The following is a 144179-nucleotide window of genomic DNA, read 5'->3' as shown; positions in this document are numbered from 1 at the left end:
AATAATAGAAGAAATGCTTTTGAATTGGAGGCCTAATAATCTGAAGGTAATTCAGTGAGCCATCAGACTAATGACATATAAAATCCTGCAGTCAGTGCAGGGATGTGAAATGCAAACTCCTACACCTCACCATTAATTTCTTCTTTCCTTTATGATTTAATACTGAGCAATGATGAAATATGTCATCCATAACAGGAGAACTGGATGAAGTGATTTTCCAGTAATTAAAAAAAATGTATGGAATCTGGGTCAGTTTTCCAGCAAAATACCCAACATAAATTGATTCAGAGAGAGACTAATCCATGAAACATATGATTTCAGTTCATTATCTGATTTCTGAAATGCTGTAGTACCTGAGGATCTTGTTTTCATTATCTAGGCCTATGGAGAGTGATCCAAATTTATTTTAAAAAGAGAGGGGTGCATTGCAGTCACCCTATGCTGGAAAGCATGTTGGATATGATTGAAGAGAGTGTCAAAACTTCGGGAAGTTCAGTGTGTAGGGAGAGGGAAAGCATGTTAAATCCCTTCTCTGTCCCTTCCCTTGAAGGGATTTTCTGAGTAGCTGTGGTGTTCCCTTCCTCTCTCCAGTTCTGATGGGCCAAGTCTCTCTTGTAGCCATGCAGTTGGTTTGCTTGAAGCCAACAGAAATATTTTTCTAAGTAAGAAGAGTGGTCTCTAGCTGTACTAATTGCACTAATTTTTTTCTCTATTCATCCAAAAGACTGCCCACTGATTTCAGTGAGCATTAGATGTAGGCTTTATAGCTTATTTCTTTTTTACTGTGGTAAATTCCTCCTGGTTTCTGAGATGTTTTTCTGGCAGAAAGTCTGCAAGATCATCCAGACTGCAACTAACTCCCTGGTAGGATATTTAAAGTTTGATGTTTGTTTATTTGTTTCTTTTGGGTTTAGAGGTGTTAGGGGTTTTTGTTTTTTTCTTTTCTTTGTGGCAACAAGAACTATAATCCTATTTGAAGCCAGACAGTTCCCTTGTTTCACTGTCAGTAATTTCAGCAAAGTAGATTGTGAGATTTTGCTTTTTAAAATTAGGATCTCTGTACTCCTATTTCATTAGAAGAATTACAGATTTGTAATAAAGGATTTGAAATCACCCTAATTTAATGGAAGCTCTTTCCTATATAAATGATAAAACCAATACATGACTAATCAAATATATTTGTGCACAGAAGGGAGATTGCACAGGCTCATTTGTCTTTTATCCATGTTTTATATTGGCTATAGTATACTATTTTTTTCCATTTTCCCTTTACTTTTTTTCTGAGCTTCAACTGAACAAATTCACTTAGGGTTCATTATAAGACGGTCCAGGAGTAGATTACACAGTGCTTAATGGATTGTATTTCTGCAAGACCATTTAAAATGCATTTATTAGGGAAGTTAGGTTTATAGAAAATTAATACAAATATCAAAAGATTTCTAACATTATATATGATTCTGAGCTCCACAATATAAACAGTTTTGTGTGAAGGGCCACTATCTTTGAAGACCATGCAAGTGATATGTAAGTGAAACAATTGCTGCTTTCTATAGAGCTTTCATATTATACTGTTTGCTCAAGATATTTTAAAAAAATCAAGAAGTCTTATAAAAGTTAATTAGGTCTTTAAAAAAGTGAAGTGTAATCAAAGAGTTTTTGTGGCTAGATTTCAGTGCTGGACTACTGGCATCAATTGCAGGATTAAAAGTCACTCTTCTAATTTAGCTGTTAGACAATCATTAGCATGACTACTGCATATTGACTGCTGCACTTTGCTCTCCGATCATACCACAGGAGGGGAAAAAAATATAACAGCAGAAAGGAATAATTTACTGATGACAGCTCTGCTTAACCGTTCTCAGAGCTGTTTTGGTTTTTGGAACATTTTTCCTTTCACAGTAAATGCTCACCTTGGCATTTAGGGATGTAAAAGCCTGTTGGGGCTGGGTTTCATGCTCTGGATGAGGCCAAGTGCTCCCTTTGTGTCTGAGGCTCTGAAGTCACTCCAAAGTCAGGCTGCATTTTTATAGCAGGAGAAGGCAGAGTTTTATTCTGCTTCTGAGACCCAGAAAGCTTGAAAGCCATACTTTAGAAATATTTCCCAGCTCCTATTGAAGTCCTGTATGTAACAGCTTCCTACCTGGAAAGCAGGACTGATGTGGATTTGGTCAGCCTGCTCCTGTTGGGCTGCAGACCCTGGCAGAGGGCTCTGTAACCTTGAGCTGAGCAGTGCCTGGCACAGAGGGACCTGATTCCAGCTGCAGCCTCTGAGGACACCACCAGTAATGTGAAGGCCAGAAGGAATTTTTGACTTGTTTGAAGATAAGGGGAAGTTCTTTTGCCTTCAGGTTTGGTTTTCAGCAGCAGTGTGGTGGCACAGCCAGCCTGCTCTCCCGAGCTCTGGATGCAGTTTGCCTCCTGCCCTCCCTTCCCAGGGACTCCTCTTCTGCCTGAGCCTTCCAAACATCTCCTCCCAGCTGTGAAGGAGATGCACTGGACAGGAGTCTGCTGGAGGAAGGAGGCAGAAATCTTCCATTTCTTTCCCAAGCCTCCTCCTCCTCCAGGCTGCTCTGAGCTCATCAAAGCCCTCCCTCACCTGGGACACCAAGGCACAGGCATGGGCCAGCAGTGGGAGCAGGGGTTCTTCCTGGAGCTAGGGCAGTCCTGGGCAGAGCTCTGCCCTCCTTGCATCTCTTACAATATTTGTGCAAATGAACCTTAACTGTGCCCAGCGATGGACAGCCCAAACCCTGGCTGCTGTCAGTGCAAGAAATGGGTTCCACTGAAATCTAATCAATGCCTTAATTTAATTTGGGGCAAATTTCTCCCTATCTGAGGATGGAGCCCTTGGAGCAGTGCTCTGTATCACCTGTATCAGGGTAATAGCTGCTGCTGGCAGCTGCTGCTTCCATTCTTCCTCAGCTGGCCCCGTGACCACCCTTTGTGCCAGGCTGCTTGTGCTGAAATGGAGCTCATCACACCTGGGATGAGCACAGAAAGCTTTATCATCCTCTGCTTCTGTGAGGCTTGTTCTGTGGCTGCACTCAGCAGCACAGTGAATATCATCCATAGTAAGTAGCTAATTTAGCATCTCCTTTCAGAAAATGTGGTAGTGATGAATAATCAGCAAAGATTTAAATGATCAGGAACTTAGATACTTTTTGAAAGGCTGACAGATGAAACTGAGATCTTCTGTTACAATATTCTGTGTGCATTATATAATGCTAAGTGCCAACTTATGTTAAAAGATAACATGAACCTTGTTGCAACTTAACCTCATGTAGTGCATTTTTATTCACTCTGCAAGTAATCCTAAATTATTTTCCTTGTCAGTATGATTGATTGATCCTGATTGAAGAATCTTTTATTATTAGAGAGTACCTTTTTGTTTTATAATTTCCTAATTAGCTCTGAATCCTGCTACTCTTCTTTGTAAAGAACTGATGTCTACCAGACATAACTGCACACATAAATGCAGATCCCTTTGAATATTGCCTCACAAAAGTTTCTTTTCCATATCAAGAGATGTATGTGCAACAAAATAAAGCTAAATGGCTTCAGCTAGGAAAATGATGAGCACAGAAATAGTTGTCTCAGATAAAATACCAACCTGCCCAAACCTCCCTGGCACACACAAGCCTGCCTGGGTTGCTGCTGTTGAGTGCATTCTGCTGGGTTTGGGGATGATCTACAGCTGTAGGACCCTTGTGAGCAGCATCCCTCCATGGTTTTCTTGGGAATTTAGTTCTGAGCCTCAGGTCGTGGGGTGAGAGCTGCTGGCTGCTACTGGTGCCTATTCCTACATCTCAATCCCAAAGTATCTCAGTTCTTTCCTACTTCTACTTCCCTTCAGCTTCCTTCCTCACTGCAGGGGCTTCTCGTTTTCAGAGGGCAGTTTGCAGCTTCAGGAGGTCTGTGGAGAGCAGATGTGGCAGAGGTGGCAGAGGTCATAGAGGTGGCAGGGGTGGCAGGGGTGGCAGAGGTGATAGAGGTGGCAGGGGTGGCAGGAATGGCAGAGGTGGCAGAGGGATAGAGGTGGCAGGGGTGGCAGAGGTGGCAGAGGTGGCAGAAGTGATAGAGGTGGCAGGGGTGGCAGAGGTGGCAGAGGTGGCAGGGGTGGCAGAGGTGGCAGGGGTGGCAGAGGTGGCAGAAATGGCAGAGGTGGCAGGGGTGGCAGAGGTGGCAGGGGTGGCAGGAATGGCAGGGGTGGCAGGAATGGCAGGGGTGGCAGGAATGGCAGAGGTGGCAGAGGGATAGAGGTGGCAGGGGTGGCAGGAATGGCAGAGGTGGCAGGGGTGGCAGAGGTGATAGAGGTGGCAGGGGTGGCAGGGGTGGCAGAGGTGGCAGGGGTGGCAGAGATGGCAGAGATAGAGGAGGCAGGGGTGGCAGGGGTGGCAGAGATGGCAGGGGTGGCAGGAATGGCAGGGGTGGCAGGAATGGCAGAGGTGGCAGAGGGATAGAGGTGGCAGAGGTGGCTGCTGCCCCAGAGCCCTGCCAGGGGTGGCACAGCTGAGCCTCCCCATCCTGCCCTCCCAGCACAGCCCTGGGCTCCTCTGGTCATGCCACCAATTAGGACTGCTCCTGGAACAGGGAGCTGACCCACATGAAACCAGAAAATAGGACCAGTCGTGGTTTTCTGGGGCTTTCAGCTGGATAAAGGGTTTAGATCAGCTTTGGACAAGTTTCTGAGCTCATGCTTTTGTGGGGCACGAATCTTTTTTCTACTCACGTCAATGTGTTTTGGATCAGGCCCTGGTTGGGATAGGCTGATGCCTTTGATATATTAGCCTGTTGCTGATTAAATGTATATTTCACTTTTTAATTTTCACATTTTGGGGTAGCCATCACTCTAATGGAGACCCATTTAGCCATTGCTATAGATCAAAACCCAAGCTTGCTCTGTGCTGCTATGGATTTTCCATGGAGCTGCCCATAAGAGCCTTGTAGTTATTAAATCTTTTGTTTTGCTGTCAATTAAAGATGGGTAAACATCAGTCAAGGAAGGGTGGGTTGGTTTTTTTGGCTTGCTAATTAACCAGTGAGCCCCTTCTCTCTTTCCTCTATGCTTCCCCTCTCCTTTCTGTGCTTTATTTTATATCTGTCCTGGTTTCTTTCTAATAGCAGCAGGCAGCTGTACAGCGTGGACTTCAGTGCTTTAGCAGCAGAACTCTGTGCCTGGATCAGTCACAGCCTTACAAATCAGAACAGCCACTGGTACGCATGTCCAAACAGGAGAGAGAACAGCCCCTATTTCATTTTATTTTATTTTGCAGCACTGCTTTGCACACAGCACACACAATGTCCTTTCACATTAAGAAATGAGTTACATTTCCTTGATGACTCACTTTCTTATTAGGTTACATTTGGCATAACTGTTTAGGGCTACCTCTAATTATTCATATAATATTGTCTTATGTATGAGGATGGCCCATTTTCCACTAATTTCTCAACCCTGTTTTTCTTTCTCTAATGGCATATGACCAGCTCCTAACGTTAAAAGAAAGAAAGGAGGGTGAATAAAAGGATAGGGAAAGAAAAAGAACTCTGCTGTACAACCGAAACGGGTAATTATGCTCCTCTAAGCACATCACCAGAGCCCAGCTGGCACAATTAAAGAAATAGCTGATCAGTTCCAGTTATTGATTCTGCTAACATGTTTGTTCACGGTTGCTTCTTGTCTAATTAGTTTTTTCTGCTTTCTTAGTCTGAAAGCATACCTTTTCAGTCAAATCTGTTTTCAGGCATCAGATAGCAATGCTTTATTTAGACCACTTGCTAGCCATTTATTTTAATGCAACAGTACTTCTGTTCACTTTTTTTTTTAACCCTCTGTGGGGTTGTTTCTTTGGGATGGTGTTGAATTTCCTGGAGCATTTTGAGATAGTCTGAAATTTAAGATGAGGCTTCATAACAGTGAAATGAGCAGATCTGAAAGCAGGGGTTAGAGGGTCTCTTGGGAGCACCTAAAAACATTTAGATAACTTGCAGGTTGTAAGAAGTTACTGGCTGGACCTGGCAATTAGGGAAGAATGAATGCTAAGGCTCCATGCTTGCATTCTAACTGTGTGGACTGGCAATTTTAACTGCTCAGAGACTCTTCTGTTTACCTGAATCTCATCCATTTTTTTTTTCTCCCTTTTGAAAAAACAGATCTTATGTAGAAAACGGTACTTTGACAAAATGGCCCTTCTTCACAAAATGGGGACTGGACAAAGAAAAGGGGAGTGGGAACTTGGTGAGAATCCAAGTGTACCAGATTTTGTCATTTATGAAGTGCAAATACATAGCTATAAAATGCTTTTTATTTCAAATATGAATTTTACATAAAAATATTTTTGTTATTATCAAACAAATAATAATTTCCCTCCTGTAGAATAGAATCAAGTGAAAACATTTAGAAATACAGCTTTTTGCTCTGACACGGAACAGCAGCAACAACAAAGAAGAAGAAATCTTGGACTGTTTTGCAGGACATAAAATCTATTTTCTAACCAGCCCTAGTTCTGGTGTTCCATTGTGCTGCTGAGCAGCTCTCACACTGTATCTCAAGCACAAATGCATTTCAGTGCTGGATAAAGCTTTATATGTTTCAATGAACAGTAAATAGATCATTGTGGTCTGAATAACTTTTATATTTAAAAACACCAAACAGGAAAGAACACCCTGCAGTCTCCACGGCACAATGTATGTGTCTGCACACATGAATGAACACAATAGTCTAAAATGGATAGCAGTAGCCTGACAGATTTAAAGGTGCAGAACATAGGAAAGATGTCATAACTCTCTAACTTAAAAGTGTTGTTCAGGCATTGGCTCCTTCAGAAAAGAGAATTGCTTACTGCTTTATGCAAAGAGATTTGAAGAATTGCACTATCTGGACTGAGAGAATAAATATTCCTTTTATGTCTGTTCAAATCATGCTGGTTTTAGGATTTCTTCTTGGGTTATTAGAACTGTATAAGTACAAGTTGATTTTAATCTGTATAAGTACAGGTGCTTTCAGCACCCAGAGATATATACATATTTTATATATTGCAGTAGTCCTTGTCCTTGTAATTGACATAATTCTTTCTTGATATCCTGTTTTCCACTAAGGGGAAAAGCCAAAAAGTATTTCAGCAGTTAGCAGATGAAACCTGTACCTTACCAATGTGGTTATCATTCCAGGAGCACACAGCACAAACATCCAAAGGTTTTTGACACATCTTGGCTCCATCACTTCTTTCCTGGCTGAAATGCTCTGTGCAGCTAAATCCCAGCTCTCATCCCAGGCTCCCTCCCTCTGCTCCCTGGGACTCTGTGCCCCTCCTGGTACCTGAGGCCACTCTCTGCAGTGCACTCCTGCAGCCACAGAGCCATCCAAACGTACAGGTGTGAGGAAGGGAGGAAGGGAGAGGTGTTAAATGTAGCTGGGGCAGGTGCTGGAAGAGCTAGGGAGGTGCTGCTGCATCTGGGATGTGCTGGTGAGGGACTGGGGGATGTGGGGATGCAGAGGCTGTAGGACAGCATTACTACTGCTGGGGCACTTGGGATGTTTGGTGTGCCTGGGGTGCAGGTGGCACACTGGGAGAGGCCAGCAGAGAGGCCAGCAGCAGCTCCCAGTCGAACAAGGGGTTTGGGAAGCTGAGGTTCAGCTCCCAGCTGTGTCACAGGCTGCCCCAGGGACCTTGGGCAGGTAAGCTGATTCCACTGTGCCTCGGTGTGCTGTCTGTAAAGCACAGGAAGGGCAGCAAATGTGCTTTCAGGGGCTTTGTGGGGATGCAGGCTTTGGGGTGCAGGGATGTGAGGGGCAGGACAGCCTGGGGAGTGAGGAAGAGGGGCTGCCTTTGGCAGGGGGCTCTGGCAGCACTGGGGCTGTCTGACCTGTCTTCATTGAGCCTGCAGCTCATTGTGGTGAAGCTTTCTCCTCTGCCTGCCATAAAAAAAAAAGATGTAAATTGGAAGGGCACAGCACTTCTCATAAAAACTCTGTGCATTTATATTTAAACACTGGAGTCACACCACTCCCTATTGAAAAGCCCTCGGCTCCATTGTTGCACATGACTAGAGCAGAAAGAGGCCATTATACCCAGCAAAAATGTATTTTCCTTGCTCATTTTCCTGGAAACAAAACCTCCTGAGCTCTGGTGGCACAAGCCTCACCAAATGGTATTGATAAAGAGGGAGAAATTGCACATGGCACCGAATCACGGGCTCCGTCTGAGAGGGGAGGAAAAGCCCTGAAATATGGCAGCAGATGCCTGTGAGATTGCCTTTGTGGCAAAGCAGAACAGTTTACCAATAAAGCTCTCTCTGGCTGTTATAGTTGTGTTCAATAGCAATGACAGCTGTCAAGGAGCTCAGGGACTTGCTGGGATGCCTTCAACATTTTAATCACTCCAGCAAAAGCATGGAAAAGCTGTTTGTGTTTGGAGCATTGTTATTGTCATATGATGTTTAAAAAGAATTGGAAATTATTATTTACCTGAAAATGAGAGGGAGTTTTTAATTGTTGCAACTGTAAACAGAAAGGACAGGTCCTCTCTCATTTTAATTTTGAGCAGTTAATTGGTGAAACACATAGCCCCTTTTAGTAACACACTCTCAATCTTCAGAAGATGAACTATTTTTCCCTGTGAAGCTCAACTGACAGATTTTAATATTCCATTAACTTTACAGTTTTACTATAACATCGCATCTTGAGACACTGGGGCACTTTGATTCAAACTGCAGGAAATTAATTTTCTCTCTTTTATTATACCACCAGTAACTACCTTAAAAAAAGAAACTTCAAAACTCCTGGTGACATGAGTAGAATATGTAAAAATGACAGGAGGAATTATGAATTTTATTTCCATAAGAGAAGGAAAAGGGGGGGAGGGTTGTAATTATAGTGCTGAACCATTGTATTCAATCTGAAATTAAGATACTTTTCTAAGACGTGAAATTCACATAGTCAAGAAATGATCATGATGGAAATCTCTGCAGTTGACAGGTATTAACAGTTGTTAACCCCTTTCCTTGCAGCCAAAATGTTTTGACTGAAAATCTCTGCAAAAGCGAAAGAAAAATCACAAAATTTGGTGTTGGGAGGACTGAACTTTTTGATCTCATCTAAAATGACCACAACTCTTCCTGGGAAGGAAAAAAATCTAGCTGCTTGACTTGAATTTTAACTCCCATCTGAATGAGAGCTCAGTTTCTTGGTAATATTCTAATAGGGCAAGAGTCTGAAATATGTTGAAACACTTGGTAGTTATGGCTGTGTCTTAGCTTTTGTTTTATAGGCAAATATAGAATATATAGATGAATATAAAATATTGCTTCATCTATATTAAGCAGGAATATGCATTTTAATATAAGGGCATATTCCTTGAACACAGGCAAAAAATAACCATTTCGGATTTAGAGAAACCAGATTTGGATTTAGGGAAACGAGTCTGACCAAGCAATGGATGAGAAAATGAAAGTTTCTGAAATGCAGTAGTATAACCCATATTACTGGGATCATGGAAGAACACATATGGGAGGATTTAAAATGTCTTGGTTCTGTTTGCTTTTTAATTTCAGCTCAAATGGGGATTTCCAGGCTCCCATGCCAGAGAATTATTTTTTTTAATGGGATTACACATATGAAGGTTTCTTTCCATTTACCTTAAATTCACACAGAAAGGACTTTCCCATGGAATATTGTGTTGGGTTGCACAAGGCTGGGATGTCTGCACATCATCAAAGACAGCAAGTGACATAATTGCTGCACAATTTGTGGCTCAGGTTGGGAAGGCACTTCAGTTGCAGGGAGAGGGATCCTGCCAGCAGAGAGGGTTTGGTTGCAGAGTATTCACTGGTTCTGCTTTAAAATGAGAGTAGCTTGGGGAAATGCTCATCCACAAAAAGGAAGTGAGATTTCTGCTATGTTTTTGGATGGCAGGAGAAAATATGAGCATAGCTTCTGAGGAGATTCCAAAGAAACACTTGCTCTGTCTTACTGGACTTAAGGCAAATAGAGACTAAATAATTGGCAGGTTATGTCTTCTCTTTTTCAAAATAGTAGTATCCTAATAATATTGTGTCCTCTTAGCTCAACCCTAATGAAAAGTTTGTTCACCATCTTAATTGCTTAATGAATTCTTGTTTACACATAACTTAAAAAAATGAAGAACATATTTTGCTCGTACTTTCTGTGACACTTAGTCCATTGGATTAAGGATGACCTGGGAGTTACAGCTTCTCTCTGCTATTTTCACACAGCTTTTAGCAACCAAGCCCTGCACCTTTATATCCATGGGTGAAGGATTAGTCATGTGGAGAGAACCTGTGCAAAGTAAGCAATGTGACACCAACATTCCCTGCTGAGATAACAACTCCACTTTCACAACAGGATGAGTGGAGAGGTAATTGAGATCTCAGAGGAATTAGTTACACATTGAGGCAGTGACTCTGGCACTGGTAGCTCTGTGTTACCATAACATGGCAGCTTTAGCATCACTTCCACGTGTTTCATAGGAAGACAAAGAGGGATTTATGAGGTTCTCAGTGCTACAACACAGTATGAACATGCTGGCTGCTTGAGAATTCCACTGGGATCTGGCAGATAAACTTGGGCATTTAGAAACAACTTGCCCAATGAAGTCTTCTGCCCCTAATCTACATGCTTCCCATAGCTTGAGAAATTCTGGCATGAAAGTGCTGATTAATTGTTCAGTGTAATACACTAATAAATCTATATAAATTCTCAGATAGAAAATGTCATTTACCTTTAACCAGCCCGGTGTCCTTCTGTGATGACTCTGTGCTTATTACTGATATGAAGTGTTGTCTCTGAGGCAATAAAGGAGAGCTGAGGATTCTTCCATGACTGTGTCACAACACAGATCTGCTGTCAGCTCTCTCCTGTTTCAGCCAAGCCAGCACAGTGGAGGGAATGATAAATGCAACTGTTTCACAGTGAAGAAGTGCTTTTAAGTTTTGGCTGAATTTGGGGTTTGAGACAGTTGTTTTAAATAGCTCTGACCTATCCATGAGCTTTCATTCATAATAGGAGATCCAGCTACACTTTCAGCTTAACCACCATGAAATACTGCAGCAAATTCAGGTCATCTTACTATGGTAATTCTGAGCCCTGGAAATGTTACTCCTCTGTTCTGCTTTGATAACTAGAGAAGCACCAGCATTAATGGAGCAGTATTGCATTTTTACTCTCAACCAGAAGTGCAGATCCTGTAGACTGTAAATGCTAGAGCTGCCACCTTTGTGTGCCCATCAAGGAGCTCCTTGCCCAGCACCAGAGGCACCACTGTGCAGGATGCTAGCAGGACAGCTGTGCTTTCACTATTCTAGTATTGTCAAGCACCTGAAGAAATACAAGTATTTATTGCCTCCTTTGATTTATTTGTAAATGCCTGTTGTGAGGCAAGGCTGCTGCCAGGCTGCTTTGGAGCCCCATGCTCCCAGCACTGACACAGCTGCAGAGCCTGCCCAGGGCAGGGGGGCTGTGGGACAGTGTGTCCCTGCTCCACGAGGGGCTCCTGCCACGCTGTCCCCTGCCACGCTGTCCCCTGCCACTTGCCTGTTGCCATGGAGAGCAGATTTGGTCCTGCTCACTCGAGGGTCCCGTGTGGCTCTTCTCTGCCAGGGTAATCTGCTGTCACTGTGGTCATAACTGAGCTTTTTCTTTTTTTTATTTATTTTTAATACACTCTTCTCTGTACCACATCTCATTTTCAGCTGCCTAGATACACTCTTGGTGTCAGCAGCATGATGTGATACTGCTTGTTTAAACTGGGAGACAAAGCCCTGATGTGTTCTGCTCACAAAATTGCTCGGTACTCCTGTACATTCTGCAAGGTTACTTAGGATACATACAGCACTGTTTCACCTTTTGCCTTTAAAGTGATGTAGGATGAATATCTTTCAAATGGAAAGACAGGCGACTGGAAAAAAAGGGGGAAAAACAAGTAACAAGATCAAAGACATAAATAGGACAAAATATGCACAAGAGATCTCATCTGAGATCAAAGATGTGAACGTAATTACCATGAATAAGACGTGCAGAGCTCACCAGAACAGAATGGTTTGTGTGCCTGGAGAATGCTGCAGAATAAACCATTCTGTGGGAAATGGAGAGCTCCACAGAGGGATGGGAGGACATTTATTCTGCACTGGAGGGGGAATGGCAGCAGACCCACCATTCCAGCAGGGATGCTCACTGCTGCCTGACCCTGCACAGGGCTGCAGCAATCCAAGTAGCTCAGAAGAAATCTCTGAACCTCTCATGTTAACAGATTCTGATCTGGGGCAAAACCCCAGCTCCTTAACCCTGGGAAGTGTGCTGTCCTTAGGCAGACATTTTCAAGGGCAAATTGTGTGCAGCTGGAAGAAAAACAATTGCTTCTGTTAAGCTTAACACATAGAGGAATTGTGCAGAGCATAAATCATTTCTTTTCACTAACCCTGTTTGGTCAGGGATTGTGATTGTATTTTTGATTTTTATGGCTGTTATGTACACGTGTCCACAAAACCTAACAGAAAATCCTTAGAAATGCAATAAATAAGTAAGAGAAGTCTAGAAGAGAGTGTAAGAAAAGTTACAGTGACTGAGCTGAAATTGCAACCTGCTGATTCTTCTTTATGAGTTATATGCAGGTCATAGATACAAGAAAATTGTTTGATTTTTAGTGGGGTTACTAAATAAATGGCACTAAAAATATAAAAGAAAAAAATCTTCTTTTTCTTATTATGCAGATCTGGACACTGATCACTCCTTCCTATGTTTCCAGATAAGATATGCTTTTTATATCTCAATCCTGATGAGAGCATGGAAACTCCGAAAGTTTTAGGAGTGAATTTTGGTTTACCACCTCTCCTTTTCTGTTGGCATGAAATTCAGATACAGATTTATGTATCAGGCTTATTTTCACTGGGGAGAGAGATCAAAAAGGAAATCCTGTATACTGAGCCTACTGTCAAGGCTTATTTTCATGGAAGCATTACTAGAACTGTGTTTAGCATGTAGATGATTTCAACAGTAGCCTGGTCCATCTTTATACAGAAATACCTCCTGTAGGGAACCTGAAAAGCATGTGCAGTCTCTAGAAATGGGTATTTCCACTCTGTTCTTCTGACTGCTTTGTTTTTGGGAAGAGCCCACTGCTGTCCATAGGTTCTGCTGGCTGTGTCAGATCTCATCTGGATCTGAGAACTGTGCAACCTCTGATGGAGACCCTGCTTTTCCATGGCAATTGTTTCTTGTCTCCATTGCAAAATCCCCATCAGCAGCCATGGTGTGGTACTGTGCCAGCTAATGCCCTCAAAGGGTCATTTCTGCACAAGGCACATTTCCTCCTCCCATGGAAAAATGTGGGTTTATTCTGCTATTGGTACATTTTGCAGGTTCTGTAGAATTTTTATGGTCTAACAATAAATGTACAACTGTATAGTTTTCATGGGGCAAAAAAAATTAGTTTTCTTAGTAAAAAATGTACAGCTTCTCCTATTTTCTTTGGAAGAGAAGACCCTGTTATGCCTTCAGTCATACCCCAAGTTTTTTATGAAATAGAGGGATGCAGATTAGAGGGGTAGAGATGAACTGAGAGAGCTTTCTGTCCTTTTTGAGGGATGTTACTTCACAAAAAGAGCTCTTTCCATCTTTAGGCCAAAATTATGAATGATGTATTTCTGTAAGATCATCAGTTACTGTCAGATTGGAGACTGAGGAGAGTTTATTTGGTGATGTTCATCACTGTTTCTGTTCTCCTGCAAGCTTTTGCTTTGACTTTGCTTTGACTTGCTTTGTTTGACTCAGTTCTCTCAGGATTCTATAAACATACTCAGAATACATTTTTTTTTTTTAAGCTTGGAGGTGTTTCTAGCATTCACATGCTTTCAAAATAACAAATATGCCCATGATTGTGGGTAGGTGCCTCTCTATTTGTAACTCCTCAGTCTCTTCATGTGAATTCAGCTGATAGAGCAATAGAAACCTCTGTCCTGTTTTATTCTATAAATGTTATCCATTCTACAAACTGGGCTCCCCACAGCAATGCTGCTCACAAAATCTGTAAATGTTTTAGTCTAGTATGTTTAGCTATTTTCTTTAGATAATACTATGGATTTTGGTCCAACTTAGTGCTTAAGTGCCAAAGGCAGGCACACAAATAATCTTGAGGAAGACAAGAGAGGTGCTTTTATACTCAATACTTAAGATTAAGGGCTTGGCTGCATAAAATCCATCCTCCTGGTTTTCACTAAAAAAAAAAAAAAAAACTGAGAAAAGCACATAGTTTGTGCAGCAGAGAGATGGGTGCATGTGAGTCTCTACCTTTTACATAGCCTTGGAAATTCTGATGCTTAACTCTGCTTTGATGCAGAGTTATCTCTCAAAAATCAATTTATTGCTTAGCAATGAAGTAAACTGGATTTTGGACAAACAGTGGATTTTTGTCCACTGACCAAATAAGTTTTGTTTTTGTCTTTGTTTTTGTTTTGTTGTTTTTGTTTTTTGGAGTTTTTTTAGTCTGAGCTGTCTAACCTATTTTTTGGGCCAATATCTACTGAAGAGAAGCTCTCCTCCCCATCACCTCACCCTGCTATGCAAGTATTCACTCAGTTCAAATATTTTATTCTTACCTGAGCCCTGCTGCAGCTCATGGCAACTGTGGGCAGCCATCAGGGCAGTTTAAAGGCAATATGGCAAAAGAAGCCATAGATATGCTCTCAACTCTCTAAATATATATCCCTTTTAAATTTTTTTTTTTTTGCTCATTACACCCAGGTTATATAGAATACATCTAAATTGTAAGATGAAGATTGCTGTGCCCCAAAGCAGTAAATCATGTTATGGGACACTGTGGGCTTGTCCCACCCCTGCAAAGGGAACCAGGAGGGGACCACTCACCATTGTCCTGGGCTCATCTGCCCTCTTTCAAAAACACACTCACTGTCTTTTCTTGCTTCTAAAAAGTTCTACACATGCACAGCATTTAAGTGAATAAAACCAGTGAGAGCTGGGTTTCAGGATCAATACAGGTCAGGCCCTTGTTTCGTGGGTGGCAGTGCTGTCTCTGCAGCATGGGACCTCCTGTTTGAACTGGCAGTGTCAAAATATTTTGATCTGTCCTCTCCCTAAAATTAAACCCTTCCTTGCAGTTCCAGCAATGAAAACAGTTTTACAGGGGGTGTTAAGATAATGCAAACCATAGTTTAAATGGGAATCAGACCTGGAGTGTGTGTATCAAGGACTATCTGAATTACATTCAGCACTGTTTATGGGCTCTCAGGAGTTGCAGAGCCTGTTAAAAATGAAATAAAGCGTATAGAAAGGGGCTTATGTTTTCTACTCTGCTGAAAAAGAAATACGGAGGAAAACATATTTGTGCCTGTTCAAAGGCTGCCCAAGGACAGCTTTCATTCTTTGTGACCCACTTACATTAAATTCTTTCATAGGAACTCCTCAGATACTTATTTAAAAAAAAAAAAAAAAAAAAAAAAGAAAGAAAGGAAAACACAGATCAGTGCTTCTGATCTTCACTCTGAGGACACATCCAGGCTTGGAGCCATTGACAGATACCTTGCATCCCTTGTTACCTGTACAAAAATTAAACAAAGCAAGAGATGAGCAGCATTGGATGAGGAATTAACTCTGGACATGAAACTATTAAATGTCATAGTTTAAAATAATTTAGTTTTTTAGAAAAAGTGCAATCTGTTCTAACTTTGGCCAGCACAAGTTGACCTATTGCTCTTACCCTCGTTCTTTGGTATTTTTTCCCCCTTTTGGCACAATGTGAATCCTTTGAGTATTTTGTCTGATGTCACCAGACCCCCCCAGTCAAGCTGGAAGTTTTACTGGCTTTTGACAGAAGGCAGGAAATTCTGCATTGGGCACACAGTGACAGTGGTGCTTGTCAGACAGGAGCCCAATTCCTTCTGAAACTGCTGGGCTTAGTGTGCCCTGTGGCTTGAATCCTGGCTAGGTGTGTACAGGAGCTGATCCCTCTTAGATATTGTTGATTAATGAAGTGTGTTATAGACTTTGTTACGTCCTGTCTAAGCCCCAAATTAGTCTGTGCTTTGAGGGACAAAAAGTAAAGCTCTTTCTGCTACTTCTTGGTATTCTAGCTGACTAATGGTGTTTGGTGGTGTCTGAGGAACATGAAGCTGGAAGGATTTCTTGGGAGTTGTGGTATATCCATTTCTGTGTGCCAGGGCTTCCAGAAGTGAGAGTGCACAGAGCTCCAGGAAGCACTGGGCAGCAGTACTGCATGTACACAGTGACAGAAAAAGCCTTCTGTGGAAACTTGAAGTTCTTTTGGATATCTTCTTGTCAGTGACTGAAGTAGTTGCAAATATTTTCTTTTTGGTGGTGCTGCTTTCTAAAGAAGGAGAAAATACAAACTAATAAAGTCTGTTGTAATTGCTTGCTGTGATTTGAAGGAGTTAAGATATTTGCTATTTACTATACTAATTCCCCTGACACTGTGCCCTATTAGATTTGCCAAAATTTAAAAAAAAACAAAACTTTTAAAATGTCCATGTTTTCTTGATACACTGGATTCTTGTGTTTTTCCATCATATGAATATTGAGTCATTGATATTTTATGTGTCACACAGAATGGTTGAGATATCAGAGAATGATTTGCATAAGCATCCCAGAGGCATTTTTGGCTTCCCGGCATGCAGAAGCTTTAGCCTGTTGTCTTCACACAGAGTCTGCTGTAATGCTGCATGCCAGAGATGATAATTCACTTTGTGAAACATGATCAGAAGAACCTTTATGGAGGTGTGACAGATGCAGCTGTAGCCATCACTTGAAGCACTTTTCCATAACCTTAAAAATGTGTCTCCTTCTGATTTCCTTTCTTGACGACTTTTTTAGACATTGGCGAGTTGCAGCTGTCACGGGCAATGAAATTCCTAAGAGAGCAAGGAAATAAAAAGGTTAAAGTGCCCACAGCCACAGTTTCAGGAGTTAATTGGACACTAGCTACTCAACTATGAGCATTCCCCCAAAGAATGGTGGAGTTCTTGCAGGCTTCAAACAATGGAGATGCGTGGGTTGATGCCATCTGCAGCCTAGGGCTGGTGGAACAAAAAGGCGTTTGAAGAAGAGGGAAATTCTCAGAGATATGGTCGAATGGGAACGATCAGAGAGCAATCAATCATCAGGGTGACATAAATCACAGCACACAAGGGCCCGCAGCCAGGAGATGTCAAGCGCCGCCCGCAGCGCGTCCGTCTCTGCGGCATCGTCACTTTTGAGTGCCGTGCCTCTGCTCTTTGTGTGCCACGGATCCCGGGAGCCCCTGATGCACTTCCATCAGGGCACATCCATCCCTGACCCCGCCAACAACCCTCCCCGAGCCTGCCACACCCGCCACATGCTGCTGGATCTCGCCATTACCTCAGTTCTGCTGCTCCAGAGCAGCAGCATCGAAACAAAACCGGCCAGTCTGGGGCACAAAGAGAGGCTGAGGCTCTCATGTGGTCATCTGCTCCACGCTTGATGTTTTTGCCTAAAGCTCTCAGATGCTAAACTTAATTTCCCTTGATTATAAGCAAAATGATCTGTGCACAGTATTAAAAAAACATTTATCAGCTGGAAAACAGCAAAAGGCATGGCATAAACTCATATAAATGTTAATGAAAGGCAGACAGAATTGAGTATTGTATTCTTTAGGCATTTGTGCACTTTTACTTAAGAGACTCTAGGAGAGGAGGTCAGAACAGGATTGAAGGGTAAGCACAAAAAATATTGTTTTGAAATTTACACCAACTCTTCTTATTGTTTAAAACACTGGTCTGGAAGTTCTGTTAAATGGAACAAACATAACCATCCTTTAGCTTTTTCTGATATTGATCATCAGGTCAGTGTAAATTATAAATCCCTTTATTTCAATAGAAAGGCTCCATCTTTCTACTGTTGCCCATACAAAAATTCATGAATTCTTGGCTGCCTAGCTCCTTCCAAGAAATGGCACAAAGTGGTAAAACATAGACTGTCTACAATGAGGTCTACTCCTCTGAGTTAGGGTGATGCTGTTAGGATGGTCTACAGGGCAGTCTGAGCACAAAGCTCCAGGTTCCAGTACAAAAATACACGAATGCATAGCCCTCAAATTATCCTTCACTTTGTCATATTGATCTTTAATTTGCTAATGTAGAGCTGAAGTACAGCAAGGGTGTTTCCATCCCATTTTTGTCAGCCCTCAGCCCCACAGCTCACCAATGGGCATTGCTCCTCTCCTTCCTTTCCTCCTGCTTTCCCCCAAGACTCCTGCTTGAGTTGTTCAGCACTGGTGCTGTACATGGGAACAGTAGGGCTCTGCATAGCCCCCTGTAGTTTTCTGCTTTTTCAAATAAATGTGGTGAGTTCTCATCAGCAGCAACTGTTAAATTACAGCATTTTCCTTCCCTCTCAGTTGTGAGCTACAACAGATATCTCAGACTAGGCACAAGGAAAATTGTAGCACAGGACAGGAACTATCAGCTAAAAAGGTTTTCTGAACAATACAAGTTGGCCTCAGCATGCCCTACTAATATTCTCCATCTTGCAGTATTTTCATTTCAACTAAGAATATAAAGTCATGCCACATATAAGAGAAATTTTATTTCCTGTACTACTACAGTTTTTTAGCATAATGGCCCATGTAGATCGGTGGGCAAATATTACATCCTAAAGTTTCAAATAATTGCCATCTTTATGTTTCATATCTGATCTTTAATAAATGTTATTTTACACAGTGCAATTAGACTTCAGGATGTAAAACTCAGAGTAATCCAGAACCTTTTTGCAGAGCTGGGTATTTTCAGGGTGCTCTGACGTCTAGATTCTGATCTAACTAATGGCACAAATCTGAAGCAATTTCCTAGAAATCAGTACAATTACATCAGCACAGTCCCCATAAAACTAGGATGAGAGTCAGACCTTTATTTCATTTCCAGCCTGCTCCACAGATACAGTATTTTCCATTTAGTCAACTGAAGAGAACTGTAAAGGTATAGAAAGAAATGATAGAACTAAATTTTACTATTTAACATATGGGAAACTTGGTTATTATTTTACCATAAGCTTACTCAGAAAAAATAGCATGCTGCTGTAAAATGGAAAAAATTCAACTCAGGTGTTGTATCATGAAATCCAAGGAAGTGACATCAAAGATTAAACCTGGCCCATTTATTTTTAAGCTGTTTTGTTTAAGTATCAGATTCTATGTCTGGAGTTTTTCTCTACTCTGTGAATTTTATTCCTTTTCAAGGAATAAAATAAATAAAGAATTTATTTAAATAAAGAATAAAATAAGGCTCAAGAAGAATTTATTTTGTCACCTCAGTACCAACATAAGATGCACATGTTGGCCCCTGAAATTCTTTTGAGAGTTTTGGGTGCTGGGTATGGAGCAGCTGCACACTGGGGTCAGTGTGCCCAGCAAATGTGCTGCAGGATGGTTTTAGCCAAGCAGGAGAGTTGTTTGCCCATGGGGAGCCCTGGCTCCCCTACTGCCAGAGCAGCTTTTTGTTCCAATTCTCTGCACTAGCTGGTCACACAGAGACAGTAATTTTGTGTGGGTAACGCTGTCTCTGGGTCAGGGCTCTGTCTGGGAAGGAGAAGTGGGAGTGCCAGGGCTGCCTGGGCAGGCAGAGGTGCCGTGGTGTCTCCTCTCACCCCGGGAAGCCACAGCTCTGCTGCCTTCCTGGCTGAGAATTGTTTCCTTTCTGTCATCTCACTAGTTCACAAGAGTGACAGGAGGTGCTTGGGAAACTACAGGGAAACTTCCAAACTCTTGGTGGGGAAAGAACTGAACACATCAGGGGTAGGTGAGGTGGGAGAGAGGGTGCCCTGGCTCTGGGATAACCATTGCCTGCAGGTGTCCTTGGTACATGGAGGTCTCCTTTGGGACTCTGCCATGGGCCAGCCCTCACCCCTCTCCTGGTGCTCTCTGGAGCATTTACCTGGACTCTCAGGAGCTGGAGAAGTTCAGGGGAGTGTGGAAAGCTTGGTATGAGTAAGATGTGAATCTGTCATGCTAAATTTTGCTCCCAGTCCAAAACTGAAAACTTTTTTTTTTTTTTTTTTTTTTTTTTTTTTTTTTTTTTTTTTTTTTTTTGTGGGAAGAAGTTAACTGGAACTGATGAAGTTGCTTTTCATGGATTATTTAAGCAATACAAGATGTTGTTAATGCTGAGTTTCTTCCATGTTATTTGGGAAAGTATGTCTGATTATGTAAATTAAAAGTTGCTGCTTAAAAATATTTTGCTTGAGAGATTGCAAAGGCAACACAGTAAATGAATTAAGATCAGAGAGTCTTGCTCAAGTGAGAAGATTGCATAAGTAACCGCATGTGTTATTGAAAAATACATACTGTTTACAATGTATTCTTGCAAGATCCTTAAATATTTCACTTTGAGGTTTGCTTGATATAAAATATTGCATTTCTTCAAGCTGTCTCACAGGCTGGGACCTAAGCTGATTTGCAGCTACATGCAGATTAAAACCACTATGCTGCCCCACTGCAATTTTGGATTTAATTTGGTTGGTTTCCGTCTTTTTAAGAGAAACAAGAGAGTTTTCAAACCAACAGGCATTGACTGCTTACCTAATTAAAAATGTATCCATCTGCTGGTGGCTGACTTGTTATTCAAAGCATGCAGATCTAAGTAGGTTGATTTATTTATGAAGACCTTATGACACTGAGAGATATGCACTCAAAAACATGCAAAAATAAATGTGGCTGCAGATGGGTAGACACACAGAGATCTTTATGGGGTTCTAAACAACAGATAGAGAGAATTTGGAAAATGTGCTTTAAAGGGAAGATCCTTTTATGTTGCTTTCACGTGTTTAACATTTAGAGCTCAAATAACAGAGCAGCCAGAGAACATGTTGTGAGATAACTCCAGTCTAAATATCCTATAGTGCCTTTTAAGTTGCCACAATTTTTTTCTGAAAGCTTAGTGTGAGTGATAGACTCCGAAGCAGATGCATTTTAAGCAATGTTTTATTTAGAGAACACTTTAAAGGGAATTTTAATTAAAGGAGAAAAAAATCATTAGCACTCACAAACACCATGCATTGGAATCAGGCTAAATGCTGTCTTCTTATATTTGATTTTATTGGTATATTTGTAAATGTCTCCCAAATTAAGTTTCTATTTTCAAGCTTTGGAAACTTCAAGTTCCAATGGATTAATTCTCAATGCTATAAATATTATTGCAATCCTCAGGTAAAATGTATTCCTCAGTTTATGAGCTCTAGGAACCTCCCAGTGTGGTGAAGCCATCAGTATTTCCCTGTGGGGTGTGGAGCTGCTGGGATCACACCTCACATCATCCCTGGAGCAGTCCCACTGCTGTGGGACTGACACTGGTACAGAGGGAGTGATGCTCAGCCTGCTCAGAGCTCTCCATGGTCTGCATCTGCCCCCTGAGAAGTTTGAGGAGAATGGAGAGTGCCATGTCTGGGACAGCTCTGGAGTAGCTTTATGGCCTCTGGTTCTGCTTACAGCACAGTTTCTAGCAGGTCCTTTAGGTTTTTCCTTCCATCCACGTGCTTGGCAGCGTGCTTATTCAGGTTTTGAACATTTGCATGCTTGTTTGTGTTCATTGGTAAAAAAAATTATCAAAAATAGACTGAAAATATTTCTTTACAGACCACCTTGTCATGTTGGTATCCTCTTAAATTGAAACTGTCTTGCACTAGATGATAAAGTTGCTTTCAGAAGAAATGCATTTCTTACCAAACCATGCATTGACAATTGTGCTCAGCTTCAAAAAAAGATAATTCTCTAATCCCAAGGTCAGTTTAAGCTGATTCCCCAGTATATACACTTTCAGATTTCCTTTGAATTGCTTTTTGTTTCCATGTCAAGACAAACGTGTGGGTTTTTTAGTGCCAGCAAAATATAGAAACATGGTTTGTATGTAGATTAGCTAGGGAGGATATTAGACTGAGTTGCCTTTTGGTAGGAAGCCATCCTGGCATTTCTTTGGAAAACTTCAGAGCTGTTTGAATAATCCTTATACTAACAGATGTCACCACTGGGGATCTGTTTTACTTTTGCAGCTCTTTGTTTGCGTATCTTGCTGGCATTTTTGATATTTTGGAATGGGGTGTGGATGTGTGTGAAACTCAAATAAATCTGTATTTTCTTTTACTTGATTTCTCCCAAAGATCTATTTTGATGAAAGCTTCAGATAGCAATCAAATCATAAATTTTGCTATGGGTGTTCCTTTTATACAGAAGGGAGAGGACAAAAAAATGACCAAGAATTCTTTCCTTTTGTTTCCAGCACACTGCAAATGGCTGTTTGCAGTTTTCCTGGTCCCGTGCAAGCCCTGGAAATGGGGGACAAGGGATCACAATGGGTCAAGGCAGATAGTTAGTCACACTCTCTCTTAGAATTGAACCCATTGTTCAAGCAAGGCAAGCAAGTTTTCCACTACTAATTTTGGTCTGCACTGGAAACTGTGGCCAGTGTGGCTGTGTGAATAAGGATTAGTAATGGTGAGTGGGCACGGGAGGTAGCTGAAGGGGTGGCATTTTTGTGCCTGTAAAAGCTGTGGTGGCTGAACATTTCTCCCCAAGCTTAATATTTTTGCTATTTACCTCAGGACAACTTCATTGGGAAGGAAAAAAAAAAACAAACAAAAAACCACTGGAAATATCAACTGCATAAACGTTAGGAAAGTCTTAAAATCAACTGTCTCAGTAAAACAACACCAATGAGTAATTTCTAATGAAATCTGGCCTTAAGGTAGAACTCAGGGAGATGTGTCCCTTCTCTATTTTGTTGTTACCAATCTGTGTACAAGAAAATATGCTCAGGGTTTGGATCTGACTTCCATTAAAGGAATGAGATGGTTACTGCTGGAGGAAAACTCAGAATAAAATGGGACCCACAAAGTGTTTGCAGCTGGAGAAAGATTGTTTGTATTGCCTTTGGTGTAGGAAATAGGAGGAACTAATTTACATGCCAGAAATTTTAAAATTCTTAAAATGAGATTCATGACTGTGAAATGTGTAATGCAGGTATAAGACCTGTGAACATCTTTTGTTCTAGTGCAATAGTGATGTTCAGCTCCTCGAGAGTGGATTTGGAGTGAGGTCTGGTTGTGCTAAAAGCTGTACAAGAATATCTCAGTGCATGACAAGACCCAGCAGATGGGTATAAATAAAAAGAGAATGAGGAAATACTCTGGCAGCATTACCCAGCACAACAAACAATCCCATTCTCTGAACTCTTCCAGTATCAGTGACAGCACTAAGGAAAATAATGGCTGCCACTTTTCTAATATTAAAGTGAGGGATTTTTTTTTTCCATTGTCCTTGCAGTTTTTAATCTCAACTATTTTGCTTACATGAAGTAAATCCAGAACTTGCAGTATTCTGCTATAAAATCAGTGCAAATACTGAACTAGAGCACATATACTCACTTCTTCCAGTTAGTGGTGCCCTAAAATAGGACAAGCAGTTTCTTAGCTAATGAACAACCATCCTTTGGTATCTACAGGTAATCTGAAATCAGGACAGAGAAACACAGGCAGTGCTTCAGACCCTGAGTAAGCTCACCAGTACTCAAGGCTGGCCAACCTCTAGACCACAAGTTCCAAACTTCCTTAGGGATGTTACCACAAGGAACTGCCATTTCCATCTTCTGGGCAGCAATGGCACAGCAGGCACTAGATGCCTACAGATCTCTCTATCTTTATTTAGCATCACTGTTTTAATGTGGGCAATCACATCCATCCAGCTTCAAAAGTGTTGCTGCCAGTGGCTGTTTCAGGAGGTCTTTGCAGAACTTAGAGCAGGGCCCTTCTCCCAAAGGTAAACTCACAAAATTAATCTTTCTCCTGCCCTGCAAATGTATCAGCCACGCCTGCATGGATAGGAAAAAAAAAAGTACAAATACTTGCCACTTTTTGGAACAAAAAGCAACGATTGTTTATTTAATTGTAAAGAAAGACAAAGAGTCTGCCCTACTATTAAAAATAGCACACATTAAAAAAGAAGGAGGGGTTGTTATTTTTTTCTTACTTTATACTGTTTTCTCCTATATGGTTGCTAATATTTTGTTCATAATAATGGGTGGACCATCTCAGATAGGATGGTTTAATCGGAGTTAATTAGGATTTACACTCTATTAGAAGTGCCAGAAAGCTTCAGTGCTCTGTAGGGAACCTGTCTCTGGTGCAGTTTGATTGGTACCATCATTGCATAAATAATCTCTGAAAAGATCACTGTCTCTGAGCACAGAATAAAAATGAATTAGAGCTCTGACACTCTATTCTTTTGACAGTTTTACAAAAAAGACAATTCAAAGATTTTTGCACAAAAATTATCTACATTTATACTGAACTTTTACTGGTGCAATTAAAGTAATGCTTTGTTTTTTTTTAATAATACCTGCAGTAAATTACGGCAGGAAATTCCAGTATGGAAAAAAAAAAAAATCTAGGAAACACTTTGTTTTAATTTATATTAATTTTAGATTAATTCTGTTTTCACATGAAGGGCCCAATTCTGTTTACATATTAAGCTGTTAGTAAAATTCACCTTTACTTTAGAACAGGCCAGAATCTGGTTCAGAGTCTTAAACAACGACCCTACCCCTGACAGAGAAAATCCAAGCCTGACTGTTTTTCCCAGTGCAGAAAAACGGGTGGGTGCTTTTAAGGGGGCCTGGAAGCAGTTTGTAGTTTTAGCTTTACCTTTCCAAGGCAGCTGGGGCTCCCCTGGAGCTGCTGCAGGCAGGCTCCCCGTGCCTTCTGGAATGTCTGTTCATTATTGATGGCTCACTCTGCCTCCGAGGAGCCCCTTGGAGGAGCTGCCTGTGCCCCACCTCTGGCTGGTGGCCCTGGCCCTGCCTGAGCTCTCCCACCAGCAGCACTGCTCCTGCCCCACGACCACACCTGCGTCCTGCCAATCCTGATTTCTGGGAGCTGATGGCACTCCCAAATGATCCTGACCGAGCAAGAATCACAGCAGCTGAGGACAGGCAGGACAGAGACCGAGGTATTCCAAAGCAGTTTGTAATAATTAAGGTGTCAGTTAACCTCCACAGCTTTAAATAACCTTTCAGTGAAACGTGGGCAGGCACATGCCTCTCCAGGTTGCCAAGCATCCGTGCACTGCAAACAACCTGCAGCCTTATTCAGTTATTTGCTCTGGTTTATTGGTCACACTTTCACAGGAAAAGCCTGCAGGTCTCTGCTTGCCCCTGGCCTTGCTGAGGGTGAGAGCTGTGGTGAGCTAAGCCGACAGCTCTGCTGCAGAGGTGGGAGCTTGCACTGGTTACACTGCATCAGCTTACTCAGTGCAAAGCAGTAATACCTGTTCTGGCATTTTGGTGCATTTATTTCTCTGCTTCATCCCTACTGACTTTACCTTTTCCCAGTGTCCTTTTATGTTTATTTATTTTAGGAAACATAATCTGCATTGTAAAGGCTCCTGGATTTGTAAATATCTTTGCCGATAGGATTTCCTTTCATGGACCTGGTAATGGCATATTATAAATTTTAGACTAACTATGAGATTTGAGTTGTGTTGCCAGGACCAATGCAATAAAAGATACTACTTCAATTGTCATTAAAATCCTGTTACATTTCACTTAAGCTTCTCTAGTTTCCCTGGTTAGAAAAGGCAAAAAATCTATGCATCTGTCTGTCTGCATATTGTCAAGTCACGCCGTGTGCCTGCTCTGAATAAAGACACTGTCACAGGTCCTGTAATCAGCATCAAGGCAGTAATGAATAGAAAAACCTTGTGATGATGATCATGATTAACAAAAGGAAATGTAAATAATCTACAGTGCCTAAAGCTCACTTCTTTTTGCAAGAGTGCATTTGCAAGTGAGCTATAAACCTGATCCTTTTCTTATTGAGGTCAGCAGCAAAACTCCTGCTAATCCCAGCTGAAACAAAATCATTCTGCCAGCTTGATGTTTATAGAAATGCATATTACCTTCATGGAGATGTTCTCCCACTACAGCTTTTTGTATTACAGCCTGCAACTTCATCTAAAGCAAACACGACCTGAGGAATGAAACCTTACTCATATCGAATAAAAAGCTGTTATTCTGAAATAGCTAGCAATAAATTTTGTCAAGTAATCTACTGGCAGATGTTTAATACTCACAGATCCAAAAGAATCAGTAAATCCAGGGAGGGAAAGGCTGGGCACCTCTGAGCACTTGTGCTGGGAAGGAGCCGGTGACTCTCTGATGCCCAGCCTGATAAAGGTGCACCTTTGGGGCATTATTTCCTTTGACAATGAGACTCTGTGTGAGGGTCTTACACTTCCTGGGGTTATTTTACACTCTTTTGCAAATAGCCAAGCAGTGTGGAAGTTGTGTGGGAGTGGAGTAAATAGGATTGAATTTTTGTAGGAAAAGGCTTTTCAGAGGAGACGGGTGAATTTTTCCTGCAGGCTGTGGAATTGCATACTAAAGGAAGAGCTTGTGCTTCATCCCCCCTGCTTTCTTATTTTTCCTTTTTTCTTTTTTCTTTTTTTTTTCCTCCTTTCCCCCTTCTAAATGTAGTGCTGGGCCTCAGGAGGCCCATGAACACACAGAGCTTCCTACTGAGGTTGTCACTTGACTGACAGCAAAAAGCTTCTGGGGAGATGGACGAGCCTGAGTAGGTGGACATAGAAAAATGGAGAATGTAAAGATAAAGCAAAAATAGAACCGAATGTTCATCCAAAATCACAGCCCTTTCCGGGGCTTAATGTAATGTATAAACGTTGTGTTTGTGATTGGAAAAAGCATAAAGCAACTCTGCATGTATAAGCATACATGTGTGTGAGACATTTGATATCCATTCAGTGTTCTGTTAGAAATTATATTAACTACAGAGATACATCCAAGAAAACGCCCTTGTGTCAATGCCCAATTATTTATACACTAATATATTCCCTCAGTGCTTTAAAATATGAGGAGGACAAATTGTGAGTGAGTAGAAAATACAACAATATTTCAGTGCTTACATTTCAGGATGATTTGCAGTTTCTCAGAGGCTCAGAGTGGTTGTGTGTTCATGTGCCTGTTTGTCTGTGCCACTCGAGTCCTGATCTCTAAATAATTCGGCTGGGGTTGACCTCTCTGAAGCAGACAGGATCAAACATTTAACACACTGTCATAATTATTACAGTGTCTGCTGCAAGTGAATACAGTTGCACTGAGGAACTGAGACAAATACAAGATCTGAGACAAATACCAGAGACGCTGGCAGTGCTTTATTGAGCTGCATTAAATTGACCGTTTAAATGGTGTAAACCTGATGATGGTGCAAACATGATTAGCTCCCATCAAAGCCAAATCGTTCCTGATAGTGAGTTCCAAGAACATAAGCTGTCAGGCTGGCAGCTGCGCAGGCTGCTCAGGTAATGGGCGTTTGAGACAAATGTAACAGCCCCAACGGCTGGAACAAAATTTTAAGGAATAAATTCTGATGTCAGATACTTTGTTGAAGGGTGGAGTTACTGGCTGAAGCCGAGAACAGGATTTAGTCCAAGTATCAATGACATCTGTAAAAACCAAGCTGGGCTTTTACGATTCGTTGAAATGACACAAAGTAAGGAAATTGTGATGATTTTGGCAAGACTTCTTAAAAAAACCCCACATACTGGAGCCAAAATGTAGTAGATTTGGTAGGACTGCAAACATTTTATTTTATGACATTTGCAGGCCTTTTTTTTACATTGTCTGTGTTTATTTTGTGTGACTTTTCTTAACAAATTAAAATTGCATTAAATTACAGAAAAAATTAAAGGTTTCAAAGCATTTTATATATTTTTAATGACGACTGACTCTTCTGGCATTGCCACAAAAATAACTTTAATTAAAAAAAGAAGACGTTTTGATGCTTCACCATTCCCATAAAGTTTATCCTGACTAGTAGTAGATCTGTCAGAGGCATCAAAGATGTGAAAAGAACATTCAGATAGTTTTAATTGAGGACTGCCTATATTTCTGTGTAAATAATAAAAAAGGCACTAAACCTTTTCTTCCTTCCCATTAGGCCAAGAATTCTTGAAGATAATTAAAGTCAGGAAGTACAAGTTTTAACAGTTGCATTGACTGTGCTACACTGTTTTCTAACGCCCATTATCCAAGCAGCCGCTTAAAAGATTTATTTTCTACGGAAAGGGAAAAACACACCAGCTATCTTTGCAAGGTTATCTTTTAGCTTCTGCCAGTGGGAGCTCCAAAAGAAATGTTCAAGGCTAAGGAAAACAATCTGAGCCTCAGAAATAGGAACCTCATTGTAAATACTGTGTTAACAAACATTCTTAACAGCAGTTTTAAGTGCCAAAAAATGCATCCTCTTTAGATCTTGACCTGAAATTAAACCAGGTGAAAGATACTTTAAGCAAAAAGTGTCAGTAAGGGTGTGTTTGTAAGTATTTGGTTTCACAGATATTTGAATTTGGGGAAAAGTAGAATGTTTTAAAGGGGAAACAGCAGATTCTGAGCAGGCGTGCTTCCTGATGCACAAAATTGTTACTCAGACTTTAAGTCGCTTTCAAAGTATTTTTTTAGCTAATCGAGCCTGTAGAGCGCTTCTGTGCGGAAGCTACAGCTAACTCTGGCAAGGATTGGTTTTACCCCAGGCGGAGGAAAGATCCTCGGAGACCGGGGCGCGGTTCCCCGGTGCGGGGACGGAGCCGTGTCCGCACGGAGCGGGGCAGTGCCGGGGGGCGGCCAGCAGGGAGAAGGGGCTGTGACCCCGAACCTGCGGGAAACTGAGGCAGCCGCCGCCAGGAGCCGCGGGAGGAGCGCGGGGCACTCGAAGAGCCAGGCTGCGGGCACCGCCGGTTCTGGAGCCTCCCGGGGCTCCGGCAGCGCTCCGACAGCGGCGGGGACGAGCAGCACGGGCGTGTGCTCGGTGTGCCCCTGTCCTGGACAGACAGACGGTCCGGGGGCGGCTCTGTGAGTACGGGCTGCTCAAGGACGGTGCTCAGCCCACCGACGCTGCCTGACCCACCCGAGGCTTAGCAGGCTGCTAAAAACTACGATTTGGTTGCCCAGGCGCATTTAGAGAGTGTTTTTTAAGAAGTCAGATGCTCGGAGCGTTGAAAGGGAAGCGGGGCTGTGGCTGCACAGCGCAGGTTCCCGGGGACAGCCGAAGGACATCGGGCAGCACAGGTGTCCCCGGGCACGGCTGGGCTGGGCGGAGAGGGACGGGCACGAGCTCGAGCGTCCCGATGGATCTCAGCCTGCAGAGGGAATCGCTCGGAACGCGGCTTTCCCAGCAGCCCGCCCCGCCCGGCCGCTGCCCCGGTGCCTAGAGCGTGAGCGATTGGCACCGGCGGTGAGCGCCGGGCCCGGCCGCTGCCGCACAGGGGGAGCGCCGCTCGCAGCGGCGGCCGCACTGCCGCTCCCGGCACAGCCCTGCCCGTCCCGGGCCGTCCCTGTCCATCCCTGCCCGTTCCTGCACATCCCTGTCCCTCCCTGCCCGTCCCTGTCCCTCCCTGCCCGTCCCGGTCCGGCGCCGGGAGCCGCAGCCGCTGCCCCGCCAGGTGGCGCTGTTGCTCAACGGTGGCTCCGAGCCGGGCCGGGCCGGGCGGGGCGGCGGCAGCTCCGGGACGCTCCCGGGACGCTCCCAGGACGCGGGGTCGCCGCGGGCTGGGCGCGGGGCAGGTCCGTGTGCGCGCCGCGGCAGCGGCTCCCCCGCCAGTGTGCCTCTGCTAACTTTGCCTTTTCTTGTTTTCCATATCTTCCGGAGTTCGGGCACTGTTGAGGCCGCAGACCCCGCGGAACGCCCGCTCTCTGTGGCGGCCCGCCCGGGCAGCGCTCCCGCCCGTCCCCGCGGAGCGCCCCGCAGAGCCCGGCTCGGCCCGGCCCGGCCCGGCTGCCCGCGCTGCGCTCCCGGGGGCGGGGCGGGGCGGGGCGCGCGGCGCGGAGCGGGCGGCGATTGGCGGGGGCGGCTGACGGACGGGCGGGCCCCGCCCCCCCGGCAATGTCTAGCGCGGCGCGCGCCCCGTGTAGGCAGTTATTCCGCTGGGATGGCGCGGCCGGAGCGCGGCGGCGGCATGGCCGGGCTCCCCGTCTGCGCGCTCCTCCCGCTGCTCGTCGGCGTCTGCGGCGCCGTCACCGGCTCCCGGGTCTATCCCGCCAACGAAGGTGAGGCTCGCCGGCGGCCGCGCCGCGCGCTCTCCCGGCGCGGTGCCGGGGCAAAGTTCGGTGTCCCCGGGGCGGGCAGCGGTGCTGCCCCGTCCGCTCCCCGCCGCGGCGCTCCGCTCGCCCCGGGACGGCGCTTGTCCCGGCCGGTCGCTGCCCGGCCGGCGGGCGCGGAGCTGCCCGAGCGGCGCTCCGGGGCCGCGCAGGGTGCGGTGCGGCACGGCACAGGTGTCGCGGAGCGGAGAGGAGCGGCCGCCGCTGTCCCGCGAGTCCCCCGCTCCCCGGCCGGGCCGCCCAGGTGCGGCGCTTCCCCGAGCGGCGGCCCCGCAGCGCAGGGCGGCTCATGGAACCGGTTCTCCCGGGAGCGCTCGGCGGCTCCGCGCCGTTCCCCGGGGCCCCGGTTCAGCCCGTTCTGCGGGACGGTCCGGCGGCGGCTCCGCGGGGGAAGCCCGCGGCCGTCCCGCGCTGTGGGCGTGCGGCCGGTGCCTCGGGAGCCGCTGGCAGATCGGTGGGTGCCCGGCCGGGCTCTCGGAAAGTCCCGGCTCCGGGCCCGTGGCTGGAGGGCGGGCGGTGCGGTGCCCGGCGCCGGGAGCGCTCCGAGCGGCCCCGCTGCCGCTCGCAGGTGTGCCGCCGCTCCGCCGCTCCCTCCCGCCCCGAGCCGCTCCGCCGCGCCGGCAAACGAGCGGGGCATTCCGCAGAGAGAGTTTCGAAGTGCTTTTAAGATACTGGCGCGCTCGGAAATAACATTTCATTTCAAGTGGAAGGTGGATGCGATCGTGCTCCGCACATATGGAAACGTTCAGGTAAACCATTTATTTTAATATTGCCTTTTGGCAGCTGGAATTTAATCTCTTTTATTTGTACCTTTCTGCAGTTACCTTGCTGGATTCCAGATCAGTTCAGGGAGAACTGGGGTGGATAGCAAGTCCCCTGGAAGGAGGGGTAAGTTTTAAACCGCTATCTGATCAAAAGGGTAAAGGGGGTGATTAGTAACTTTCAGAGAGTCCTAATGGCTCGATTATTGTTGATTGTGGTGAGGAGGTCAGATTTCTTCACTGGCTTACCAAGTGAATTACTCTTTGTTGGAGAAACTCTATACTCCCTTTGGATAGTTCTGTCATGGAATAAGTGGAAACCAAAAGGGCAGAAAAGAGCTTTCAGAATTAAGAGATTGGTTGAGGCATGGGCTTAGATGCCTATTTAGAACTGAAATACCAACAAGAAATGTGATCTGCCGACTGAATTGGCATTCTTGACTGCTATTATTTTATCTGTGGACTGTCTTGGCTGGGAGATGTTCAGGGCAATTGCCGTTCTGTTTCTGGATGAAAGAGTAGGGATCAATATACACGATAGACCTTTTGTTGTGATGGGACAGTTGTCCTGTTTCAGGGTGTAAACATCGTGTGTTTTGGTTTCTGAGCGGATAAACTGCAGCACCCAGTGCTTGACTGTGATTCCTTGGAGTTTCTTTTAATGTACTTTTACAATTGTCTTATTGAACAGAAGGCTGCTCGAATGCACTGCCCAGTGGTGATGTGATGACGTTAAGAGGTTCATTGTGAGCTCAGAGTCTCTTTGCTTAGACAGCTGCACACATGGTAGCTTTATTTTTTTGGTTTAACTTTGTATTATTGGATGCTCCTTGCTGCTGCCTCATCTGTGCCCCGACCTGCAGGGTGCCCAGTGCCTCTCTGGGAAACTCCTTCAATTGCTGGACTCTAGAGTTGCTGGGATCTGGAAGAGACCGTACTTCATGGGACTTTTCATAAGCAATTAGAAAGGCTTTTTCTTTCTTTATATGAACAATTTAAGCAAAAATGCCAGCAATGCACACTAAACATGAATGTAAAAAACCAAGAAATATCAAATCCTTTTAATATTAAATGAGTAAAAGCAGCTTGGACTCCTTAAGCAGAAGTAACTAAGTCAAAGTGTTGCAAAAGGAAAGTGCTTAAAGATCAGGACCTGTGCACAACATAGCAGTGGATTCTTCAGAAAACCTACAAATTTACTTTTTTTGTGTGCGTTCCCACTCGTAATTAGAAGAAGCAGAGCTAAGGAAACAGCAGTGAGCGGAAGGAATCCGAGGCTGCGTTGGCTGGTGATGCATTATGCATAAGCTCTGAATACCCGTAACATGGGAGAATGGGGGATTGTTTTGCTCCCCCATTGTTGTTCTGGGTGAACTTGACTACAGTCCTGGCTTGTGCTCCGCCTGAGCACGCTGTGCTGTCCCCGAAACTCGGTTTTTCAGGGAGTGGGGATGTGATTGGCAGGCCCCTGGCAGCGCCCACGGTGCACATTCAGTGCTGATTGCAGGCAATTGCCCTCATCTTTTGACAGCGTGGAAAGGTACAGCTCTATCTCGGTGAGACTCGGGGCTGCCTTGTTAGTCCTGCACCCTGGAAATGTCAGTAATGAGACGGGGTCTTTCGGACGGCTCTCCAAGGGATATCTACACTGTGCATTAAAACAGAACCTAAAATACAAGTTTTAATAAGTCAGCAGTGGAATCAGTGATCAGAGGACAGCTGTACATTATTAATGGCTGTTGGATTCCCCCTTTCTCCACATGTTTTTTTCTGAAAGCGCCATGCAAGCTTGAGAAGGAGAAATGTGTGCTCTTATTGTGGACGTGACTCGTTTCACTAAACCTACATCCGTGTGTTCTATTTTTAAGCCTGTAGTGAAAAATTTAAGAGTACATGGTCTGTTTCTGAGATACAGTGCTTGGAAAGCATTTACTTTGCTTCATATGCTGCAGATTTATTTCAAGCAGCAGAAACAAACTCCTTTATCTTCCTGGGAAGAATTTGTCCTTCAGTGTTTTTCTTTAACTGTGTATACTTTATTGTCTGTTAAAAAAGGTACTTTTCTGGATCTGATCCACACTCTTCCTGTGGTGTGAGGATTGTGTGGATAAGAAGGGCTGGAGATAAAGATTTAGTCATTTAGCAGTGACTAGCTATATAGTAGCCCCAGAGGAATTAATGAATTGCATTATAAATGTAATTAATGATTTGCTCTTGCATTTCACAGTTGAAAAGCAGGTTTTGTGCTCAGAATGTTTTAATCGGCATCATTAAACTGTGGGAAGAGCTCAATTATAAAATTTAATTTCAGCTTGAAAGCAAAAAGTTACAGCTTTGACCACATACTTAGAATTACAAGTCATTTACAGTGGCTGGAAATTTTGGGCTGTAGTTATTTTCAGCTCTGTCAGAAAGATGCACTTGGGTTTGTTTTGTATTTGTGTGTTAATGAAATCAGAAGCCCAGCTCTGTATGTTTGTGTGTTGGTCAGCAGATGGGTGTGTTGAGAACACGACCCAAAAACTCGCTGAATTCAGTTGCTGTGTGTCTGTTGACCTCAGTGGTCTCTCTATTGAATCCTCTAGCAGCATCCTCCATTGTGTAAATGCACTAAAGGAAATCCCATCAACAAGTATTATTTCCCTCTGCTTCTTCCTTTCTCTTGTAACCACACACAATATTGGTAGCATAGGCAATCTGAAGATAAGCAGAATGGAAAGTGATGGATCATAAAGACAATATTGTAATACTAGCTCTGTGGTGCTCTAAATTAAACAAGGCTGTCTCCTTACTAACAACATGTTACACTTTACATTGATAGATGACTTTTTAAGATTTATTTCTTCCTTTTCTCTGGAAAGGAGTGACATGCTGAGTATTGATTTCCCCCCTCCTTCATTTTAATTTGCAGTTATCTCTAGGCAGCAAATAAAATATTATTCTTTCTGCTCCTAGTGACTCATGGTGCTAACTGCTGTCATTCTATAAACGGATTCAGCTAAGCTGGAAGCTTTTTAAGTAAAAATCACTTGCATAAGAGCAATCCTTTGGAGAAGAATGCAGGATATTATACAAGAAGCCCCTTCATCTTAAGAAGACTTCTGTTTATCAAAGCCATGGCTTCAGTAGTTCTGAAAAGCACTTCTGAGAAGTCTCTTTAAAGTTACTGCTGTTTTCTAAGGATAATTTTATATGCTTCATTGTATTGCCTGCAAACCTAGTCAGCATATCATTATCTAATATTTTTATAGGGAAGGATAAATTGAATAATATAAATGGAAGTGCTGTGGTTTTGTGTTTAGTTTTTTTCCCCCTGGAATGACTTCTTTTCCTAATGCCCCTAATTTCCCTTCTCTCACTGCCAGTAGAGCACTGTGATAAACTTGATAAACTTTCTTCTGTCTATGAGAAGACTTTTTTTTTTTTAGAACTGTTGAGTATGTGTGCTTTTCTGAGTTCATTATGCTGAACACCTGCCTCTCCTCCTTCCATAGCCACCTTGGATTACACATGCTATTGTTGTTTCATAATCACGTTGCCTGGTTGGCACTTCTGAAGATGCCTGAACTTGATTTGAGGGGTGTAACAATTTTGAAGAATGTTTCTATCCTGATCTTTCAGCCCTTTCCCTCACTGCTAAACTTTTGGAGATTTTCATAATATGAATTTGGTGGTTCCCTGACTTTTGCTTCAGAAAAAAAGATGTGTAGTATTTCTTCTTTTTTTTTTACCTTCCCACTAGTAAGAAGCTCTGTTTGGATATCCAGGTTATGGTGGTGTTGCTGATAGACTGATGATATTGTCTCTTTACCTGTTTTTCCTTCTCTAAGAGCTACCCAATTCTCTGTAGACAGCTATTTCTGCTCAGCTCCAAAGTAGAATTTACTGAGTCTGTCTGGGATATTGGTAGCCCAGGAAAGTAGCTGGCAGCTTAGAGAAATAATAAGGGATGACTTAAGACTTTTTCAAAGTAAGTGGTAGTGATGCCTGAAATATGAATGTCATTCTCTCTGTGTGACTAAGTCACCCTGTGTCACCTGTTGGATTATCCCAGGTGCAAGGCAGGGTCCATGAGATCTGCTGCAGAGAGAACACTGCAGAGCAGGTCAGTGCTGCTCTGAGAGTCTGTAAACTTGTGTGTAGCCCTGCTCTAGGCAGTATTCTGTGGACTGAACTATACTGCAAGTGAACCTAGTCAGTCAAAGGAGCATCCTTGGCTTGGTTCAGAAGGGCCTTAAAAAGCATGCTAGCTCCTCCAGGCATGAGGGACTTGGAATTTGTTTCTCCTGAACAGATGCTTCCTTTAGTGTCCAAGTAGTTGAAGTCCTGGCTATGGCTTGGTCTGCTGGGTTGTTTTTTGGTCTGCTTGTTTGTTTCCCTGTAATGGAACGAGTGCATGTTGTTTGTTGTGAAGCTCTGTTGTTCCTTTTAATCCTGATGTGTATTTCTCCCCGTTTTCCTCCCTGCAGTGGGAGGAAGTGAGCATCATGGACGAGAAGAACACTCCTATCCGCACCTATCAGGTCTGCAACGTGATGGAGCCCAGCCAGAATAATTGGTTACGAACTGATTGGATTCCCCGTGAGGGGGCTCAGAGGGTTTATATTGAAATCAAGTTCACGCTGAGAGACTGCAACAGCCTGCCTGGTGTCATGGGAACTTGCAAAGAGACTTTCAACCTTTATTACTACGAATCAAACAACGATAAAGAGCGATTTATTCGCGAGAGCCAGTTTGCCAAGATCGACACCATTGCTGCTGACGAGAGCTTCACCCAGGTGGACATTGGTGACAGGATCATGAAGCTGAACACGGAGATCCGGGACGTGGGCCCGCTCAGCAAGAAGGGGTTTTACCTGGCCTTCCAGGACGTGGGTGCCTGCATTGCCCTGGTCTCGGTGCGCGTGTTCTACAAGAAGTGCCCGCTGACGGTTCGGAACCTGGCGCAGTTTCCCGACACCATCACGGGCGCTGACACCTCCTCGCTGGTGGAGGTGCGCGGCTCCTGCGTCAACAACTCGGAGGAGAAGGATGTGCCAAAGATGTACTGCGGGGCAGATGGCGAGTGGCTGGTGCCCATTGGCAACTGCCTGTGCAATGCTGGCTACGAGGAGCGCGGCGGAGAGTGCCAAGGTAGGGACAGCACAGCGTGCCGTTCATTAGGGCGGGAGAACGCCTAATTGAATCAGGGATGGGAGCAAATGGACTAATGCCAGTGACTAGCAGCCCTCTGGGATGTGGTGGGACAGAGGGGTTTCATCAACAAATCCAATAGCTCCAGGTGGTAAGGCTAAGAATTATGTAATGCTACACAAATGATTCTGCTGTAATAGGCAGAAGGTGAAACACATTTTCTAGCAGACGCCTAAATTTGATTTGGCTCGTGATAGTCACCAAAATGTGGATGACTGAAGAGCAGTGTAGTTGAGCTGCCGTTGTTTGAAGAGGCAAATCTTTCAAGAGAACTTTGTTAAACACAGGAAATTTTGGCAAAGTTGACTTTGGATAATGCAGTAGGTTAAGAACCAGTCTGGGAGGCAGGACAAGACTTTTAGCTGGATTACTTTCCTACTCTAGGAAGTGAAAATCTTTGGTGTTTTACTTGTTGCAAATTTCTAGCACTAAATACCCTTTGATATTTGACACTGCTGCCTTTGTTAAATATTTTCATTTCTCAGAGAGTCTCTATTGTCAGTTAAATAATAGAGGTGCTAGGATACTCTTAGAAATGCTAAAAGTCTCCACCCCACCCTCCCACACACACACCATCCTGTGTGCTGCAGAATTAGGGATTAAAGTTTGTATAAAAGACAGATTCGCCTAAAAGAAAAACCTCAATACCTATATTATCTTCGCCTCTCTTTTCTGGATAAAGAAGCTGTACAAGGTTAGGGAAGGAGAGAAGAGAGTTTATAAATAAAATATCTTTAGCCTCTGCTTTGAAAGTCTTGCTCATGTAAGCATAAATTAAGATCAAACTTAAATGGATTCTTGTACAGGTCAGTGAGCTTAATTTTGCTGGGTGCTGAATTGAAGGTGCTCAGCTCCTTCAGGGATTTGGAACCATGTTTATAGAAAAGCTTCTTTGGAGTTGGTTGCCTCATCTTCTTTGGTGTGTTTTTTTACTAGAGCATTTTTTATCATCTTGAGACTGAGAGCAAGTTAGTAAAGCAACTAACTGGCTGTTTTTGTGGTGGACTCCTAAGAGAATGGTGTCTTTTGAACGTCCTACTTGATTTTTTTAAAATTATAATTTGCAGTCAATATGAAGTTCATTATTATGCATTGAAATTAAATTTTGGTAGGAAAGAACTGCTTTGTGTGAACTTTAGCCTTAATTTCCCGAGTTTTTGCTCTATGTGGCATAGTGGCAACAAAACTGTCATGGGATGAAATAGAGGCCTGAAAGATGAGCTGCACAATGACTGGGGTAAAATACTCTGGTTTTTCTGTTGGTTTTTCCATCCTGTGAGATGGAAACCTGAGAGCCTGTTTGCCCCAAAGTGTGTGAAGCTGTGGCTGTGGTGCTGCTGGGGGAGCCACTGGTGGCTGGGGAGATGCTATTGCTCTTTTACAGCTCAATAACTTCAGAGCAAAGCTTCCTGACACCTCACCAGCCTGGGCTGTGAGAGGAGGAAGTGAGGTGGGGAAGCATTTATTGGTTTATTGCACAGAGATGATTCCACCTTCTCCTAAAGGCCTGTTAGGTCAGCACTGCATCACTCTGACACAGATCATCCATTTCTGAGTGTCAGCAGCCCAGGTGTGGTGAGCTAATTGTCCAACAAATCCTGTGCTCTTCAGGGGAAATCTCTTGAGGTTTTGCTGATGGGCAGTGGTTATAGTGGCATGCTTTTTAGGTTTATTTTTGTAGTGTTGGACTAGACCTTGGGGATGACTGTTGGCTTACCTAAAGGCTCTCAGCTGCATTTGGGGACGTTTGGGCTCAGGAAACCCAATTCTCCATTTCCCAATTAAAAGGAAGATCAGGTGATGCCATTTTGACAAAGGTGTTAGAAATGTTCTGTCTCTTGGGCTCTCTGGAGTGGAGTTGGCCTGTGCTAATCATTTGATAGCGTTGGAGCCAGCGTGTAATTGAAAGTGCTAAACCCATTTCATCAGCTGTTACTTGTGGTTTCCTTTTCTCACATTTGCCATTCTCCAGCCAGAACAGTTAGCTGGGAAGCTCCTCCTGATGAATTCATGAAGCTCACCAGAACTGTGCAGCTCCTCTCTGGTTTCCAGTGAGGCTGTTAAAGCAGTTTGGCCTTTGACACTACTGAATGAGGTTTCCTCTTTTCTTTCCACTCCTAACTTAATCGTTTAGCTAATGTTCTGCTCTGACAGGTTTTTGGAGGGGAGGAGGAGGATGAAGTCAGGAGGATTCCTGTGGTTTTGATACAGAGGACTGGGGGCAGGGGAAGAGACTTTGAGTTTGGGAAAGGCTGTGAAAGGGCTCTGGTCTGGGACGGGAGCTGGTGAGCAGGTTCCACCTCAATTGTTTTTCAATAGCTGGACTGTGGCAGGACAAATACAAGGAAAGGTCAGAGGTTGTCCATTTCCTCATCCATCTTCCCCTGTGATCCTAGGGTCAGACTTGGGATTGATTAAGATCTTAAATGTTTAACAAAAGCTCAGTGGGCAGGAATAGTTGGGGCCGGTGGACTGGGGCTTTGCACTTGTTGGGAGCTCCCCAGTCTGTGTTGGAGCTCCTGTTCCTCTCCTGGGACCTGCTCCCTGCCACACAGTGCTGGGACAGACCTGCTGGCCCTTGCCTTGTCCTGCAAGCTGCTCCAAGTTCACTCACCCTCCCAGTTTTTAAATAATACGTTTTCCTTGAGATTCTTTTGCCTAATTTCTGATGTGTGTGTGGGGAGCGTAATGGAAAGCCTTTTCACGTCTAAAGTTCTTGTAGTGGGAGTTAATGACTTTCTGACCTCAAATGGGATTTTTAAAAAATTGTGTTGGTGGTCTGGAGGTGTTTGAATATGATGACAAGAAACTGTCCTTTCTCTGACTGCTATTTTTTTATTTATGATCATTGTCTTAGTGAACGTTCATGAGTGTGTGTGTATGTATATATGTATGCAAAAACCTGGGACAGGAAGGCAAAGGAGCTAAGTACCTAATCCATATTTATTTGGGAAGCTTCATAGGTGTGTGAAGTGGCAGTGGTTCTGCAAAATTGGTCCTGATCATTAGAAATTTTAGGTGAGCTCTAATTCTTTGTGTGCAGATGAATTTGTAGCTGTGAATTAGCTGCCAAAAAAATCGATTTGCTATTTCTACTACTGTTTATTCTCCCTCAAACCTTCTATGTTAGTGGCTGTCCATTTAGGAGAATATGAATGTGGAATATTGTTGATGGAAGATGACTGTCCCAAATAGTGGCACATCTCAAGCATGAGGCAATTAGTGCTTTAGGGCAAAGCTGAGACACAAAGTAATTTTAAACTTCACTTCTACTCGTCATTGTTATGTAAATTGTTTTGTTACACATTAATAAAATGTGGTTTGGATTTAGTTACACTTTCCTTGTGATAAAACACGTATCTTTCTAACTCAAAGGAGGAGGGGGGAAAACAAGCAGGAAGGGAGAAAAGACAGATTAAAGAAGCAATAGACTGTAGCCATCTGTGATGATTTTGATGCTGTGAAATTACAAATCTCAATTTTAGACCTGCCATTTAGTATAAATATGTGAGACAGTTGAGATTTTTACTGTGATATTGTAAAGGTTATGAGAGCCAACAGCTTTGTCTTCATCTACACTTGCTTTTTCTGAGTTGTGAATTGGCCAATTGGCAGAAAATCCAGTGTCATTTAAAATATGGCTCAGTCCTGGTTTCATATCAATGCTGTTTTTAGAATTTTCCTTCGAACTTTGATAAGAGCATCCCTAAGAAGCAATAATTTGAATGATAAGGTTCTTTTTATCTTGGAGGCTTTGAAGAGTGGCTGTGATCATTGAAAGCAGCAGTTCAGTTTACATCAGAAGTGTACACTCTAATTATATGTTTTTCTGTGATAAGATTCTTGGATGGTGGGTTTTTTAAGGGTGGAGAAGTAAAGTAAGTTGTGTGTACTTTCCCATTTTAGTCATAGATAACTTCTTTGTCAAAATAGCACTGATGTACAGTCTGTCTGCACAAAAGGGTGATCAGAAGGGTGACTAAGACTGTGCAGATTTGAGATTTCAGAAGGATTTTTTTTCAGGTTGATTATTTTTGGCAGGGGAAAAATGCACAGACTCAACATGTTAGGCTTTAAAAGGAGCTGAGAAGACGGAAGCTCCAGGCGGGGCCTGGGAGCGGTGCTGAAACACAGTCTGTCTGAACCAAATTTAGTTGGTTCTCTTCTCTGCTGATTTGGTTATGTTATGTTCTCATGTAGCTCAATAGATCTTCCAAGGGTTACTCCCTCTGTGATTTTCTTGTACCACCTGGTGCATTTCAAAATCTGCATTTAAATGTCATTGCAGGAACTCTATTGCTTTTCTCCTGCCTGGCCTCCTCAGAAGTCAAGTTAGAGTTGTCAAACAATTGTCCCTTCATGTATTGCTTGGAGAAAGGCTGTGATTGCTTCCTCTTGAATTTCTGACAAGACTTCTAGTACACTAGCTACTTCTGCTAGGGGAGCTATATCTGATCCCTATTCTGTGTGTTACTGGTGAAAAGCACAGTCCTCAGAATCAGAGCCAGATGAGCTTTGTGGTGGTAATGAATTTCATGGTGGGTCTGGGTAGTCTTTTGTGGGACTTCCAGCCCATATTCGGTTTGTGTGTTCTTTTAGGATTAAATAAAAAAGGCAACCCAAAACTTTGCAGACAACTCATCCAGTGTGTGATGCGTTCAGTATTTAGATCTTGGCTGGGGAAGGGTTATTATCTATCTAATAATATGCTCCACTGAGCTTGGTCTTTATTGTGCTTGTGAGTAGTGATTAAAGAAATGCCCAGCAGTACTCTAAGGTCTTTTGAGACTGCATCAAAAAGCCCCCCAAACTAGTGAGATAAATATCTTATCTGGTTTCGTCCCATTATTCGACATCCTTTTCACATGTTGCAGGGAGCAGGTGAGGTCACACCGTTTTGTGAATCAGAGACAATTAACACTCCCATGACTAAACGTCCATTTTATGAATATTCAGAGCCTGCTTCACCTCCCTGGGAAGCAAACACGTTGGTTCCCTTCACCTTCCTCCTGCTAGAGACCGGGGAAGCTCTCCCTGTGAATGGGGATTGGCAGCTGTCGGCTTTGCCTTTTGCATGCAGCAAATTCCTCATTTACATCATTTGTATACACCCTCATGCAAAGTAGCACACCCATTTCACAAAGGAGATAAGAGCTTCCTTTGGGAAAGCCAGCCAAAATCTTCTGCTTAGGCACAGCTCAAAAGATTTGGATTTAATGCAAATGAATTCTGTTTTGATTTTTTTGATCTCTTTGTTTAAGACACAGTGCAATATTTGCTCAGCGTGCTCCTCATGTCTTGACCATGGCTGGTTGTCACTCTTGGCCCATGTGCATCTCCCTTGCAGCTGGTGTGTGGGACAGGGCTGTGCTCACAGCCTGACCACCCCTGAAATGCTGGCTGGGTGTGGAAGCTCCACTTGTCGTGCCTGGAGGGGCTGCAGGCCCTTGGGTGCCATCTCCAGATGTTCACCAGTCACCACCCAGCCCTGCTGTAGCTGCAGCCACAGCTGGGGGATGATGGAGTCTGGAGCTGGGATCCCCTCTGGGCTGGAAGTGTGCACAGAGGGCATGAAAAAGCAGCATCACATTTTGACATTTCCTCTGCTTTGTGCTGAGTACTTGCTCAGGCCTGAGCTAGTGCTCTTCCCTTTGCTTCTGGGCTGGCCTTGGCCCCTGGTTATGGTGTGGTGAAAAGGGGCTCCCAGCACTCGGGTAAGTAAACATGCAGAAATGCTCTGCTGTCTTTATTTATTGAATGAAAATAATCTGTGAGAAAAGTTCTGCTTTCTTAAGCCTCATGATTATACAAGAACCCATATTTTATTTTATTTTTGGTTTTAGTGGCTTTCTTTTCTTTTTAACTTTTCTTTATTTCAACTTTATTTAAAATTGCCTTTGGCTTGAAATAAAGCTGAGGCTCATTAAATGCTCCCAAAACACAGGCTTGTTCAGAATGGATTTGTTGAAAGGTTTATTGATATAAGTTAGAACACATGCTCCATGAATGTACTGTATTTCTTTAAAGGGCTGGTTTTCATTTTGTGTCTTTATAAATCAGTGGTATGAAATTGGGACTCCAATCGTGTTGGGGCTACATCCTAGAAGAAACCAGAAGGAAAAACATGGTTGTGGGGGTTTTCATTTTTGTTGGATGTCCAATTAGTGTTTAACTTGAAGGTAATTTCACAGGGGTAGTAAACTGCGCAGTGTGAAACCTGGTGGCGTAATTAAATGGAGGAAAGGCTCTTTAAAACAACAAAGGAACGTGCAAAAACTTTGCTTTTGTCCTAACAGTCACCCAGAAGGGGAGGTCATGCTGTTCAAAGTACAATGTGGATGGGCTATTAAGGTTTGGAGGGGAAAAAAAAAGAAAAAAAAGCTACATTATACAGTTGGTATTTGCTTTGGCTCATTTAGTCATGGATGCCTAGAAAAAACCCCATTTGTTGGTTTGCTTTTTATACTTCCCTTAGATGGGTGGGTTTAAATCTCACCAATGTTGGGTTAATCTGTACAAACCCACTGAGAGAGGTGTGCTGGGAAACAGGCTTTGTATTCACTGGGGGCCTGGTGCTGCCCAGCTCAGGCTGTGGAGAGGCTGCAGTTTCAGCAGCCTGGGCAAGGGCAGGGTCCTGGCCAGCAGGAGGATGCTCAACAGGCAGAGGATGGAGGGATGAAGCCTGGTGACTTTCCCAGGATGTCTGTGACTGAGAACACCAGAGAGAAGGCTAAATGTAGCTGCAGAGAGCTTCTACCCCTCCTCACTTGTCAAAAGTTCTTGCTCACCTTTTCCTAATGAGGGACCCATCTTACACATCCTTAAACCATCATTTGAGCTAAGGCAATCAATACCTATTGCTTCTGCTTGTATATGTGAAAGCTTTGTACAGCCACACTACAAAGCTGCAGTACAGTGTCTTAATTACCCAGATAATCCTGTTTGCTTGTATTTTTAAACTATGGAGCACTGGGTAATTATTCAATTCTTAATAGAAGGCAAATGGCAATGTAAACAATAATTAGGATGTTAGACTAATGTGCTTCAAAGCAAATTGGATTTTTTTTCATACCGTTCAGCATGAAGTCCCATAAAGCTGACAATTTAGTGGCAAGGAAGCAAGTTCCATTTTTCTGGTGTTATCTCCTCATGCCTTGTTTCTGTGAATGAGTTTGCTGTGACGCTGCTGCCTGCTCCAGAGCAAAGGTAGGGCTGCTAGTCAGTTCTCCCCATTTGCCTGTTCTCTCCTGCAGCTTTTTGTCCCATGCAGCCAGGGGCTAGAGATCAGCAGCATCCCAAATTCCCTCCTTTGCCAGGGCAAAGGGGAGGGGATGGCTGGTGCTGCTGCTGCAGCCAGCACTGGGCTCAGTGGGCTGTGGCTGTCCCAGGCCAGGGTCCAGAGGAGAGGGAGCAGCCTGAGCTTGGTGACTTTAAACTCTTCCTGCACTTGGAAATAAAGGCATATTTCAAGGGAAATTCTAGTTTTTGGTTCTTCAATCTTTGCAAACAGGGTAACATGCTGTGGGTCAGGACTACAGCTCGTTATCTCCCTTAGCTTGGAGGGCACTCTTGATTTTCACAGTTCATATCAGGTTTTCCTAGGAGCACGATGTGAGCCACAAACACTGATGCAGAACTGAATAGATTTCTGTTCTGCCTGCAAAAGTTGTGTAATGCAACACATTTCAGACCGTTAATTAAGCCCTGCCATTTTATCCTTTCCTCTGATTGTATTTAGCCCGTGATTGAAAGGCAGTGTTGTAGCAGGGGCGTCAGTCAATAACGCTGCTGCTTCCCGAAATACTTTAATAATGTCTCTGTCACATTGAGGGTTTTGTCTGCCCTTCCTTGTGTTCCCAGCAGCCTGAAGGGATTGAACAATTGCCTTTATTTTCCCCATTATCAATGCTAAGAAAGGCCAAAATGTTCTCCAGTGTTGATGCTGAATTACAGAAATTGAATTTCAGAAATTTAATTTTAAATACATTTTATTCTTCTCCTAAGAAGTGCATGTGTAGGGGAATCAATGGAACACTTCCAGAGGTTATGGCTGAATATTTTTGATACAAGTACAGGCTATCTTTATAGTAAAGTGTGCACTTAGAGGGTGTGGATTTTCTTATTTTAAATCCCACAGGGTTTTTGCCAGGCCACATTTTAATAACCCTAATTAACAAGTCTGTCTTTCCATACATCAAACATCTCTGTCTGGGGAGCTGAAGAATACCTGCGAGTGCTTCTGTGAACTTGGGGCTTGAATTCATTTGTTTTCAGTTTAAGTTTTTCTTCTGCTGAAAAAGACATCGCTGCTTTGAAAACAGTTTCCTTTTGAAGTGTCCAGCCTGGCAATGACTGAAGCAGCCACTGGGCAAATTAGCATGTTAAAAGAGGTGGATCAATACTTTCTCTTGGCCTGATCTCTGCTGGGGCTGGGTCTTGGCAGCCCTTGCTGGGGGTCTGGGCTGCTGCACCCCAGCATTTCAGGGGAGCCATCAATAGTGGTGTGGCTGGTGTCAGCTGAGACTGCTTGATCTGCTGCCCAGCCTCTTCCAGGGATGGCCATTTGAAATGGATTCGAGGGAATTGATAGCTTTGGGAAGATCAGACAGCTTGTGTAATTATAAACAGGATTAGAAGGAAAGTGGAGGGAGAAATAGGAGATCAGTCACAGGGCACAAGTTGGCTGAACTCCTCTTCTGATGCTCGAGTTTTGTTGTACTTAGCTGCTGTGTGTAGAAGAGTTCTTTGGGCTTTTTGAAGAGACAAGTAAACACACATTAAACAGAGGGTGTGTGGGCAGTCGCTGCTGTTTCACAGAAATGCTTGGAGGCAGTGGCTGCTGGGTTAGTGCAGCAGGAGATGCTTAGATCCAGCTGTGTTTGCTGACAAGCTGCAGAAGTGGTTCTGGCTGCCCTGTGAGCCCAGCTGTGTGCCTGCACACCTGCAGGGGCACCCTCCAGAGCTGCTGTGGGATGCTCTCTCCTGGCTTTTCTCCTGGCCACTGCTGCACCCCTCCTTGGGCAGAACCCAGAGTCTGTTCCCTGAGGAGGGACAGCAAGGAGCTCCAGAGCTTCCTCCTGTCCTCCACTGTTAAAACAATGAGCAATGGTTGCAGTAACCAAAATGGCTCTGGAGCTGTTCTGAAACGGAGACTATTTCTTGAGAGCCTTCCTGTGGTCTCACTCACCAGAGTTACCAGAAGATAGCAGAGTCGTGTTGCTGCTTTTTAGTGGCTTCAGTATTTGCATCTTGCACATCTGCCAGCTTTCCCTTAATCTCTGAAGTACCCTAACACAGTTTTTAGGTTGACACATTTTGTCCACTCATAATTAGTTCTTGGATTTCCTCATTTATTTTTGTGGTGATCAGTAGTGTCCAGGGTAGAGCTAATAAGACAGCTGAAATCAGGGCCAGGTCCCTATGCACACTCCACCTGCTCATTAATCAAGGACTCTGCAGTTAATGAGTGTAATTTCCAGGTAATATTTAATCTTGGAGTAGCAATAGTTACACTTAATGTGAAAGAACTTTTTTTGTGGTTTGTTGCTGAAGTCATTCCCATGGCACGTTAGAAACCTCTGCTACTCCCAGGTGCAGTTCTGTCAGGCTGGCCCAAATTTGGACTACTTCCAAAAATCCACTCAAAATGAAAATACTGGATCCAATTATTTAGGCTGGACATGACATTTTGGTGGGTGCTGAGTGCAACACACATTCCTATATGGCTGATAATGTACAGTTTTGCAATTCTTTGAGGTTCAAAGGCCTCTCTATGTGGGGAAGAAAGTTGAAAGCAATCAGCTGAAGGGGTGAAGTCAGTGTATATAACTGAAGGTGCATCACTAATTACCTGCAAGACTGTTTCCATCCTTTTTGTCTGATTCTACCCCTGTGCAGATCCTTTATCCATTTAGTTGATTCACCTTAAAGTTCTCAGTGGCTCTTTGAAGCTGTGCTCTTGGTGCCCAGTTTTAATGTGCCCAGAATTAATGCACTTGGTAACCTTGAATTCAACACACCCAATAGCTTGGGAAAGTGAGCTCAAAGGGTTGTGGGCACTGTGAAAGCACCCATTTGTAGTTTTAGGATTCTTTAATTTGGGAGAGAAATCCACCTACAGCCCCAGCAGCAGAAGGGAAAGGAGCACAGCCACAGCTTTGCCAAGGAGAAAGGGGCAGGAGCCCTTGTCCCCTGTGGAGGAGCAGCCCTGGCTGTGACAGAGCTGGTGGAGGTGCCCTGTGGGTTGGTCCAGCACTGCAGGGACCTGCCCTTGTCTTAACAGGAGTGGTGCAGTCCCAAGAGCAGTATGTGGCCTTATTATCTCATCTCCTTCCCATTAGGCTGTGCTGAGGTGGTGACTGTGCAGAGCCAGTGTTTTTATTCAAGATGAACTGTAATTGGGATATGAGAGTGTGCAAAAGGAGATCTCCTCCCTCTTTCCTGTTTGGCTGGGCATTGCTTTGTCTGTCTGTGCAATCAGAAACTGCCCTGCTGCTCTAACTTGTGCTGAGTTTTTAGTGGCTCCCAGCTCACTGTAGGGATGTGGGGGACAGGAGTTCTGCCCACCATACTCCTCTGCTTCTTTAAAGGTTACCACTAACTCCTCTTTCTTGTGGCTGTGTGTTTAGTTAGCCTTTTACAGTAATGCTAATTTGACCTCTCTATACACCTGCATTAAAGTTTGAGTCAAAAATGTAGTGTAGCAAAGGAGAGACATTTTTCCATGGGATTGTTGAGCTCTTTGAGAATGCCGAATGACAAAGTTAACTCTTGTGCAAACACTGCCTTTTATTTGACTTTGTAGTTTGCCCTTTGAAATACAAACATATTTGTGTCAATCAGCAAGTCTCCTTTCCGGAGTTCTGGTTGACCCTGTGGAAAGAAATGTGACTGTGCAATTATTAAAGGTGAGGCCTTCTCTTTAACAAATGCTGAGTAATTGCTATTCACTCCTCTCTGTGCCTGTGCCATAAATGACAGTGAACTGCCCTTCAGCCTGGCTAAATAACAAGGAAGATACTTGTTTGGAAGGAATAATTCTTCAGAAACTTGCAGTGTGTCAGAAGTATTGTGTCACAGGGACTTGTGGGTAGAAAAGAAGTTGTCTGGCTTGGCTCAGAGTGCAAGAACCTTAGCTGGGCTTTGAAATGCAATTAGGTCAAATATTATATCTGTGTCACTCAGAGCTAGTAGGGGTTGTCAGAGGGCAGAATTTGCCCATTATAAAAAAATCTGAAGTGTATATGGAGGTGTGATACTCTGACAATTTACCTACAACTCCTTATGATTAAAAGGATGAAAGCTTTTCCTCTCCCCTGCCAGAGTGTTGGCAGGGATTGGAAAAAGACTCCTAATGTATCCTGGGAGTATTTCCACAGTCTGGAGACTTGGCCCTGCTTGGTGCCACTGCTGTGATTGATTTTGTCCAGGGAAGTTGTCAGCCAGATAGTGAGGCTATGGATGAGTTGTGCCAATGAAACAGAAAATTAGACCTCATTACTATTTTTGGAAAATAGCCCTTGTCCTCTGCCAGGTATTTTTTTCTTGCTATTTTTTTATGTAAAAGCCTTCTGAAGAGCAAGAAGTATGGCATAAATTCAAGTTTATTAATCATTACTGATGCTTTATAGAGATACTGTCAATCAGTGCTGATTTGACCTGTGTCTTCTTTCTGTATTAGGTTCTAATTCCTATATGTTCATTCAGTCTATCTGTGATTTCTCAAAATAAATTGGTTATTGCCCTGAATTCAGCATCATGAGTCTTGCAGGCAGACTTTCAATAACAAATAAGTCCTCCTGTTAAGGTAAGGGGAAATAAATTTTTGAGAGCTCTTCTCAATTTGTTTCTCAAAGAGATTTTTCAGAAAGCAGTAGATTATATATTACCTATTCACATCAACAAGCTTATTTTGGCCTTTCTTCAGAAGGGAGTAATTGAAGCACTGTGCATTGGCTTTCTAAGTAGTCCAGAGCTTGATTGATGGATTTGTAGCCCTTAAGCAGGCTTAAGAGACTAAGGCATCCCTTCTGCCTATGTTAGGGCTTACTGTCCAGTTCACTTTTAGTAGTTCAAAAGTTGGAATTGCTTAAAATTGAAGATATCTTGAAATGTCTCTCACCTTTCTTCTTTAACCAGAGGTGCACAGAATTTGGCTGTAAAGATGAAGCTGATAAACAGGGCAAGAAAAAAATGGGATTAAATTGCAAAAACAAAAGATTAGGCTAGACCCAAAGGAGAAAAAAACCCTCAAAATTACTGAGATCTGTAGTGCCAGTGCAGATTTTCCATGACTGTGGGGGCATCTCAGTATCAGAGGGTTTTCAGAATAAGCTAGACATCCAGTATCATGGTTTAACTACAGGTTATTCTTCTGTGGGGATGGGAATAAGCTGACTGGGATCATTTCTATCTGTCTCTTGTGGTAAGTGCTCTTGTACAGTTGTTATGGGATCACCATTGTCTTACAGGTGGAAAGCAGCTCTGTCTCTGGACTTCTTTCTCTCAAGAGAAACTTCTTCAGTCTGAAGAGGTCTCTTGGCTACTAGAGCTCTTGCTGTGCTATTCAGCTTTCCAGTTTAACCAGCTACTTCCAGCTAAACAGAACCTTCTTTAGGTGTCTTGGATAACCCTCTCTGTTTGTTCCAGTCCTTCATGGAGCCAGAGGGATGCTGGACAGGCCCTGGCTTTTCCAGTGAATCATGGCCCTACACATGAGATTCACAGCTTCATTTCAGGGCCTTAGTATCCCCTCTGAGCATCTGAGCCATGGTAATAATAGAGAATGTCAGGGGTGCTGTGGAGCAGCCTTGAGGAGCTCTGCCTGTTACTGGCTCACCTGGGAAGATGAGCAGAAATGCTGCTTCTGCCTGGGTCCTTCCCCTTTGCAGCAGCACTGCTCTCCTCACTCTGGAGCTGTCCTGGACACTCAGAACAGCCCAGAGTCGATGTGTGCAGCAGAAGGGGTGCTGCACTTCTTGCTTTGTGGGTCTCTGCTCTATTTTGGCTTCATTTTGCATTGCCTCCTGTGCACCTGAGATACTTGGCAGATGTATCTCGGCTTCTTGGAAGATGATCCCCTTATGCCAAGGTCTTTGCATCCAGGTTGGTTTTAATGTGGAGCACATGTGCTCACTTACAAGTTGAGTAAACAAGTAGCTGCTGAGGAGATATTGTCTGCTCAGGTGCAGTCCTATATCTGTGAGGATGTGGAGAAGGGATATTAAAATTGTTTACGAGGTCAGAGCTATTGTGAGCCTTGCACCAACTTTGACTTACGATATCATTACCTGAGCTGCGGGAACCAAGAAATAAAATCTTTTATAGTGAAATATGAGAGGTGCTTATGATTTTGAAGCATAGAGAGGAAGAAAAATGTGCGTTATGTCCTAGTACTTTTTTTTTTTTTTTTTTTTTTTTTTTTTTTTTTTTTTTTTTTTTTTTTTTTTTTTTTTTTTTTGCAGGGGGTTGTTTCTGCTTACTGGTGACACACATAGAATAGATATGGCACTTGCTAATAATGTTTGTGCTAGAGAAATACTCCTTTTACTAGTTCATTCCTTTTTTGGGTCAGGCTAGAAAAAATGTTCCTTCCTAAAAGGAATAAATTATTCAAGTTTATTTACATAAACATGCTATTATGTCTCCACCTTGTCCCTGCACTGTTGCAAGTCCAATCGCTTGTTTCCATTTTGCACGCTGTGCTTCCTGTCCTTTCTGTGAGCAGGCTGTTTTCTGCCCTGGAGTAGGAGCCACTACAACATTCATGCCATGTGAAAAGTTGCACCTAAATCATTGATGGAATAGACTGCTGAAGTAACATTGATTAGGCTGATTATTCTCAAACAGATGAGAGCAGCTTTTATGAGACCCACAAACTGTTTTTCAAGGACTGAAAGCACTTACTTAATGATCTATAGGTGGTGATCTATCAAAACCTATTTTGACAGTTTTTTGGATTGTCCTGCCTAGATACTTGTCTCATAAGTCACTTTTGTAGAATTAAAGAACACTGCTATGAAGTTATGTGTCTGCAGAGCGAGAAAGGAATTAAAAGCCATGAACAAGAAAGAAGAAAGTGTAGATGTAGACACTGCATGACTGTGGTCTGTCAAACAGAAAGATGTGCTGTGGACGGCAGGAGAGGCAGCAGAGGTTGTCCTGGGAGAAACTGACACAACTGCCACATAGTAAACCAGTATTTAGCCAAGTTAACTTTCGGTTTCTTTTAGAAAGTAGATTTTGTGGTCTTGCTGGTCTGCTGTTATGTCAGTGACTTGCATCAAAACTTCCTCAAGTCAGAACATCTGTTGCGGCCAATGGAAAGATTCCTCTTGACTTTAATGTGCTTTGGATCAGGCCCAAAATGCAAATAGTTGTTCTCTCATCCTTTGAAGTCTTTAACATTTCATGGGCTCCCTTATGTTATTGGTAATTTGCACCAGAAGTATTTTGCATGCAAATGAAATTTTGGCAGTAACAATGACTGCATTGGTGAATATGCATGTAGGTGTATCAGTAAAACAAATTTTACTTTTCAGTGTATCAAACTAAAAATTTCTTTGTAACAGTGAGTTGCTCACAGTATCTACAGCTGTAATCAAATGTATTGACAAATGCATGTAAAAGACTGTATAAAACTGTCAAAATACATTTTAATACATCTGTATAGAGCCAATTGATTTTTCCTTTTTTTTTTGTGGCTTGTACAGGTTAATACATGTTTTCTATATGAAACTGGCATTTGTCACTAACTTCATAAAGCACTGTGGATGTCATAAATTTGAATACTGTAATTGAACCTGAATTTACTATGGATTTATTTAGCAGATCAAAGAGTAGCTTCAACCTACAACACTCATTTTGTTTGCTAGTATAAACTCCTGAGCTTAGGGAAGTGCCAGAGAAGGACTGTTCCTTTGAATTATGTGAATGTGAGCAAATCACTGGGTTTCTAGTTTTTAATCAAATTGGAAGTGCATTTTTTAGCTGAGGGATCATGCTGATTTTAGTATAAACGTTTTGAAGTTTCTTAGTCATAAAGGCTATTGCAGTGTTCTCATGGGCAATACCAAGGCAATAAAATATGGCAAGTTTAATGTGCCTCTGCTCACTTTCTCATGTGAGATGGGTGCTTTGCTCCCCAGTACCTGTTCAGTAAACCTTGTCTGAAAAACACTGAGCCCTAATGAGGGCAGCATCTTCTCATGGTGGGTTGTCACCTGCCCTGGCCACTGGGATGCTCCTCCCCATTTAAAAGTCATCTTTTGTTGCTCATCTGCTTGGTTTCATCCGGTCCTGACGCAGGTTTCTGCCTGAGCCCTCATTTGCAGAGCAGTCCTGCTGAATCCCAGCAGGCTGAGCTGAGGTCTCGTGCCCTGGGGCCTCAGCCCTTCCTGCTCCCTGCAGCACTGGCCCTACCTGTCCTGGCTGGGCTGGCTCTACTTCAAGGGCACAGCCAGCCAGTGCCTGGGAGGAGAAAGGCAAAAACAATTTGTGTTTCTAATTGCTCCAAGATATGATTACGAGCACCTTTCCATAGGAAAAAATGTCTGCTGAATAGAGTATTGCAGGAAGGGCTTGTCAGTGCTGTTGCTGTTGGGGATCACCATGTATGACTGGAAATGTAAAGAGTTAGTCACTCTTCTTGTACCCCAGGCTGTTATTTAAAGCTCTTGCTGGGAATGCCATTGCAACAGGGAGGGAGTAGCAGGAAATAAGGGCTGGGGTCAGCAGTGATGTTTCCCAAGCAGAGAGAAAGAAGAGCTGGCAGTGCCCAGAGTGCTCACCTGAGCTGCAGGACGGTGCTGTGGGAGCTCCTGCCTGGTTTTCTGTAAGAAAGAAGCACATAAATAATCCAAGCCTAAATGGGGTCTTTTGTAGAATTGTATGAGATTGCCTAGCTCATAAAAAATACCAGTCAGCAAAAATACTTGTCAGTGGAAAGCGTTTAAAGGAAAGAAGGGTTTTTCTGTTTCTCTGTGTTTAATTTTGTGTTGATTTAACCGAGTTTCATTTTGAGAAAGAGGAAAGGCAATGTAAGGGTGCCTCAAGGAAGCACGAGAGGAGGTAGCATTGCAAGTCTGTGTGTGGCTGGAGGCTTTACTGGGACAGAGTAACTCTGGCAAACTGATGTACCTGAACTGCCAAGGATAGCCAGGGTTTGGTCCTGGTGCAGGTGATACTGATGGGAAGGGAAGAGTGGGGGTGCTTTGCTGAAGAGCAGATCTGGAGGTGCTGTAAGCCACGGCTTTCCCACGGGGCTGCTCTCACCCTGCAGTGCCGGGGCAGCACGGGCTGGCAGGCTCTGTGCCCGAGCAGCCAGCCCCATTCCATCCCTCAGAGTCCTCCTCGGGCTGCTGGAGCACTGCCCAGCTTCAGAGGGGCCGCTGCGGCCTGTGGCTGCCTGGGGCAGGGTGTGCCCGGGCCGGGCCGGGTCCCTGCCCAGCTCCCTGAGGGCCGCTCCGGGGCACGGCTCAGCAGCCCGAGGCACGGCTGCAGTGCATCCCTGCAGTGCATCCCTGCCAGTGCATCCCTGCTCTGAGCAGCCTGTGGCTGCCCGGGGCAGGGTGTGCCGGGGCCGGGCCGGGTCCCTGCCCAACTCCCTGAGGGCCGCTCCGGGGCACGGCTCAGCAGCCCGAGGCAGGGCTGCAGTGCATCCCTGCCAGTGCATCCCTGCCAGTGCATCCCTGCCAGTGCATCCCTGCCAGTGCATCCCTGCAGTGCATCCCTGCAGATCTCTGCTCTGAGCTCCTCTGCTCCAGCAGCTTCCTGCTGCATGGGCCGTTCCATTTCTTTAAACACGCTGCTTGTATTTTCTGCAGGCAGCCGGTGTCCCAAATTATTTTGTACCATAGACTCTTTAATATGTGAATTTGAGGGTTAGCTTCAATATGAGCTGCACAAGCAGAGAGTAAGAGCTGCCTCATTCCTGGCAGAGGTTCGTGGTGGATACTGGCAGGGGTTATCTAGTTAATTTTTGAACTCTCTTACTCCATCTGAAGTTAAAAGCTGATCCCAAACTGCTGATGACATTACCACCTGAAACTAGGTGGTTAAATCTCAACCCATCGGCTTTGGTGGTCAGGGGCACTGCTCAAGCCGTGCTGAGACACCCAAGCATGTTTGAAATTCTCCTCACAAATGTGCTGTTGTGTTCCTGACTCACTGCCACCCTCTAAAGAGTCAGCGAGTGACAGTGAGAGCTGGGCCCTGTCCAAATTAGCATTCCAAAATAAGTGTGAGGTATTGCCCAATTAATATACTCTGCATTACCTAAGACCATGAACAGCCTCTTTTGTGAGGACCAAAGTTGTCTATATAAAGAAGTAATGGAGAGATGTGTTTAAATATGCATGGAATGCGTATTGGTTATTTTAAATGCTAAAAAAGCCTGGTTATCTGTGAGACCAAGGCCATTTGTTTTATTGTATCGAGTCTTACAATATAATTGAAACTTTTTAGCTGGGTACAAGTCTAGAATGAGACTGTTCCCTTAAGCTGAATCACATCAGGTTGTAAGCAGTATTTTATTGGCAGTGCAGAGGGCAGGATGGAAAGAGGAGGGCTGTCCACCCAGTAATGAGACAGGTTTAAAATGCAGAAATTAGGGATTTACATGGTGTTTGTTCCCTTCTGCAGTTTGGGGTGGGGGTTGTTGGGTTAATTTTATTTTTTTTTTATTTTTTAAACTCATTAGCAAGTCATTCCAGGCTTTTTTTCCCTGCCAGGAGGGATGTGCTTTGCCTCTAGGATGTGAGTGACAGTGCCCACTTGATTGTCTCTGGAGGGTGGGGCTGATAAAGCAGCACAGAGTGCAGACAGTGCAGTGCTGATAGCTGGCCTCTGGCTCCTGCAGGGACACCTGATGGAGCCCAGCTCAGACATCCTGTGGTGCACAGATCTGCTTTCCTGTGAGGCTTCTCATAGCCCTTGGCTCTGCTTCTCCTGCCTTACAACTTTTCTATCAGTGAAACCCCACTGATAGATGATGAGAATTTCAATTTGCTGCTGAATTTTATGGCCATAAAATTAAGCAAGATGAGGAGACTCAGGCCATGCATTATGAGGGTGGTTTTATGAGAGCAGTGATCAGGCTGTTGAGTCATTACATCTACTTTACACTTTGGATTTTAATTGCTTTATGGAGCTTGTTAATTTTTGTTTAGTTTGCTTGTAACTTATGAGAGGTAGTTGTCTTTTTCAAAAACCTCCACCAGCTCTTTCATCACTACTTCCCTATGGTACCACAGTTCTTAGAAACACACAGGCAGGATTTTATCCCAGGTGGCTATTACATTGTAGCTTCAAAAATACCATTGTGGTTTATTTTGGCTTGTTTTCCTCTCTCAGTTGCTAGGAACAGATATAACACTCAGAACAGTGTGAGTAATAATCAGAACTTCTTAAATATCAACTAATGTGGGAGATAAAACTACCCTGGTGACATATTTGTAAGTGCAGGCAGTAGTAAAGCCATATGAGAAGTCATTATCTTCACATTTTTTAAAATCATTTGTTGAGATGTATGTTGCTGTTTGTTTAAAACACCCTTAGTACAAAGCTCCTGGGAATAGCAGTTAGAATGTGGCATGCAAGTCTCTCTGTGTGGGGGTTTCCATGGGCAGCTGTTCTTTGACCTTGCCCTACATGAGGAGTTTCAGGCTTTCATTTCTGGGTTAAGGACCATCCTCTCTCAGTATCACACATTCACCTGAGCTTTCTCAGAATGCAGTGGCAAATCAGATTGGATTCATAAAAAACACCATGGCCTAGAAAACAGCTTTTACTGCTGACAGAATGGGCTGATGAAATCTGGGCTGGTAAGGTATGCTATTTTTGACTGTGAAAAGTAGCATTTTCTGAAGGTTTGCTGAATGCAGTAATGTGATTTCATGTTCCTCTTTGTTAGTTATCTCTAGCTGCTGGTGATGGTAATGGATGTTGTTAATGTTCAACATTTAATCAGCTAAGGTATGTGTCTGTCTGCTTTTCATTCTTGAAATTTGCAAGGATTGTTATCAGCTCCGTGTATTTTCTAATAAGTCAAAAGCAGTTCAGAGAAGATGAACAGAGGTCTGCTAAATCTATTTTAAAAGCCCATAAGTACACATGAATGATTATGTGAAAAAAATTGTCTTCCCTCTGACTAAAGAGGTGCTTGCAGTAACTTGGCTTGCACTGTCTTCCTCCAGCCTTGCCATGACCATTTAGTGAGGTCTGATTCAGACTAAAATTCCCACAATCTCTTGTTTTTATTCCCTGCTGAGGCTGGAATCTTTGGATGCCTTTTCAGACACAGAGTTTACTTTCTAATTAGCACATCAAATGATTTTTTTTTTTTTTTTTTTTTTTTTTTTTTTTTTTTTTTTTTTCGCCTGAAGGCCACAACCTCTTGTCCGGATGGGGCAGGTGGAATTTCACAAGCACTTTGTCATGGCTCATACCTCAAGCATCCGGACACACCTTTCTGATTGTCATTCATATCCTGCCTGCCATTGCCTCTGGCATTTGCTGAGTTCACGTTTCCATGTGATTTACTGCAAAACATTTTGTTTAACGAGTCACTAACACACACTGACAGGGAAGTCCCCCTCAAGAAGCTGAACTAATCATAACCTTCATCTTTGCTTCCTTCAGGTAGACATTAAAAAAATCAATCTGTTGGTATCCGTGCTTTAGACTTTGCACTTATGGAGAATTCTTGAAACTTGGAAACTCTGACCTTGAATCTGTGAGTGCTGTGAGTCTCAGATGCTCTTTGTCACAGGCTCTGTGTGTAACAGGAGGAGCTCTGGGGCTGCCCTGTGCTCCCCAGCTGCAGAATTTCCAGTGCAATTGGGGTGTGAGTCAGCAGCAGCAGCTCTGAGTGCTCAGGTACCACTGAGGTGTCTGGGTGCTGAGGCTGCTCCTTGACAGCATTTCTGGGAAACCTTCTAATGCACCAGAGCAGCTGCTCTGTCTTGGGGCCTTGGCTCCTTTGGTGCATGCCTGAATAAAGTCACTAAGTGTTTGCAATACCAAAATCCACTTAATGTTGACAAAAGTGATTCATATGGGTCTTATAAAGATTGCTTATCTCCCATGATGAGTTGGGTACAACTGCAAAAATAGCTCTGTCACATTCACAAAACACAAAGCAAATGCATAAGAACAAAATAGAGCCAAAACTCCCATCTCCTCTCTTCCCCCAGCTGGTTGCTGATCTCATGTATTTGGGGCTCTGCCTGGCATGCTGCAGATTTACTGATCCATTAGTGGCTGCTGTTTGGCTGCACCTTCACATAGGAAAAATATGTCTAGAAAATAAACTTGGCACATCAGACACACCATAACTAAATCATTGCAGCCAGCACATTTCCTCCTGTTCTGCTTAGCTGCCTCAAGTTTTGATTATGTACAAATTTAATGGTTTGGTTCTGCTAGAAAATCTGGGGTTTGTTTATTTAAATTTATATTTCCTAATGAATGCATGCAAGAGAAAGCAGTAAGTAATTACAAGTGAGGAACATGGAAAACTAGTATGCTGAGCTGAGTGTTAGTTTTTGAAAGTACAGGCTCTCCTATGTTGTTTTTTTTTTTTTAATAGTCTAATAAAAGTTTTGGTAAATGAGTGACAAAGTGCTTGCAAATTCAAGCAGATGATAGTCCCTGAAGGAGCAGCCTAACAAATCCTCTGGAAGCTCAGTTTTGGTGGTTAAGGACAAGTAACCCTTCTGTGGGATGGGCACAGGGGAAAAGGCTCTGGTGGCCATAGGTGGGTGCTGGGGCTGCTCTAGAGGATTATCCATCTGTAGTTGTGAGGTGCCTCACTCTATGGAACTCAGCAGTCAGAGGAACACCAGGAAGAAGACAATGAAGTTTTGCAAGGTATTTTTTTTTTTCTGTTTTGGGAAGACCCTACTGGTAGTTGACAGAGGCAGAGAGAAAAAGTGTGGGGGGGAAAAAGTCCATTTCTGCCTCAGGTCTTCTGGCTTGGCTAAAGGTGGGAGTGAGGTTACTCTGTGTGAATTTGGGATCTCTTGAAAAGTGAGAAATATATACTGAAAACAGATTGTCTTGCATACCCAAGTAAATTTGTTTAGATTCTGTAAGATCACCCTGTGGACAGCATTTTAAAACCTTGCTCTCCTAAGCTACCTTCAATACAATTGGGATGTTGGTGATAGCATTTGTTAATTGTTGAGGCAAAATTAAGTCTTGATATGGTTTAGTGAGATAAAGTAGATAAAGCATTGCTCATAAGAACTCTGAGCTGATAGCTTATCATTTCAGGAAGAGCTTGAGGTGATCAGGGCGGACGTGAGTCACACGCCAGCTCCAGCCTTGCCACCAGGTTTCTGTGCTGGAGTGAATTTTTGTGGCCTGGACTGAAGTCAGTGATGCTTTTGGCCACTTTTAAATAGCTCCATGTTCACCACAATTAATTTCTTTATTATCTTGCACTAATTTACGTGTCGTGTAGATATTTGAATAAATAGCTCTATAGTGTCAACCATGGGGACCTCTGAGCCAAAATGGAATGTTTTCATTGAGTTTGTTTGCCAGTAGTTTTGTTGGAGGCAGATGCTTTTCCAGATTAAGAAGCAAAACTGTGTGTGTTTTGTCACTTTCTCCTAATTAGCAGCTGTAGGGCATCTAGCAGGAATTAGAAGGGAAGATTTCCTTCTTGTGCGTCACCGTAGCAGAGTGAAGGCTCTGTGGAGTGCCACTGGGAGTGGCTCATCCTGGGATCTGTATGGAGAGGGAGAAAAGCCCCTCATCAGCACTGGCTGGCATTAACCCACTCACCTGAGAAGTCTCCACTTGCTTTAGCATTTGGCTCAGCTCTGGGCTCATTCCTGATGCTGGAGCTGGTGCTGGACCTGTGTTACCATGCCACGGTCTGTGCCTCCTGCAGTGCCCAGAGCCTGAGCTCCATCTCCCACAGGAGCAGCAGGCAGCTCCACATGTAGCCTTTGCTCTGGTACAGGTGGATTTGCTCTGGGTGCTTCCCCTGGAGCAAGTCAGAGGGCCCTGCCATCCTCTTGTAATTCATCATTCCTGCTGCCCACTGGTGTGTCTGCTGAGAGCCTCCCTGGAGCTGGCTGGCAGGTACTGACCTGGGAGAGAAGAGACCCATCACAGCTATTTTTGGTCATGCCTGACATGGGCTTCTTTTCCTCAGGACTTCATTTAATTTACCTTCTCATAAAAAGGGAGACTTTCTGCAGGTCCCTTGAAGAGTTCTTAAAGCATTCATTAAATGTCTGCCTCCATAAAAACCCCTACTTTGTAGTTTTACCAGGTGATATGCCCATTGCACATCTGGGCCAAATTCTGTACTCCTGGAGCAGCAGCTGTGTTGAAAATCTCTGGGTTGCTTGGACCTGGAGGATGGATGGGCAGAGCTCTGATTTAAAGATACCATACATCTTATGAATTCAGGATAGTAGAGGATTTAAAAGCTGAGTCCAGCTCAAATTGTACTACTTCTTGTCCAGAACCCCCAGCAGCCACTCACAAAACTGGTCTCTTTGGCTGTTCTTTTTCTGGGCCTCTTGCTTGCTGGGGCTGTGACAGCAGGTCCTCAAACCAGCCTCTGTACATCAAGTGCCTCTCCCTCACTCTGCAGGGATGTGTGAGGATGAAAGGAGGCACTGAATGCAGGCTTGGGGGAGACATCTGCTGTCTGCAGATCTAGTGCTGATGAACCAGAGTGGTGCAAAGCATTCTGAATGCCCCTGAATGGGGTCAGCAGCAAGAGCTGCTCTCCTTCTCCTTTGGGTTGGTGCAGTGCCACTCCTGGCACGTCCTTCAGAGTGTCCTGATGCACAACTTGACAGGGGCTCTGCTGTGCTGGTGTTTCTGTTGGTGACCTAACAGACTCTGCTTCAGAGCTATTTTCTCCTGAGGTAATTCCCTGTCTTGCTTTTATTTATTGGTGATAAAAGACTATCACAGATAAATAGGCATGTTCTCACTTGACTTGATAACTTACATGGCATTGCTGAAGGTGATTTACAATTTATACATGGAAAGGATTTGCTGATCTCATTAATAACTTTCCAAACATCTAGATAAACACGCTATTGCTCTGAATCAAATGAGCATGAAACAGCCAAGGTATTCACCTGCAAGGGCTTCTGGCACTCTGCTCTTTCCCAGACAACAGAAGTTTGACAAAAGAATGTGGGAACTGCCAAAACGCGTTTCTCCTCTCAGCCACCAGATCACCCTAAGGTGGGAGATTTCAGCTATTCTTGCTAAATTGTTCTTCTCTATGGGAAGGCTTGTTGACAGGAGAAGATTCCCAGCTCTTTGATTTTTAAATAGGGGCTGTATTTCACATCTGTGAGACTGCAGCCCATGCTGGCATTTTGTTGTGTCCTCTTGAACGTCCTGCCAAAGCCTGAGATGCAAAAGAGCAGGTAAACAATCTCTACAAGCTTCCTCTATCACGGCTGTAAAAGGGGAGTTGAGACAGCTCTGGGTATTCCCTGCTGAGCAAGGTTATTGCCATGATTTGTTTCATCAGAAATAATCACCTCCTCTTGTTTTATGGGCATCTTGTTATCTGGAGATCTCTAAGTGCTCTATTGCTTAATTAAACCTCACAACAGCTTTTAGGTGTATCTATTGTGAATCTTATTGCAGCTTCCTAAGTGGATAAACTGAGGCAGGGATATTGAAGCATGCACTCCGGGTGTCTGTGTAGTTACACTGTTCATTTTAGGGGCCCTGCTTTGTTTTCTGCTTCCTGCTTCTTTCATGCCTTTAACTCCTGTGAGAGGATTGTCCATAGCATGGGAATCTCTCATGATCTGTAGAGGTGAGCTGGAAGTTAGTGAGCAGAAGGTGAGGCCAGACTGGCTGGGAGGAAAATGAATGATTTTTCCTCTCTAAGACAGTGACACAGAGTTGAGTCCATGAATGCCAGAGGCAGGCCAGGCAAGCTGTGCTCAGCCTTTGTGGCCGAGCCAGGAATTACACCTGTCTTGGTCTCCCATGTAGCTGTGAGATTGCACCTCATTGTGAAGCTTCAGGCTGTGAGGGGGAGCAAATGTGGACAAACAGCTTCCAGATGGCTCCTGGCATGTTTGGGGGTTTGTAGGTTAGCCCAGTGAGGGGCAGATCTCCTTCCCTGGAGATTCTTGAAGTGGTTGGGACACAATCCTGGGCAATGTGCTCAGCAGAACCCTGCTGGAGCAGAGAACCTCCAGTGGTCCTTCCAACCTTACCCATTCTGTGAAACTTCAGCTTGATTTTTACATCTAGGAGAAAGCTGGGGTGAAAAAAAGGCATTTAGGGAAATCCTGGGTTGCTTGAGTCTTCCTCTTGCTCTTTCAGAACCTCTTTGGTAGCAAGTGCCACGTTTAAACAAGGGTGCACCTGCATGTGCCTCAAGTCCAACACCTCTGAAAAGGTGGGATCTGTGTAGGATAGAGAAACGTGCAGCTCGAGCAGATTTAGGGAGAAAAGGACAAACAACTGAGCTTTGTGTTAAATTTTGCATTGGTAATGAACTAAAAGTGCTCATGTGCTCCAAATAGCAAAGGGCAAAGAAGAGAGAAGCAACTCATCAATGTATGACCCTCTCTAAAGTGTCGTGGGTAATCAAGTGTGAAGTACTTAATGGATCATGATTTGCATGCCACTATTTTGATTGATGTACTACTTAGCAGAGGTTTGGTAGTTTTTTACAGTGGTGTTGATGGGAGTCTCTCAGAAGCAAAGGTATTTAAAAGATGTGTAGATGTGGCACCCAGGGACGTGGTTTGGTGGTGGACTTGGCAGTGCCGAGTTAGCAGTTGGACTCGGTTTTTTTCCTAACTAAATGACTCTCTGTGAGCACCTCGTCTATTTTCTTGGCTGGGGAGAGCCAAAGCAGTGGTGTTTTGAACTCATTGTGTTCCCAGCATCTTTGTTAAACAGTCAAAAATAGTGCAGAGTTGTTATCTTGAACAGACCCGGATCTCACCAGAACTGCCTATATTTAGGCATCTTCCAAAACCTTTGTGTCAAGCAATTCTCTGGGGAGACCAAAATAGTTTTTTTTTTTTTTTCTGTTGTTTATATATAATGTTGTACAGCCATCTAGAGAGGATGTGATGATTAAACCATATTAAGACATCTTGCTGTAGCTCTGGAGATAGGAGATTAAATTGTATTTCAGGCTGCTCACAGTTAAAGTAAGAATAAATAAAGCCCAAGCAAACTGTATTATTTAGTTTGCTGGCATGATGTGGCTCCATCACACTTATGATACAAGTTCAAACAGTAGCAGAAAACATTACTGTGGTGGGTTCTGTTGTGGAATGAAATTCCACTTGCACAAAAGAGACTGCATTAAGGGATTTAAGTGCAATCCTCAAATTCTTAACAACAGACAATTTGTTAAGGGGTATTAATGTAATAATTATTTCAGCCAACTTGCATTGTCTTATTAGTCAGTATAAAATACAAGCACTTTTAAAATAACTGGGAATAATGTGTTAGATATAATTCATTATAATTCATTATAAGTACAATCTTTGCAAATTCCAGGAGCCTGAGCTGATGCTTGTGTTAGGAGCAAACAGACATTTTAAACAGTAATGTCAGAACTCTGTGTAGGGCCTTTCTTTCTTAAAGTGCTCAAGCTGATACTGTGCTCTATCACAGGCTTATCTAACTTTGGAGGTTTAATTGCCTTTCTACAGAGCTGTTAAGATTTAGGAGATGAGAGATAATCCCAGGCTGGCTGGACAGTGCTTTTGAGATACAGATCTCTGTTCTCATCAGTGCTTTTACACCACTGGGGAGAGAAGCTTGTAAGCAGGTCTCCTGACAAGAGGATTAGGGCTTGTTAATGTGGAGATTCTGGCCAATTAATCAGCTTTCACTGGAGTATATCATAAAACTTCAGTAGGGATTTTTTTTTTCCCCCCCTGTAAAATGTAGTTGCTAAAGAACAAAAATAACCATTTCCTCTTTTTATGTATAACCCCCCCACACCTTATTATCTTAGGTTTGCTTGAAAATCTGTCAGTTTTGTGATTCTCCTTGTGCTGCCTCTCTTCAAGGGAATCCATCAACTTGTTTTTCTAATTGAGTAATTATTTGAAACTGATTAGTTGACTCATCCCTTAAATCTCACAGCTTGTATAAAGGTGATTAAACTTCCAGAGTTAGATGAAGTCTGTGATAGAGGGGAGTGCCAGCCTGAGCCCTCTGAAGAGCAGAACACTGACACTTGGCTCAGGCAGTGTTTGAAGGATGCCCATAGCCCTGGGTCAGTGTGCTGGCAGGGCTGGTGCTCCTGCCCCCAAAAGGACACGGCTGCTCCAGCTCCCAGCACGGGGAGCTTTATCACTCCAGGGCATCTCTTTATTGCTTAAACACTTTATAAAAGCAAAAATGCAAACAGTGACCTGCCAAGTCCCAGTTCAGCAGCACATTTTTCTTTGTTAAAGCACTTAAACCTGAAGTTCTGTGTGCTTTTAGTGCTCTGTGCCTGGAAGAAGGGAAATGTCCCTGTGCACTGCCAGGCACAGTGTCCCCATGCTTCCTGCTGCTGGCCACTGCCAGTCCTAGCAAATATCTTCCTGTAGAGAGCAGAGCAGGTTGGGATTTTCACTCTTCGTGGAAAATGCTGACTTCTCACTGAGAAAGGATTTTTTTTTTTTTTTTTTTTTTGTGGTTATTTTCAGTCACCAATTTTTTCACCTACTCCTTGAATTTTTAGCTTTCTATTTTCCTTGGTGTGATTTTCCAGCTGTTCCCCCCTCTGGCTGGAAGCTTTGTGTGCTGGCAGGGTTGACAGAGCTAACATGAGAGCAGGGTGCTGTCAAAGACCAGGAGTGGGCATGATGTGGGAAATGTCAAGTTTATCCCCAGTTTTCCCCCCAGCTACCACAGCTGTAGCAGAGAAGAGGGTTGCATAGATAAGCTACTATTATTATTAATACATAGAAATGTGAGATTTTCAAATTTGTATATTTTTAAGATGAGGGGTTTTTTTAGCAGTTGTGATCTATCAGCTATGTAGCAAAATTCAGAATAATTCTTAATAATTTTTAAGAATAATAGCTAATTTTTAATTTTTTTCTTTTTTATGTATGTACCTATTAAACTTAATATATGAGTTATATATGTGTTGAATTTTTTGGTTTATGATTTTGACTAATTTCTAGGAAAAGGAATTTCTAATTAATTTAGAAACTGACAAAGCAGATTTCAGCTTTTGAAATGATTGCGTTATCAGCGTAATTATATTTCTTTTGCATGAGGTACAAGTTGATTTGTAATTTCTGTAGAAGACAAGCAAAGCATTTCTCTGTGTAAAGCAGAGGAGAGCTGATGCTGCTTAGGAGAGGCACTCCAAACCCACAGGCTGTGTCCCTGCAGAGAGGATTTGGCAGCATGGCCATGCCAGCAGTGCCCAAGTGCATGGCAGAAACATCTGGCAATTGGCTCTGGAGGCTGTGCAAGGAAAATGATGCCCAGGTGAACAGGACCTCCTTGGCTGGGATGAATAGGCCATTCTGGTTCTTGTATCATACACCTGGGAGTTGTGTTAGTGCCTGTAGCTCTCTCTTGAACAGATTGCCGTGTCAGATGTCCTGTCCTGTTGTGCTTGTGCCCTTTGCTGAGCTGGAGGCTTCATTTTTCATGGTTTGTTTCCCTGGATTTCATCTATATTAAAAAAAAAAAAAAAAAGAAAAATAACCCCAAATCTTTGGAATTCAGGTTGGAAGATTTTGGCTTGTTCAGGAATTTTATCAGGAGGGCAGTGAAGAAGCCCACGTGGGCAGGTGGGTTTTAAAGGACAAGCTGCTGTAAGCACATGCACAGCAGCTGCAGAAGCTGAAGGGGGTGTTGCAGAAGGCCAAGGTGTGGATGGGCAGAGAGCCCTTGGCACAGCTCAGACCCAGGAGAAGCACCCAGGAGGATTCTAAAGTTTAGCCATTGCCTGAGGATGCAGAGGAGGTGTTAGGAAAGCCAAAGCTTGGCTGGTGTGGGATATGAAGGACACAAAGGACACCTGCTCCTGCAGGCACAACAGGGAAGGCTGAGGAAAACATGGTCCTGGTGCTCAGTGGGGCAGGAGACTGGGTGACCTTGGACATGGCAGAGCTACTGAATGCCCTTTTGAATGGCTTTCACTGGCAGTGCTGGCTGCTGGCCCTCCAGGTCAGCCAGAGTCTGTGAAAGTGAGGTGTTACAGGAGAGGACTGAGTACAGAGGAGCTTGAGTGAAGTGGAGCTGATGGGATGTGCCTGGTGGTGCAGAAGGGTTTGGCTGATGTCAGAGCACTGCCATTCCCTGCTGTCTTTGCAGTTAGCAGTGAGTGCCTCATCCCTTTCCCTCCTGAGGGTTCCATAAGAGACCTTGGATGGTGATGGTGATTTGTTCCCACACCAAAGATCATTCTAGCTCCTCACTTCTTGAACTGAAGTAGGCAATTGACTTTCTAGTCTTCCATGAGCCAGATAAAAATCTGGCCACCTATCAACAAGGTGATTATCACAACTCCATGGGTGCCCATCAGGCAAGGTACTCTTAGATTAGCCAAAAATGTTTGAATCCTGCTGTGACTGGCATCATGGGATCAGTCCCCAGCCTTAAGTCAGCAAACTGCAGCACTACCAGCAGACCTGTAGCTATACTGGGGAAAAAATAACCAAATATTTTTAATTTCATATAATTTTTTATGGTTGTTCAGATTGGGTGTGTGAAAAGCTCCTCCACTTGGTTTATGCTGCAGCTTTGCAAAGGAGGTCTGAGTGCTTCACCTGCCAGGGTATCTGCATGTACAGGTCCAGTGGCTTGGGTACTCAGAGTTTGGATTTCAAATCATGCTACATTTATGTTCCAAGGTCCCTTTATTTCTGTTTTGAACTTCCTGAGTTTTTACCCAATCATGGAGTAAAAGTGCTCTGCAGCCAAACAGTCTAGACTCTTCCCCAATGGGATTGTGTTTGTTTCCTTGTGTCAGTCATGCATCTAAAGTACATGCTTAGTGTGTAGAAATACTGGTTTTCTCATCAGAGATATGAGTTAAAGATGGGGAGCTCCTTTTTATATGTAGCAATAGTACAGTCATTATTAACAGGAGGCAAAGATCTTACAGTGTGAACATCAAAGGGATCTGACGTTATTTGGAAAGAGCATTTGGTACATCACATCACATTCTACAACTTGACTTTTAAGAAATGCTCAAGAGAAAGCTTTTTTATTTTTTTTTCCCCCTCCTGCTTGGCTTCTAAGGATCTTTATTTATCACCCTCAGGGGCATTACAGTGAGTAATTAGATTGGACCAGGAGAACGACTTAATTTTACAAGAAACTCATTAATTCATCCTATTTTAAATCTTCTCATTTCACCCAAAACCCAATTATGCTTGTAGTGGCAATGATCTGGAAAGGCATTGTCTCGTAGGTATCAGGGGGGGCCACTGGGACTGCTGGGGTATTCATGCTGGGGAGGCAAGGGTGACTCCCTTTCTTTGACTTTTAGGTCAAAAGACCTAGTTGCTGGGACAGCTTGACAATTAGAAAACCCTGATGAGCATTTGGAAGTAAAACAGCTGTACAATAACAGGGGGGTTCATGGTGCAGGGCAGAAAGCTCATCAAAAGAGACTATCCAAACAATTGGGTTCTATAATTAACACACAAAAATCTGTTCAGAAATGGTAATAACAGTAAAAGTAAGCTGAGAAGATGCTGCCTTCTTATGTGGCAGATGTAGTTTTGTTACAATGAGAGAGAAAATCCATCCTCTTGAAGACTAAGTACAACATTCAAGGGGAAAAGTAAAAGTAACTTTTTGTTCCTAAGGGTGCAGATAAAAAAGTGAGCTCAAAATATTTCCAAGGAGCTGTAGAAGAAGTAACCAGTGCTGAAACACATCAAATGTGCTATCAAAGTATTTTTTCAAGTCTTTAAACACAAATGTCTTTTCTCACTGAAATATATAAACTTGACATTGAAATATCTCTTATTAAATTATTTGCCTTGTCCTTCATTTCACTATTTTGGAGTCTTTCTTTAAAGCTGGCTACAATCATTGATTTAGAAGTAGTTTTTCCTCTTCTGTTGTGTGCAGAGGGAGATTTGTTTCAAAACTGCTTCTCAAGGAATTCAGAAGTTTTCCTGAGTTTGTAGCTAACATATTTTTCTGCTTCAAGAAACGGGAACTGGAATGCATAGCTTCTGACAATTGAGCTGGTTCTGCAGGTGGTGGTGGCATTGCTCATTGCCTGTGTTAATAAATATTCTTGGGGGTGCAGAGGGTTCCTTTTGGGCAGGGGGTGCAGCCGGAGCACGGTTTGGTTGTGGTGCCTGTGTGGAGAGCTCAGCCCTTGGCACAGGGATCTATCTCATGGCCAGTCCTGCAGCCAGGGCTGCTGGGCTGTGCAGGACTGCATCCCACTGGGCTTTGGTGAATAAGCACTTCAGAGCATCCCTGTCACATTCGCTTCTAATATCACTTCATTGACTTAACTGGATTTACTTGAGCAAAACCACGTTTCTGTGCTTGTTTTTCTCCCTATTTGCTTTATTAGGTCCTAATCAGAAATCAGTATTTATTTCAGGAAGTCCTCCTCTTCAGCAGAGGGTTTCTGCTGGGCTGGCTCCCTGCTGCCAGAGCTGCTGCCCAGCAGAGTGCAGCTCTGGCTGTCCCTCCCCATCCCATCACTGCTGAGAGCCAGCCAGGCTCAGGGGGCTCCCACCCTGCCTCAGTCCTGCTCAGCCTCCAGGCACTGCCACAGCCTCTGCCTGGAGCCCCTGCCATGTCTTTCAGATTTGCACTGCATTTTTAGTGCTTTAGGAACTCGTCAGCAAAGAGGCTGCGATGATTTCTTTATCCAACCCTTTGTGAACATTGCACAGTTTTAAATTTTTTTCAAGAGCTGTTAAGGATGTCAAGCCTTTTCCAAACTCGGAAGGAATAATTGTCATTTCCACAGGATAAAGGAACAATTTAAGAGCAAGTACTGGGGGATTTTTTTTAAACAACTCTAAATTCAAAATAATAATTTTCTTAAATATTTTCCCCACCCCTAAATAAAAAAACCCAACAACACAGCTTATTTAAAAAGAGTTAAAACCAATTTAATAAATGTATTTTGTTGTAGCAGTGTTTAAAAAGAATGTAATTAAAACCTCATCCACTGTGAGATGGTTTTTTAAATTCTAAAATTGCTGTCTGAAATTTTCTACTAGAAAATTCAGCATTTGGAGAGACTAAGCAAGCAGACTTTGCAGCCCACACACGTATTCTTTCTCTTTTTTGAGGAAACTTTTAAGTCTGAAAATCAGGTTTTAATGTGAAAATGGAGATGGAAAAACAGCTTGAGAAAATTTACATCTAGATTTGACTGAAGTTCCATAATTCTTCAGAGCAATTTTTGCAGTTTTGACAGATATCACTCTGATATAGTTGGAAAAAAGAAGGAAAAAGGCATGCAATAATGACCAGCAATGTTTGCCAGATCTTGTCTTGCTTTAAGAGAAAAAGATATCAAATGGATTTTAATATCGTAAATCAAAGACATCAGCATGATTATTTCAAGCTGATGCCCATTTAAATAAATGTGATTTGTTCTGAGGAAAAACTGTGAACTGAAAATATTTTTGTTTGAGAATTTCCCTCGAATGTGGTGCAGTCAATTGTAACCATATTACCCTTGTGGGTGACCTGAATGTGAGAAAAGGTTTTTCTCTTTAAAAAAAAAAAAAAAAAGAAACCTAACAGAAAGAACTAATTAAGGCAAAGCTAAGAAATGGAACTCAAAGTTTGCATTGCACATGTGAACTAATCTTTTTACAAAGGCATCTTTCGAAAACTGTGTAAGAGCCCCATTCATGCTGGGTCTCACCCAGCAAATCCTTCCTAGAAAAGCAGCTGCATGAAGATTTGTCATGAGCAAGCAATAAAGACTTCCAGGGAATGAGTTCTGTACAGGCTTCTTCTTTGCCTGCTAAATCATTACCCTTCAAAAAACAGTCCATCCATAGTTGTAATAGGTGTGTCAGCAGCACTCCATGCTAAGAACAGCTTTTGCAGGATTAGGTTTGAGTTTGTAAGTGGCAGTACCATGGAGCTCTTGGGGGCTCAGAACTCCTGGTTTAATGTAGCACATCCTCTATTGCACTTTTATGTCTGTTGTGAAATGTGGTGAATCTCTGAGCACACTAAAATTAAGAAAACTGTCTTCCAGGAGTAGTCGATTTTTGAAGCAAAATGGCTGTGTGTGCTTTAGGAGCAGCCACAGTGCTTGGAGAGCTTTCTTCAGGTCTTGAAATATTAAACATCTTGGCTTAATATAGTAGAAAACAAAATACAGTGCATGAAACGAGGGGGAAAAAAATCCTTGAATCACAGAGTGTTGACCTTGCAGTACCCACTGAATACATTTATTTATTCTCTTTTTAACCATGGAGTATGAAAGGGAGGAATGGTCACAAAAATCTTTACCTGTGACATTTTCTTGTCTTTCTAGAAGCATCTTATAGCCCAAGTAAGTTTTTCAGCCTTGAGCTAGAATGTTGAATAGATAAGTATTTTAATGCCCCAAATATGCTAAAGATGGCTCACTGTTTAATGATTTCTGTGGTTTGTGATGTTCACATTCAGAGTAATATTAGAGTTTATATGTTAGTTTTTAAAACCATGAATAATAGAATTTTGTGGATAAAAGCAGTCAGCTTGGTTTCCTCCTGTATTCTGTTTTTCAATGCCTTGTCTTTATATAGGGCAGCAAGATCTTTCCTGTGGGTTTGTGTCCTGGTCACACACAGACTTAGGCATATTTCTCATCTGAGCTGTGACAGTGGAAACCAGGAGTAATATCTAAGACCAGCATCTGCCACTTGACTGCTGCTGTTGTTAAATCCAGGACATGTAGTGATACAACAACTTGCTCACCTGATAGTGCAAATCATATCTGTATAAAAGAAGGGTTATTTTCCTTGTTTGTTTGTTTTGCTGGGCTATTCCCATCCCTGGCAGAATAAGCTGTGTTCCACGTGCTGATTTTCATCCTGCCGGTGCCTGGCTGATGGGCCAGACGTGGTGGGTTTGAATTTGTGTTCAGGGACCAGAATAATTTCTGATGTGGGCAGGCTGGGTTTAACCCCTGTGATTCTCCCTCCCTGCCAGAGCTGTGGCTGCTGATTTTAATTGAAGCCCTGAGGCCGTGTGCAGCATGGCCAAAGCACACCTTGCAAGTCTAACCTTATCTAACACCACCATGCCTGTGAGCTCTGGAAGTGTAAATCTCAGTCACCTGAGCAGTGTGTTTTCTTTCACAAGGTCCCCTGGTCCTGGGGCAGCCCCAGTGAGTGACACTGGGCTGATCTCACAGATGGTGTGTGGCACATCGTAAAGTCAGGACTTGTTAAGGACATTTCATTAATGGCTTGGGCTAATAAGAATGAAGTAACTTGCTCTTTTATGAACGTGTTACTAATATCCCCTTCCATTTTCCACTGGAGGGCTTTGTGAGCGAAGCAGGGAAAGAGTGAGGGGGACTAAGGGAAGGTTGAACAGCAAGAGCAAGCCCTGGCTGTATGGGGGCTTATGCCCTCCCAACAGGAGCTGTGTGTAGCAGGGGAACCCTAAAGGTAGTGTAGGTGATAAATGACAAGATGTGGGAGTGAGTCACACAGTAAATACTGGGAACAGCCTTTCTTTTTCACTGGTTTGCATGCCTGGGAATTTTCTCTCTCCTCCTCAGTGCTAAAAGCCAGTGGTGATGATGGGCTTTTTTCTCTGGCCAAGGGAGAAATTTCTAGGATGACATACCTGTTAGCCACCATGAAAATGTGTTATTAATGATGCTAGTGGGTTTTTTCCAAGTGATGTAAAAGTAGCCTTTTGTGTAAGTCCTGCTTTATGAAGCTGATGTCACCGACAGCTTGCCAACTGCACGTGGTGGCAGTGGTGCAGTTAGTGCTGTGCCCCAGCTTTGAGCACTGCTGATCTCCTCCCTGGGGGGGAAAGAGCCAAATGAATTCTGCCTTGCCAGGAGGGAGATGTGCCATTTCCGGGCGTGTTGGGTTCCTGTCCCACTCCCTCTTAAAAATTGGCAGTGTCTGACTGTCAGCTGCCATTCCTTAAGTGGTCACAGAATGAACCAATTGCACCCCTTTTGGCATGCTCTGTGTGTGTGGGGTGCAGGTGGACATGGGTTAACTCCACAAAGAGGCAGCTGATTTTCTGGTGGTGTCAACAGAAGAGTATAATTTTTTTTTTTTTTGCCATCTCTAAGCCAGCTCTTAAAATGGCTCTTGTTGGAATTAGAAATCAGTATCCCCTGACGTAGGACTACTCATTAAGAGCGTGATGATTGTTAATTCTTCACCTGGGGCTAAGAGGACATCATTAGATCTCTTTGAAATGTCTCCTGCCCTGATTTTGAATGAGTAAGCTACAATTTACGATCCCAGCCCGGGCCAGTAACACTCTCCCTTCCTGTTCCATGCAGCTTGCAGGATCGGATACTACAAGGCTCTCTCGACAGACGTGGCCTGTGCCAAGTGCCCTCCCCACAGCTACTCCATCTGGGAGGGCTCCACGTCCTGCACCTGCGACCGCGGCTTCTTCCGCGCCGACAGCGACGCCGCCTCCATGCCCTGCACCCGTAAGTGCCTCCCTGAGCGCCTCCAGCACCTCTTCTCTGGGGCTCTGAAACCCTTCTGCTTCTGGCACCAGCGCTCTGCAGCTCTCGTGGCCCTCTGCAGATGCACTTTGCGTTTTAGTTCCCAGCCCTCCCTTCCTGATGGTGGCGTGGTCATGCTGACCCCTGTGAGCTCGCAGTATAAATGTATCAGGAGACACAAAAGAGGGACTTGCACACCTTAGTAACACAGGTAGAACTAAAATACAGGCCTTGCTTCCAGTCTAAGCACCTGGCCAGTAGATCACATCACCTTTCATCTCTTTAAATATGGATATTTGTGGAAATTGTGGAAGTTTTCCTTGTAATTGTATGACCTCAGGTAAACAGGTAATATTTATAATCCCATTATGTTTCTAATTTGCTTGAAATATAGCTGGTGACCCTTGGGAACCTAAGTGTTCATTTGAAAGGGGTGGTAGTAATAAATCTTGAACATTTAAAGACACAACCACCCAATGCATGGTTTATTTTATTTTGTGTAGGTAAATACATCATGTGCAGCAAATGGAATTTGCTTTAATTCCATCCAAATACCTTCATCAGGGAGAGGGAGAGATGCATTGAGCACAGTCACAGGGTTCTGATGAGCTCTCTGTCCTGTGTGTTGGTTAATGGCTCATGCAGTCTAAGACCTGGGATTCCAGGCGTGTCCTGGTGTTAAATTGTGATCATCTAGTTCTTTGGTTTTCACTTTCTTAGGAGCAGAGCAGTTTGAAACAATAAGTGAAAGGGCTATATTTTACCAGGGGGATATCCATGTGTGGCATTCCCTGAAAGCTATTGGAAGTGTTTCCAGATTTTTGGAGGTCAGCTGTATATTTATGTAGAGAGTCTGTGTGAGGGAAGGCTGAGATATTTCTTTTGTAACATTTTAATACATTGAGAATTAATTTTGTGAGAGATGAGTCACATTTATTGAAACCTTAATTTCTCCCTTACAAGGCAGAAACAGAGTATGTCCATAACTAAGTTAGCACTCGTCCCTTCCCCACAGCCCCTTGATTCCAGCTGTTCTCCAGTGATTTCCTTCTTTTCAGCAGTGAGTTTTGCTGGTGGTGGCTGAGGAGGCCAGAGCATAGCCAAGAGCAGCTGCTTTTGCTTAGTAGGAAGCAGAGTGGTGCATATATGCCTTGCCAAGTATTGACTGGGAAAGGAGTCTAACTGTATTGTGAAACCTTGTCTAAATGGGCAAGAACGTGCTTTCTATAATATAATTTACACTACTAGATTTGAAATGTGACCAGTTTGATAGGAAAAATGTCTTTCTGCAACAACAAAACTATAGTTTGGAATGTACACCCTAAATAACATTATACCAACAAAAGTTTTTCAAAGCTGTGGTCCTTGCGAATGATATCTTCACCAAATTGAAATCAAATTAGTAATCAACTGGTTGAATTTAAATAAGCATGTGCAGTTAGTGAAGTATGAGGAGAGAGCAAAACATTTCCAGATGGGGAAATTGTTAGCAAATGATATGTATGTTTGCTGGTATTGCAAAATGTACCCCTGCAAGCTTAGCCAGTTTTTGTCAAGCCTTGAGCAGGCACTCTTCCCCATTCCTGTCTTGGGAGGTGAGACAAAGCTGAAGTTCCTGATCTTGGTCTTTTACCCCAAAAATACAAAGAGAGAAGGAGAAAAGGCAAAGGCTGTGGTGCTGGCCTCAATGTTCATCCCTGCAGCAGCCTAGGATGCAGAGGCAAGCCAGCACCATAATCCTGTGGATCCTGCTCTTGGAAAACAGGCCTGTCTCTGGAGGTCCTGTTTCATAGCCTTGGGTTTTCCTGTAGCTGAAGGGCTCCTTTTGCTGTGATCCAAGGTGAGGATGCAGCAGGGGGGTTCTGGCTGGCCTGAGGGGTGGCTGTGGCTCGCCAGCCCTGGTCCTGCTGGCAGCCCCTGCTGCAGCCTGCCTTGGCTGTGCTGCAGGATGCTGCTGCTGCTGCTCAGGGATGAGGTGCAGCCCTGCCCCGGGGCTCTGAGGCTCCTCCTTTGCCACACTCCCCCTCTGAGTGCCCTTCTGCCAAGGCAAGGGACAGCATTCCAAGGGCCTCTGCTGAAGGGGACCCTTCAGAAGGTCCCTGTCTGACTTTCCTGACGAGATGTGTGGACAGCAGGGAGCATAAACATCAGAGGTGCTTTCAGGTGGGTTCAGACTGTAATCAGTTCTTGCCAGTTGGTTAAACCCGGTGACAAACCCAATTCCCTTGTGCTGACAGCCATAATAATCAGGCACCTTCTTTGTTCATTATGCTCTTTAACTCTGGTATTCTCATTCAGGCCTGCATTTAGTAATCGCTCAGTGTGACGGCACACTAATGAAGAAATAAAACACAGTATCTGAGATCCATTCTTCTAGCAAAAAGATAGACTCTGCTCCACTGGCTTGTAAAATCAAGTTTCTGTTCACTTGGAGAACTATTAGACCAGGTGAATAAAAGTAACATTGGATAATTTGGAAAGAACACCTGGAATGGACTGTGGATTGATCCCTTCTTTATTATTCCCAAATACTTTTTATGATGAAGAACTTCAGCCTTCTTAAAATGTGTTTTTGTAAAGCTTTGACCCTTGGCTATTGATTTCCTTTAGCAGTAAACTGGCTGGCCTTGTCACTTATCTTGCCTTCTAGCTTGGGGGAGGAAGACTGTTAGGACTTTCCATTAGCCTGATTGTGCTAGTGGATGAAAGGGAATTAGAGAATTCCCCTTCCTTTTCCTTTCTTGCAATTCCCATGATAAGTAACAAAAGCAGTAGCTACTTCCTGGTCAGGAGAGGTGCTCCAGAGTTTTACCCTTCCATAACACTACTCTCTGACATTGCCATCCCTTGGTGAGCTGTAAAAACTGTCTAACCTCAGGTGAGCCAGGCATCAGGCTCCTTAACAAGCTACTCAAACTCTGGTTTTAGTATTGTGCTCTATTTCAGCTCTGCTAGAGTGAGTAGTTATGTCTGGTGTAAAGTTGGTGTAAGAAAGGGCAGAACAGCCACGTGTTTGCTGGTGCATCTCTCCCCTCAAACTTGCCTCGTGGGGACAATCATCAATGTGTCTGTCACCACTGAGGGGCAGAGCCACCCTGGATCTGCCGCTTTGGCCAAACTTGGGAATTCAGGCTCGGAGCTCTGAAGCACAGTGGGCTTGTCAGCTGTGTGCTTGGGTGTGGAGATGGCATGATTGACTTGTGACACACCTGAGCCCAAACCATGGAAAACACGGATGCCTTTCCCTTTTGGAAGCATTGCAGAAGTGATGTCAAGGCAACTCTACAGACCTCCATTATATTTCAGTACTTGCAGTGAGGAAGGGTCTTTCATAAGGTTAGCAATGTAATGGAGAATAAATTGCCTTAGCCACACATTAATCCATGAGGCAGGAAAACAAATCAGTCTCAATCATGGCCCCTGTCCCTGAATTCCCTTCTCTGTAAGGAGATATCCTGTGAATTTCATCCTGGTGCAGGCAGGTGCAGTTCCCACCCAAATTAATGGGCGTTGCTCCTGTGTCCCCACCATTAATGAGTTGGGGTCTCTAACTCTTAACAAACAATGCTTGCATTGTGAGTGAGAGTGGGACGGTTTTGTATTGTTTATATTGTCTTTTCAATTCAAATTATTAATGATTTTTAATTGGGAGCCCTTACAAAAGAGAGATTACCATCATGGACTGTCCAGCTTGAAATCTGCCTCAGTAAATGACCCTGAATAATTTAGTCAGTTGTGTCACCCAAAGAAGGGCTGGTGGGTTGATTGATATTTTGTCATGGCCTGAAATATTGCAAAAACGGTTGCATTTAAGACAGTTAATACTGGAGAAGCTTGGAGAAATAGAGCAGATGTAGTGAGATGCAAGAAAGGAGTGCCTGCTTTAAAAGGACCTTCTCCAGTCTAGGTTATCAAGAAACTGAATAGCCTGACTTCAAACAGCAAACATCACTTACTTGTCTTTACATTCCCCTCTTCTAATTGAATTTAGTGCACTGCTGTATTTCCTTCAGAAAGTATATTGTTTTTAAATTACCATTTCAGTGCTATTACTCAAGGCTCCTGCTTCTAATGCTTTCTGACAGTTATCAGCATAATGAACCATAATGAAATGATGAGCAATCTACAGTGGAAACTCAATGTGAATTCCACTAGAGCTGTGTGACTGTGTTGTTAAAATTTGAATGCACATTAAAATAACACTGTCCTTATTTGTTTCCAAGGTCAAGGCTTTAAAAAAGGTCTGAAAGGTCTAAACACTTCAATTTTGTTAATGTTGCAGTCTAATATATACCCTTAATGCAATCTTGTGTTACATTTAACATATCTCAGAGATAAGTATTTGACCTGCATTTTCAAAAAAGTGTGAATTTACCTACCTAATAACTGTGGCTGCAAATGAGTAATTGCATAGGAGCTGAATATTTGAGCACATGTTTATAATGATTGCTTAGACTATAAACAATATAAATAAGCAAATGTGCTCTTTTTCCTTCAACTTAACTTCTTCCTTTTCTAAGTTTCCAGTTGGATGTGGGTTATCAAATTTGTGGCTGTTAGGAAAAAGGAAAGCAGACTATACCACACTGTGCTGGCTACTGCATTGTAGGTGGCTTTGCACTGGCTTTGCCACACTTCCACACTTGTGCTGGCACTACTGCAGTCCTCTCTTGGAGCCTTTTCTCTGCAGTATCAGAATTTAAATTTATGGCATAATAACTCTTCCACATCTTTATATATATATGTCCGCACCTTCAGTAAATGATTTTGTTCTTAAAACATCCTGTGATATTGTTCATTAAATAGTGCATGTAAATAGTTCATGTAAATAGTACACCAGAGTGCCTTTTAAGCTGTAGTAGCAGTTGCAGGAGCAGAGGGAACAGTGGCTGTAAGGATGATTTTCTTCTCCATGTAGGCTGGGAAAATAGACCATCCATGGGTGCATCGCTGCCAGACCGAGAGAAAGGGGTTGTGAGTGATGGGAATCTCAAAGGAGAAAGCTGTCTCCCCTTGTGTGTGGTGATGGGCTGAAGGAATTGAATAAGGAGGGGAGTGGTTATGGCTTGAAGAGAGGAGACGGGAGTAATTTGACAGTGCGTGTTTATAATCAGTAGACTTGAAATCATCACTCCTTTAAATACAGAAACTGTTTATTAGCTGTCTTCTGATTTTCTGGCCAGAGCCTTAAATTAACAGAGACATTTACTCAATTAACTGGGGGCTTTGATTTGGTTAGTCAGGACCCAGTTCTGTAGAGCTGTTGAAGTAAATTAAAGGGCAAACAGAATAAGAAATTCAGCAGTTGGGCCAATTACAGAACAACTTATTTTTCTGGTTGGATTTCTTTCCTGTCAGGCTGTCAGATAACTTTCTGGTTTCCGCAGCAGAGTTCTTTTTATCTCAAAAGAGTGAGTGAACACAGGTGATGCTGTCTGCAGCACAGTGCATTAGAGTAGATGTGATAACGTGTCTTAGCATACATGACAATACAAAATGTTCTTACATGGCAGTTCTTGGAAGAGAAGCCTAGAGCCCAAAGGAGTGGTACCTGCAAGCATCAGTTTCCCCACACCTCTGCCAGTGCTAACTGGACCTCTTTGCTTAACTTCTTTAGCCTCTTTAGGAGAGGAGCTATTAATTGGATTGTTCTCCGGGTGAAAGGAACAAAGCCTATTGTGAAGCTGGTAGCCAAGGTACTTTTGGCAAGTAAATAGGAAATTGTACATTCCAGTGGAATGGGCATTTTGTCACTGGCGCTGGTCCAGGATCCCTGGCTTGGCAGAACTCCCACTGAAGTCACAGGAATCTTGCCCAAGTAAATAAATGAAGAATTGTTTACCAAATCATTTGCCTTATTATAACCCAGTTGTAAAGCTAACTATGCACAGAGAGGAGAGAGAGTGGAAATGGAGCAGATGACTGGTATTTTAAGTGACTGCTGCATCCTGTGGCCAGTTGGCTTTGGTCTCACCAGTTGTAAAACACATAATCTATAATGATAAATGGTCAGGAATAGCCAGGCAGACAAGGAGTGAGGGTTGTCCGAGCTGCCTTTGCTTGTGTAAATTAGCCCACAACAACAGGGGACCTGTCCACAACTGCTGAAAGAAGCAATTAGTGGCAGCAACACACACAGCTGTCACAGGAAAGTGTGGGGTTTATTTGACAGCTTCAACATACAGGACCCAGGTATTTACTCTGTGTTAGAACTTTTCTTTCAGGTGGTTAGACATCAACAACAAAGGCATATCTGAAGGGCATCAGAGCTCCCATGCTGAAACATCATTGTCAGCTCCACTGCTGCACAGGTTCAGTGAAGCCTCTGAGATGGAAAGAGGAGGCCAAAGTGCTTCCTCTTGAGCACTGTGCCTGGCACTGCTTTGCCAGACATTTTAGTCAGTGACTTAAGGCCTTTAAAGACATTGATTATTTAATAATTACTTTCTTTACATCCTGTCTGAAAATGGTAAACTCTCTGTTTCACGCTCAGCCCCGCCCCCAGGGAGATGATTCTAGAACTGTGATCAGATTAAAGAGCATTGATTAGAGCTGTTAAAGGCCATCCATACAGTGCCATCGTGGTGAGACCTTGCTGGGAGAGCAGCAGTGGCTGAGGCTGGCAACACAACCACCACCTTAGCAGAGCCCTAGTGCTGCCTCTGTGCCTGAACCAGCCCCTTCAGAGGCTGTGCCTGATGTGCTTCCACTGGCATTTCATTGCTCTCTGCAGATATGCTCCAGACGTCTTTGGAAGCGTTCGTTGTACAGATCCTTTTTTTTGTGCACCTCTTTATTTGGTCTCTTTATTCTTGCTGCGTTGCACACAAAAGCTGGCTCTCAGATCTTGTACAGCAGATGTGCTAAACTCTTCCCTGCTTCTGATAGTGCATTTCTAGTCAGGTTTTTGTGCTATTAGACAGTCAGATGCTTGCTCCCAGGTGCCTGCTGCTCCTTTAACTTATCAAAGACTTTGCTGCTCCTCTGTAGTGCAGCCAAGGCCAAGCTGCCGATTCAAAGCAGGCCAGTTCATCCCAGGCTGCTTTCAAACGAGGTGAGTCATAGCAACCTTCCCTGTTGTATGGATCTTGTTTATTATGTAGCAAATTAGCTCAAGATTTCTGAATACCCCGAGTTCCCTTTGAAACCACGGCAGATGAAGAGGGTCAGCATCTCTGGAGCAGGCTCATAAAGAGGATCCTTTTGTCAGTGCTGGTGCAAAGCCCACTGAGCCCTGCTGGTCTGCCTGATTGACTTTGATTAGCAAACACCCATAGCTGGCACACAGCTGCATTTAACAGTGTTTTTAATTGTATATTTAACTGTATATTTAACAATTTTAGGGTGCAGTTAGAAAGCTTCACACTGTAGCATAATATGGTATTTTAATACTTCTTGTTCGTTAAAATAATTTTCAATCCTTATTAAGCTGAGGTCTGCTTTTTCCGCCTCAAAAAAGACGCGATATTTTCTTCGAGGAGAGTGGGGGAATGGTTAAAGAAGATTAAAGTCTTTTCTACATGCTTGAGGTTTTCTGATGTCTGGTGGGAATTGCCAATGAAGCTTCCTTCCGATTTCACACTGTCAGGCGAAGGCAGGCTGAATGCCGTGTGACAACCCACTTGAAAATAATTATCCACTGCCCCGGCTGCAGAGACATCCGTTACCTGCTGGAGAAATGTGCTTTTACATATGTGCCCATGCAGATGGAGTAAATTATTTTTTTAATCATTTTCTCCTTCCAGGGCTCAAAAGTTTCACCCTGCTAGTTACTTAGTCACATACATACCTTTAGAGAGCATCTTTCTTTTAAAGGAGCTACATTTTAAATGCACTGATCTGGTGACTGACAAGGATGCTCCTAACAAAGGCTTGCCTTCTGGAGGGTATATATTTGAAATATCTCCATTAGCACTTCCATGGAGAGTGTGGGTTTCAGTTTGCTGTTTTAACAGATCTCCTCCCACAGCCAGATCTTTCAAGGTAATAAATCTTAACTATAACATAGGCTAGTAGTAAACAGATGTGGTTACAGTTCTAATACTGATAATATCAGTTCAGTCCTTAATGGGTAATGTTTCTGCCAGAATAATTCACTACCACTGTTGATGGCTGAAGACTAAGCTGGCATAAAAAAGGGAGCTCTGAAGGAGCCCTCTGCCAGACTGTGACAGAAACGTGCAGACAGGCAGCTATTTGTGGCTAAGAGAGCTTTATTTTGGGTGCCACCTGAGTGGGTTTCTTGGAAGTGTTAAATTCACTTTGAAGGAATTAAGTGTCAGAACCATGTGCTGAAGTGCTTTTTGGTTTGTTTTGTGATGTCTTTGTTTTTCAGCATAAGAAAGTTGTATATAAAGGCTACTTGTATCTGATAAAATTGGCTAAACCAAAGCCCTCAACTTTACCTTCCTGTGGCTATGGGACCTCTGAGAAAAGGAAAGAGAAATTGTTTTACTCATGTCTACCTTTGGCGAACAAAAGTTGTTTGCCCAAGATTTGGAGCTGCTAGCTGTCTGGAAGTGGGATTCTGGAGTCCTGTCAACCTAGGGCAGCAGAGAACCCAGCTGCAAGGTCTTTCTTATTTCTTCTCATTTGATGGGACAGCAAGGTCACTCAGGAGCTGTTGTGCTGGGAATCATTTCTTTCTCATCTCCGTTCTCTGTGCTTTAATCCACGCCTCCTAACCATACCCTGCTGCTGAACTAAATGAACTGGTTTAGTGAAGACAGTATTCTTGATGTCAAACAAGTCTGTCTGGTCTCCTTGTAGAAAACTGTAATTGAATTTACCGCATACACCCACAGAGACTTTTAGAGAAACATCTTGCTGGGCAGATCAGTAATAAAAAAGGAAGATGTAAAACCAGGGATATTAAAACCTCTGTCATAACCATTTAAATACAGTTCCTCAGCACAGTGCACTTACAAGTCTACCTTTAAATCCCAGGGTTAGTTTTCAGGGATGTTTTTTGGTTGTGTGGACCTGTCAGGTTTCCAGCTGTAGGGAGGAAGGGAGGAGTGGCTTGGTTGCACACCCAACCAAGGCTGCCTGTCTGCCTGCAGCCCCTCCAGCTTCAGGAGCCCAGCTACAGCTGTCCCCTGCCATGGCTGTGGATGGGTTTGTGGTGTATGGCCTTGCCAGGGAGGGGCTCTCTCCTCCCCACTCGTGCCTTTGTGCTGGTGCTGCACTTGCAGTCCTGGGCTGCCCTGGTTAGACCCTGTCCTTGGGCACCTGCAGTTCTGGGCTCTGTGCTTTCCCTGTGCTGTGCATGAAGGGCTGGGCATGCTGATCCCCCAGGGCAGCAGGAATATTCACTCAGTTGTAGCTAATCTCCTTTGTGCTATCTTTCTTTGAAATCCTTCCTTGCAGTTGGGATAGAAATTCTTTCTCCTTGGCAGAATGACTTTGCCAGATTCCTGAGGCTGAGCCTCCTATGTTTGTGCTGCTCTCCTTTGGGGACAGGAAGAAAGGGGCTTTGGGATAACGTTCTCAGATGGATGGCATCCAACCTGTTGATGTTTGACTCAACTATCTGATGCCCCTTAGTCTTTAGGGCAGCTGATTTAAATGGAAAATAATGTACTCCTTGCAAATAAACAGTTTACTGAGCTGTTATTATGCCCAATGTTAGTCTGCAGCCTGGTTCCCTTCCCAGCTGTGTCCCCTTGCCATCTGCACCCCACAGGTGCTACTTCAGTCCTGGAGAGCAGGTTCATTACTGGGGCTTTGCTGCAGAAGCTGCCTGTGAGTCACTCCAGTGCTTGGACCAGGCTTCATCCCTGGTTTGCAGCATCAGGGCTCCTTCAGTGTGCCCACAGAGAGCTGGCACACAGGGATCTCCTGAGGTCTGGAAGGAAGGAGACAGTCAGGTGTTGGTATGAGCCCTTGTCATGGTTTTCACCAGGTCCTTGTCATTTGCACAGGCATGTGTGGGAGGCTTCTGACTGGAGAGAGACGAGTGTAGGAAGGGAGGGACAGAAATGTTGATGGATGAAAAGTTAAAATACTGCCTGAAGTTGTAGAAAGAGTGCTAAAATACATCAGTCCTTTTAACACAAGTAGTGCTTATGCTATTAACATCTTAAAAACTCTTGTTTTGTGAATGTTTGTTTGGTATAGGGTACAACATTGTCCTTAAGACAGACAGATCTCTCTATCTGTGGATGAAAGACAGATAGCTGTAATGGCTATAGCCTATTGCAACAAGAGAAAGCCAAACAATCCACATTGCCCAATACATTTAAGGAAATCTAATAGGAGGGTTGAGGAAGATAGCAAGATTAGCTTGATGAAGATTATTTGTTGCTAAACAGACTCTTCAGTGTTTCCCTCAGCCCTGACACACACAGTGAACTGCTCCACCCAGGGCCTTCCCATTTGCTTCATGGCTCACTTGATTTTGATGGGTTTATTGTGAAGCAGGATTTATGGAGCCCCAGGAAGGAATAAAATGGAAAACTTCCGTTCCCTGTGTTCCCAGAGATGAGTCCCTCCTGTTCAGGGTGCTGGTTAAAGGGGCTGCAGAGGGATCTCGCTTTCAGGCCCCTTGATCAGACTGTGTCCCCTTTGCAGTCACTGACCTGAGAAGACTGAGTGGCTCTGCAGATCCATCCCTCAGATTCTATTGTCCTGTGCAGGGAAAGCAACAGCACCTGCCTTCCTAACATCATGAAAGGAATTTTAAAATTAATTGGTTTTCAGAATTAAAATGTTTAGATTTAAGTTTTATTTCCTGTAGGAGCTGTCACATTTTCAAACTGTTCCAGGCAGCGTGGCTCCATTTTTGCACAGTGCCAAATAGCCATAGCATGCTTCCATTGGCAGGAGATTGATGAAAAATGCTGTAGATCATGGGACTTGTGACAGAATTACAGATGGTGGTGGTGATTCAGAGGCACAGGTCCCTGTCTCCTCTCTCATCTGCCCTGTAGCTAGATTTTTCTGCCAGTGGAAACAGGTTTGTGTGAGGTCTGGCTGTCAGGATGCTGTTCCTGTGGGATCCTGCTGGGTTTATCCAGGTACTATCCTGGCCTTTGCAGCTGCCATGGCCCTGAAAGGGTTTGTCTCATCTGTTGTCAGAAACAAAGCAAATACTGCTCACCACTGAAGAGCAGATACGCCCCGTGTTTCAACATCTGAAACGGGCCCATCAATCTGAGGCTGGTCCCCACTCCCTGTGCCAACAGCTCCATTGATGACTGTGCTCCAGGAAGAAAAGAAATTGCTTTTCCCCTCACTGTAGTGTCAGCCCACCGCTTGGAGACTCCCCCTCATCTTCCTTTTCATGCTGGAGGTGGGGCACTGTCTCTGTGACCTGCAGCATCTGCTTCCCTGCTTTCCGCTTGGCCGCATCTCTGTTTAGACACTGCCCTGTCCCACATACTAATTACTGACTTCTTGCTTCTGAGGAGCTTGATTCATTCTGGCACATTTTCCCATGTGAAACTGGACCTAGAGCCTTGGAAAATATCTTAATGGACATCAGGCTAAGTCTGAGTTTAACCCCAAGCTGGCTGCTGTATCTGAGCTAAGAGGCACATCTTTCAGACCACAGCTATGGCAGTACAAACCCTCCTCCCATGGAGGTCTTTGCTGCAGGAATTCCCTCCTGAAATGGGGATATTCTTGGCCCTGGCAGAGCTGGTGCTGCTGGGGCAAGGAGGTGTTTGTAGTGGCAGCCCCTGATCCCAGCTCTTCTGGCTGCACTCTGGGTCGATGCTCTTGTGTGTGCCTGCAGTGAGTGAACACTCTCTAGGAAAACACCTTTTGCTTTTTCTCTCTCTCAGGCTCTCCATGTTTCCCACAGGAGCAGTTTCTGCCCAGGGCTTGCAGCTGCCAGGTCCTGACTCTGGGAGCACACACACCTCAGCTCCCGGTGTCTCTGGCTGCTGCTCTGGCCAGGACCTGTACAGTGTGCACCTGGGCTTGCAGCCTGCTGGGGCTGCTGTTCCCCCAGAGACTTCTGTTGGCTTCCCTGTTCCCTTGGCAGTGCAGAGGGACAGGTGTTGTCACCTTGTGCACGTGCCTGCCCTGAAGAGAGCCCAGGTGTGAGGCAGTTTGGGGAAGGCTGGGGTGGAGAGGGTTTGGTTCAGTTCCTGCTCAGCAGTTCCTGCGCTGCCGCTCGAGTTCACGATTTCAGGAGTGTCTTCCACCTTGCACTCAGAGTTTGTTCCTGAAAAGAAAGCTCGTGTATTTGCAGGCTAAGCAGACACCACTTTCTTATACCCAGGGGAGCTGGCAAAGCCAGCTTTTGGGGGCAGGAGAGCTGGTTATGGGACAGAGGCAGTGGGCTTGGGGCAGTTTTGACCTCTGCCCGGATGTGCAAAGCATGTCTTGTGTGCCCTTGTCTCACCACACCTCTCTCTGCCTCCATTTCCACATGACAAATAGAGGTTCAACCCAGTTTTTTTCCTTGTTTCTTTCTCATCTAGTTTTTGGATCAGGCAACATCTCTTGCTGTGTTCAGTAACTGATCTTTGAGTAGAAGGGTTTTGTCCTTAGGAGTCCGAAATGCTGCCAGTGCATAACTAAAAGCCATGAATGGCAGTCTGGTGGTGCAGCAGGCAGGAGGGCTCCCTGGCTCAGGGGCTGGGCTCAGCTCTCTCTTCTTGCAGTAATTCTACCTGTCAACCCCGATTAGCTCACAGACTGTTTCAAAGGTTTGGCAAGATGGGAGGATTTCCCTCCTTTCAAAAGAACTATATTAATTTTGTATTTTTGAAGTAAGCACAGACAAACAATCTTTACTTAGCCACTCCTGCAACAGAGACCTTTCATTTAGGTACTGAAGACCCATTTGACCTCTGTGTCATTTAGACTCTTTTTTTAGCTTACCTGCCTCTCTCAAAATAAAACTCCTGTCTCCTGTTGAGCATGTGTTACATCCTGGTGGCTTCAAGCACAGACCTGAGGAGGTGTTGCAGCCCTCAAAACCTTGTCATATGCAGCCTGTTCAGGCCTCAGCTTCCTTTGAGATGAACCTGTTGAATTGAGGAGGGAGCCACAATTAATCTTCCCCATAGTCATCCCTTAACAGCTTAATCTTTTTGCTGTTACACTTGATGAGTCACTTTGTAATTTCAGTAGAATTTGATGTTTTCAGTGTATTTAGTTCCTGCCTTACCACGATGACTGTTTTTGTACCTTTGGCATATGAGAGATTATGACTTATTTATTTATACACTTAATGGAACTGTTGGTGGTGACTGATTCTTTTTTGCCAGGTTCATAGTTTCATAATGTTTGACTAATTGCCAGAACTTTCTCTTTTTCCTTCCTTCTCTGCAAGGAGATCTAGTTGAGCTTCTTTTGAATTGCAACCGTCAAAATGTATTTTGATGAAATGTAAGAAACTTTCATGAGCTTTCTTGTGTCTAATTTGTGACTTTCTACAAAATTATTTCCAGTATTTTTCTGCTACTAATATTTGTATGTAAAGCTGACTACCAGTAGTTAGTAAGCACAGCTGTTTTTACTGTTTCTGTTTGGATTGATACATTTTTCAATTTTCATTTTTATCCTGTTTCATTTCTGTTCCATGCAGTGCTTACTGTAGCCCTATCCCAAAGCACTGTGTGTGTCAGAGTACCTGTGTGCTCTGCCTGGCCATGGTCAGGGGAGCTTTTTGGGATGAATAAAATACCCATCTCTTTCATGGGCTCTGAATCATCTGTCTTAAATGTAAGGGTGCAAAAAGCGTGTCTCAACGGTATTGAAATTAGATGAAGAGTTGCAGGATTAGCTCTGCTGCATTTTCAATTTGCCTGTGGGTTTGTGGCCCGTGGGGATTGGAGCACATCAATAGGATTTGTGCCTGTGTGTTGCTGGGCAGGGCTGGAGGTGCAGGAGGTGCTGCTGCCTCTGGGCTCTGTCCCTCCTGCCCACCCTGCCTTCAGCTCTGTGCCCTAATCCCATCATCCCTGTGCTGGAACCAGCTGGGAGATCTCTGGCAGCGTGTTCATGAGTCTTGAGGTGTCCCATCCCTGAGGTGGAAAAGCTGACCTTGTGTCTCAAATCCAGCCTTAGTGCCAAGCTTTCCGTCTGGTCACTTGTTTCTGACAAGGTTTCTTTGCTCAGCTCTTCCTTCAGATGCTCACCATATTTTCCTCTCCAGTTCTTTCACTTTCTCCAGCACTCTCCTGTTGTAAACTTTATTTTCCATCCTTCAAAGCCTTAATTCTGTGTCCAGCTTTTTACTCAAATCTCCATCCTGCATGAAGTGTCATGTTCAGGTCCCTGCTTGATGGGCTTCAGTATTCACTGAATAGGATTTGACATCAACTTGTCTGGAAAATATTGCACTTATATTAAAAAAAAAAAAAAAAAATCATGAGATATTTCTATAATAATTTCACTGAGAGTCTGCCTGGAGGTAATGGGGGACCTTGAAAATCTCAAGTGAAGCAGAAGTTTGTGCATTTGATGCCTTGCTTAGGAGATCATGGAAAAAGTGAGTGTAAGATATGTAAATTTAAAATTTTTCATAACAAGCATAAACAGTGAGAGTCCCACTCCTGTTTAATTGCAGTACTGAGCTTTCAGGCTCATTTAGAGCTGCAAAATACTGTTAGTTCATCAGATGAAGAGATCAGAGTTTGACTTACCAGTTAATTTTTTGCCTTCATTATGAACATAGAGAAGTAAAATTCTGCTTGATCTCTGCCGTCCTTAACTTAAATGGGAGTTGCACAGGGGAAGGGACCCTTAACTCCACTGTTACTATATAAGCTTTATTTTATTTTATTTTATTTTATTTTATTTTATTTTATTTTATTTTATTTTATTTTATTTTATTTTATTTTATTTTATTTATTTTATTTAATTTTTTTCCCCTCAACTAAAACCACACGGATTTTGTCGTTTTAGGCCCTCCATCTGCACCACAGCACCTGATTTCCAACGTCAACGAGACCTCAGTGAACCTGGAGTGGAGCCCCCCCCAGAACAAGGGTGGCCGCGAGGACATCTCGTACAACGTGGTGTGCAAGCGCTGCGGGGCGGGCGAGCCCGGCCGCTGCCGCTCCTGCGGCAGTGGGGTGCACTTCAGCCCCCAGCAGAACGGCCTGAGCACCACCAAGGTCTCCATCACTGACCTCCTGGCACACACCAACTACACCTTCGAGGTCTGGGCCGTGAACGGAGTGTCCAGGCAGAACCCCAGCCAGGACCAGGCTGTGTCCGTCACTGTCACGACTAACCAAGCAGGTAGGAGCTCAGCAGCAGTTCCCTTCCCGCCTCTGCTGCCTGTTTGTCATTTCTGCTGTCTGTTTGTGACTTCTCTTACACTTAGCACTAACAAATGAATGCAAGGAGCCCTAAGATGTGTAACTGGGTCAAACCCTTATTTTCTGGTGCTTTATGTGGATGGTTTAAACGCTTCAGAGGCAGGGGGAGAGAGGAGGGTCTGGGAGTGGGCTGTGCTGCAGAAGCACAGCTGCCCTGTCCCCCCAGCCCACCAGCTCTGCTCCTTGCAGGGGACACCGTGCACAGGACATAAGCATGTCCTTGGTGTCTGCAGAGGGCAAAACGTGCTCGGGGAGCACAGGGCTGTGCTCCTGCTCCCCTTGAAAAAGGGCTGTGTAAGATTCAACGAGCGGAACCAGTGGGCGCCTGCCCGCTCTCCTCTCCTGGAAAGTCAATTAGATTCTGTCCCCTAGTTAAATAAATACCTCCTTAACCTGCTGCTGACAATGTTTCGATTGATCAGAGCTGGCATTGCTGAAGAAATCCTATATGAGCTTTCAACTTCATGCTGACTGATTTTTGCGTTTCATTCATCTGGGAGAGTGAAATGCTGTTTCTGTGTATATGAGATTATTTCAGATACCCTGGGCAGCTCTGCTTTTTTGGTACCCCATGCTTGACCTAGTAAGGGCAAAGGCTGCAGCAGCAGATTGCCACTTCGTTTTGATGCTGATTTGTTTGATCTTTAATTACATGAAAACATTTCTTAGTTTGCAGCCAGCTAGGGTTTAACGCACAGGGTTCCAGTTGAATTTTTAATTTAATGCACAAAATTATATACATTTGAATGTGACACTCTTCTAAATTCAAATGAGATATCCAGACTGTCAGACTGGCTACAAGACCGTCAAACCTGTTATCTGATGGCTCAGGGTGCTGATTGCCTCCAGGTCCCACAGATGTTGCAGGCATTCAGCACCTCGGAGCGCAGCTTACAGGGTTTCATTTATTACCAGCCTTACGGGCTATGAGACAATATTAATATTGCATATTTTGATTGTACCAGACCATAGAAATATTTTGAATTCTGTTTCCTAGTAGGTGTGTGTGAAAAATAGGTAGGCTTAGTCTAAATCTGTGAATTCTAGCTGTAGCCCAGGACATGTCAGTATTGCCAGAGAGATACATTCAATTTTGCAGTGACAGTTACAAGTGAAATTGTCAAGTCCAGGCTGAAGCGCCTTTGAAAATCTGGTCCAGTGTTTTTTGTTCTTCATATACAGTTGACAGCATCCCTTTTAAATTATGATTAAAAAATTCAAACTACCACTTTGCCTAGTGAAAAGAAGACTAATAGAGAGCAGGGGCTATTAGGGAGTCTGGGGAGAAAGCCGTGGGAGAGTGCTGTCATACGCTGTATGAGAAGAGAAGGTTGAGAACAGCAGCAGGGACAGTGTTTTTGTGCTATGAATGCCTAGCAAAGAGAGTTTTTCTGACTGATTTTGGCATGTGTAAGGATTAGTGGATGCATATATGCATGAATAAGCGAGCAGGATCCATCTACCGTGTGAAAATTCTACCATCTTATGCTTTTATATGCAAACCAAAATCTGATTGAATATGCAAATAAGAATTGATTTTGTTTATTATCCATGAGTAGTATTCTTCCCATCAGGAAATTTGTATTTTTGCCAACAATTTCAAAACATGCCCAGTTTATCAAATGCGTCAGAGGAACGGAGAAAATTGTACTGGTATAAATGAAAATTAACTCCAAGGTGCAGTGTTCTCTCATTCTTTGTACAACTTTGTGGTTTCTGCTGCATAGAAGATCTAAATAGAAATGTGTGGCCTAAACCTACAGATCCCAGCTGAGATAAATAGCCTTACATATGCAAATTGTCCCATTGATTTTGGTGAAACTGCTTGCTTGAGTAAAGGTTTGTAAAGTTAGACCCTTGGGTTTTACAAGTACTGATCTGTTTAATCATTGTAAATGTGTGTCTGGGGTGCATTAAAATCCTTGTGCCACTAATTTTCTTTCACTATATTTCATTATAAAGAAATCATGTCATGATGGAGCACTGCCACAGGCTTGGTTTTCATCTTGCACCTTTCTTACACTAATGTAAAGCTGCCTTGGTTTCTTTAAGGCAATCCTGAATTCAGATTAGAGCCAAGCTCCACCCTTAATTGCAATTCTTCCCTGTTTTACTAATAAAAATGAAGCTACCAACACTAAAAATTTGTAAATTACTTCATTGGTTGTGTTCTCTCTGCTTGTGCTTCCCAACACATAACAGGAAAAAAAAAATGTTGTTAGTATGGGGAGGTTTTTTTAGTTCTTTATGTATCAGCAGTGATTTTGGGTTGCCTTCTGGAGAATTTGCTGGAGCTCTTTGCAGGAGATGCATCTCTGAGTTAAATTCAGTAGAAATGATAATTATGCAAGAGACCTGGGAATTCTTCCTCATAACAGCTTGACCTTCCAAATGTGCAACCGTATAATCTGAAGAAAATAGGCAAAAATTTTCAAAGCATTTTTTGGTGTGAAATCAGGAATTCTGGTGTCTGTGTGTTTGCTTGCCTTGGTGCCAGCCCCTGTGGAAGGTTGCATTTGAGACAGGCAGAAAGCAATGAGAAATCACTTGTGGTATATTCAGCACAAAGGTGATGGAATGCATTGCAATGACATAAAAGGTGCAGCTGAAAAGCACAGGTGGGTTTTTGTTTGCTTTTGTCGTTTTACTCCTGAGATAATGACATGAGGCAGTTTACTTTCCACTCTTCGTTTAGAAACTCTTTTCAGCTTCCAATACTGTAGAAAAGTGTTTAAATGAAAATAAGATTTGCCCTTCAAAGTAGGATCAAAAATAGTTTGAAAAAATATTTTTTTTCTGTTTCTTTGGAAAAGGTATTGGTTTTTATAATTTTCTTTTTTTTTTTTTTTTTCCAAAAATCAGCTAAATTTCAGGCTTTGAAGCAAGTAAAAATTTCTATCTCCTAGTGAAATACTTCAATGTTGTGATATTTTAAGGATTTTGAATTAATTCAGCTCATTTTTCTACATGTTTAGTATAATTTCTGGGGTTTTTTGGGGTTGATTTTTTTTGTGTGTTTTTGTTTATTTTGTTTTGTTGGCTTGTTTTTTGAGCTGGGAACTATTACTCTTTTCCCCTATGAGATTAAAAAAAATAGAAAAAGCAAGGATGGAACACTGAGCTGCTGAAACTTGGAACCAATGTCCTCTGCACAATAAGTACTGTAAGTGCTGATATTGGGGTCTCACCACCAGCAGTTTTTGGCTTTTGGGCTTTCAGTTTTCAATGAAATGAAATCAGCACTTTGTCCTTCTTTAAAAAATTGTGAAATCATTTGTGGAAGAGATGCAGACCAGCAATTCTCATGTGATGCTGCTAGGAGAAGCTAATTTCAATGAGGACTAAGACTGTTGACTGAGTAGCTCAGAAATCTCCAGGCTTCTTGGTTGTTTTTTTTTTTTTCTGCTCAGGATAATGCCGCGAAGCTGTTCAAAATTAAAAGTAAAGCTCTCAATAAAGAGATCTTGTTCACAGCATGCAGGAAGCTTGTACATTTTTTTTTTTTTTTTTTTTTTTTTTTTTTTTTTTTTTTTTGGTTTTTTTTTTTTTTTTTTTTTTTTTGGTTTTTTTTTTTTTTTTTTAAGGGGCTCTGAACAGTTTATATTTTAATAAGGATTAAAGAGCTGTTTGGGTGTCCAGCCTGAGGGGCAGGTTCCCTGCTCAGTCCCTCTGTGTGCCCATCAGGGGCAGTCCCACAGGGACAGGGTTTTTGAGTGGGTGCTAAAGGCATTTGTAAGGCAGGGGAGTGGTATGGAGGGCAGAGCCTACACAGGCTTAAATGAGATTTAAAATCCCAATTTATTATCCTCCTTGCATGGCTCCCTTTGTTTTGTTTGCTTTTTATGAGGGATGGGTGTCCTGCTCGCTCCTTTGCTTGTTGGACTGAAAGCAGTTGATATTTCTGAATAAACAAACTGCCTGGTGATTTGTTGCCTTGTTAGGTTACCTTGGGCTCAGTGTTTCCTTAAGTGGATCTAGCAGAGCTAGATGGATGCAGGATGAGCCAATTAAGATGAAAATACAGTATAAATAAATAAATAAACTTACTTCTTCTCCCGTTGCATCACCCTGGTTGTTTTCAGGCTGCCTGTGCTCAGGATGAAGAAATGATATTTTCTGGGAATATCTCGGGCTGCGTGTCCCGGTTGTTCTCCTGCTGTAGTGACTCCTGCCAGCCCCTCAGTGTGTGTGGTGCTCACAGAGCTGCCCCATCCCTGGGCAGAGCAGGGTGGCTGGTGGTGCTGCAGTCCTTCCCCCCTTCTGTGTGCTCCCCCTGGCACTCAGAGCCTGCAGGGCTTCTGCATCCCTTGCCAGGCACGAGCTGAGTTGGTGCCACCAGGATTCCAGCATCCTCGAGGAGATCCGTGTGACTTGAGTATTCTTCTGGGACAGGCTGTGTTTGTGGTGAACCCAAAATACTGACTTTCAGTGCAGGGAAGGGAGATGTCAGCTGTTACTCAGTTTTATTTAGCCTTTAGGTTTGTTTGTTGTTTATGTTCTTAATTCCTTTACCAAAAGGAAAAAAAACCCCAAACCTGTAAGATTGCAATCCTTTGAGGATGGTGGTATTTTAAGTCAGAAATGTCAGGGGTAGAGGGGAAAGAAGTGAGAGTTATGACTCATAGGTTCTACTGGACTTTTTGGTAGGGGAATATATATTCCCATTTTGCATTTTGGTGGGTCTTCTTTGAAAGCTCACGTTTCCTTTCAAATGCTGATTAGCATTCCTCACGTGTTGTACAGAACAGCACAGAAAATGCATATAAGGTCTTACATTATGCCAGTGTGGTTTAGCCTGTGCTGAGCTACATTTGCAGTCAGTAAAAATTCATGGACAGATATTGCCCTTGGTCAGTGTGCACTCCTCATGTCAAAAAAATAATAGTGGCTCAGGCAGATCAAAAGCAATGCATGGCAAGGCCAGGAAAGCTAAGGATTTTTTTTTTAATGTACTATTTTCCTGGATATTTATAACTTACCTATAAAGAATTGCTCTGTAGTGAAACATCAAAAGACATTGTTAAGTAGATTTCAGTCACAGAGCTTTCTTTAGGTATCTTCATGAACACCCTTAAAGTACTACAGGAAAATAAAATTAACAGTTACTCAGGAGGTTGATCGATCCTCCTGATTCTCTAAGCTCCCTCATGTTCTTCGAGTATTATCCTGGTTACAATATAAGTAATAGTAAATCGTTTCTGTTTGCTGAGAGTGAACATAACATTTTTTGATTTGTGTGTGGTGATATTTATGTGCATATTATGAATCTTATCGATAGGGAGGTGCTGAAGGAAGTTAATTTTGATTTTAAAAATCGCAACGTCTCTAGTCATTCAGACTGATCAGCTCTTGCAAAAAAAAAAAAAAGTTCATTTTTTTAAATTCAGTCCTGCTGAAGAGCTATTTATTGTTGTGCTGAAATACAATTTTTGAAGGGCTGTATAACCCCAAGGAAGACTTCATCTCCAAGCAGGCGGCAAAGGAGCTCTGCGAATGTGAAGGCAGAATCCATCACGCGCTCGTGTCACAGCTTCACAGACCCTATGAAACAGTGAAGGCTGGCAGGATCAGTCATTTTCTGTGTGGCTGCCTCCCTGTGCCTGGTGGGGCTGTTGGGATGCTGGTGCACACCAGCTGTGTCCCAGGGTGGGTGGGCTGGTGAGGTGGGGACTGCTGGGCTTTGGGCTCTGTGGAGGTGCTGTGCCAGGCTGTTCTCAGGAGTCTTTGGGCTTTTGGAGAGTGCTGAGGTGGCATCCAGCTGGATGGCCCAGCCTGCAGGAGAGGTGCAGGAGGGTGAGGGAGTTGGTGGCACTCCAGATGCTGGGTACAGCTGGTCTGGCTGGAGCCTTTCTCCACAGGAATACAAGAATCAATTTAGTTTTTTATTTTTATTCTAAGTACTTGCTACCAGCACAGTCCCACCCTTTCCAGTTACTTGTTCCCTGCAGCCAAAGGATACAAATAGCTTGTTCCAGTAGTCCTTTTTCAGGCACACAAACCCGTGAGGAAACTCATGCACGTAGCTGGGTGTGTATAAACAGTCACAGCACCCTGGCCACCCAGTTCCCAACAAGCCTGATTTAAAATAATCTCTTGGCAAACATCTGGATGCGTGCCAGCTGTCCAGGGCATGGGAAGTGTGTGTGATACTACTGGCTGCATTCTTTTTTCTGTAAAATAACATAAATGTAAATAATGTAAATAATACAAATAATGTTTTACCTTTCTGTAAAAGGGTAATGGAAGAGGAGTTGCAAAGGGGTGTTCTACTTTGCTGCTAAGGATGATAAACCAGCAGTCTCCTTATTCCCCAAATGGAGCTGTGTCAAGCCTGAATTCAGTAGGAAAGAAAATCAAGACTAGTAAGCAAGGACTTGGAAAAGGGGTGATCTGTGATTGTGACACTCTGAGTGATTTCTTACAGCATCTTGCAGAATTTCAGGGTAATTATAAGCAATTCTCGTTGTGAATCTAAATCAGTGGGATTTCTAAGGTTTCACGTTTTCCTGCTAGCCATGAGCAGTGATCCCTCCTGCACACACCTGTTCAGGCAGGAGGGCTGGGACAAGCTGCTGGTGTTGTTGGGTTTCACCTGCCCTGATCAGTGGGGTGACCTGCCAGGATGTGCAGCACAGCCACCTGCCTTTTGGTTTTCAAAGGATTTGAGTTTTGGCTCGGGACATCTGAAGATTTATGTTGAAAGGAGTTACTGGAAGAATTCTGAGGCAAACCAAAAGATGTGTTTTGGGAAACCACAGATCTTTCAAATAATAATGCAGTGAGAGATCCAGAAAGAAAAGTGATCCTAGCACTAGAAATTTGGGAATTGTGTGGAACTGAACAGTTGAACTGTTCAGTTGAACTGAACTTTTGAATGGACAAATTTCAGCATTGACCATGAGATTTAACAGAGAATTAAAGATGTCATGTGTTGACTGCCTCAGGTTTCTTCTGCTGCATGTTTAACTACGTGTGTAAGTTTAAATGTCTGAGTAAGAAGCTTCTCCAAGCTGGCAGATGTAAGTGGGAGTTTCTTCCTAACAACTTTGTGTTCTTGCAGAGGCTTTAACTGATGGTCTGTAATAAATGTGTAGTTGTAGGCATACGTGCTCCCATCTTAAAAACAAAACTGGGAAAACTATTGTTGAGAAGGATTAAATTATTATTTTAAGGTAACTGCAGCATTCCACAAAGAAATAATAATTAAAATAACAACTGCCTGCTTTCTGGCAAAGCTGTCTGCACCACCCATTTCCATGAATTTGTATTCAAGGTGGGGGATACAAGTCTTGGTCGGAAGGAAAAAAAAAAGTGCTTTCTAAAGATCCTTAGTAAATAACCAGCTTCAGGGTTCAGTGAACAGCTTAGACAAGCTGCATGTCAGATAGAGCCAAGATGTAATTGCAGCATTTAAATAAAAGTTTGGTCACATTTTTTAAAAGATCTCCTGGTTTGCTATGAAAAATGGAAGTTAGTTACACATCCTCCTCGGGAAAGAGATACTTAATTTCAGCATTGGGTAGCGATGATCGTATTTAAGTCGTATAAATTTACTTCAAGGAGGCATAAAATTCTGGTTTCAGTGATGTTGGTACAGATGAATAGTTACCAAACTGACAGAGATGGAGATGCAGTAGCTTTTATTTGCCCTGGACTATTTAACTGTGTGCTCGCTTTCCCTGGCAGCACACTGACATTTTCTGTTTATGGAGCTTGATGATAGGTGTGAGCACTTTCCTGAAACAGCTGGCATAGAAATATTTTCATGTGGAAGGAGAATTTGGCCAAGAATATTTGTGACCACTAAATGTTTGGATGGGCTTCTAAATTCTCTAGTTGTTTTTGCAGCTGACTAAATAAATTGGAAGGCAGCCAGAGAGACAGCAGAGTCCAGTCGGTAGTTCAGCAACAATAAAAGGCTTCGGAGAACTTTATCAAAGCTTCCATTAACCCCCTGCTGATGTCCTCAAACAGGATTTTTTTGAGGGAGTAGAAACACAAAAGCTAGGCTGCACAACTGCCCCTGTGTGTCCATTCACAGTTTTTAAATCCACACAGTTACTAATTAAAATGCCATGCAGAGTAGCACAAATACACACCACTAGCCCCCGAAGCCCAAAAGTTTCTGCATTGGCTCATGGTTTGGAGGGCAGGATGCTGAACCCAGAGGGTGGGTGAAGCAGCCCATTCTGGTTCAGATACTCGGTCCTTGTGAAATGTGTGTCAAGTCCATCCATATGCATGAAATCCCACTCCCAGGATGCCATCCCAAGGCAGCCCGTTATATTTTATTTATGTGTTGCATAGCATTGCTCTAAACCGCGAGGGCTAAATAGAGCTGTGGCATGCCTGCTGCCTCCCTATAATCATGTTTGCCAGATTCTGGTGGACATCAAAATGCTGAGCAGACCAGTGAATACTGCTTCTTTCATTGAGAAATGTCACTTCAGATTTAGCCCCACGTGTGAAGTGGTGTGCAGGGAGAGCTTTATTGTCATGGCAGGGCTCCAGTGGGCTTCCCCTCCCAAACAAAGTGGGCAGAGGCATAGCCTCCCTCTGCATCCACTTGAAGGATTTCATGGCGTCTCCTTAGATTAAGGTAATCTGCCTTCATTACTAAATTCAGCAACCAGAGCCCCAGAGCTTTGAGTGCACTCTGAGAACGGACTCGGGGTCTCTGAAAGTTTGGTTTGGAAACTGGCAATAGCAAAAGTTGACCACGGTTTTGTTACTTACTTTTTTAAAATGCAGTCAAAAGAGATGTAGGAAGCTCAAGCATTTGTATTTTATTCCTGTGGTCATTTGTATTTCAAACCATCCCTTATGGAAAAATCCTACTGTTAATTTAAAAGGAAATGATAGCTTTTGTCTCAGCCTTCTGAACTGTTCCTGCAGAGTTTATTAGGATTTTTATCCCTGCTATTGAATTCTATCACCTAGTCTTTTAAAGACAATTGACTGATTCTGATTTTTTTATTAAATTCTTCTACTGCTCCATAAAATAGCTTTGGTTTTGTCTGTATTAAAATCCATTGAAAGTATCAATGGATTATTACAGTCAGAAATACCCTTAAACTGTAATATGCTTTGGATATAAATGTCTTCCAATTCCATAGATTACCAAAGGCTAAAAGGAAAGCACTGAAATTTTTAATTAGTTTTTTTTTTTTTTTTTTTTTTTAAATTTTTCATGTTGCCATTAAGCAGTCTTATCAAGAGATAATAGAACAAGACAGCTTTGACTAAGCAAAAAATAGGAAAGTACAGTGGGCTGGAAGAGGTGTCTCGTATATGAATTGAGTTTTGTGTGCTGTCCCATTTATTTTAGCAAACAAATCAAGGCATGATCTGGAGACAGCCCGTACAAGGGCTCCCTGGGAAGACTGCGCTTGTCTCGGGAACAGACTGCGTTCTTTAAATCTGTCCTCTGAATCAGCCCCAATCTATCTTCCCAGCATAAAAGGGAATGCAGATGGAGTAGCCACAGCCTCCCTTATAGTTTATCAGGATATTGTGCATGCACATAAATAAGGCAGAAAGTGACTGGAATGTGTAAGTGGCTGAGTGTTAAAAACCATGTTTTCCCAGCTCCCTGGGCACTCGGGGATGGAGCAGCCAGGGCAGTCCTGCAGGAGCTGCAGGGGTTTGTGGCTCTCTGTGGCACTCCAGACAGGGGTGCAGACCCAGTGGTGCCTTTGCAAGAGCCTCTTGCTTTCACTGCTGCCTGTGCTGAAGGTTGAAGCTGCAATTGGGGAAGGACTGGGAAAAATCTGTGTGAAAAGGGTGGATTGGCTCAGAAGGAGACTTCTCAGCACTGCTTGCACAAGTGGCATTTTGCTTTAACCAAGAGTATTTGTATTCATATTTGTTGCACTGACAAGCTGTAGGTTAGAAGGGCTCTGTAGCACAGGTTTCCCTCGCTTATTTTTGGTCTGAGTGATCCTTAAATGCACGGTACCAGCTTCACCTGGATTAAATGAGAAGATGATAAAATATTTAGACCTTGATGACAAAAATGAACTAAAACCATAACAGTGAACCTTACATGGAGAAGAGAAATAACATTGAAAAATTATTTGTGTGCTGTTGCAAGAAGTGATTGTTGCATTGCAGGTTTTGGAGGAAGATGGTTTTAAGTGTCAGAGCATATCCTGTGCAGGTCTCAGTTCCACCCTGCAGTACCTTAGGAGCCCTGGCCACAGCGGGGAGGAAAGGTGCTGGAAAAATCATCCCAGGAGCTGGGGTGGGCTCCTCCCAGTGCCATCCTGTCTGCTGGAATGTGGGATTGGAAACAAAGGTCCAAACTCAGAATACAGACCAGTCTGTTCGACTGCTGCACAAATTATTGTTTTCATGGGATTTATTTGCCCAGACTGTAGCTCAGTACCCTCCCAGGACAGAAATCTGGCTCAATATCCTCATAACCTCTCAAGGTTAAATTTTTTTTTTTTTAATTATTTATTTATTTTTAGAATTGAAATTTTTCAGACTTTGTAATGGCTCTTGCATTGCACAGGAAGCCAATTATTCTTTGCAGTGTTTTACACTGAGGCAGTCACCTTTAATATTTAATTGCTGATTCCACTTGGGGTTTTTCCAATTGACACAATTTTAAAACAAATAATGCACTGGTTTTCAGTATCCAGCATAAAACCAAAACAACGAAACCCCTTTATAAGTTTAATTATGTGCCACCTATGATGTAATTGGCTACTGACATCATGAACTAAGATTTTAATTTTAAGGTTTATGTGCTTCAGGAAGCTTAGGACTCTTCCCCAGTTTGTACCTCATCATTTTTTTTCTTTAATGAATGGCAAACATAGGTAATTTTGCTTTTTGCAGCAACACTGTGGCAGAGTTTTTTCTCTCTCATCGGGTCTATTAATGATTTTTAATTTCCTGAACAAATTTGCCTGTTGTGGGTGAAGGAAAGGGGGTTTAATTCAGTTCCAGTGAAAGGGCCTGGTGGGAGAGCTCCAAGTGTGAGTTAAGTGTGCTGCAGTCTGATTCTCTGTGTGCTTTCCAAAAGCACAGAGTTTCTTTGTTCCCTGGAGAAGAGATACTTTGATGAGGGAGTATGGCAGAGTGTCTTACAGCATCCTGGAAGAATGAGGATCTCCAAGTGCTGTCAGAGCAGTGTCCTTCACAAAGTGCTACTAACCTGAGCCCAGAAAACCCAAACCTTGGTTCAGTCTCAAGCATTTCTCAACAGCACAGAGACAGAGATGGTATCATGTCAAATCCATCTAACCTTTGTACAGAAGGTACTTCACCAGGGCTCCAACTGAAAGCTCTGAGTATCAACTATAATTAAAATTCATAGCTTGTTCAGCTGAAATGTAAATATATAAATGCAAACCTTCTGCACCAGCCTATTCTGTGTGATGGAGCTCAAACTAAATATGGCTGAAGTTGCTCACCTTTGGTGGCTTTGAAGCAAGTTATGCTCTCAAGTGTTAAGATGAGAATTGTGATTTCTACTGTTGAGTGAGTCCTGGGTTTGGCTCCTGTTGGGATCTGCAGGCTCAGGAGGGAATGGTTGAGACCCAGCCTGCAGTTGCTGTTGGGGCCCTGGATCACAGTGGAAGTAAAATGTTTATAATTTTATTACTTTTTCTTCCCTCAAGAGTCTTGCCATTTCTGACTTTGGATGATTGATCTGAGAAACCCAAATGGCAAAGTCTAAGTCTCTGCTATTACTGAAGCACTTCAGAAGCCAGGATGAGGCAATGTGGCCAAATCTATTTATTAAAATAGCGAATGCTGCTTTAGCAGAATGAGTCATGCCATTTATTTATTTTTTTATTTTGTTTAGAAGATACTTCAGTATTTCCATCTAAGTGGCAAATAGGGCAGTGGCTTCTGTTTGTCTGGATTTTAAAAAGGCTTTTAAGCAGCACTTTTTACAAAATCTAATATTCTTAATGGTGAAGATAAGTGACAAAGGATGTTATTTAGCACATGTATATACATCATCTAGACATCCATGTTTCAAGTAAATAAAAAGTAACTGTGTGAGAGCCAAGGAGGGCAGCATTAGAAGATGTGTTGCCTTGGGTGCCAAATCACACATTTGCCCCATAATGGATTAAGCTTTATGCCATAACTGTTGGGGTAACACGTGCTCAGGTGACTTGGTGGTAAGTATAAGAAAGGACCAGGGAGCAGAAATTAGGCTTTCTGTTAATAGATACAGACATGGGGCATCAGGTGAGAGCTGTCCTATGCCTTGTGAGATAAAGGGTTGCCCCTTTGGGCTATTACAATATTTTTTATGTTGTTTTATGGATTATTGAAACACTCTTGTAAGAGGTTGAAAGCTGCATGCAACAAGTGGTTTGCAGGGCACAGATAAAATAAGTTATTTCATTGGTTCTGTACAATTTAAGAACAGCTCTTTCCTTCCTGTGTGTTGACTCATGATGTGTGTGCAAATGTCTTAACTGTGGGCAGGAGGATGGCAGGATGAAGGAGGAGTAGCTGGATGGTTGTTTGACTTGAGGAAAGGCTTAGAGAATGGGATTGGGGTCTCATTTGAAGGTAAGTGTTGTTTCTTTAAGGGTAGCTTTTATTTCCTGGTGTAAGGGGCTGAGGGGAGTGGAGTTCCTTTAGAACAGGCAGCTCAGCAGATCCCCCTCCTGTGCAGCAGTGCAGGGGTGAAAGACAGGCTCTTTCTGGGGAGGAATTAACTCTGGAGGCTCCTTCTGGCTCCCTGGGAGGAACAGCAGGGCGTGGGGGTAAGGCAGAGTTGCCCTGAGGGAAAGATGCTAAATGGGGCATTTTGCTCCAGACTGCTTATTTTGAACTGTTGGGGAATGCTCCATTTCCAGCATTATTATCTGCTTTAATAACTGGGGGTTATGGTCTCTAATTCCTCCTTTCAGCTCCCCCAGAGCCACTGTCCTCAGGGGTGCTGTACATTGTGTCACAGCACCAGGGGTTTCTGGTGGTCTGTGCTTGCTTGGACCAGCATCTGGGAAGTAAGAGGATGATTACAGCACATCCTTCCCACAAGGTCCCAAAATTCAGTCCTTGGGTCCCACCCAAGCTCTGGCCCACAGCAGTCTCTCTTTACATGGATTGCCTGGCCTATTTTTTCTGCTTCTCTCAAGCCAGTATAATGCAGTGGAGCATCACTGTTGGCTTCTTTAGGCTACAAAATTTATGGTTGTTTATACTGGGTCAGATTCCAAGCTCAACTAGAGGGAAGAGTAACTGCAACGTGACCTGCTTTGTGACCAGCAGCTCCAGAGCTGCTCAGGTCAGACAGCTGCTGACTAATTCCCCATCTTAACAAATTATTATAGCTCTGGAGTTTCTGGAGCAGCTCAAAGTATGTTCACCCTTCCATGTTAATCATTCTAGCATTTAGAAATGTTTTGATGCTGGGGTTTTTTAAGTGGTTGTGATGTTCAGATAGATTTTATAAATTGCCTTCCAACTGAAAGGCTTGTTTTCCTGTTTGTTTTAAACTGGCATTCATACATACAGGAAATACACAGTATTCTGCCATGTTTCTGTTGGCAACTATTAAGTTACCCTTGTCAGAACATGCCAACAGGATTTCTTAGCAAGCTAGCAGAAAGAAAACAAGCAGTTTTCAGACGAAACAGACCCCATGCTTGAGTTGCAATACAAATCTTTTGCTAAATGCTGTGTAGATTCTATAATCTTTTGGTTTAAGGCAATCTTTGGGATTGTAGGTTGCAGATTCAGATCTTTGGACTAATTCCAGGTCTGCATTGCATAAGCTGACATCATTATTTGGCCTTCAAAATTGGAGGAGCCAGTACCTGAAAATAATGTATTGCTGTCAAGAGCTGGCCCTCTGATCAGCAGAACAAGCCATCTCCTGGGCTTGCAAAATCTTCCTCATCCCCCGCTGTAAACCACAGGGAACTGTGGTCACATCTCAGTTCCTATAATAGTTTTGATCTAAATTAGAGCAGTTCTGGTATGTTGAATTAGTCTGTGCTAAAAGTGACACAGAACTGGATGTGCAGCCCAGAAAATACACAGGCTCTTTGTGGATCCTCAGCAGCCACTGCAAGTTGCCAAGAAATGAAGCTGGACTTAGGTGGTAAAAGTACAGCAGTCTAATAATCCTCAGCTACTACTATTTGTTGGTAAAAGTACAGCAGTCTAATAATCCTCAGCTACTACTATTTGTTGCTGCTGAGAGCCTGGTTTTTCCTTCAAGCTTTGATTTGATGCAAGTCAGAGCCAGCTTTTGTGGTTTGGCAGGATTTGCAGCACAGGTTCTTTTGGGAGAGGCAAGAAATGAAAACTTTAAAACAGAGGAAATGTTTAAAACATAATAATACCGTGTTAACAGTCTTTAAAATCTCATTTTCTAGCCCCTTTCTTTGTGAACACATCATTACAAATAACTGGTGTGAGCTGGTCCCTAGGTTTGAGAGCCTGTCACTTGTTTTTCTCAGAGGTCTGCAGAGCCTGGAAAGTAAGGGCAGATCCCTCGTGCCTGTTATTTTGGGATGAAGGCATCCTGTGAGAATATCCTGTGGCCAAGCTGGTGCTTTCCCTCAGCAGTGTAATTTCTAGCAACAAGGAGGGGAAGTTCAGTTCAGCAGTGTTAAAGGGATTGGGAGAGAGAGGCCAAGCTCAGCTGTCACCCTGCTTCTCTGCCTGGCCAGGATTTCCATGTGTGGGTGGATGACCTGGGGCACTTTACTCCACAGGCACAGGAGGTTTAAAGTCTCTGCTTCCAGCACTGAGGTGCTGGCCTGAGTGCTGGCATGGCTCTCCAGGCTGGGAGGTGCTCCTGGCAGCCTCATTCCTGGGGAAGGACAGGCAGACGGTGGGAAGGCACAGCGCTGGGAATGCCTTGGGAAGCTTCCATGGCTCGCTTGAGCAAGTTCCCCTAGATCCTTGTCCAAGTCCTAACCTGGTCCAATCATCACCAGTACAAATGTTTTCTGCACTTTTGCAGAGGGAATAATGAAAAAAGCCCCAAATATGCATGTGGTTAGTTTCTAAAGTGCTCGGGCAGCCCGCAGACTCTGGCAGGTTGCTAGGAAGGCGTAGCTGTGGTGCTGACAGTGAGCAATGGCAATGCCAGACTCCAGCTTGGCTCTCCAGACTGCACAGACATCAAATCTGGGGGTGCACATCGCCTCACACATCTGCAGGAGCCTTTCCTGTGCTTATCCTGCTGGGCATACGTGGCTTGTACGTATGCTGTGCATATGTTTGGAACTTGGTCATGCTAAAATGTTTCCTGGTCCTGATGAGGCCACATCTGGAGTGCTGTGTCCAGTTCTGGGCTCCTCAGTATAAAAATGAAAAGGAGCTCCTGGACAGAGTCCAGTGGATGCCACGAAGATGATGAGGGGTCTGGAACATCTCTCTTATGAGGAGAGATTGTGTGAGCTGGGTCTGGTTAGTCTGGAGAAGACTGAGGAGATCTCACTAATGCATACAAATACCTCAAAGGGGTGCCAAGAGGATGGTGCCAGGCTCCTTTCAGTGGAGCCTCGTGATGGGACAAGGAGTAATGGCCAAAAACTAAAATACAGGCAGTTCCTCAGCATGAAGAAGAACAGCAGTGGAACAGCTGCCCAGGGAGGTCATGGAGTCTCTCCTTCTGGCAACATTCCAAACCCATTTGGATTAATTTCTATGTAACCTGCCCAGGTGACCCTGCCTTGGCAGGGGATTGGACTGGATGGTCTCCAGAGGTCCCTTCCAACTCTAACAAATCAGTGATTCTCTGAAAGAGAACTGCCCTCTTTTATTTATTCTGGTACGTGTAACTAAAGAGGGTTGGACATTCCTCTCTTCCCTCAATTTGAAGTCCATGTGACAGCTAGTCAATTAAGATCTCCTCTTTCATGTATAAAATGATCAGAATCTGATCAGAGCCCAGAGCATGGACCTTTAAAATCATTAAAACCATATTTGATTCTTTGTGCTGCATATCCTTTTCCTGCTGTGAGATTATTTACAAATATAATTTATAAAATCTCATGTAAATACCCACAGTATTACAAGATAAATAGTCAAACAGAAAACCTGAAATGTTTCCTTTCTAGGTTCCTTAAATAAATTATGTCCTAATCAAGAGAAGATTTTTTTTTTAATGGAAGACCTTTTATTTTCTCGTTTTGATTTCTAAGAGGACTCTTCTTCAGTGTTAGATTCTCAGAAATATTTTTTCTTTTTTTTCTTTTTTTTAGTAATTAATAATGGAGCAGGCTTTTAGTATCTACCCTGGAAGGTAAAAACCCTTAATCACAGTAACATCATTAGTGCTTTCAAGCATTTAATTTTGAGGCTTGACAAAGTGCATAGCCATTGATAAGAACAAATAAGTGTTGTGTGCAATTGAGGGAATAAAGAAAAGCATGAAAACCCCTAAGCTTCAAGTAATTAAATTTAAATATGTTATTTGAATTTAGCTGAGATAATGTACAAACTGTGGGTATATTTTTCAGTCAGTGAAAGACCCCTTGAGTAAACAAGATCCATTTAAATTCAAATCATGGGGAGTGGAAAGTAAACCCTGCTGTGGGCAAGAAGGCATCTTCACTGAAACAGTGGGCATTGTGTATCTTTGATATCTGAGTACTCATGTGCTGGAGTTTTATAAAGGGCTGTTTTCACTCATGGATGCCTACATGCCAGAGACTTTATTGCATCTATTTATTTCCTGGTTTTTTTTCCCCTTTCCATTCTCCCCCACCCCTCCTAATTTGAACCAGTAATGAAAAACTGACACTCTGCCTCTGCCATCCTTTAAAGTTTCTCAAAACTGCTACAATTCAGTGCCTGCTAGCCTTGGGATATGGCTTTATGGCATTTGGGTGAAGTTTTTGTAGTACATCTGTGCTCTTTCTCTCTCTGTAGGCCACAAGCTCAGAACTGAGGTAATAAAACTACTAGTAGGTGTTTAATGGCAGGTTATTGAGGAAGTAGATGAAAGAAAATTGCAACATTCACATCAGTAGGGAGCAGGGTTCTTAAGGGAGAGGAACTGCTGAGCTTTGAACTCAGGAAAGTTACACTTGGTGCTTTTGTTCAAGGAGAGACCCCTTTTCAGACACCAAAATACCTCATTCTGTGAAATGGGCTGTTCTGGCAGAATTGGAGCTTGGTATGTGCAGTCTGTGCACGTGGGGCTGAAAGCTTGCTGCTGTAAGCAGTGATGGTTGAGAAACAAGTCATTGCTTACTGCTCCTTTCCAAACATAGGGGAGCAGGGTAGAGGAAAGTGCAAAAAGTGAAAGAAAAAGTGATCTCCCACTCCCTTCCACAAGTTTCATGGGAAACTGAACGTCTTAATTGTGTGCATTATCCTTTTTGGTCAAGCTGTCCTCAATGTGTTTTATGTAGGAATGTGTGCATCTAATGAAGTTAGCCCACGCACATAGAGAAGAATATTCTGTCTTTTATTCTGCTTGTGATCAAAGCATCATTTTACAACCTGTTACATATTTATCTTTGCATCATCTCTAAGAGGCAATTTAAAGGCAAAAGGCAGAAGAACAAAGAATGTAAATATTTTGCACAAGCTCACTCAGAAGGCTGTGTCTGCTGCCTGAAGTGCCATGTTGAGCTGGCAGTGCTGATGTCCTCTTTGTCCTGGGCAATATTGACCAGAGTCTCATGCCCTTTGGTAATACATGAGCAAGGAGAAACTGTTGTTCTTCCAGGAGTCCAGCTGGTGGATGCTGAAAAACAAAGGGAAAAAATAAACCTGATTTGTAGGGCCACTTGCATGAATAAAAGGGAATTGGTAACTGAGGACTGTATCCATGCAGTGGGATAACTGTAGTACCCTGTGGGTACTGGGTCCAGTTCTTCAAGGTCCTCAGAGTTTCAGCTCACCATCCTATTGCATGGACCACTGTAGGTCTGTGCTGCAGGGATGTCACCTCTGAAGAGCTTCTGGCAGTTCTGTAGTTGGCCTTTGGCATTCTTAGGATTTCTGTATAGCATATGGAGAGGCAGGATGTGCAGTCAGAACAAAGTCAGGAACAAATGGCTCATCTGCAGAATCCAGGACAAAAGAAGATACTGAAAGTTAAGGAAGATGAATTTGCATATAAAGGGCAGGAAGGAAAAAGTAGGGCCACTCTTAAAAGAGTGAGGAGTAATGAAGGAATTGATGTACAAATCTTCTCTGTGTCCTGGAGGCCAGGAGCGTGTTGCTTATTCCAGTATGGTGTAGTGCCTAAGATCAGCTGTCCATTTTTGGGAAATGTGAGAAAGCACTTGTTAAGCTATATAGAGCTGAGAGTCTTTCACAAGAAGGCTTAGTTAATATAAATTCTTCTGCTGCAAATAGCCATTTTACAAAAGAGAAGAAATGTGTTTTCATACAGCACTTACCAGCCCAATATTGAAGGACTCAGTAAATTCCAATATAGATGCCTGCTGAAATGAAATGGGAAACCAAGGAGGTTAAAGAGAGGATAAGGGAAAGAAAGTGAACTTTCTCTCTACAGTTCTTGAGGTCAGACCAGCATAAGTGATGGATTCTCAGTAAAAAGAATTGCTTGTCTGCCCTGCATGAGGCAGCGATTAACTAAGCAGATTTCTCTCCGCTTGGTTTATCAGTAATGGCGTGTGCATGTGTGTTTTAGGGTAACAAATCCGATTTCTAATTTATTAGCTGAGCAGTATTCTTACTGCAGAGGGGAATTAAAAAAAGGTTTGATTCTCTCTTGAGGAAGTGTGAGGTTATTAAGCAGGTTTGCAGTCATGCCACAGATATAATTTGATTGAGCACACCTGGATCCTCCCTGTTGGCTGTGTTTATAGTCTCCTCTGTCATTCAGTATTTGCCTTTGCCTGTGAGAGACAGACAAGGAAAAAAGAGATAAAGGTTTTGGAGGCATTTCTAACAGAGATGCCAAACTGTCAAATAGTAAATCGGGAAGCAGCTCCCTGATGGTTTCACATCAAGAGGAGACACCCTTTTGTGACTGCAGCATCTACCGGTTATTTTCACTTCCATCAGAACTGTCTGATATGGTCAAGTGGGTTTGAGGCTTTCAACATTCAATTTTCCTTTCATTTATAGTGACTGTTTTATTTCTTTGCCTTTCTTGCTAGTTTTCAAGGATACCTGTTTCAAGGATACTTTTAACTTTATTACGTTTTCATGGATCGTCATCCCAAAGTTAAAGGTAGAAAAAGAAACAAAAAGAAAGGGAAATGGGGAAAAAAGAGCAGCTATGGCATCAGGGGACAAAAGAAGAAATATATTCAATTTAGGGAGACCTCTAATCTCTGGTTATACAGGACAGCTTTGTTAGATAAGATTAAAAATTTCATGAATGTCCCTTTTTATCCCTGGAGACTCCGCCATTTATACCAGCTATTGTCAGCATCAATAGAGCTTGATAACAGCTGGCTAGAGATGTGACCACACAGCAACACAACAGCAAGAAAGGGGCAGCCGGGTTCATAAATCTTCAGAAAACCCTTTCCCCATGCAGCCATGAATCTGCTGCTATCACAGGCAGAGGGAGAAGGCATTGTCCTCCAGCCAGCCAGAAACCTGAACTTCAGCATTAGCAGGGGCTCTTTAGACAGTGCACGCTGCACAAAGAGATGTTTTCCATTTTCTTCTTCATTGCAGCCTTTATTACTGACACAGATACAATTTAAAGGGTCTTGGAGTTTAGCTTGTTGCTAGGTAGAGTTTTTCCAAAAATGCTGCAGCCCTTACCCTTGGTGGTGCAATCCTGCTCTTTCTATTCATGGCATCAATGCAGCACCACATGGGACAGGGTCAGGAGATGCCATCTCAGCACACACTGGACCAGTCTCTGCTGTCTGTTGGCTGGAAAGGAGCTACCAAAGCCAGAATCTGGCCCTTGGCTGCTCACAGATTTGGGTGTAAGCAGGGCAAGTTAGGAGGCACAAATTGGCTCAGACTCTTGAAATACAAGTTTCCTGGTTTTAATGGGAGGGACCAAATTCATATGTATTCAGCTTTACTCTGGCCTTACTTAATTCAGTGGCAATATTTTCTCAGCTTTAGAAAACCAGATTGGAACCTTGGGAGCTTCATAGTTCCTTTAAATAGCTAATGGAATAGCATCAGTTAATTTTCTGAGATGGAAGAAAAGAAGGACTGTGGACCAAAATGACACAGGACAAAAAGAAGAGACCCTTTTAGTACATGATCTCTTATGAAGGTTTTTATCTGGGCATCATGAATATTGCAATGTTTAGACAACTGTTACTTCAAAACCCACCTATATAGTACTGTCCAGCATCCAAACCCAAACTTTCTTAGAGATGATTAAATGTAATTTTGGTAGAGAAAACAGGAAAGATCTTTAATGCTTTGAATTTCCCCTCACCCCACCCCCCAAGAAAAACACAGTTTCTGAAAGTGCTCATACTGTGAAAGTCACAGCTAAAAATACATGTTCCTCATTAAAAGTAAATTATTGCTTATGATGTTGTTTTGTTTTCTTTTCTTCTGGCAGCTCCGTCCCCGATTGCATTGATCCAGGCTAAGGAGATAACAAGGCACAGCGTTGCCTTGGCTTGGCTGGAGCCTGACAGGCCAAATGGAGTCATCCTGGAGTATGAGGTCAAATACTATGAAAAGGTATTGCTCAGAAATGGACAAGCAAGGAGTTCCCCTTGGGCTTGGGCAAAGCTTTTTTACTTCATTCCACTGCAGTTTATTTCCAGATAGGATTCCATAATTTGAAACCGAATAGATTCAGTTTAATAAAATCCAATTAAGGATTTCATGCACTTGAATGGTTGCTTGAAAAAGTAAGACTCGTAGGCTATACCTGCTGTATGGTATGAGTTTATTTTGTTATTTCTTTCCTACCTAGAAACTGAGCTTTTATAGCAACCACATTTATAATGAGAGTCAATAATGTTGGGCAGGAGTGAGACATTAGCTTTACTTCATAGACAGAAGTATAATAATGAAGTATATAACAGAGTCATAATAATAAGATCTGTTTGCCGACAGCCTGTGCTTAGAGTGATAGTGTGGACTGGCTGGCTTTTAATAGAGAATAAGGAGAGAAAATTAGATTCTTCATGCTTTCCAAGTTAGAGGGAGATGTTATTCCTCCAAATACCTTCTCAAGTAGGGAATTATGAAAAGAGCTATTTTCTTTGAAAGCTCTCTGCAAAAATGAACAATTACCTGCTCTCGCTTGTGTGCGCTGTCTCTCACATGCACATGCATGCTTCTAATTTTTTTTATTTAAAAAAAAAAAATCACTTACTTGCTTTCCACATACAGAAAAAGGCATCTGATTTTCAGGGTAGCTGGATTATTACATTTTCTGATAGATTTTCCAGCCAAAAATAGAACAATTTTTAGTAATGGACTGTTTGGAAGACATTTTCTAAGTCTTTTCTTTTAAAAATATTTTTATCATTTTTTTATATGTCTTCTGGCTGGTAGGAAGAAAAAGAAAGTGCCAGCATGTGTGAGTAAAATGTGCTTGTTCATCAAGAGGATCCTATTTGAATGCTTGGCTGTTTTCCAAAGGTTTTCATTGTGAGACTTCTTAAATAATCAGTGATATATGAGCATCATACCTACTGCCTCATCCTCCTTTTTTGGCTGGCTCGGAGCCCCACGCAGCACTCAGTGCTGCGGGGATTGAGCAAGGGATGTGTTTTGGGAATTCCTTTGCTGTTACTCACGGTCTTTCACCAGGGCAGTTTGGCAGGGCAGCGGGGTTCAGGCTCAGGGTGCAGGGAGGCGTTGCGTTTTCCCTGCTCACGCTGTGCTGTGGCGCCGCAGGACCAGAACGAGCGCAGCTATCGCATCGTGAAGACGGCCTCCCGCAACACGGACATCAAGGGGCTGAACCCGCTGACCTCGTACGTGTTCCACGTGCGCGCCAGGACGGCGGCGGGCTACGGCGACTTCAGCGGCCCCTTCGAGTTCACCACCAACACAGGTACCGCTGCCACGCGGTGTGGGTGACGCAGAGATTCAGCCAGATTAAATATCATCAAAACAAGCGGTCGTTTGTTTCGCGACCGGAATACCGTCCTCGACAGCCGCAATCGCGAAGGACAGCCCGGGGTCGGCACTGGGGGAACACGCTCTGATCCGAGCTCTAGCGCATCCGATCCCCCAGTGTTCACTAAGCTGCCTTGGCCAGTCCCGTTTTTATACAGTTTTCCTGGCCTGGAGCAGAGGTCTGTCTTTCTTTTCGTTGTTCCACATATTCATGTAGTTTTCTTTCCCTGCGTTGGTCTGGACAAAACCATATTCTGGGGAACGATGAATTCTGATGAGTGCAGATCTCAGTTTACAGTACTTGTTGGGCTTGGGTGTTCCCTGGACAGAGCCATCTCCGTTGGGGCTATGTCTATTTACTTGTTGTTGGGGCTATGTCTATTTCCTAGTTAATCCAAGCTCCTCAGCTTTTGTTGGCGGTCACAATGTTGCAATTTAGCAATCTCTGTCCCTTCCTCCTCGGTTTTTTGTTTCCAAGGGGTTTTTTTTATTACTTTATTCGTACAAACATTATTTATTCGACATTAATTTACAAACTGACATGAATTACATCATAACATATATTACACATGGAACTCTGGGCTCTGCTGCTCCCCCTCCAGCACACAGTGCAGGGATGGCTGGGTGGGAGCTGGGAGGTTCCTGTTGGGTGCTTGGGCTGTGGCATGTGTGCCATGGAAAATGCTCCTCCATGGTCACAGGGCTGCTAGAGGTGCTATGGAGCTGTCCCCAGACTTCTATTTGGAGCTGCTGTATTGTAGATTCTAGCAATGACTGTCCTTCCCTGTGGCATAAGGAAACGGGCACCCCATAAATACTTGGAAGCCATTGATGCTTCAGAGATTCGGTTTTCTGTAAAAACAGACATTTGCACGTTTCTGGAATGTCTTATTTCAAGGAGAATAGAGCCCTGTTACTCCCCTTTACAAGCTATCAACATAGATCACTTAGGTGTCCTACATCAGCTCCCATATTTGCACTTTTCCTTAGACAGCTATGTAAAGACAAGAATGTTCAAACTGCATTGTCAGTAGGGCTTTTCACTTTGCTCAAGGAAACATGCAGATTTAGCCCCCAAAATGTTTGCTTTTCAGTGGCAGAAAGGCACTGTGACCAAGCCTATTTTATTTTGGACATACAGGTCTCATTAAATCAAGTTAAGGTCATGCCAGTTAGTGGCAATATCATTCAGGATGTTAACAACTGAAAACAATCCATCAGGAGGAGAGTAGACATTTTAAAATAACTTACTCTCCTACTGTCAGTTGCAGAGTTATCATCTGGCCCCCCTGAGAGAAAAAGGAGGAGAAAAGAAGTGTGGAAAGCAATTAGAAAAGCAAAAAATATAGTCATTATACCCTCTGAGCAGCCCTGGAGGGGAGAAGGAGAGGGAGTCCTTGTTCCTGGTGAAGTCCCCAAATCATTATCAAACATCATGTCTTCAGCTCATTAGCACCCTGTTGGAAAATTGTGTCAAATAACTATATAATAAAAGCCTGAAAGTAGATTTGAGTGCTACTCTGAACTGCCTTGGTCAGCCAGAAAGCTCATTGAGCTCTACCTAGGTTGATTTTTTGAGGTTGTCTGACACAAATGCTCTGTTTCTGTTTTCAGTTCCTTCCCCCATCATTGGCGATGGTACCAACCCCACAGTGCTTCTTGTTTCAGTGGCTGGCAGTGTTGTTCTTGTGGTCATTCTCATTGCAGCCTTTGTCATCAGCAGGAGGTAAGAACTTAAGCTTCCCTCTCCTTCTCTCTCTTTCATCAGGGAGCTTTTTGTCTCCTCCAAACAAAGCTAAATTCTTTGATTAGCATCATAAACAGTACATTTGCATTACAAGCCTTCTCCCATGTAGCTTTGATCTTCTCGACATTAGTACCAAGCAGCATGTGATGTAATGGCAATAGTTCCAGCTCTATTTGCCCTTCAAATGCAAAGCTGATTCCAATAACTGGCATTGAGAAGCAAGCCAGCTAGAGACTTGTGGTTAGTGTAATTTGAAGTTAAGTTTAATGGGTATGGGTACAGTAGATTTTCTTGGACTGACTCCTGATGGACAGGGAATAAACAATGGCAGTTTTGTTAACCAAGCCATCAGACTGCTATGCTGTGATTTTTGTGTTAGTCTGTGAGTCTGTGTTAGTCCTTCCTGTGTGAGGGGATATGACTGTAAAATGGAAGCCAGGCATTCAGCATCAGATGCAGTAACAGCAGAGCTGGATCGATGATTATTTCATCAATGCAGTACCATAATCTTCTACCAAGTGCTTGTTCATTCTCCCAAATTCAACCCAGGCATCAGGAACAATCCTGTGAGTGGGAGGACAGTGTAGCAGAAACACAGTGTGAGTGTTTCTGTCTTCATTTTTGTGTTCAGTCTCATTTAAAAAGATCAGCATGATGTTGCTTCAGTGTAATTTTGAGATAAAACTGGTTGTGTCATTACTGCATCTGAAGCCTGGGATCTGAGGGATGCACATTTTGTCAGTCTCTGTTGGTCAGTTTAATGGCATCAGCTGTAAATGCGCTCAAACTCCTCTTCATTTGTACTCTTTAAATTGTCCTAGAGAGCAGTTAAATGACTGTGATTGTAATATCTGGAAAGTAGACATGCATTGTGATCACTTTCTGTGGGTGTTCAACTCAAAGCCTCCATGCTGGCAAGAGGAAAGAGGAGCAGAACATATGAAAATGTGGTGTGGAGAGACAGGTTTATTAAAAGCCATTGCAACAGAAAATAGCATCACTGAGCTTGATGACTTAATCTCCTCTCTGCTTTTATTGATCACTTTATTATTTAAGGTAGGATTGATAGCAGGATACATTGGATTTCTAATTATGAGTCGCCACCTTGGAGAATTGAGCCTGTCGAGCTGCTTTGAGATGATTCCTTCCCCTTCTCCCCCTCTAAAAAAATGTCTCTTCCCAAGGCTGATAAACACTTCTTGGTGATTGGCCCTCAATGGATCACTCTTTAGAAAATGAACTGTCAACCCCTTGCCCTGGTATTGATTCTCGTTAGGATGGGCATAAAGCTGTCAGAGGAGAGGCTGCTGGAGCCAGGTGCTGACAGCTCTGCCAGGGCTGGCTGCTCACTCAGCTCTGCCCACAAAGCACCACTGGGCAGGTGGGCAGCAGGGACAAAGCCTGGGCCAGGCACTGTGGCAGTGGAGACAAAAGCATCCTGGTGGCCATGGGGATGTCCTGTGGCTCTGCACTGGTATCTCTCAGAGGGGCCAGGGAAGGGGGAAGACAGAGCAAGAGGAGTCAAATACCAGGACAGTGAAACTGCTCTGTGCATACTAATGCAACGTGCCTTGCTAATTAATAGCCCTCAATACACAGCTCTCCACTAGCTGGAAGTAGCTCTCAGTAAACAGAATCTACTTTAACATTCACTGTTACTCTAATGATTTTAACCACTATCACAATGTCATTTAGAGGTGTGGGCTTTGGGGATATTTCATGATGTTCCTTCGCCAGCAGAAGTTAATAGCAAAATAATTATACTTTGTTCCAAAATTACTTCAGATGAGAAAAAGCTCTTCTGTCCAGATAGTCCCTGTTGAGAAGGTTTTGTAATCTAACCATGACCTAAAAGTCATATTTGTACAATCAAACCCGTGCTTTGGCCTGCAGACATGGCCTCTCTGCATCCACGAGCCAAATGTGGGAACTGGGCATATGCTGTGGGTGCCCCCTTTGGAGCACTGGCTTATTGCTGATAATTTAGCCTCACACTTTTTTAAGGACATCATTCAAATCCCAAAATTCATCTTTGCAGCAGAATTAGTCAAAGGACTTTGCCTTGAGGCAGCTCTAGCTGTTTGGCTCTGTCCTGCTATGCAAGAACCAATCTGCCTATTGCTGGTTTGGATGGGGACATCCTTGGAGCAGCAGGCAGGACATGGCTGGGTGTTCCTAAGCCCCACTGAAGGAATGCTGGGGGAGATTGCAGCATCTCAAAATTAGTTGTAAAGGATTTGGGGAAGTGTAAAACAGAAACACCTTCTAAAAGGGAGAGTAAGTTGGTGAGGAGTGAGGAGTAAGATGGTCTGACCAAATCCTCTGGTGATGTGAAAGTTTCTCTCAGAAATTCTTCCAGCTGACAGGTTGGCTTGTCTCTGCAGTGCTGGCACATTTTCCATGTTTTTTGGTGCTGTTGGATCAGGTGCTGTGCCAGCCCAGTGCTGAGCCCCCCCAGCCCCTCCCTGTGTGGGAAAGAGGAGGGAGCAGGGCCATGGAACCAGGTCCTGCTGTTTCACCTCAGTGCCTGCAAATTCCCCCTGCTGTTAACTCCTCCTCATCAGCAGCCCCACCTGTAGCTCTGCCTGTCTCTGACCCCTGCAGTTCCTGAAAGCCTCTGTGTTCTTTCCCTGAATGCTGGCTGCTTAATCAGCACTGCCCAAATCCCTGGAAGGAGGGGTGCAGGTCTGTGACAAAGGCTCCCTTCTGGCACTCAGGTGAGCTCCCCAGCCTGTGCCCTGTGGCTGGGGCTCCTGGCTGCTCTGCAGGACAATGGCACTCAGCAGTGTCCTGCCCAGAGCCAGGCAGGAGAGGTCAGCAGGTGACCCGGACAGAGGTGGAAGTAGCTAGTTAATTTAGAAGGTATTATTTAAACTTAGTAAGCTACAATTACATTGCTTGAACAGTAATCCCTTTGTTTCCCTTTGCTTTTTGTTGTCTTTGAGTTTTAGTGGGGGAAGGTTATTTTTTAATCTGTTGTGAGGGTGCTTGTACTTTTTAAAAATAAGATAAAGAGAATTTTTTTCATACTTAAAATGCTTTCATGCAAAATCTGTTTGCATTTTGTATTTCCCATCTGTGCCTGAACATTAATAAAATTAATTTGAAGGATCCTGATTAAAATGCAGCATCTTCTTTTTCCCATTTTTTTTTTTTTTTCTTTTGAGAGAAGTTGTATAATGCCTGAAACCATCTCTGCAGTCCCCTTAGTTGGCCTGGTCTTTTGTGGCCTTGGGTGAGATTTGTGCTGCCTCTTCCTTCTTGCTCAGCTCAGTAGCTGGGAGCAGAACATCATCCCATCATTTCACTCAGCTCTGTTATACCACTGCTGTAAATTCTGGGGCAAATAAACTGTTTAAATGGCTGTTTGGATCCAGTGTGGGTTTTAATAATGCTCTTCTTGTGATTGTAGCCATTTTTTCAGTTACTTGTGTCAAGAAAAGAAGCTCCCATTGGTTTATGGTTGTATGTGTTCCTGCTTTTTCTGTCTGATCACAAGTCCTGTCAATGCTGGGAGCTGCAGTGCTTGGTTCAAAGATCAGGTTGCTTTCACATGTCAAACAGGATTTTTTCCCTCCGTTTCATGGTTAATTTATATTTTTTTACCCTTGGCACAGTGTGCTGTACGATGTGACCCAGCACGAGGAGTGCAAAGGCAAGGGCTGGGAGATGGGCTCCCAGCTGACAGCAGTGGGAAGCTGCCACTCCCCACAGGGCAGGTGCAGAGTGGGAAGTGAGATGCTTTTTGCTAAGGGGCAGAGGGGTTTTGCTGACAGGAGAGGTATGGTAAGACTCAGGGAGATTTGCTGCAAGTGAGGCTCTCAGTTATGTCTTTTCTTCCTGTTATCTGTGAGTTTTTTGACCCCTTTAAACTCACATCTTCCAGGTTTTTGTTGTACCTCCTCCCATTTTCCTCTTCTCCATATTCACCATTTCCAGCCTGTCAATTAACCCAGTCTCACCCCAATGTCCCTGGCAGGTCTGGTTGTCCCCTGCCCCACTCCAGGCAGCAGCTGCACATTGCTGGCAGTGCCAGTCTCACCTCCTGTTCTCCAGGCTTGGTTTTTCCTTCTGCCTTCCCTCCTCTCTCCACTCCAGCTCTGCTGGGTCTGACTGGGAATCTTGCATTTCCCAGGAAGAGGCAAACTGGGAGTAAGCAACAGTAAACCCTTCTCTTCAGCAGTGTCTGTTCTGTTCTTGGTTCTGGACATCCAAGGATGGATGGGTAAAAGCCCAAATCATTTCTCTGCATCTGCATATCACTGGGTGCTGGGCAGCTTCAAATTCCTACACATTTGGCTGAGCAGACTCCTAAATATCCTCCCTAATGGACTAACTTCTTGTATTAGCTTTTCATAGTGCTCCTTGTCCATTGAAGCTGAAAGCTGAACTAATTAAATACATAACTAGATTACAATATCACAGGTGTAGGTGTAGAAGTAGTAATCTATAGAATTAACATACTCTGCTATGTTATTGCCTCCAGCTCAGAGTGTTAGAAGAGGTCTGCCATCAGGAGTTCTTCAGCCTCTTCAATTAAGCAGTGATTAAAAGAATAAGCAAAATCCTTGGGATCTTCATTTTTGATGATCAGGGTTGGTGGTTTTTCTTTTTTTTCTGCTGAGATCCCGATTTCTGTGTTAAGAGACTTGTTTGCAGTTTTAAATTTGCAGTTAAATAAGTGTATTGATGTTGGCATTTACCTAATGATGTCTGAAAGTCAATCTACCAAAACACCTCTGTTGTAGCATTTAAATCCCTGTGTGATAGTGCTAAAAAGCAATTTGGCCCCTCAATTGCAAAAGCAAGTTTGAAGAAAAACTAGCCGAAGCATGAACTCTTTTTTTTTCTTTCTTTGAAGGCTGAGGTATAAATGGATTTGTGTTTCCTTTGGTGCTCTGTTGGTGCCAGTAGCACCTAGAGGAGTGTGAGGATCCTCCTGCCCTGGCTGTGTGGTGTGTCATGGCTGTGGCAGTGCCAGCAGCTCAAGCCTCTGCAGGTCAGGACTGCTGAGCTTGTCTCAGGGTGAGATCTTACTCTGAGCTGACATGCTGTGTTTTGTTCTGACAGGCGCAGTAAGTACAGCAAGGCAAAGCAAGAGGCAGACGAGGAGAAGCACTTGAACCAAGGTAAAAGGCCCTGCTGCTTGGGGCTTTTGGGGCTTTTGGTTTGGGCTGTAAAACATGGCTCATGTTCTGTGCTCGGGAAATAAGGGATTGCATTCCTCTTTTTGGTTTCTCCTCTTGCAAACATCCAGGTTCAACATTTATTTGCTCTAGTAACAGGGAAAATAGAAGTATTTGGGTAAAATGTTCTGAGGGTACAGACAGGAGAAGGGTTTATCAAATTTTTCCATTGTTCCTTGCCATGAAAGATACCTGCTCCTAGCCACTTGATTTCTAGGCAGGATTTTTCCCACAACACTCTGCTAAAGCAGTTTCTGAATGGGCCAGAGGCAATCCTGCAGGAAAGTGGATGTGAACTTTGCTGCCTTTTTTCCAGCACTGAATCCTATTGTTTCTTCCATTACCAAATCCAGTACCTGAGCTCAGAATTCCCTGGCTCCCATAGGAAAAAGGGACATGCTTTAGTCTCATAGTCCATAACAGACTCTGCTAATGATGGCAGTGAATTGTGAAGCTCATTAATTGGCAAAAGCCTGATTCCTTACATCAATATTGGGAAATATTAAATGTTTACACTTTAAAATATTGCACCAGGGGGAAGAATACTTAAGTCCTTTCTTCCTTCCTTATCAGTCATTCCTGGCTTACAGTACATTTTTATTGTACACTCTCTTTGCTGTTGTATATCATTAAGGCTTCAGTCTCATATGTTCTGTGTTCAGCAGCATGTAGATCAGTGACTTCAAATAAAACATTTCTGCCTTGCAGGTGTTAGAACATATGTGGATCCTTTTACATATGAGGATCCAAACCAAGCTGTGAGGGAATTTGCCAAAGAAATTGATGCCTCCTGCATAAAGATTGAAAAAGTTATTGGTGTGGGTAAGTGCCAGAACTTTTGCATTTTTTTCTGTAAATACACTTTTAAATTTGCTTTTAGGGAATGTGTTATCCTATGATTTTTGTATGACAATTCTCCCAAATAAACTGACATAATAGTTTGACAACACAAGTGCATGCTTCAGGCTTGTGACCATGGATTCTTGTGCCTTTTTCTTTAAGGGGAGTTTGGTGAAGTGTGCAGTGGACGCCTCAAAGTGCCAGGAAAAAGAGAGATCTGTGTTGCTATCAAGACTCTAAAAGCTGGTTACACTGATAAACAAAGGAGAGACTTTCTGAGTGAGGCCAGTATCATGGGACAATTTGACCACCCCAATATCATCCACTTGGAAGGTGTAGTTACTAAATGTAAGTAGGTCATTTTCATGACAAGTCCAATTTGGAAGTCACCGAGAAATTAAGTCTGTGTGGTGTGTGCTGGCTTTTTTTTTTCTCTCCTTCTTACCCTCTTTCCTGTAAAATGACAGATGGAACAGATCCACTGATAGCTAATAGGAGGAAATCAGTGCAGGACAAGTCATTAATCTTGTTGTCAGCTATAAATGGGTTTATGGTTTCAACTGATACTCTATCTGTAGGCAGCTTGTACAAGGTTTTGTAGAGGGAATTAATACTGCAGGGGTTGGCTTTTTTTTTTTTTATCCCTTCTTGCTATGCCAAGCAGGCATCTTTCACATCTTTGCTAGACTGAGATGATTGTTACAGGATAGGCAAAAGCAGATGGTGAGTGAAGAATTCAAAATGATGGGGGAAAAATACCAAAACAAAACTACACAGTCATATGTTCAAAGTACAAAGCACAGATGTAAGGAGCAAGCCTTTGAAATGAAGTAGGCTATTTTAGTGTGAAACTTGTTTATTTGTTTTCTGATTTACAGGTGTGCTAATTTCACTCTGCAGAATTTACCTGGGCCATCTTTTTGTTTGCTTGGTTTGGGTTTTTTTAAGTGTGTCAGTGTTCCTGTGCTGTAAGAGTGACAGTGCTTGCTGGGTGCTGTCTGTAGGCTAGAGCTGAAAATGCACCTGTGGGACAAAAGTGCTTGGTCTGACCTGATAAGGTGCCACTGCCATGGTGTGGGTTTTGTCTCTGCTCCAGCTGCCCTGGGTAGTGTGGTGGCAAAGCCTGGCTCTGATTGCTAATCCTAAAAGACCCTTTGGATGCTGGGGCTCAGGGTAGCATAGAAAGCAGGCAGTGATCTTGTGGGCTGCTGTCAGAGTGGACTTTGTGAAGCTCACCTTCTGCAGCACGAGGAATATGAATTCAGGGTATTAATAGTGGGAGCAATTAAAATTCGAGATGGATGAAAAGTTAAAAAGTAAAATATCACTAGAAAAACAAAGTACCTCTCATAGAGGGTTATCAAAACCATCAGTTCCACTGTAAAACTCTGTAAGAGTGAGAGCTGATACTTACTCTGCCACTTTTGTTTCTGGAAATCTTAGCCCTGCTCATTTGTGCTGCTGTCTCCTGGTTTTCCTTCTCTCACCAGTTGAAAATGGCTCATACAGTGTGTGGCAGATTGCTTTTAAAGGCAAAGAGCACTTCAGACTAATTCTGGCCATCCTTTATTGGGAGCCTCCCTCAAAACTAAAAATACAGTACTCTGTTTAAATTTGGAATGTCTGAGTGTCTCTCTGTGATTGTTACAGCAAAGGGGAGGAGGGTTGTGATCAGGCCACAGTGTTTGCCTCAGACAGCAATGCTTTTAGCACCTCAGTAAAAGAGAGACAACAGGGGAATCTTTGTGTTGAAATCCCACTGAGGCTGGAAGCCCCTGAGCACTTATAAATGCCCGTGCTGATTTGCATAATGCAGCTGTCAGTGAATTAAAATGATGGGGAATGTTCACCGAGGAGGTGGCAGTGTGACCTGGCAGGGCTCTGTTGCTGGCTCCCAGTAAGTGATGCTCCAGCAGCAGCCCAGCTCTGTTACCTCCAGGCTGCACTCCTGGGGAAACAGGGCTACTTAAGAACACATTTATCTCCATTTCTCCATGGGCTTTCTGAGTGCTGTGATAAATGAATGCATTTAATAAACTGAAAATTAAAATGTGAGATAAATAGTGGTATAGATGGGGGTTGAGAGAGGCAGCAAAAAACCATGAATAAATTATTGGCTGCTAGTCAAGTACTTTAATAATTGACTCGCTGATGGTAACTTCTCCCTCCTCTCTCTATCCCCCCTCCCCTGCAAAAGAAGTGCCTGAGTAATGAAATTACATGTTAATGCACTGAAAGAGTCTTCCATTTTTCCCTTCTACATTGACATAGTATCTTTTGATTGAAGAAGGTTAATTAATACTCATTTAGCTGTATTTGTTCAGTGGAAGGGTTGCTGTAGCAGTTGCAAAGGATAAATGAAACAGTGCCATATGCAGATTTGGTTGAAGATTTTCCTCTTTCTACCAAAGAATGCTTTCTAAAGGTGAATTAGAAGGAGGATGATGCTTTATCACACCCTTTTCCTTCAGAATGTGCTCAATCAAGGTCACTCAGCCCTTCATCCAGAGCAGTTTGCTTTATGCAATACCACTGCTTCTCTGCAACATTCAATAATGGCATTTCACAGGTTTGCATGGGACCAAAACAGTAAGAATTTGGGTACCAGCAGGGAAGGGAGTAGTAAAAGCAGGAGTAGTAAAAAAAGCCTGTAAAGGATAGGTTGAGACCAGAAAGTTGAAATAAGTAATGATGGGTGAAGTAAGTTATGTATCACACATGGGTGTTGGCCTAAGTGAAATGTAGTAAAATGTTTCTGCAGTCAGTCCTTATAGCATATGGTTTTCTAATTAAAATAAGGTTACTTCAGAACCAGAAATCCCTGACAAATGAAGGGAAAAGAATCTTGGTGAAAGATGCACTGAGGTAGAAACTATTAGGGGAACTTTAAATGCTGCAACATTTCACGGTAGGGTAATTTTTAGAGATGGTTGTTCTGGAGCAGATCCTTGCTGGTGATAGAAGCAAGGAAAAATTAAGTAGTTCTGATACCTCCCATGCCAGGATACAGTTAAGGTATCTACAGTCTAGGTGGCCTGGCCTTTGAAGACTTCTTTCCCTATAATGTTCGCTTATTCAGACCTGCTCCAGGAAGTAAAAGCTGAGTTTCTCTGGGACACCATCTTTTATTTAGGAAGAAAACTCTATAGTTCCTGTGGGTAAAGCCTAAGAGGGAGGAGAGTTTGCCATGCCAGACATCATTGATTGTCAGATGCTCATCTTGGGACTGGGCTTTTGCCATTCAACCTTTGCTGAGTTACTTCTGTACTTCTGCCATTGCTCTTTTGAGATCTTATCAGACCTATTTCTACAAATACCTGTATGTATGTGCAGTAGGATGTAACTCCATGAAATGATTAGTGTTCCTTGTGTGCACTGCAATGTTCTCAGTTTCAGTGCTGTATGACCTTTATAAAACTCTTAAAGACAACATGAAGCATTATTTGTGTATTTGCTGCTGTTTTAGGCAGGAGAGTGCCTAGAAAGCATCCCCCATCAGTGACACTGCCCTTCTCTGGCTGCCCAGCTTGGCCCCTGTTGCAGTGTGGGGAGCTGGGTGCTGCTGAGTCTGTGTGTGACACAGGGCTCTGAATCATTTCACCCCTGGCTGACTTCAGCAGGAAAATGACTTTGGCTCTTTTATAAATAATGAGAGACACTGAGGGACAGAGAAGGTTGAAAGGAAAAGACTGTATTTTTCATTCTTGAATCCAGTTGTCTTGGAATACCTTGTAGCTCCTGGCAGCTTCCAAGTTGCCTAAAGCATTGATCTTTCAAAAAAGACAGAGAGACCAAAGCATTCACAAATTCCATTTTCTGCTCTACAAGCAATTTATTACACTAAAGATTTTTGTCAGGTTTGGACAGATCTTTGTTTCTTAGTTCTCAGTTATCAGTTCACATATTCCTTAGAGAACAGGAGCCACTTTAGTTAAAGACCTTGTCAATGAGTCAACCAAAGGGTTAACCTTCCAGATGGGCTCTTTAAATGTTTCTGTCCTATAATATTTCATCTCTTGCTCCCCACAGCTGAGGCATAAGCTCGGTGCTTTTCAAATTAAATTAGATTGTGTAAGCCAGGTGTCTTGGCAGTAAAATCATGTGCAAGCCATTTTTATCCCATTAGCATTGGTGTTCATCAAGGAATTGTGTTTTTCTTTCTGCACATTCTAGGTAAACCAGTAATGATCATAACTGAGTACATGGAGAATGGCTCCTTGGATGCCTTCCTCAGGGTAGGTGATTTCTTCAAAAGCTAAGGAGATTTTATACTGGGAAGCATTTTCTGGTTTTCTTTCTTTTATTTTTTTCTTCAGAATGATACTGAAACTTGCACAGTTTTAAAGAAATTATGTTTGTATTTGGGAAATTCTGTTTTCTGGTGTTGCTTCTATCGAAAACCAGAATAAATATGAAGTGGAAGAATATAAGATAAATTAATTTTTAAAATAGCAGGATCTTAAATAATCCATGTTTAGTGTGAACAGCTCTGACTTGCTCTGTTTTTGAAAGCATTGCAGTGCTGTAGCCTCATTAAAATCAGATTCATTGCAAACGGGGTACTGCATCACTGAAAGCTGTGACAGAACCTCTGGGGTTTTGCTTTACTGGTGAATTACAGACAGGGGTGAGGAGAGTGAGGAAATAGCTTTGCATTTATCTGAGAGGAGATGGGAAGCCCAGCTCTGCCCTTTGCCGCTTTCAGCAGTGGCAGTAACGCAGCCTTTAGCTTAACGCCGCCTGGTTTTCTCCCTTCCCCGCGCGCAGAAGAACGACGGCAGGTTCACGGTGATCCAGCTGGTGGGGATGCTCCGTGGCATTGGCTCAGGGATGAAGTACCTGTCTGACATGAGCTACGTGCACCGGGACCTGGCTGCTCGCAACATCCTGGTCAACAGCAACCTGGTGTGCAAAGTGTCTGATTTCGGCATGTCCCGCGTGCTGGAGGACGACCCCGAGGCAGCTTACACCACTCGGGTAGGGGGAGGAAGGTGGCCCTGTGGTCCTGCCTGCACGTTGGTTTTGTCTGACTGCGTGGGAGGTGGCAGTGGTTTGTTTTAAAATAGTCTCAGTCACAAGTGGAAACCTAAATCACAGCCTAAAAGTAAACATTGGCCCGGGCTCTGTCGCTCCTATAAATTGATGTGCTGTTGCTGCTACAGCAGTGGCCACTGCAGTATTTCTTTTCTGAGGATGTGACCCATGTATTCCTCTTGTTCCTTCATCATGATACAGCACGTGACAGAAATATGATGCCAGAAATTAGAGCCTGGACTTCTGTTCCTTCTGATACTTCTGGTTTCCAAGTGGCTGCTTTTACTCACATTTGATGCAGCACAGTGTGTGGTAGACACACCACAAAAAAACATAAAAAAGATGCATCCACTTTTGCCCATCACAAAGCCAGTCATAAATTTGACCTAAATGATTTGGATTGGGAAAAGTGTTAGATCTGCATTCCCATATTTTGTTTCTTTCCCATTTTATCTGTATTTCAGCATCCCACTGTTAGGTAATTTTGCTAAAGCCATTTTAATATGCTGCACATGGAATAGGGCTAGTGCAAGTATTCTGGCCACAAAACAACATCCCAGCCATTTACCAATACCTCTGATATCAACATGCACGTAAAGAGAAAAATGCCGGTTTATAAAGTCTCCTTTTTTTAATTGCTTATTTTCTTCATTTTTAAATATCTGCCATTCTCCATCTGTTCTCCCTAGTGCTGAGTTTGTTTGCAGCACTCAGTTCTTGCTGTTTAATCCCAACACTCATCCTTTAATGGATTCACAGCTCATTACAGGGAAGGAATAGACTCCTGTAGTATTAAATGCTGGCCAGCCTTGATATCTCTCACTCATAAGGGTGGCAAGTGGAAGAAGCAGAAGCAGAGGTCTGAAAAGCTGTGTTCAGGGAAATCAGAGTTTAGACAAGCACACAAGGGCAAGACAGAAATGACTGAAAAGCTCCTCTTTGAATTCAGCAAATGGAGATATGGTATTGTCGGCTCTCAGGAGTAAATTAGAGAGAGCCAATGACATTTGCTTTACAGTCATTGTCTTCATTTGGTATCAGTAATGAAGGATCAGGAATATTTGGATTAACTCCACTGTGCTCAAGCAGCTAAATATATAAAGAGCTTATTGACAATTTTTAGAATGACAACCATGTACAAACAGTGTCAGTGCATCTGTGTCTGAAAAGAGGAATAAAGCTTTTGCATTACCAGAGAGGCTGCAAGAGAATGCAATTTTTAAAGCAATGTTTTTAAGAGAATGGTGCATTCTGCTCCTGTCAGTAACTCATTAAAGCAAGAGCATCTTGCAGTCACCAAGGCACATATTGCTACAACCTGATTCACAAAGGGCCTGATGCAAAGGCTGAAGCAGCCCAGAGAAGGACCCCTTTTGATTTCCCTTGGCTTTGGAACCAGTCCATATTAAACACTTGGGAGATATAGTAGAACAATATACTGCTAAGTATGCACACACTGCACTCAGTTATGGATAAAAGCTATCTAGGAGATGGCTGGGAAAAAAACTACCAAAATAAACTTAATCAAAAAAGCATAAAAGCAAATGAAAAAAAAAACCCTGAAAACCTTTGTTCAGCTTAAGTCATTCCCCAGATGGAACTGCAGGAAACCAAAAGCTCAATTAAAAACACCTTGCATATTAGCATAAACAAAAGGAGAAATCTCTGGCCTGGGATCACTCAGCTAAGGCAAAATCAGATAAACAGGATGGAGTGAGTTCCTTTTTAAACAGTGTAGGACCTCAGTGGCCCAAATCAGATGACCAAGTGTTTTTATTTGCTTAAAAAGAAGTACTGTATGAAGAGGCAGCTTTCTCCAACAGGTATCAAAAGCAGCCTTGTACCCTGGGTTGGTATTGAACTCCCCCCCCAGGGTCTGGGAGAGCCCAGAGGCTTGCTTGCCTTCTCACAACTCTGGTAGAAGTTGGGATATTGCCCATGAGAAACACCACTGTATTCATAAATCTTCCCAGTTTATCCTCTCTTTATTTTACCTTTTTGAAAAGCAAAATGTTTATAATCCCATTTTTCTGAAACAGGCCAAACAGGTCAGACAGGCAAGCAAGGAAATAGTAATTAACAGCATGTACTTATTTGTTTTGTCAACTAAATCTCTAATATATACTTTGTAAAACCCCTGGCTTGTTCTCAGGCTTCAGCATAGCCCTAAGCAGAGACCTCTTGGAGGGCTGATAAAAATACATGTAACAATTTACTGGTTTGCCTCCTCATGACTAAAGAAAACAGATGGGCAGCTTTGCCTCCTGGTCGGATCTGACAGCTTCATGGCAAGCAGGAGAGAAAGTGGATGCGTTTTTAGGAAGGGCTCTGGAGCTGCACACAAAAAACCACTTTGTGTTTGGAATACGTGGAGCAGTGTCAGCCACAGTGACTCACCAGCCCTGGTTCCTTTCCTTGGCAGGGGGGCAAGATCCCCATCAGGTGGACGGCGCCCGAGGCCATCGCCTACCGCAAGTTCACCTCGGCCAGCGACGTCTGGAGCTACGGCATCGTCATGTGGGAGGTGATGTCCTACGGGGAGAGGCCCTACTGGGACATGTCCAACCAGGATGTGAGTCTCCTCTGAGCTTCCCTTCCCTTCCCTTCCCTTCCCTTCCCTTCCCTTCCCTTCCCTTCCCTTCCCTTCCCTTCCCTTCCCTTCCCTTCCCTTCCCTTCCCTTCCCTTCCCTTCCCTTCCCTTCCCTTCCCTTCCCTTCCCTTCCCTTCCCTTCCCTTCCCTTCCCTTCCCTTCCCTTCCCTTCCCTTCCCTTCCCTTCCCTTCCCTTCCCTTCCCTTCCCTTCCCTTCCCTTCCCTTCCCTTCCCTTCCCTTCCCTTCCCTTCCCTTCCCCTCCCCTCCCCTCCCCTCCCCTCCCCTTCCCTTCCCTTCCCTTCCCTTCCCCTCCCCTCCCCTCCCCTCCCCTCCCCTCCCCTCCCCTTCCCTTCCCTTCCCTTCCCTTCCCTTCCCTTCCCTTCCCTTCCCTTCCCTTCCCTTCCCTTCCCTTCCCTTCCCTTCCCTTCCCTTCCCTTCCCTTCCCTTCCCTTCCCTTCCCTTCCCTTCCCTTCCCTTCCCTTCCCTTTTCCCTTTCTCAGGGAACCTCTCCGGAACTAAAGTTCCTTGGGTACTTCAAGCTTTGTCTAAGGTCATGGAATAGAGGATTCTCAAATTAGGGTCTATACCTTGTACATGGGGTTTATTTGGTTTGGTCTTCCAAATTTAAAAAAAAAATAGCAATTAAAGAAAAATGGAGGAAAGGGAAACAAATATATTTATATTGTCAAATCATAATACTGTCAAGATTTGAATGTTCATAGTGTATCTCAAATTTACTGAATGTCTTTAGGAGAAAGATACTTGAATTTGATTTGGCTTCCTATTGGTAGTTAATTCTTGAAGCTCCACTATGCTTATAACTCTTTCAGGTGATTTTGTTTCTTGTAGGATATCTAAACCAACACATAGGAAATGCAATTCTGATTATCAGTCAGAGCATCCTTGTGGCAATGGCATAGCTGCCCCTTGAGGGCATTAAAAAGCAGCTTTTGTAAATGACCATTCTTAAATTATGCATGTCCTGTTTAACCATACCATCTGGACTACTTCAGTGTGTTCCAAGAGGGACTGTGCACAATGGCTGCTGTTCCAGAAGAGTGTTTAATAATAATGCTAATAAGAGCTTTTGCTAATAGAATTTTTATTAAATGAAAAATCCCAGTGAAAGTGAGGCCTAGATTATCTGTAATTCTTTTCCCAGGGGATTTACAACCAAATAAAGGAAGAAGAAAACGGTAATCTGAATATACAGCCATGGGAGTGTTTAAGGCATTTTACAAGTCATCTGCTTTCTTCTGTAGAGCTGAACATTTTCAAAGAGTGTCTAGATGTGAATGGCATTTAATCTAAATGGGGGATATAATTTTAATTTCCTTCTGATGTGAAATGTCTCTTCTGGCACCCAATCTTGCCTTCCTTTTGCTAACAGGAAGTCATCAAGACTTAGCAAGAGAATAAAACACCAGATGTGTCTCGGTGTATCAGGCATGTCTGCACAGCACAGTGGAGCTCGCTGCAACAAACAGAGCTGTTTTTATTAGAGCTGTTTATGTTAGGCTGGTGTTCACTGCGACTGTACACTGCTAGACCATGTTGGAAAGCTGGCTTGAGCAAGACAGGGAAAGCCAGTATTACTGTCTCTTTACAGTCCATAGCACAGACATGCCTTTTTTTCTCCTTAATGATGGCAAGAGCAGTGCTTCTCACAACAAAGCAGAGGTGGATTTCAAATTATACTCAGTGTCTGTCGAATCAAGAGAAATCAAAAGGATCTTCATAGTTTCTGGAGGAGTGATAGCCACTTTGTTTGTGGTCACTGAATAGCTTCTAATAATGCAAGCATATCCTTCACCTTGTCCTCCCAGTGGATTTTAGCCACTAATTGGACAAGTCCATAAGGAGGGAATTTAGTGCAGCTCAGTCTCTGAGCAGTCCTCGTCTCTAGTCTCATGGTGAGTCCTGCCAGCAGTGTCATATTGATTAATTCACATCTGAAGGCATCTGGGTCATGTCCCTGTCATGTCAGAATTGAGTTCTGGTCGTGTCCCATTCTCCTGAGAGACCTAAGAAGCCATTAGAGCCTCTGGAGTGCTTTTCAGAGAGTTTGAAGTGACTTCAGTCTGAGTTTCTGAGTTTCTCTGGGTTCTGTTAAATTTGAAATATGTTCTTAAGATGTGTTGGACTTTTGTAAAGCTTCACAAAAGGGTTCCTATCTCTGCATTTCTTGGCTCAGAGCATACAGCAGTGAGAGAACAGGTTCTCTGCAAGGTCTCTATTACTGACAGAGATGAGCTAGCCAGGGAGAATGGGGGAGGGAGTGATCTGCTGTACCTTAAAAATGATAGGGAAAACACAGTCTCAACATATTGCACCCAAAACTGGCTGATAGTAAAGACTTGCTGTAGAGCTGTTGCTTCTCCAGCCTCTGTCCAACGAGGCTAATTGCTGATTTCTAGCCAGGGCTCATCCCTGTGTCCCATGTGCTTTTTTGTGACAAATTGCCCTGCCGTATCTGATGTCTGCTCTGGGTGCTGTACCCTTTCAGTTTTGAATAGCTGGGGAGAAATGACAGTTGTGAGACCACCAGCTGTCTGAGTCCCAGTGCAGTTTTCCATGAAGGATCACTTAACTGGGGGTTTGTCACCACAGCCTGCATGGCCCTAGGGTAAACCCTGCTCTGGAGCAGTGGTCGATGTTCTCTGACCTCTTCCTAATGGTGCCGTTTGCAGGTGATTAAAGCCATCGAGGAAGGGTACCGGCTGCCCCCGCCCATGGACTGCCCCATCCCTCTGCACCAGCTGATGCTGGACTGCTGGCAGAAGGAGCGCAGCGACCGCCCCAAGTTCGGGCAGATCGTCAACATGCTGGACAAGCTGATCCGCAACCCCAACAGCCTGAAGAGGACGGGCAGCGAGAGCTCCCGGTGAGCCTGCCCGGGCTGGGGACACGGCAGGAGTGCGGGGCAGGGACAGGGACAGGGGAGGGACAGGGAGAGGAGAGAGACAGGGAGAGGGGAGGGACAGGGAGAGGGGAGGGACAGGGAGAGGGGAGGGACAGGGAGAGGGGAGAGACAGGGAGAGGGGAGAGACAGGAACAGGGGAGGGACAGGGAGAGGGGAGAGACAGGGAGAGGAGAGAGACAGGGAGAGGGGAGGGACAGGGAGAGGGGAGAGACAGGGAGAGGAGAGAGACAGGGAGAGGGGAGAGAGAGGAACAGGGGAGGGACAGGGAGAGGGGAGAGACAGGCACAGTGCAGGTGGCACACACAGTGCAGGTGGCACACACAGTGCAGGTGGCCCACACACAGTGCAGGTGACACACACACATACAGTGCAGGTGACACACACAGTGCAGGTGACACATACAGTGCAGGTGACACACAGACACACACAGTGCAGGTGGCACACACAGTGCAGGTGACACACACAGTGCAGGTGACACACACAGTGCAGGTGACACACACACAGTGCAGGTGGCACACACACACAGTGCAGGTGGCACACACACAGTGCAGGTGGCACACACACAATGCAGGTGACACACACACACAGTGCAGGTGGCACACACACAGTGCAGGTGGCACACACAGTGCAGGTGGCACACAGTGCAGGTGGCACACACAGTGCAGGTGACACACACACAGTGCAGGTGACACACACACACAGTGCAGGTGACACACACACAGTGCAGGTGACACACACACAGTGCAGGTGGCACACACAGTGCAGGTGGCACACAGTGCAGGTGGCACACACACAGTGCAGGTGACACACACACACAGTGCAGGTGGCACACACACAGTGCAGGTGGCACACACACAATGCAGGTGACACACACACACAGTGCAGGTGGCACACACACAGTGCAGGTGGCACACACAGTGCAGGTGGCACACAGTGCAGGTGGCACACACAGTGCAGGTGACACACACACAGTGCAGGTGACACACACACAGTGCAGGTGACACACACACACACAGTGCAGGTGACACACACACAGTGCAGGTGGCACACAGTGCAGGTGGCACACACACAGTGCAGATGGCACACACACAGTGCAGGTGGCACACACACACAGTGCAGGTGACACACACACACACAGTGCAGGTGGCACACACACACAGTGCAGGTGGCACACACAGTGCAGGTGGCACACACACACAGTGCAGGTGGCACACACACAGTGCAGGTGGCACACACACAGTGCAGGTGACACACACACACAGTGCAGGTGACACACACACAGTGCAGGTGGCACACACACAGTGCAGGTGACACACACACACAGTGCAGGTGGCACACACACACAGTGCAGGTGGCACACACACACAGTGCAGGTGGCACACACAGTGCAGGTGGCACACACACACAGTGCAGGTGGCACACACACACAGTGCAGGTGGCACACACACAGTGCAGGTGACACACACACACAGTGCAGGTGGCACACACACACAGTGCAGGTGGCACACACACAGTGCAGGTGGCACACACAGTGCAGGTGGCACACACACACACAGTGCAGGTGACACAGACACAGTGCAGGTGGCACACACAGTGCAGGTGGCACACACACACAGTGCAGGTGACACACACAGTGCAGGTGGCACACACAGTGCAGGTGACACACACACAGTGCAGGTGGCACACACACACAGTGCAGGTGACACACACAGTGCAGGTGGCACACACAGTGCAGGTGACACACACACAGTGCAGGTGGCACACACACACAGTGCAGGTGGCACACACACACAGTGCAGGTGGCACACACAGTGCAGGTGACACACACAGTGCAGGTGGCACACACACACAGTGCAGGTGGCACACAGTGCAGGTGGCACACACAGTGCAGGTGACACACACACAGTGCAGGTGGCACACACACACAGTGCAGGTGGCACACACACACAGTGCAGGTGGCACACAGTGCAGGTGGCACACACACACAGTGCAGGTGGCACACACACAGTGCAGGTGACACACACAGTGCAGGTGACACACACACAGTGCAGGTGGCACACACAGTGCAGGTGACACACACAGTGCAGGTGACACACACACACAGTGCAGGTGGCACACACGGTGCAGGTGACACACACAGTGCAGGTGACACACACACACAGTGCAGGTGGCACACACAGTGCAGGTGGCACACACACAGTGCAAGTGACACATACAGTGCAGGTGGCACACAGTGCAGGTGGCACACACAGTGCAGGTGACACACACACACAGTGCAGGTGACACACACACACAGTGCAGGTGACACACACAGTGCAGGTGGCACACACACACAGTGCAGGTGGCACACACAGTGCAGGTGACAAACACAGTGCAGGTGGCACACACAGTGCAGGTGGCACACACACAGTGCAGGTGACACACACACAGTGCAGGTGGCACACACAGTGCAGGTGGCACACACACACAGTGCAGGTGACACACACAGTGCAGGTGACAAACACAGTGCAGGTGGCACACACAGTGCAGGTGGCACACACACAGTGCAGGTGACACACACACAGTGCAGGTGGCACACACAGTGCAGGTGGCACACACAGTGCAGGTGGCACACACACACAGTGCAGGTGGCACACACACAGTGCAGGTGGCACACACAGTGCAGGTGGCACACACACACAGTGCAGGTGGCACACAGTGCAGGTGGCACACACAGTGCAGGTGGCACACACACACACAGTGCAGGTGACACAGACACAGTGCAGGTGGCACACAGTGCAGGTGGCACACACACAGTGCAGGTGACACACACACACAGTGCAGGTGGCACACACAGTGCAGGTGGCACACACACACACAGTGCAGGTGACACACACACACAGTGCAGGTGGCACACACACACAGTGCAGGTGGCACACAGTGCAGGTGGCACACACACACAGTGCAGGTGGCACACACACACAGTGCAGGTGACACACACACATACAGTGCAGGTGGCACACACACACAGTGCAGGTGGCACACACACAGTGCAGGTGACACACACAGTGCAGGTGACACACACACAGTGCAGGTGGCACACACACAGTGCAGGTGGCACACACAGTGCAGGTGACACACACACACAGTGCAGGTGACAAACACAGTGCAGGTGGCACACACAGTGCAGGTGGCACACACACAGTGCAGGTGGCACACACAGTGCAGGTGGCACACACACAGTGCAAGTGACACATACAGTGCAGGTGGCACACACAGTGCAGGTGACACACACACACAGTGCAGGTGACACACACACACAGTGCAGGTGACACACACAGTGCAGGTGGCACACACACACAGTGCAGGTGGCACACACAGTGCAGGTGACACACACAGTGCAGGTGGCACACACACAGTGCAGGTGGCACACACACAGTGCAGGTGGCACACACACAGTGCAGGTGGCACACACAGTGCAGGTGGCACACACAGTGCAGGTGACACACACAGTGCAGGTGGCACACACACACAGTGCAGGTGACACACACACAGTGCAGGTGGCACACACACAGTGCAGGTGGCACACACAGTGCAGGTGGCACACACAGTGCAGGTGACACACACAGTGCAGGTGGCACACACACACAGTGCAGGTGGCACACACACAGTGCAGGTGACACACACAGTGCAGGTGACACACACACAGTGCAGGTGACACACACAGTGCAGGTGGCACACACACACACAGTGCAGGTGACACAGACACAGTGCAGGTGGCACACACACACAGTGCAGGTGACACAGACACAGTGCAGGTGGCACACACACACAGTGCAGGTGACACACACACACAGTGCTGGTGGCACACACAGTGCAGGTGGCACACACACACACAGTGCAGGTGACACACACACACAGTGCAGGTGGCACACACAGTGCAGGTGGCACACACACACACAGTGCAGGTGACACAGACACAGTGCAGGTGGCACACACACACAGTGCAGGTGACACACACACACAGTGCAGGTGGCACACACAGTGCAGGTGGCACACACACACACAGTGCAGGTGACACACACACACAGTGCAGGTGGCACACACACACAGAGTGCAGGTGGCACACACACAGTGCAGGTGACACACACACACAGTGCAGGTGGCACACACACACACAGTGCAGGTGGCACACACACAGTGCAGGTGACACACACACACAGTGCAGGTGGCACACACACACAGTGCAGGTGGCACACACAGTGCAGGTGGCACACACACACAGTGCAGGTGATACACACAGTGCAGGTGACACACACAGTGCAGGTGGCACACACAGTGCAGGGGGCACACAGCTCTGCAGGGCCATCCTGCACAGCAGCCACTGCAGGGGTGAGCACAGGGCTCTGCTGGCTCCTGTGGCCCCCAGGGCAGGCAGGCTGGCAGCCCTGCCAGATGGGAAGGGCAATGAGCAGAGCTGCTGCTGGATCACACCAATGCTGAGCAAGTTTCCAGCACAGCATTAAGCACATCCTGACACAGAGAAGCTCTGTCAAAATCAAAGTTTGCTGCTTCTTTCCCCTTCTCCCCCCGTGAAAAGGCTTGAATGGGTAGGGTCACCTCAGTCAGTGCAGCTAACAGGAGTGATGTGGTTTTCTGCAGGAAAAGCACATCATCAAGTTTTATAAACCCTAGATTTGTGTAGGATTTGCAAATGAGCGTTAGAGCATTACAGCCAACGCCTGGCGGGCATTGGGAAGGTGTGGATTAATTTTTATGTGAATTTGAATTTAATTTTGTGGAAAGGCAGTTTCATGTCTGCACCGATCCCGCATTACATTTGTTTTGTTTGCTAAGCGTGGTGTACCTGCTACGTGCAGGAGAAGTGCAGCAGGAAGGAAAACTCCCAGAGTTGTAGGGTAAAACCAAAATACCTGTGTTGCAACAGATCAGCAGTTTGTTTAAGCTGGTGAAACACTGCTGAAGTAATAGGAGCTTTACTGATCTCTGCCAGCTCTGCTCTCTTCTTTTCAGATGTCTCTGCTTTGTCAGGTAGTTTTGCTTACAGCAAATATGGAAAAAAAGCTTAAAATAAATGAGGAAGATAATAGGAAAATGTTTTTTAGTAGGAGGGAGGGCGCAAAAATATTAGACAATGCAAAATTCAGTTTCTTGTGTCAGTGAGGAAGTAACAGAGATTCTGTCTCAGCCTCCAACAGAACAATATCCTTTTTTTAAACTTGTATGTCCCTTTGTGAGTCTTGCTTACAATGTATGTCACCAGAAGAGAGATCATTAACCCTGTGAGGCCACTATCACACATCTTCCAGATTGCCCTAATTGCACTGGGAGCCTGGAAAAAAATGTATCTTCCCTTGAGGCTTAAATAATTTACGTGGTGAGAATCACAGTATGATCTGCTGTGATAATTTGATTGAAGAATCAAAGTATGAACTCCTCCATTTTGCTTTCTCTTCAATTTACAGGTGCTTTGTGAAAATATATGGGTTTTCCAATAGTTAATAACCTGTTCAAGGTCATTTTCTGTGTGTGTGTGTAAGTTAACAGCCAATTCAAGGTCATTTCACGTTCATGGCTGTTTATAAATATTTTTCTTGTCTTCAGAGTGGGAATTTCAAATATGCATATAACATTATTAATATATGACTTTATGCATAAAGCATAATTATATATAAATAGGTTACCATCATTGGTCTTGTGTTAGATAATTCAGTAAGAGTTGAACCAAGTATTACCAGCATGTACTCAATGCCTCAGGCAAGACCTAACTATGTTATTGCACACCTAGTCTTTGATGATGTGCATTTTCAAATAAATTGCTGAATGATAATTGTTTTGATTAGATAGATAACAGTAATTTATAGTGCTTTAATGAAATTGTGACTTATGATATACATTAAATAATAAATGCAATATTAATAAGAGAAGAAAATGTTATAAAAATAATTATTAGCAAAACTGTGCAAGGCAAAATGAGAAGCACATTCCACAGTGCAAACAAAGATCAAAGCTCATGTGATTCCCACCACTCCTGGCACACACTTGGTCAGGAATGGATTGATTAAAGAGAGGATTAACTCCCTGCTGTCCTGAGTTTGATTGAATGCACTGAGCAGACCTGGCTGGAAACAGGAGTTATCTGAACCCGCCCTGAGTTTTACCCTCCAAACCAGTCTGGCAGGGTGTGAGCTCCCAGTTCTTTGCTCATACTTCAGCAGTGTTTCTATAGCTGCTGAGCTGGAGTCTGACACATGCAGGGCTGGCAAGGTCTGGCATTGCTGCCCGTGAGATACAGACCCAGCAGGCTGAATGCCTTCCAGCATTGCCATCTTCTTTGTCTTGGGGACTAAAAGCATCTTCTGTGGACTTGGTTGTATCTGAGATGGAAGTCATAAGCTGTATTGTGGTTCAAACCAAAAATAGAAACCTCAGGTCAAATTGATTCTTAGCAAAAATGGGGCCATTACTTTGCATCTTGTTCAGTTTCTTGCATTGATCTGAGTTGATGCAGAGCCACCAGTTTCACTGGGCACAGCCTCCTGCCCTTGCTTTCCCTCATCACAGAGGTTAATTGTTGCAGAGACCAAACTCTGGTTTGTGGTTCATGATCCAGCTGACTCTATTTCTTCTGTCCTTTCTCTGTCTGGCATCCAGACCCAGCACAGCCCTGCTGGATCCCAGCTCCCCGGAGTTCTCGGCGGTTGTTTCTGTCAGTGACTGGCTCCAAGCCATGAAAATGGAGCGATACAAGGATAACTTCACAGCTGCTGGCTATACCACCCTAGAGGCTGTGGTGCATATGAACCAGGAGTAAGTACTCAGCGATATAACAAAAAAACTGGTAAATCTGGATTTAATCAGCCTCTCTTGCTTTGTGCTGCATATCATTACGCTCATTAAAGGAATGGAATGCCTTTCATTTGGATGGAGGATAACTTTAAAATGCCTCCACAATGCCTCCACTTATTTAATTAAACATTTCTGTACATCTGCCTTGCTTTTGCTAATGCTGCTTGCGGTCGACTCTTGATATTTTTCTCTGCCCCACGGTCCTCAGCCCCTTGTTCTTCTCTTGCTTTCCTCAGGGACCTGGCCAGGATCGGGATCACGGCCCTGGCGCACCAGAACAAGATCCTGAGCAGCGTGCAGGCGATGCGCACCCAAATGCAACAGATGCACGGCAGGATGGTTCCCGTCTGAGCCAGCACTGAATAAACTCAAAACTCTTGAAATTAGTTTACCTCATCCATGCACTTTAATTGAAGAACTGCACTTTTTTTACTTCGTCTCCTTGCCCGTCGAAATAAAGATCTGCAGCATTGCTTGATGTACAGATTGCGGAACCCGAGCGTGTGTGCTGGGAGGGGCCTCCAGAAATGACAAGCCGTCATTTGAAACCAGACCTGGAACAAATTGTTTCTTGGAACACACTTCTCTGTTGATCAATGATATGTAAAATACGTGTATCTATATAAATATAAAGTCACATTCAAGTTTTGATGCTATGTTTGCTGCCAGATACTGTGCTTAAAAAACAACAGCAGTACTTTCCTTCTCCCTGTGACCTGTAGGATTACAACCCTAGTGTTTTATTTGTGGGTGAAACCACCGTTGTGTACCTTTCACTGGAATGAAGAACCTGCCCTAGGATATTCTTTGCAGACTTGGTGCATCACTAACACCTTGCAAAAACCTCAGTGAGAATATCGTGTGGCTAATCAGTGCCTGCCAATTAGTGATCTACCTGTTTATGGGCTTGAGACATGAAGTGACCCACCCTGTGGATTACTGGGCAAAACTGGACTTCTGGGGAGGTTCTTGGCTGTTGTGGTGCTGAAGCCTACCATTGAAAGACTTTTGTGACCATCTTGCCAGTAGTCAGCTGTGACAATCGTGGCTGTGGAGCTTTCAGACTTCTTTTCTCTTTCAAGGAGCTTACTCCCTTTGCCTCACAGAAGGTCAGTGGAAGTACAGTGTCCAACATGTTCATGGTGCTTTATTTTGTAAGCTGTGCTAGGATTTCACCACTGTTGGGGGAAAATAAAAACTGCTGTGGTATGTGTCATTTGGGGTTTCTAACTGGTTTGTAAGAATCTGTGCTGGTTTCCCAGATGCTGAGCCTTTCCCATTGTTTGCTGTATTTGATGGCAGTGAAAGTTGCACTATCTCAAATTGCTCTTAAGCTGTTGCCTGGTAGGGTGTGCAGACAAGGTGTAGGAGTGTCTTGGGGCTCAGCTCAGTGCTGGGAGCTTGACCCCACTCCACACTGAGAGCAGTAGGGATGCTGTGATTGGAAAAACAACACAAATGGATGCCATAGTGTCAAGTACAAATACTCATAAATGCACTAGAAGAACCAAAGACTTTTCCTGCACTCTCATGAACAGCAGTAAAAGCAGTATTTGGGTTTTAGAAAGATGCATTTCAGTTGTGGTGTCAGTGGTTTTATGGGAAGGGTAACAGAAAAAATGGGATTGTGCATGCAGCCTTGCAGGTTTTGTGCACTTTGGGTGTCAGGCATGGTGGCAGCTCTGTGCAATGCAGCAGTGCAACAGCTCATGCACTGTGATCCTGCTGGATCACTTGTGGGAACCCAAATCCACTTTGGACACCAGCCCTGTAGGGTGGGAGCTGGGATAATCAGGGCAGCTGTGGGTGTGAGTGCCAGGTGCAGACTGCAGAGCTGGGCCTGACACCCCTCTGCAGATATGGCCAACAGGATGGGTCATGGAAAAGCTGCCCTGTGCCTCCTCTAGGGAGCAGATGGAAGTTGAGCCACTGAAAACATCCCCTGGGTTGCTAGGTGGAGGAGACTGCTATGGCAATGTGGTTGTCCTCAGTAGGTCACACAGGATAAAGCTTTATTCAGTAAAGTTCTGAACACATTGAGTCTTGAATTTATTTGTAATGAAGCTTTTATTACTCTTTTTGAACAGAGTATGTAAGTTAGATTCCTTTAAAGTCCTTCTGAGGACCAAAGTGATGAGATGACCTTAGAAAAAAGAAGGGCCACTTATCCTGTGCTGGGTAGGAGGAGGATTTTCATGACATGTCCTTTAGAACTGACATTGCATTTCAGCTGTGCCAGGCACAATGTCAGAAAGGTGAGATTTATAGTTTAATGGCACTAAGACTGGTTCTTTAGTCTATAATATTTTGGTCATACTCCACACCTGACAGCAAATTCAAAAATGATTTTGAATCATTTTTAGTGGCTTTATATGTCAAACTTTCTTAATAATTGAGTTTATCCTAAATCCAAAACAGTTCACTCAGTTGGACAAATCACACATACTGTATTGTCACTCACATCACTTTTTGTCACTTTTAACAATAACTTGCTGATTTTAACCACTAACTCTCCCTCACTCCCAACTCTCTCAGAGAACAACTTGTTCTGAATATGAGATGCTAAATTTGGATCCTGTCAAGTCATGACAGCTCAGTATAAACTGTTCTGCAGTATTACTTATAAAAGCTTTTCCATTTCAAGAAATTTAAGATTTCTTTAAAAAATCTACTTAAACCAGCATGTTTTAATGTCACTTTGCCAGGCAACATAAGAAGCAGTTACTCATTTTAAAGACCTGACATTTGTACTTGCAGCAGGAAAAATTCTTCTGCCTCTCGAGTGCAGAGATACACTTGAAGTTTCCTTGCTGCAAATCTGTTGCATTCTGTTGAGATCATCTTTTTATCTAAAACCAAAATACACCCAATTTCCTGGCCAGTTTGTTAAATTGCTGTCTTGGAGTCTAGTAGTGGTAATTCAAAACAGTGCAATATTTTCCACACAAAAATGGAAAACTGTGTCCCTATAGAATGAAAACTGTGAAGGCAGCTCAGATGCTGGTTTTTCAGCACTGCCACTGCTGGTTGTGTTTCCTGTGATAAAATATGGCCAACAAGGGGCATCCACTGGAATGTGATTTTAGCTTGAAGAGAGCAGATGGAAGAAAAAAAAAGTGGCCCAAGTAAATAGATAGAAAGATAGAGTGGTTGATTACATGTCTGTATGTAAGGTATGCCATGGAAGCAAGACTTTGAAATAGTGTGAAGGAAGGAAGGACAGGGTGGGAACCCTTTGAGCACTGCCATTTTGGGAAGCTATGGGTGTCTGTCTTGGTGCATGTGGTTCAATACATTTAATTTGGGTTCTCTTTTTGTGCAGGGAAATGGATTTTGCTTTCACAGCCTCGTAGCCCGTCCTGTTGATCTCATTGACCATGGAGGAGCACAGACCAGACATGAAGCCTCCTGGACCCACAGTTGTGTCTTCCATAGCACTGATTCTGGAGAGCACATGCTGAACAGTCATCTGTCCCTGAAGAGAGTGTGACTTTTACTTCCTCTTTTTTTTTCCCCTGGGCCACCCACTCTGTTGTTTTTCTCCACTGAGCGATAACTGACTCGTTAAGACTCAGCACCCCGTTGTCACTTGAGGAATGTACTGTGTCAAGGCCCTGCAGACTTCTGGATTTTGTTTTTCCTCCTCTTCTGCTTTCTCTGCTTACCTTTGGTTTTATTTATATATTTTGTTGTTGTCTCTCCTCGTTGCCCTGGCTGTCACCGCTGCATCCCGGACGAATGAAGGTGACAGAGCAGTACACATCTTACCATGGACACCAGGCCAGGTGCCACAGCAAAGAACTCATTCCTGTGAGCTGCCTGTGTACACTGCTGAAGTGACATTTCACACAAAAGGTGCCATTGCAGTGATATAAATATATTTTTTCCCTTGAGTGGGTAATGGATTGTTATCTCCTCCGACAGGTGCGTACGTGTGCTTGTGTGCGTGTGTTGGTGTGCAAGTCACCTCGTGTGTAGAGCTGCCTGTGAATGTGCCCCAAGCACCTCTGCAACAGCAGGAGCCCCCTGTCCTGTGAGACCAGGCCAAGAGCTCGTGTCTGAAATGCAACAACACACACAGTAAGAAGTGGTGAAATTCCTGTGTCTGTAGTGTATTTTTTAGCTGCCACACTAACCTTGTTGAGTAGTTCTGCAGCCTGAAAACGGGCAATTTCAGGTTAGTTTTGGAGCAATGAATTGCAGGATCTAAAGGGTGCTAAAAAGGTTTTTTGTTAAGTGTTGTTTATTCATACTAGTGCCCTGCTCATGACCAAGAACAACCAGTTTCTCAGTGACAAAGTGGTGGAGGCAACACCTGCATCTCCATCCACTGGCAATCCTGAACTGAATTCTTACGTAGCCTTTTTTTATCTGCAAAAATAGGATTTTAAAGACTTGTTGAATGCTAACAAATATATGCAGTTCTTCCATTCACAGAAGCACCTTGCTCTGTGTGCAACCTAATAATCAGAACACTTCCCTGGTTCCCAGCACAGATAAGGAACAAAGATGCAACAAGACCTGTAAAGCTGACAGTTAGCCAGAGTTGTGGAGTGTGTCCTGTTCCCTGTGCAGTTGCAGAGCAGTAGGAGACACTTTCTCCCATGGCCCAGGGAGATGCAGTACCTAGGAGAGCTTTCTGTGTTTGGAGAGTTCACCCTAGGGTAGTGGGAGGCAGCTGGAGTGGAGTGAGTGGGACCAGGGGACGCAGGGCCACGAGGAGCTGGCAGGGGACAGGGGACAGGGGACAGGTGGCAGTGATCCCCAGGTGCTCCCCAGTGATCCCCAGTGCTCCCAGGGCTGTTCCCTGCCGTGGGAAGGGGCTGGCTCTGGCACATGGGGCAGTGAGGATGCACAGCCCTGCCTGGAGTGGGATGTGACACAGTGTCCCTGTTTGCTCCGTGGCAGTTCTGGTCTGGAGGAGGAGCAGGGCAGCAGCACGTGCCAGCTGTGCCTGGCATTGGTGGCCACGGGCTGGGCCACCACAGGCTGCTCCAGAGGCAGCTGGAGTGAGAGGAAGGCGAGTGCCACAGCACTGCTGCCCTTGGGGACAGCCACCAGCTCGTCCCCCACGAGTGTGTTCAATTGTCCTGCTCACACACCTATGGTTGATGTTTGTCCGGGTTTCTTGCTGTGCTAATTTTGTGATGGATCTTATGTATTAAAAATATATATGTATAAAATACAAAGACAAAAAAAAAAAAAAAAAAAAAAAAAAAAAGCTGGTAAGTAACCAGTAAACAGGACTTAAAAAGCAGTATTTTTCTTTTATGTGACATTTTCATAACCAGAAAAAAAAAAAATCTGAAATACTAATCAGACAAATAAAAAGAGAGTGCATTTATTTTTTTGTATCACTGCAAGTATGTTGGAATATGCAAGGACTGTGGTTAAAATTAGAATGTATGAGGCATATTATAATTTAGTTCATACTGAAAAAATCTAACAGCATTTCTTGGTTCGTGCATTTGAACGATCTCTGGGTTAGATATATAGATTTTTCTATTTTGTTTTAATTTGTAATTTTTTTCTCCCTCTGTGAATTTTAGGTACACATAACTTATGTCATTTATTTATGGTCTTTTATACCTAGTTTGTAAAATTGTAAAATAGCAAACAATGCAAACATTTGCATTTGAAAATAATAAAGTAGTTGCTGTACAAACCTGAAATGGACTATTCCTAATTATTGCATGGTTGTTGTTTTTTTTTTTTTTTTTAATTTTGAGTTTATCCACAACAGATACATACAGAGAATTCAGAGTCCTGGTGTTTGCCCCAGAGGGATTTATTCCCTTCAGCAGATTTCATGGGAATGCACTGACAGTTCTTTTGAGCTCTGTGGCTCCTGCACACACCTTAGAGCACATTCAGCCAGTGGGGTATGAAGAGAGAATGAGTCATGGATGGAGAAAGTTTCCATTTCACACGCACAAAGATGTTTTTCAAATTGTTTCATTTCAACTGAAAGAAGAACCTTTACATTTTTTTTAAGAAACAACTGTTTCAAAATGTCCATTGAGGATTGAACACTTGGGTCCTTCCCCTTCTTTTGCTGATTCTCCTTTCCCCTTTTAGCTCCCAAATCTAAGAAATCATCCTCCAGAAACTTTTTTACCCCAATGGTTTAATTTACTTCCAAGTATGTGGATGTATGGATTTTACTGAAAGATTTCCTAGCCAAAAAGACATTTTTTCTCTCCCTGCCCCTCATTCTTTCCACATATTTATACAGTAGCATGAGGCAAGTGAATCTATTTCCACATGAAGCCTGTATATTTGCATTTCATTGGTGGTGGACATCCCTGTCCTTGAGCTGAGCATGGAGCAGTAGAAAAAACAGACGTGGGGGCCACATGTCAAGAAAAACAAAATGATTTTGACAATTGCAAAGCAAAAGAAAAAAGGCACGTTATGCTCTAAATCAGCAACATGATTAAAGCTGGAGCTGCATTTGAGGCCTTGACCTCAGTTATTTTACCCTTTCCTTTGCAGGGAAGTACCCTTAGGCCATTGGCTGATCCTCTATTGAGTGGGTTACAGACCCCTGACATACCTCATTTCTGGCAGTGGCCCTGAACATAATTCTTTGTTTATAGGAGCCTCTGAGAAAGTTGTATGAATATGTGGACTTTTAAAAATAAAATTAAAGCACTTTATTCCAATCAGTTTAGTAAAATGTATTCTCCATGGGTGGATGGAGAGAGTAGCCACAGGAATATGCTACATTAACTTACTTTCTTACATATACATGTATTTATATATATGGGGCAATTATATCCCAGTAATCTGCTATGGATTACTAGCCTTTAACCAGACCAACAAAAGGTTATATAAATCCTTGTTTTTATAGTTCTCTTGAACTTACTCATTACTCTCTTCTGTAAAATCTTGTAATTAATTAAATGGGCTGAGGCATTTTGAGACATTCATTTTTTGGAAGACTATTTTTAAAATTAAAACAAAAGCCCCACTGGTCAGCAGAACAAAGCCATTCTGAGGAGCCCAGCTTTGGAAATGCAGACAGCAGGAGGGGAGTGGGCACTGGAGGTGCCAGTTTTCAGTAGGTTTAAATCCAAAAGCCCATTAAGAATTCTGGCCTCAAGTTTTCAGAGTGCTGTGCCCTCTCATTGCCATGTGCCAGTGGAATCTCCAGATGATGAGTATAAAAGACCATCTACTTCCACCTTTTTGGGAAATTGTTAAAATTCTGTTTGAAAAAAATGCTTCTAAAAAAAGAGGGGTTAAAATTGAGTGTTGAGGCTGCTGGGTTGATTGAAGCAGCAGAAATGAATGGCCTAGGAAAGGTGACACTGACAATGAAGTAAATAAGGATTAATGAGTTGATCTGAGCCTCCAGGTGGTATGAACTGATTTCACTGGGAGTGCCCTGACTTGCAACATCTTAAAAATGTAGTCCTTATCTATGTGCCACAGGAAACTTAGGTAATTTTGTTTGTATATTTCACCAGAAAATATATTTTGAAGTGTGGTTTGGCAGTGATTCAAGCAGTGATAGCACATTTAGGTTGGTCTTTTTTGTCTGTTGATTTTTTTAATGCTGCCATTACTCATACAAATATTTGAAGTACTTGTTGAACAATACAAAATAATGGTATCCAACAACAGACAGGAGGGTTTCCTTGGAGTCCTGCAACTCCTGGCTTTGTCAGCTTCTGGATCCCCACACTGATGCTGTCCCACTCTGTACGTGCAGGGTGGCTCTGGGGAAGGCAGGGAGCAGAGCCCAAGCAGTGGCAGCTGCTGAGCATTTGCAGGCAGCAACTCTTCCTGTGCCCACAGACACTGCTCTTTTTAGCTTGGATTCAAAAAATGATGTCTGTAAACATTTCTTCCACAGATGCTGCTTCATGTTTCACCTGCTTTTGTCTTCAAACCAGGTCTGATAGGAGCTACTTTTGACTTACACAGGGTTTTGGAAATTACTAGTTTTGGAGCCAGTTTCTCACCCTGAACAGGTGGAAGAGATCATCAACAATTTTTAATCAGCTTTGAAAGTGGGTGTAGTTGATCCAAGAACAAAAAAGCATTCACCAAGTACTAAATCCAATCAACCGTGGGTGACTGATTACTTTTAGCTTTCTTAATTGATTGACTGTGGCATTTCTAAGAAGGAGCTATTCTGAAACCCAAGGAAGTCCACACAAGTGTTTCAATTCTCAGAATAACTTGTAAGTGATGTGTTAAACCTGTGTTTGGCTTCAACAGTACTGTGTGTTATAAGCCAAATATACAGATGGGTGTGCAAGAGCTCTGCTGGAATAATGGGTGGGTTTTTCCTCTTGCTTAGTAACAAGTTAAATGGTGGAAGGCTTAGGTTTAGGTATCCTTTGAAAAACATTTGAGGAGTTTTTCCCAGTTAAAAGCTCCTAGTAGATGCCTAGTAGCACATAGCAATGGAGATTTCAAAAAGAGGTTCTTTCACCCCAACAAGGTAGCACAAAACCTACCTGTATGTGTCTGTGTGTAAGTGAAATTGCCTTTCACACACACATGTGCACGAGCAGAGCTTTGTTCTGGCTGGCTGTCGTGGTGCAGCTCTGAGCACTGCTCCTCAGCATCAGCTCCACCGTGTCCCTGTGGCAGAGCTGTGCTGCTGGGGACACATGGGACACTGCAGTGGCCTGTTGGACACTGCTCTGACCCATTGGACACTGCTCTGACCTGTTGGACACTGCACTGACCTGTTGGACACTGCACTGACCCATTGGACACTGCTCTGACCTGTTGGACACTGCACTGACACACTGGACACTGCTCTGACCCACTGGACGCTGCTCTGACCCATTGGACACTGCACTGACCCATTGGACACTGCTCTGACCCGTTGGACACTGCACTGACCTGTTGGACACTGCTCTGACACACTGCACACTGCTCTGACACTCTGGACACTGCTCTGGCACTCTGGACACTGCTCTGACACTCTGGACACTGCACTGCCCACCTGGAGGATGTGGCCATGAGCTCACTGTGCATGGGCTTATCAGTCCCAGGGCTGCCCTTAGGACACAATTCAGGTAGGCTTTTAGCAGATTTTTCCTGCTATTTTACCTTACTGACAGCTACTTTTACTCACACAACCTAAAATGAGCCTGTCAGGTCCTGAAGTATGGCTCCCCCAGCAATGTGTTCTAGGGCAATTCATTAATGTCATTATTCTTTTATTTTCAACACAGTAAGACAACTCCAGCTGGCAACCAGTGTGCATAATGCACAGTGATGCCTTTGGTATGATACAGAGCAACCTGTCAGAATGACTCAGATCCAAATAAAGGTACAAGACCTCATTGAACAGGGCTCAATCATCACCCTCAGCTCTCAGAGGTGTCTGCTGCCAGGTTGGGACCAAGGCTCTTGTGGGTTGGTTGAGAACTTTTTTAAAAATGCTTCTGAACATGGGAATTTTAGCCACAAACAGTCAGAATCCTTGGGAGCAATCACCTTCCCTGTAAAGCACAGACTTATTCCTAGGTCAACCATGTTTTCCCAATAACAACAAGAAATGCTTTGGGAGTATTTTAATAAGAAATAATATCTTATTGTCATAAAATAATATAAATAAGTCACATCAATCTGTTCCTGAACTTGGCTTGAGAGTTGGGATAGGACTGTTGATGTATTAAAGTGGAAGAAATTCGGTTGGTAAAATGCTTTCTCTAGGGCCACATTTTACTTGTGAATGGGGGTAGTTTGGCTAAGGAAAAAGACAAACACACTGCTGACATTTCATCTTTTTCTACCTTAACTTTCAGCTGCATTGTTTTTGCTTCCATCTGTGGAAATTACAACAGGTTGTCTTTAACATGCCCTTTTCAAGCTGTATGAAATCAGCAGTGGTCACTGTGTATCTAACCTTTGCCAGCTGTGGAAATTATCCAAGGTGAATCCCAGCTGCTGGGCATCTTTTAATTGCAAGCCACAATGACATTGCTGCCCTGCTCCTGGTTCCCCAGCCAGTGGCCACCTCCAAGGGGAGAAAGAGCTCACAAGGAGCCACTTCCCTGAGGATTAAAGATAATTTTTCCCTCTTTGGGCTGGGTAGCAGGTCTGGGAGTTGATATGGTATCAGGACATGCAAATGCTGTTTCTATGTGAAATAATAGCTGAACAGACTCAAATCCTTGCTGGCCACACTGTGCTGCCAGGCTCAGCCAGGGATGCACCCCAGTCCTGTGTGTCCTGGGACATCCCAAAGGATGATGTTCCTGGGCTCAAGTGTTGGGGAACAACAATCCTGGTGCTTTTGTGGAAGGTGTGTTTTGTATAACAGCAAGCCTTTAGTTTGGCATTTGCTTGGGGAAAGCAGCAAGCAACAAACAAGTGTGGCTTAAATCAGAAACACCTGTGAAATTATGCATGTGCTTTAAATGAAAGTGGGGGCAAATTTTTTCTTGGCTTAGAGTTTTGCAGTTTGTTGAAAAATTACATGGTCTCCATTCCCTCCTTTCAAAGTTAATTGTTGTCAAACCCTGAGCCAACTGAAATAAGCTTTTGTTACTCACAGTGGAGGAAGAAAAGCTGAGCAGGATCTGTTTGTGTCTAAAAGCACACACAGCCAGTTCTGGGCCTGAGCTCTGGTTTGTGTTGCCTTGATCAAAGAGCCCAGATAGAGCAGCAGACAAAGCCAGGGCTGGGCTGGCTCAGTCAGTGGGTGCATTGGCAGGTTCTACCTGGCACTCTCCTCTCTCCAGAAACCTGCATGTTTCCCCTATCCACTGCTGTGACTCCCCACACTGTTACCAGCAGTGCCAGCTCTGGGCTCCTTCACTGGGCTTGGTCTCCATCCCTCCATGCATTTGTGATGCAGGCAGCCTCCAGCCCAGCTTTGTCTGATGAAGTCCTGGTTTATTGGTTTTCTGATTGCTTCCTTACTACATTCATCCCAAATTAATCATATTTCCTGCTCTTCAGCTCATGAACCATTTATGTCTGGTTTTTTTTTTTCTTTTCCATCATTAAACCTCCTCCATCCCTTGCTCT

General features: G+C 43.9%; 1 protein-coding gene across 3 annotated transcripts; it reads left to right on the top strand.

Annotated features, from left to right (window-relative positions):
- Positions 1–29949: 29949 nt before the first annotated feature.
- On the top strand, positions 29950–138847 carry EPHA4 (EPH receptor A4). 3 transcript variants are annotated; one of them, XR_008841198.1, is made up of 18 exons: positions 29950–30099; positions 30971–31038; positions 35381–36044; positions 70561–70716; positions 85600–85938; positions 106486–106610; positions 107781–107940; positions 109620–109731; positions 114823–114881; positions 115647–115760; positions 115941–116126; positions 119952–120013; positions 120546–120755; positions 123235–123384; positions 126094–126287; positions 132981–133136; positions 133412–134284; positions 136498–138847. XR_008841198.1 is itself a non-coding variant. In XM_056498951.1 (17 exons), exons 1-17 carry the CDS (start codon positions 29982–29984, stop codon positions 133524–133526), a joined length of 2988 nt encoding a protein of 995 aa, XP_056354926.1. In that variant the 5' UTR covers positions 29950–29981; the 3' UTR covers positions 133527–134389. The 3 variants fall into 3 exon arrangements, 1 of the variants encoding a protein (XP_056354926.1); XM_056498951.1 differs by lacking the exon at positions 136498–138847 and having other exon boundaries at positions 133412–134389; XR_008841199.1 differs by lacking the exon at positions 29950–30099 and having other exon boundaries at positions 30913–31038.
- The last annotated feature ends 5332 nt before the right edge of the window (positions 138848–144179 follow it).

The sequence above is a fragment of the Oenanthe melanoleuca genome, chromosome 9 (assembly GCF_029582105.1).
Source record: "Oenanthe melanoleuca isolate GR-GAL-2019-014 chromosome 9, OMel1.0, whole genome shotgun sequence".
NCBI lineage: Eukaryota > Metazoa > Chordata > Aves > Passeriformes > Muscicapidae > Oenanthe > Oenanthe melanoleuca.
This window is presented reverse-complemented; position numbering and strand designations above follow the sequence as displayed.

Bases quoted from the DNA above. Each gene is read 5' to 3' on its own strand.
- EPHA4 (XM_056498951.1), top strand. From the start codon at position 29,982: ATGGCGCGGCCGGAGCGCGGCGGCGGCATGGCCGGGCTCCCCGTCTGC. The intron at 116,127-119,951 runs GTAAGTAGGTCA...TGCACATTCTAG, and splicing joins GGAAGGTGTAGTTACTAAAT to GTAAACCAGTAATGATCATA. The intron at 120,756-123,234 runs GTAGGGGGAGGA...TTTCCTTGGCAG, and splicing joins AGGCAGCTTACACCACTCGG to GGGGGCAAGATCCCCATCAG.